At 48.0% G+C, this 105,597-nt stretch overlaps 5 protein-coding genes across 7 annotated transcripts; 2 read left to right on the top strand and 3 right to left on the bottom strand.

Moving 5' to 3' along the window:
- The first annotated feature begins 8,417 nt into the window (after positions 1-8,417).
- NF1 (neurofibromin 1) lies at positions 8,418-82,912 on the top strand. Of its 2 annotated transcripts, XM_066563323.1 has the most exons (58): positions 8,418-8,515; positions 14,854-14,997; positions 16,429-16,512; positions 18,721-18,911; positions 21,486-21,592; positions 21,850-21,917; positions 22,156-22,231; positions 22,745-22,902; positions 23,424-23,597; positions 23,768-23,890; positions 24,187-24,261; positions 24,601-24,732; positions 27,164-27,298; positions 27,836-27,949; positions 28,288-28,367; positions 28,926-29,049; positions 29,672-29,815; positions 30,132-30,378; positions 30,706-30,779; positions 30,896-30,979; positions 31,092-31,532; positions 31,930-32,069; positions 32,504-32,626; positions 32,905-32,988; positions 33,078-33,194; positions 34,492-34,673; positions 34,747-34,958; positions 35,532-35,693; positions 36,384-36,487; positions 37,071-37,206; positions 40,132-40,194; positions 42,011-42,169; positions 42,987-43,084; positions 43,203-43,349; positions 43,832-43,978; positions 44,314-44,424; positions 61,108-61,540; positions 61,772-62,112; positions 62,826-63,028; positions 63,296-63,489; positions 63,832-63,972; positions 64,183-64,462; positions 65,554-65,768; positions 66,682-66,743; positions 66,871-66,985; positions 67,817-67,918; positions 68,772-68,912; positions 69,256-69,382; positions 69,936-70,067; positions 70,610-70,745; positions 71,499-71,656; positions 72,511-72,633; positions 73,314-73,441; positions 73,890-73,990; positions 74,454-74,596; positions 74,705-74,751; positions 75,365-75,581; positions 78,245-82,912. In XM_066563323.1, the coding sequence occupies exons 1-58, from the start codon at positions 8,456-8,458 to the stop codon at positions 78,385-78,387; spliced, it is 8,502 nt and encodes a 2,833-aa protein (XP_066419420.1). In that variant the 5' UTR covers positions 8,418-8,455; the 3' UTR covers positions 78,388-82,912. The 2 variants fall into 2 exon arrangements, with proteins under 2 accessions (XP_066419420.1, XP_066419419.1); XM_066563322.1 differs by lacking the exon at positions 40,132-40,194.
- OMG (oligodendrocyte myelin glycoprotein) lies at positions 47,505-51,330 on the bottom strand. The gene is made up of 2 exons (XM_066563325.1): positions 51,126-51,330; positions 47,505-50,397 (listed from the first exon to the last, which is right to left on the bottom strand). The coding sequence occupies exon 2, from the start codon at positions 50,389-50,391 to the stop codon at positions 49,129-49,131; it is 1,263 nt and encodes a 420-aa protein (XP_066419422.1). The 5' UTR covers positions 50,392-50,397; positions 51,126-51,330; the 3' UTR covers positions 47,505-49,128.
- Positions 52,536-54,853, bottom strand: EVI2B (ecotropic viral integration site 2B). The gene is made up of 2 exons (XM_066563327.1): positions 54,773-54,853; positions 52,536-53,801 (listed from the first exon to the last, which is right to left on the bottom strand). The coding sequence occupies exon 2, from the start codon at positions 53,768-53,770 to the stop codon at positions 52,955-52,957; it is 816 nt and encodes a 271-aa protein (XP_066419424.1). The 5' UTR covers positions 53,771-53,801; positions 54,773-54,853; the 3' UTR covers positions 52,536-52,954.
- EVI2A (ecotropic viral integration site 2A) lies at positions 56,432-59,960 on the bottom strand. Its single transcript, XM_066563326.1, has 2 exons — positions 59,854-59,960; positions 56,432-57,901 (listed from the first exon to the last, which is right to left on the bottom strand). The coding sequence occupies exon 2, from the start codon at positions 57,883-57,885 to the stop codon at positions 57,064-57,066; it is 822 nt and encodes a 273-aa protein (XP_066419423.1). The 5' UTR covers positions 57,886-57,901; positions 59,854-59,960; the 3' UTR covers positions 56,432-57,063.
- Positions 82,913-85,764: 2,852 nt separating the features above from the next.
- Positions 85,765-104,120, top strand: AKAP1 (A-kinase anchoring protein 1). 2 transcript variants are annotated; one of them, XM_066563555.1, is made up of 12 exons: positions 85,794-85,877; positions 91,552-91,952; positions 95,089-96,700; positions 97,982-98,115; positions 98,610-98,736; positions 98,982-99,112; positions 99,194-99,371; positions 100,043-100,193; positions 100,838-100,905; positions 101,795-101,868; positions 102,337-102,402; positions 102,540-104,120. In XM_066563555.1, the coding sequence occupies exons 3-12, from the start codon at positions 95,113-95,115 to the stop codon at positions 102,597-102,599; spliced, it is 2,577 nt and encodes an 858-aa protein (XP_066419652.1). In that variant the 5' UTR covers positions 85,794-85,877; positions 91,552-91,952; positions 95,089-95,112; the 3' UTR covers positions 102,600-104,120. The 2 variants fall into 2 exon arrangements, with proteins under 2 accessions (XP_066419653.1, XP_066419652.1); XM_066563556.1 differs by lacking the exon at positions 91,552-91,952 and having other exon boundaries at positions 85,765-85,877.
- Positions 104,121-105,597: the final 1,477 nt, after the last annotated feature.

The raw sequence follows: 105,597 nt of genomic DNA, 5'->3' as shown, positions 1-105,597 counted from the left end.
CCTTCTCTGTAAGCCAGCCATGGGAGCTGCTTGCAGAAATATCTCTGCTAAATTTACCCTCTGAGGGTACAAGAGGTCCTATCCCAGATGGCTGAAGTGACACTGAGTTTTGAGCTGTCCTAAACAAGGGCAGGGGCGAAGGAAGCTCTGCAAGTGCTGAGGTGCTCAGTTCTCCTGGGCCCATCAGGCATTGGCCAGAACAGGCTGGGATTGGGAAGCTGGTGTAAGAGCAGAGGAATTCAAAGCAGTCACATAACAAGTCAGAAAAAGGGCTGTGTCCTGGCCAGCTCTGAGTGTACAGATCACAAGACAGCAGAGAATGTTCTGAATTGTTCCAAACCCAAATGCTTTTGTGTTAATATGAAATATTTACCTTTTTAAAAAATATCTGACCCAAGGCAGGACTCTACAGTGGTTGCTGCTAACCTGGGGTGCAAGCAGTAATAAACTGCTGAACATGTTCACAATGGAATGGAAAGAATATTTTTGGCTGTTGGTTTTTTTGGGGTTTTTTCAATGCTTTGGCATTGGACTATCAGGATTGCACAAACAGAGGGAAAATCAATGACATGGAGGGTGTAAATGTCAATAAATCATCTATAAATTCAATTTCTAGAAAACCAAGCTGTGTTTAATAGGAAAAACAAATGGGATAGACTCCCTGCATTCTGTAGAGCAGCTCAATAAAATAACCAGGACAGAAGCAGTCAGCTTGTTGGGAATTGCAGGGCTGTGTGTGACAGCTTCTGCCTGGAAAGAGCCGAGGCTGCATTCCTGCTGCGGGGAGTTGGGAAAGAGCAGGTTGCTCATAGATAAAGAGTGTTTGCTCACAGATCAAACAGCTCGAGATGGACCTGAGCTGGTGTTGAACTGAGCTTGAAAATATTTGGGTGGCTTGTGTCCAGCCCTGTTGCTACAGGGAACACATGCAGGAGGTGCAGAATCTGAGAGAAATGGACATTCTTTGAAAGTGGAGGTTGGACAAGCAAATTTCTCCTAGTCCCCATTTGTGGGTTGTAAAAATGCTGTAAATGGGAGTAAGAGGAGAGAACACAGACCCTTCCCTTCTGTGGTACCCTGAGAAGGGTGGCTGTGCTTGCCCCGTGTGTGCAGGTAAGGCTGGTGTCACCTTGGAGGGGACACCCTGTGCACAGACACACAGGAGGGAGCTGCCAGCAGAGCTGGCTGGGCTGTACCTTTCAGTGGTGGCCTCTCCAGGTCTGGCTGAGCCCAGCTCTCTGTTCCTCACACTCCTGTGCAGTGCTGCTCTGCTCACAGCTTTCTGGGCCTGCCAGAACACTCTGGGAAGAGACACAGTTAAACTCATACTGCAAAGGGAGCTGTGACCATGTGCATGTGCCTTAAGGGAGCACACCCCATTCCACAGGGTAAAGGAATAAGCCACAGCACCACAGACCCCTCTGTTTGGCTGCCTCACACCACACCACAGGCTTTGTTTCTTTATGTCTGTTCCTGAACAGCCCTGGGTGCAGAGGCTGTGCCTGTGTGATTCACCTCCTGCATTACCTTTCTCTGCACTGCTCCTCTGGCTCTGATCAGCCAGCCAGGGTCACTCCAGTGAGTCTGAGAGCTCTTAAGGGAAGGCCCTGCCCTCTGCATTAACGTAATTGCAGGTTATTTGTGAGATTCCTTCCATGGCTTACTTCCTGAAGGTCTGGCGCAGAAATCCGGTTTTGTAATTTGAGCTCTAACGAGTGGCTGGATGTAATTATGGGCTCCATTATCCCAGCAGCCTCTGTAGCATGGAAAGTAAAAGCTCAGTGTTGCCACTAGCGCTGAAAATACAGCAGTTGGCAGCTACTAATTCCCTTGTGCAAGCAGTCTGTGGGCAGCGTGTACACAGGTAGGACCCAGGTTCTCTGGGTCTGTTTGTAAATGTTTCCCAAAAGAAGCTGACGAGATTTCTGGCTATACTCTCATTACAGCTCTCCTGAAGGCACAGATTGCACACAAAATGTGTAACAAGTAAGATTAATAGGTTCCCCACTAAAGCAAAGCAGGATTTGGGGGAGCATAATGAACCTTTTGCCAGGTGTCATAAATGGGGGATGAGCTGGACCTATGGACACAGGGATCAGCTGCAGAATGAGGAACTCACGGCTGGCTGAACACTGGGAATGCTCTGGGAGTGCTCTGGGAGTGCTCTGGTCACTGGGAAGAGGCTGCTGGGAACTAAAGACATGGATAGGGAGCACATTCCTGCCAGGCCTGACATGTAAGGCAATCTGCAGCCGTGCTCCCACATGGCTCAATCCAGGCCCTTTTTTGGGCTGCATTTGAAAGCTGTTCGGCCATGACTCTGTCAAAAAAATGGTGAAATTTTCTTTTTTTAATTTGAGATCCATATATGGAAGTAAAAGATGAATTGACCACTTGAATCCTGCCAGTCTAACACAAGAAAATATTTAAAATGCAATTCCATTGCACGATTTAGCTGGAGGAAGCTCGTGTGCTACCCAGGTGTAACCTTTTCCTTTCCTCCCTTACTGAGCCTGGAAGCGTTGCCCTCTTGCCTTCTTTCTGTTGGAGCTGGCTTTTCCTGTCATACTGCATACTCTGAGAGAGCTTGGCATTTTTCCCTGCCCTCTGCAGCTCTGGAATGCTTTCTTGCTGTTTCTTAATGCCTGTTTTGACTGCAAGTAAGGCAGAGGTGGTGCCTTTGTTTCACTGCTGCTTTGAAGTCACATGCTGATATTTGGGGAATCCGTGGACCTGCAGCACTGCAAAATCACACCCACAATGCACAACGAGTCCCAAAATGCAAAGCAGGTTAATGAGCCCTTACAGGGTCAGGGTCAGGGGCAAGGAGAGTTATTAAATGGCCAGCACTGTGAATCTTCAACCTTGTCATTGCCCACGTGGCCAGAGAATTAAAAAAATAAATACAAGGACTGGATCTGTGTGTGGATATCAGCTGAGAGCTCACCAGGGCAGTGCAAATGTAACCATGGTGTTCACAAGAGCAGCATGGCCCTGGGGTAAGCTTTATCCCCAGTTTTCAGCTCCATTTGACAGCAGCTCAAAGACACCATGACCAAGGCCTCTGTGCTGCTCAGCATTATTTAGAAGCCCAGCAAAGCAGCACATGTTTTATCCAAAGGATATTGCCATGTACCATCCATCCAAACCTCTGGATATCTGCTGCAAGCTTTTTTAAGGTTTTATTTTAGAAAAGCTTGTGTGGGCTTAAGCAGCAGTTGCAATTAAATAGGGCAGCATCAGCTAATGGCATGAGTCATGGGGAGGAAACTGAGCAGCATTTGGGGAAAACTCTTCAGTAACAAAGAGTCTTTATATTCATAAATTCATACAGGCTGACACAAGGCTTACACAGAGGTTGTTTAAGAAGCAGAAAATTCAATTCTGGTCTTGACATTTTCCCAATTCTTAAAGACTTACCTTTCCATCAGACAATTCCTTTTCCTCATCAGTCCCTCCCCTAAGCTGAGTACTTCAGAAGGCAGAGCAGGAGGAAAGGCCATCTCTGATGGCCAGGCTGCTCTGGTGGCTCTTCTGCCCAGTGTTTAAAGCACTGCAGCCGTGTTTAAAGTAAGTTAAAATAAAGTCCAGGTGTCCCGTGTGTGAACCTGCAGGTCTTTGCTAAGCACTGACTCCACCTGTGCCAGCAAATCCCATTTCTGCCCCAGCCCCTTGGTCAGAGCTGAACTGGCAGGAGCGGTGCTGTGGTGCCTGCAAGGAAGGCCACGCCTGATGGATGTGCTGATGGTACTGAACCCAAATCCTGGCTCCCAGACTGTGTGATTATGGTCTAAAATCAGCTGATCTGACTGAGAAATCATGCCACTGAACTGAATGGGGCTTGCACAGGCTTTTACACAGTGCCAGGGGGAAAAGTGTCAGGCCCAGTCCCCTATGGTGCAAACTGAGACTGGTTTTAATTCCGGGGGCCCCCAGGTGATGGGCATTCCCTGGGGCTCTTTGGGTGGGACTGCTTGGGTGTGAGCAGCCTTTGGGAGCTGATCAGCAGGCACTGGAAGGCTTTCTGGAGACAAGTTTCATGTGATTTTAGGAGAATTCTGGGTTGCTTGCAGTGGGATCACTGTAGGATGCAGAGGAGACAGGGACTAAGAACAAGCTGAAAGCTCCTCTTGCTGGCCCTGTGGTGTTATAAACAAGAAAGGAAACAAAATGTCAGGCAGAGGAAGTGATAACCTCGAATTATCCTTTGGGGCAATGTTCTAATCTCGGCTGAACTGATTAGTCATCCAGAACAATTAAAATACTGCTTTACAATATTTAAGTAACTTAACCTCTGCAATGACTGTCATATGTGGGGATGGCATTACTCACTAGGGAAGGGAAGAGTAGATACACAAAATGATCTCATTCCGCTGAAGTCTTTAGAACGTGAACACACACACTGGGAGCGATTGTGATCAAACAAACTTCAACTGGGACTCACAAAGAGCTTGTTTATAGCTCCCAGGCAAATGGGCAGACACTAACAGGGCTGTGTCCCTTTGCCGTGCAGGCATCAGCCTCCATTTCAGAAAATACCGTTCCATTAAGTGCAATTAGAATATCTGAGCTCAATAGACTGCTCCTTTTATCAGATCAAGTACCAGGGATTAAACTCCTGGTGTTTTGCATCCAAATGAGATGTCTACTGGAACAGAAATACTTGCTTTTAGAATTGATTGTGTGAAACATCGTGCTACAGTTTGAATGATCCCTTGATGACTGGACTTTCCGGGATAGAAGTTCCAATGTGAGTATTTTGTACAGAATCCCTAAATAGTCAGATCATTTGCTGGCTCTGCTCTTGTTTAACAGATCCTGTCGCGGTCAGGGAGGAACTGGGAAGCAGAGAACACAAAGGAAAATCCGTGGTTTGCTCTTAAGAAAAGCTTTCTTCACGCTTTGCTGCATGTCCACCCACGCAGAGCAGGAGCCCCCGGCCCGGCTGCTCTCGGCACGCAGCCCGGGCCCGGGGCCGTTCGGCGGCCTCTAATGCCCTCTGATGGACGCACGGGTCAGGGCTCCCTCCCGGCCGTCCCGGCGGAACGGGGCTGAGCTCGCCCTTAGACCCGCGGGCTTCGGGGGCTTTGGAGCTAGGAAGATTAAGTCACCTCTTACTAACCCTTGGCAGGTCCTTTCCTTCCTCCCTTCCTTCCTCCTTTGCTTAGGTTTGTTTGTTTGGCTTCTCTCAAGAACAGGAGAGAAATATTTTTGGATGGCAGATTTGGCACGGTTCCCCCCCTGTGACCCATCAGCAATGGGATCAAACCTGTGCCTCACAGAGGAATGCCTCCAGAGTGGATGGGAGCTTCTGGACCAGAGCAGATAAATAGAAATTGAAAAGTATCACTCTGCATGTTTGAGCCATTGCTGGAGTGTTTGGAAAATGCTGGTGAAAATGAAAAACTGGGATGGGAGGAATGGAGAGAAAAAAATCAAAGGATGAAACAGCCTTCAGAAAGTCAGAAGGAAAAAAGGTTAATAGAGAAATAATTTGAGTTGAAACACAAAATAGAGGAAAGCAGAAGATGTGAGAAAGGAAAAAAAAAATCCATATTCTCTGGCAAGAAGCCAAGTGTCACCTCCAAGAGCCAGTTCAGGTGTAATGCCAGAGAGGCCCAGATCTCCTGGGTACAACGTGGGTGATGTTCAAGAAATTAACTGAATCTGAAAGGGTAAATGCACCAGAAAGAAAGGAAATGCTGCAGGGCTTCTGCCTTTGAAGGGGACTTTATTGGAGGTGGGGCTGTTAACTGATGGTATGGACACAGGATCTGCACCTTCACTCCCCAGCAAGGACGAGGGTGAGCTGAGAGCTCCCTGAGGTTTTCCTGCAGGCCTGGCCAGGTCATTTCCTACGCATGCCTCGACCTTCTCCTCTGCCTCCTCATCCTCTAGCTCAGGCAAAAAGCAGAAGTGCCAGAATACTTCCAAGTAAGTGATTCAAGGGGCGTTTTTGGCTCGATTGAAAACATCTGTGGCTGGAAATTTCACAAGGGGGACTCTTCCCATGTAGATAAATTTCCAACTCACACTTTAAGGCTTGGCTGTTCAGGCTTTCAGGCTTTAAAACTCTGCTGAGAGGGAATGGAGACATGGCAGGGACTTCCCTGTGCCAAGAGACTCCTACCACTAGTGCCACTTTGACAGCCACAATGGGAGAGTTTTAGTGAGGAAAAGCCATTGGCATTCACAGCAAAACCTGACAACACTCTGTGGATGCCTTAGGCTGCATTCCTTATTTTAGTTCACATGGAAGCTTAAGGAAGTGCATAAAAAAGCTCTTGCTAAAGTGTCCTTAAAAATCCACAAGCAGGAGTTGTCAAGAGCTGCTGAAGAAATGATGCCACCCCTCAGAGTCTCAGGGGAACTTGGAAAGGTTCATTCTCCAACGATTCCCAGCTGGCTGCTGCAGGCTGTCCTGCCTCTGCCTGGGAGGGCACAACCAGGGTGGCTCTGGCACAAAATTAATAACAGAGCTGTTGGGGGGCTTGGGGACAACAGAATGGGTCTCCAGTCTAAATACGGATCGAATTTTTCATGGACTTTGGGGGAACACTATGAGAATTTCCAACATAGCCATTCAACCCCTGTGTCTAAAATCTGGGAATACTACAGCAAATCTTTTTTGCTTTTAGATTTACTATGGGAAATGCACTGCCAGAAGCAGGAAGAAGCACTGTTTGTTTTGTTTGGTACGTTTTGAAGGGAAGAAATAGCCTGTCCTTTTCTACCTCAGTCAGGAGTTCCCAGGATGCTCCTCTCTTATCTAATCATATCACCCTGATTTCTTTCTGGCATTTTGGGACATGTTTTTCATAACCATATCAGTCAGCTGAAGCCCTTTCCTGCCCCTACACGAATTATTATTGTTTAGATTTTGGCAGAACGTAGAGATCCCTGTGAAGATTGTGGAGATTATTCCTGCCTGGCTGCTGTGGGACTCGGAGGGGTCAAATCAGAAACAGCTGGAAAAGGAGCCGTGACCAGGAGGGCCCAGTGGAGACCCAGCCCTCGGGTTTAATGTGAATTAAGAAACCTTCTGGGGAAGGGCTCTGCTCCACTGAACCCTTGGGGCTTTTGTGTTCATCTCTGCACCTTTGCTGTTGGTGTTTTTTGTTCTCTGCCTTTGCACTACTCCCTGTGACAAAGCCTTATTCTTCAACCAATTGATTGGGGTTTTTCCCTTATATAAAATATTTGCAATTGATTTTTGTCTTCTTATAAAACATCTGCTCTTCAAAAATTTGCTGTCACCCAAATTCCTGGATTTGATTCTGGAATGCAATGGAACTGCTTGTCCTGTAAATCTAAATTACAGGATTTTTATTGCTCATTATTTACAGGGAAAGGTAACACAGGATAAATTTGATATTGCTGTTGCTGGTAATAATTCCTACGTGCTATGATAACAGCAAGAGTCTCTGAGTCACATCAAGGTCCTGACTGAGTGGGGGATAGAAATTCCGTTTGATTCTCCAGTTCTTCTGCCAATTTAAAATCCACTGTTCCAGAGCCCTCACCTCAAGCTGCATCTTTATTTATATCATCAGAATTTCAACGTGACTCCGGTATGAAACATTATTTTGTGCTTCTGTCTACTCAGAAGGAAAACAAATTAACGTTCCCAAGAAGGAAAGTGGAAGTGAATGTTTATTTGTGTGCATCCTACTTTTCTGAGTCACCGAGTAGAGTTGGCTGGGGCTGGTGTGACCCGGCTGGGGACGGAGGTGCCACGCTCGGATCTGAAGTTACTGCCAGAGTGAAGACTCGGAATGTAACAGAATAAGTTAATTTATGGAAATACCCGGGTTAATGTTGGAAGGTAAGATACAGCTGTGCATCCCAGAGCCAGCAAACCTGCGGGCGATGCGTCACGCACAGCGCTTGGAGATGGCCCCGCAGGGCGAACACGGCACCAGCCGAGGTGCGGTCTGCAGGGCAGCGGCTACGGGGCGCACACGCGGAGCACCGCCGGGATGGCCACGCTGCGTCCCGAGGGCGGCGTGTGCCCGTTGTGCCCGTTCCCGAGGGCGGTGTGTGTCCGTCCGGAGGGCGGTGTGTGTCCGTTGTGCCCGTTCCCGAGGGCGATGTGCCCATCCAAGCCCCCGGCCCCCCCCCATGGCTCTTCATGCCCCGCCCGGCCCCGCCCACAGCGGCCCCGCCCAGCCAGGCCCCGCCCAAACCGGCCCCGCCCTCGTCGGCCCCGCCCCGCTCCCGCCCAGCCCCTCCCCTGCGCAGGCGCTGCGCAGGCGCAGGAGCGCGCGGGCGCGGGCGGCGCGCAGGCGCAGTGCGGGGCTCGGTGTGCCCCTGGCGCGGCGGGCGCGGCGGCGGGGGCGGCGCGCGCTCCCGCTTCCGGTGAGGTGTCATGGCGGGCCCCGCGCGCTGAGGGCCCGCGCCACCGGCACCGCCCGCGCGCACCCGCCGCTCCCCGGGCGGGCGGCGGCGGCGGGACATGGCGGCGCACAAGCCCGTGGAGTGGGTGCAGGCCGTGGTGAACCGCTTCGACGAGCAGGTAGCGGGGGCGGCGGCGCGTCCCTCTCCCCGGGCCGCGGGGAGGGCCGGGGGCGCGCGGCGGGGGAGCGGCCCCGCTCCCCGGGATGGGGCGGCCGTGGCAGCGCCGCTCCTGCCGCCCCCCGCCCGTGCCGGGGCCGAGGCCCCGGGCCCCAGCGCCCTTTGTGCCGGGCGGGCCCGGGGCGGGGCCGTGCTGCCCTCGCAGCCCCTCGCAGCCCCTCGCAGCCCCTCGCAGCCCCTCGCAGCCCCTCGCAGCCCCTCGCAGCCCCTCGCTCCCGCCGCACCGCGGTCCCGCCGCTGCCGGGCCGGCCGCTCCAGGTGCGGCGCATCCGTCCTTGTGCCGGCAGCGGCCGTGAGGAGGGGCCTGTGTCTCCTCGCCGCTGCTCCCCCGCCTCTCCCGGAGTGTCTGTGCTCTCCGTGGACAGTGCTGTGAAATTCACGTCCTTGCTTTGCATCATCTGCCTCTCCCGAAGGCAGAAGAGCCTCAGAGCGGGGTTAGGAGGGCTGGAGGCGCTGCGGCGCCGTGCTGCCCGTGCCCCCCGGTGCAGGGGGATGCCGGTGTGCAGCCCCAGCCCCTGAGGTGTCACGAGGGGGTTCCGGCCCCTGGTTTCCATTGCAGTGATAGGTATTTACATCTCCTTGCAAAAGTCAGCCCTAGTAGTTCCGAGAAGGATTTTCTGAATGGAAGGAAGAGGGATTTGTTGGCCTTAGACTTTATATTTCTCTGATCCACCAGCAGGAACTGCTTACTGGGATTAGGTGGGTGACTCCCCGTGGGGCTAAGCTCGGAGCTTACACTCCTTCCCTGCTCCCAAGGTGCTTTCCTGGCTGAGGTAGCTCTCGTGAGGCTCAGTGATCAGTTCCTGTGGTGTTTGTCTCATTTTGCCACACTGTGAGTGCAGCCCGTGTGTCACAGGAGGCCCAGCTCTGTGAGACCCTGCTTAGTGTAAATCCATCAAAAATGTGGAGCTGCTCCTCCAGACTGAGCCTTGTTCTGTGCTGCATCTGTCCCTCAGTGCTACTGGGCTTCAACACCCTGCAGAAAGATGTGGCCTGGTGCAAGAAAAACAAGCTGTTTCTTTTTACATTTATATGAAGTTTATTTTGAAGAGGAAAATATCAAACTTTGTCTTTTGACATTATAATGAGGCAGATTTTTGCAATATATTATAGACACATTTGCATAGTTACCTTATTCTCCTCCTTGAGTCATAGATCATTTTTTCCATAAGCTTAGAAAACATAGGATTGATTATGCTCCCAATAATACAAGAAAATATTTCTTGATGTCCTGGTGTTAAGGACCTGGGCTTTCTTCTCTTCTTTGTTGTGTATGTATATTGTGGAATTGGGCTTGTCAGCATCTGTTAGGAGTTACAAACTTAGAACAGAATTATTTTTTCTGTACTTTTTGTGGCATGGTTATGGATAGGTATAGGGGAGGAGTCCTCTCTGGGTAGGAAGAAAGCTGAGATGCTGAAATAGTGGAGTTACAGTGATAATATGCATCAAGTGCATCGTTGTCAGTCACAGTTGTGGTGTCTTATCAAAATATACTGAATGTATGCAGATTATTTCAGTGGTGTTCATGCAGCTGTGAGGGTTTGCATCCTGTGTGTGCCTGAATGCAGGACCTGTGGGTCCAGCACCAGGAGCCAGCTTGGCATGTCACAGTGTGTTTGAGTGAGGAGGGCGACAAGGGCAGCTCAGGTCCGTTGTGTTTTGGTTTTTCTGCCCAGGAGAAGACAAACTTTTCCAGGGTTTCTTCCTTCCTTTGCAAAGAAGGAAAGTGTAACCATCTTTCCTCCCAATTTACAGATGTAGACAGGCTTTTCATTCATTTGCTGAGTGCTTGAATTCATTTTGGGAAAGATGAAGCAGCAAGCTGAGAGGATGCTAATTGGTATTGAAAACAAGGGAAATCAGGGCAAACCAGTCTTCTCTGGTCTGCTCTTGTTTATTGTTAAAAATGCTGCTTTTACCAAAATGTGCTTTTGTGTGTACAATTCTGTGGGCCTGCAGCGACTGGCAGGCAGAGTTTTGTGAATTAACCAGTGCCTGGCTCACGGAGTAAATCCTGCAGCTCCTGCCAGTCCTGCCCTGCGCTCCAGTGAGCCCTCACCTGCTGCAGGGCTGGCCTGGGGCTGCCCCAGGCTGCAGCTGCTGCAGAAGAAGCTCTTGCTGGGACCTGTGAGACCAGACCCCACTGACAGAGAGCATGGGGAGACCTCTCAGCAGAGCCTGCACTCAGTACTAGTTACTGAACTTGGGGTCAACAGGATAAAATTAGACTGCAGTAGCGCAGAGAACCTGAAATTCATGGAATTCCCTGTGATTTCAGACATAGTCCGAGCTTTGGAAAATAAAATTCTCTGTTTTTCCTGTGGAAATACTCGCTTCCAGTTTTGTTTTGTGTTTTCATAGAGCTTTAAGCGTGTTGCAATGTGAAATCACAGGAAGGCTGGCACTGCACTGGAGTAGTTGTGAACATAGTTGGAGGAGTCTGACTGCCCAAACCATTTATATCTAGATTGGTTTAAAACTATCAGATATAATAAAAACTCTTAATCCTTTACAAACCTGTGGCCATGTAAGTGGCAACTGTGGTGGAGTGCCCATCCCTGGAAGTGTTCAAGGAACGACTGGATGTGGCACTCAGTGCTCTGTGCTGTGACAAGGTGGGGGTCAGTCACAGGTTGGACTCAGCCATCTCAGAGGTCTCTTCCACCATTATTGATCCTGTGGTTCTGTGATTCTGATATGCTTTAAAGAAAGAAGACTTCTGTTATGTGGGTTTTGGTTTAGGCTTCCCATTTGCAGTTCATGAGGTGTGATGGCTCTCAGTTAAGAAAGTGCATAAAAACTGGAAGTCAGTAGTAATGTTCCATTCTCCCTTTAATTAAAAGGTATTAAATTAAAGCAAATATTCCCTCCTCCTGTTGATCTTTCTCTACAGTGTTTGAAATCTGTGCAGAATCAGAGACCTGCAAAAGCAGTGGTTGCAGTACCAGCTCTGGTTTTCCTCGTGGCTTGCTAGGACATCACTCATAGTAATGGGCTGTACTGTGAGGGGTTTGCTGGGCTGTGCTGCTGGGAGGTGAGGCTGGGCTGGCAGGAGGTGCAGCTCCTGCCCACAGCTGCTGTGTGTGGGGCAGGATGCCCCAGGAGCTGGGGCTGAGCCAGGCTGGAGCCCTGCCCTGCAGCACAAGGGGTGCTGTTCCATCTGCCTCGGGCAGAACCTTCCCTGGCTCTGATGTGATGGCTCTCGGGGTGTGTGCAGGGGATTTGCACTGAGGTGCTGCTCTGCACAGGAGGGAAATGCCCAGTGCCACAGGTGTGCCCTGGCTGCAGGGAGGAGCTGCTGGAAGTGTCCAGGTGAGCCAGGGCCCTTCCTCACCTGACACAGTGTTTGTGTTGGCAGAGGGGTAAACACAGCACTGCTCACAGCACCAACTTCCAGTTCACCTTCTGGCAATGCTTGATTTTTAGAGCATCCTATATAAAAACTTCTGAAAGTTGTGAAACTTGGGAAGGCTGAGCTGTGAGGTTCTTTTCAGGCACAGTGCCTCTTTAGCAGGTGTGTGTTCATAGAGGGGAGGAAGGTGCCTGTTGATTTAGAGGGATTTGTGTCCGGTTCTGACAGTGCTGATGCTGAGGAGGGCTAGTGCTGTGGGGATTTTCTGTCACCAGTACGTGCGTGTCCTGTGTTCTGCTGAAGAGTTCCAAGAGATTGTTTGGAAGGATGAATTGAGGTGGCTTGGGTCTGTTAAGGATAGCAGTAGGGATTTTTTCCTAGATGTTGTGTGTTTCTCCAGACTATTAAGTACCAACTAAGTAGAGTTGATTTAACTTTGTGTTCATTAATTACAAGTGATAAAGCAAAATCCATGGCTCAGTGTAGCTTTTCTCAACAGCCTGAGTGCACAACTTACAGACACTCAGGCCTGTCAGTGTTCACATAACAAAATATTGGACCTTCTTGCGTCAGACTAGAGAATCAAAAGTCAATGAAAGTAAAATTTCAACTTTTCCCCACCCCAGTGTTTAGATTAATGGGTATTTGTAGAGAAGTAAAGTAGATTCTCTGTAGTCGCTCAGCACTGTCACTGCATTCTGTGAGGGGAAATAAAATGTTCCAGTATGACAGAGTGCACAAAGAAAAGAGCTGAGAAATAAAAACCCCCAAAATAACAGTGCTAATATTTCCTTTTTGTATAGTTTCCTTTTTTAAATGATAGTATAAAAAGCAGTTTTACTTCTAGGTGACCTTGTTGTAGTGGCTGTTGTGGCAGGAAGCTCCAGAAGTGTGTAATGTGATGTTTCTCTGGCATGGGAGCACACAGAACTAGATCTATGACACAGTTTCTTTGAGAGGCTCTTCTCAAGTGTTTTAGCACTCAGTGGTATTGAGCTTTGCTGCTGCTGTCAGCACAGAGACTTGAAAATGCAGATAAAAAGTACTAGCAATAGTGAAATTTTAAATTAAATGTATCTATCATCCTCCAATGACTTCCAAAAATGTATTGTAGGAATAACATCTGACAGTGAAAACAAAGCTTGAGTCATAAATGCTGTTGATTCTGCTTTTCCAGGGGTGAGGCGAGCACCCTGGGGCGCCTGGTGCTGATGTGAAGCCCTGAGCCCAAGCTGCCAGGGGCTCACAGATTCCAGTGGGGATGAGCTGGGCTGCCCATGGCTTGTGCTCCGGGTGTCTTCACAGGCAGAGTCTCAGCCCTCACCCTGGAGGTGCTGCAGCTCCTGGAGCCCATCTGGGGCTGCTGCGCCTCAGGGACCTGGGGCTGCTGCTCCCGGCTCTTTGGTCTGATCTGGAGGGCCAGGAGCATCTTTTCCCTTCATTGACAGTCAGCCATTCTCTTAGGAAAGACCCAGCCCGTGTCCATGGGGAGCCTAGTGCATGTACCAAAGGAATTGAGCTTGAACCCACAGCAAAGCTCAGCTTATCCAGAGAGGGAGTCACCCGTGGCATCAGAGCAGGACAGGGTGTCAGTGCCCTTTCCCTCCCAGGGGACAGGCTGGGCCAGGCACTCTGCATTCACACTGCTGGACAAAAGTGCTCCAAGCTGGGTTCCTCAGTGCCATCCATCTTGCACTTTCAGTCTGCGCATTTGGGCTTTCCCCAGCAGAAGGTGGTGCCAGGGGGGCAGTGGGGAGGGTGCCCTTCCAGAGCCCCCAGCCTGGGAGGTGCCTCCTGAGGCACTTTGCACTGTAAGGCTGATTGTAATTCCTTGGAATCCTTCTTTTACCCTCTCTTATTCTCTCTCTCTCTGATAATCTTTTCTAATGCACAAATATTACACCATGGCATTTCCATTGAGCTGTTGCTGTCTTTCAGAATACACCTTTATTCACAATTCTGGTCAAAATAGGTTAAAACTTTTAGTAGCAATTCAAGTTCCTATGGCTAGGGAATTCCAAGGTCACACTTTCAAATACAAATGGCATGAATGTTCCTATATTAGTTTGCTTTTAAAAAATAGAAATCCTGGTGAAAGGGGTTGTTTCTGCAGAGTGGCGGCCGGGAGCAGGCAGGGGAGTGGGTGTGTGCCTGGGAAGTGACTGGTTTGTGACCCCTGAAGAATTTGGGTGCAGAGGAAACAAAGTACCCAGTGTTGGTTCACACAGCGGCAGGGCCATCTCGGGGCGGTGCAGTCGCTCTGATCTCCTCTTTCTGGGCAAAGGGGATTTCAGGTCTCGTCTTTACCCCTGGCTCTTGGGCAGGAGCAGGTCAGGTGTGGCTCACAGGCACTCCAGGTGTGCTTGAGGCTGAGATTCAGCACTGGGGGTGTTGGGGGGACCCCAAAGGTACCACGGCCGTGGGGGCTGCAGGGCCAGCGCTGGCTCCTCCTTGGCCGGTCCTGCCCTGTGACAGAGCAGGGGACACACGTGGGACAGCTCCTGCCTTCCAGCTCACCTGCTCTGGGGCCTGCTGGGGTTTTCCTCCCCTCAGGTCCCAAGCTGCATTTTTTTCTTGGAAGGTTTTGGTCTTTATTAAGCCCATTTTTAAAATAAAGAGTCTTTTCTTAGAATTGTGTCTTATATTTTTCTGCTCCTTTTGATTGCTTTGACATCCAGGTTGTAGAAAATATATCACAAAATAGAGGTTTCGTGTCAGTTCAGAAAAAGGAACAGGTGAGCTTAAGCATTTTGTTTTATAGATAACGAATGGAAAGATGAATGTAGAGAAGATGAAATAATGTGTTCGCTGTTGTCTCTTGTTGAATGTTTTTCAAGGTGGTTTCTGGTGTATCACAAGTTTTTAACCCATCTTTAAAGGGTCAATTTCAGTGTGAAAAAGCTTATAACAGTTCTCTCTTGTAGCTTCCAATAAAGGCTTGCCAGCAGAATACCCACACCAAAGTCAGCACGGAGCACAACAAGGAATGTCTCATCAACATTTCCAAGTACAAGTTTTCCCTGGTCATCAGTGGTCTCACCAATATATTAAAAAATGTTAATAACATGGTAAGTTTTCTAATTTTGAATTGTTTGGTGATTTTTTTTTCAAATAGTTGTTATTTATTTCTATTGTAAAATCTGCAGAGAATTACTTGAAATTTAGTCAGATTGTTGCTTGCCTTTTACACTTACTTATTTTCTGTTTTGAAGTTCACCAGCAGCATCCATCACAGCCATGTTCCGCAGGAAGGTGTTGGGATTTTGGGGCAGGGAAGGGATTTAAAACTGGATTTGAATTTTCCAGGCTGCTTGGGTGTTTCACTGTGTGTCTGTGTATATGTAAGATAGATGTATTTTATAGCAACCAGATGAGTTTCAGTCAGAACCTTTGCCATGAGAAAAGTTTAGTTCATTGAGTTTTGAATCCATGTGATTTGGGATCATTTGCAATCTCCCCAAACAGGTAACAGAACTGGCCAGCCTCTGGCAGTACTTTTTGTATGGTTTTAGAGACATTATTTGGAGTGAGCCCTTGGCTGTCAGTTGTACAGGGATGTGCATCTGCTGGAACTGCAGAGGACTGATAACATGAGAAAATAGGTTGCCCTGCTGCTAGGGATTGTAGGCTGCTTAAAGCTACCTGTAATCCCTTTGGAGAGAGAATTTATTTTAATTAAACTCTACAGGCATGAGGGAACATGTTGATATGCAAGGTGATTGGCTGATAAATGAGAAAACTGTACGGTTTAAAGAAGTTTCTCTATGTGATACACGGATTTTGAGAGGCAAGACCTAGCTGAAAGTGTCAATTAAAAGGTTTGCCCTGAGGAGCAAGTGTGAATGCTCGTCATGTGTGATGGTGTGAGCTGCTGTGGGAATTGAGGAGGGCTTCTGTAGCTGGAGCAGACCAGCCCAGGAGACACTCGGTCATAGCAGTCTTGGTTCAGAAAGAGTCTCAGCTGAAACCTGGGCTGAGGGTAGAGTCAGCTCTGGCTGGCTCTGACAGGTGCTCTGTCTGTGGTTTTGGCTGAGTCTTTCCTGCTTTATTTTGGGGTTTCCATGTTGCTGGAGGCAGTGCCTGTTCTTGGCACAGGACCGAGCACCCCAGGAATCCTGCCTGTGTCTGCAGTGGGGCATCCTGCACAGAACTGCAAAAGGGTCAGCACTGATTGGTACCAAAATAGGTTCTGGAAGGTGGAACCCATATTTCTGAGCAGCCATGGGCCTGAGGGAGGTGAGGGGCTGCAGGGCACCTCCTCTCTTACTTTGCAGGGGCTCTTGGTTCCTTCTTGCTTTTGGCATTGCAGACTGGATAAAGATAGTTCTTTAGTGATAAAGTTTTACTTCCTATTTTAATTTGACTTTTGCTGGCTTTATGTCTAAACTCCAAACTAGAGCAGTAATGGAGCCATAATTTACTGTGCCACTGTGCTGCTTCCCTTTCATTACATCACAAGTCAAAGATCTGTGTCTCAGATGAATCCATTCTACTTCTAGAGAATATTTGGAGAAACTGCTGAAAAGAATTTATATCTATCTCAGCTGATTATCTTGGATACACTGGAAAAATGTCTGGCAGGGGTGAGTAGGCTTGCTTAAGTAATTCTAACTTGGAATCCAATGGGTTGGAGAATACAGGTCAAATGCTTGTGTGTCTGTTGTTACTGGTACTAAAAACTCATCACATTTAGAGCAAAATAGGATTAATGCCATTTAAAAATACTAAAACTTCCTATAACTGCAAGTAGTTGATGTGATTGATGCATTAATGATTTGGAGGGTGCTTTACATTGCCTGAAAGTAATGGAGTTTTTTCCTGTTAAAAGTAGCAGAGGATTCAGTACAAGTTTTTCATTTTGTGCTACTTAGTTCTCTGCATACAGGGCTGAGTTTTTTTAAAATGTCTTAACTTTCATTTGTTGAAGTAATTTTCCATGTGCTTTTGTATAGAGCAGAAACTTTGCTGCCACAAGTCTAGAGATGATTTCTGCAGGTGTTTCCTAGATTACATTAGTTAAGCATGTCCAGATCTCCACTGGGAGTGCAGGCCTGAGCTTTCCAGTCAGAGCTGCTGCGAGGCAGTTTGCTGGTCCCTTTGGGAGCAGAGTGGTGCTGCTTGTACAACTCACTGTGCTGAGCTGGAACTGCAAAGCCAAACTTCACTGAGAGCGAGATTTGCAGTGGTTTATTATTTTAACAAGAATGGAATTTTATTTTTAAGCTGTATCTGATTTCCAGCTTTTACAGCTGAGGAAAGCACCCCTTTTTGGCACTTGAGTCTTTGATGCATTGAGTCAAAAGAACAGTTTGAGTCAAAAACTCAGAATTTTAACTTCAGAATTTAGTTATTTTAAAATATTTTTATTATGCATAATGTTTGAAACAGTGGTTTTCAGGATAGATCATCATATTTAAATATCCTAAAATTGTGCTGAATGTTTCTTGCTCTGTCACTTGAAATGAGAGCAGTTTGAGGCAGAATATGTTAAATCAGAATGAGCCAAAGTTCTGTACAAAGCGTGTTGTGTTCTGTGGTATCTTCAGATGGATTTCTTGCTCAATGTTTCATCAAGTTCTCATGGCAACAGGACGCAGGTCAGCTAAGTGGGAGTCTCTGAAACTTCCCAATTCCCTATGGAAAACTCATTGGTAGAATTTTAGAAAGCTTTAGTGCTGACCCTTCTGTTAAAACTTGCTCTTAGTAGAGCAAAGTTTCACTTTGAATTCTTCTGTAAATAGTTTCCTTATGTCTCACACTGTGCAAACTGGCAAAAATTAGATTTTTCTTTTGCAGGGAAATTAAGCCATTTTTGACTCGTATAGAGCAATTCCCAGCAAGAGCAGGGGAGAAGCGCCTCTTTTTGGTTCATTTTTAATATAAAATACTCACTGCCAAAATATGGCCACCAAGCCCCTACCCAAGGGAAGTGAGAGTGGGCTTTGCCCTTTAGCCCTCAGCAGAAGCTGAGGCAGGCAGTGCTGTCCTGATCCTCACACAGAGCAGCAGGGCTCGTTCATCAGGGCCAAGTGTGTGCTGCCTCAGAGCCTGGCTTGATGTTTGCCTGGTGCTCAGAGGGACCCATCAGCCCGGTGTGCTCAGCTCAGAGGCACCCATCAGCTCAGTGGGACCCATCAGCCCGCTGTGCTCAGCTCAGAGGGACCCATCAGCCCGGTGTGGGTGTGCTCAGCTCAGTGGGACCCATCAGCCCGGTGTGGGTGTGCTCAGCTCAGTGGGACCCATCAGCCCGGTGTGGGTGTGCTCAGCTCAGTGGGACCCATCAGCCCGGTGTGGGTGTGCTCAGCTCAGTGGGACCCATCAGCCCGGTGTGCTCAGCTCAGAGGGACCCATCAGCCTGGTGTGGGTGTGCTCAGCTCAGTGGGACCCATCAGCCCGGTGTGCTCAGCTCAGAGGGACCCATCAGCTCAGAGGGACCCATCAGCCCGGTGTGCTCAGCTCAGTGGGACCCATCAGCCCGGTGTGGGTGTGCTCAGCTCAGAGGGACCCATCAGCCCGGTGTGGGTGTGCTCAGCTCAGTGGGACCCATCAGCCCGGTGTGGGTGTGCTCAGCTCAGTGGGACCCATCAGCCCAGTGTGGGTGTGCTCAGCTCAGTGGGACCCATCAGCCCGGTGTGGGTGTGCTCAGCTCAGAGGGACCCATCAGCCCGGTGTGCTCAGCTGCAGGCCTGGGGTGGTGTGGCTGTGCTGGGGCAGGAGCCTCTGTGCAGCTCGGGAGGGGGATCCAGGCTTTCCTTCCCGAGCAGCGTTCAGGGGATGCCGTCTGTCCACAGCAACCGAAGGACACCATGCGCCTGGACGAGACCATGCTGGTGAAGCAGCTGCTGCCCGAGATCTGCCACTTCATCCACACCTACCGCGAGGGCAACCAGCACGCGGCCGAGCTGCGCAGCTCCGCCTCGGGCGTGCTCTTCTCGCTCAGCTGCAACAACTTCAACGCCGTCTTCAGCCGCATCTCCACCAGGTACGGCCTGCAGGCAACGGCCTGGGGAGGGACAGCATCTGCACTGCTGTGTGTGCAGGCAACGGCCTGGGGAGGGACAGCATCTGCACTGCTGTGTGTGCAGGCCTGGGCAGGGACAGCATCTGCACTGCTGTGTGTGCAGCCAGCCCTGGGCAGGGACAGCATCTGCACTGCTGTGTGTGCAGCCAGCCCTGGGCAGGGACAGCATCTGCACTGCTGTGTGTGCAGCCAGCCCTGGGCAGGGACAGCATCTGCACTGCTGTGTGTGCAGCCAGCCCTGGGCAGGGACAGCATCTACACTGCTGTGTGTGCAGCCCTGGGCAGGGACAGCATCTGCACTGCTGTGTGTGCAGGCCTGGGGAGGGACAGCATCTGCACTGCTGTGTGTGCAGGCCTGGGCAGGGACAGCATCTGCACTGCTGTGTGTGCAGGCCTGGGCAGGGACAGCATCTGCAGCCTCTGTCTGCCACCAGCTGTTCAGAGGAGCCAATGCTTTAAATGCTCTTTAATAGGGTAGTTCTCAAGTGGAATGCCCTCAGCCTTTCACCGGGCAGACTAAAAGGTTTACTTGGGTTTCAGGTTATGAAATGAACCCATTTCAACCCCATCCTGGGTTACTGCTGGCTGCATTGCTTTTTTTAGTCTGCTTTCAAAAGTACCACTGAAAATAGTGAGTGAAGATAATGCAGCAGAAGTTGAGTGAGTTATTGTGGGTGCAAGGTGTCTTGGAAAAAAAAGAATGCTGAAGCTAATGGTTGTATCCATTTACTTACAAATTTAGAATGAAAACTGGTGATTGTCCACAGCTCTGCTGGAACCCCATGGTTGTTTTCCTGCTAGGAAGCTTTTATGTTAAATCTGTCTTATGCCTGAAGGGGACAAACAGCTGGGCTGTTTGTTGGTTGTTGGGAAAGACCCATTTGTCTTCTGATTTGAGTTTCACAGCACATCTACTGTAAAAATAACTGGATTTTCTGCTTTTCTAAGTAAGAAGGGAGACAGGCCCAAATTTTCCATCTATTGTCTCTTTTTGCTCTGTTCCAGATCCTTCTGATGCTTCAGCATTTGTCAGTCCACTAGGGTGGTGTGCTAAGCTTTTTATTTCTGAAATACTTTGATGTTTTTTGAAAGGTGCTTGAAGTGGCTTAGCTCTTGTCACACAGTGTTACAGTTGACATCATTCTTGATTTATTAGAAATAGAGCTTGGGCATCCTTACATGTTCACATAGCAATGAGTGAGCCAATTTAATTGAAGCAAAGATTTATATTTTCCTCATATATTTATATATTTATTTGGAAAATGTTTGTGTTTTAGAATTCAGTCTAAAATGATTGAGTAATTTGAAATTTAAAGTATTTTCTACGTTGTTACAGAACCTTTAATAACTTCTATTTCAAGAACATAGACTTGGCAGCTAGCATGGGGGATGTGGTTTTACTCTATAGGTTGATAGTGTTTTGTTGCTTATGGAAATGGAAAGAATTTCTTTTGCTCCTTTTACTGGAAGCATTTTTTGGTTGAGATTTTTTGAGAATCTTTGAATCTGGTGGCTGGATCTGTGTGTATTTGTATGCCTGTAGCATGGATTGTTCCCCTGCTCCAAAGCCCCCTCAGCATCCCTTGAGCTGGAGCAGAGTGCTTTTCCCCTAACCTGTTTCCCTTGCAGATGGCTTGTGCAGCAACAGTTAAATGTTTGACCAGTTGTTGCTGGTCTCCACAGGGGTCAGCACTGCTGATCCCTGACCTGGGTTTCCTGTTTAGCCATATTTCTGGGCCTTGCACAGCAGCTGGGGGATTTTTGGCATGAAAAGCACAGCAGTGGGGACCTTCCCATTCCCAGCGAGGGCTGTTAAGTTTCCCTGGTGCTGAAGACAGGAAGAACTGCTTTTGTGTCTAGTACTAGAAATCCCATTCCATGTCTGAAACACATCTGTAGCCTTGGAAGGAGCCGTGGCAGTCCCCAGTTTGTGGAACGGATGCTGCAGTGATCAGTGGCTTGGTGCCTGGGAGATGCTGAGTAAATTCTCTGAGACAGCAGTGTGAAAAGATGCTGTTGTGTTTAAACTGGTGTGATTAAACTTCATCCTGTGTGCTCAGGCCAGAGAAATGTGGAGCAAGAATGGCTGTAGCTCACTGCAGTGGTATCCAGTAGCAGCAGCAGTCCCTGGTGTGCTCTGATCTTACCTGGGGCAGGACCTGCTGGCAGCGAGCATAGCCTCAAGGTGTCAGGAGTCCAGGACCTCATGTTTACTTGAGAGGGTGACGAGGTCACTGCCACAGGAGGGTGGATAACAGGAGCATTTAGGCAAATCTTGGGCACAGTCAATCCACAGAAGGTACTGGCATCTTGTAAGATCATCACTGGTTTTCTAGCTCCATTTTCAGTATGAGGATGGCACCAGACTGTAATATTAAGTCTTAATCGTGCAAGATCTTTTATTTCTATATCTGGAAATGTTCATCTGAGATGATGGAACATTCTCCTGCTATTGAAATGTATAATCTCACAGGTGTGTTCATACCTGTCTGGCAGGATCTGATGGAAAAGTTTGTTTATTTTGTGTATTTTTAGATTGCAGGAACTGACTGTTTGTTCAGAAGATAATGCTGATGTTCATGATATTGAACTTTTACAGTACATCAGTGTGGATTGTTCAAAACTCAAGCGACTCTTGCAAGGTATGATCTGAGCCTGTGTTTTGAAATATTTCTATTTTAATCTGGTTAGTCAGAGATGACACAGTGGAATTGATATATCTGGGTTTATTGCTCTGTTTTCTCCAAGCAGTCATGTATTTACTGAAGTATTTAAGAGTAGTTAAGTACTATTAAAACATTGATTTGAAAATTGCTTTGTGCTTCAAATATCTTGTATAAGCTGTGTTGTTTTTAGAACAAGTTTCTGTTCTAAATGCAGAAATGTTTTATCTTTACAGAGACTGTATTCAAGTTTAAAGCTCTAAAGAAAGTAGCTCAGTTAGCTGTTATCAACAGTCTTGAGAAGGTAAGTGTTCAGTACTTCTGTTCCATTGCTTATTCGTAGACTTTCTTCTAGTTTAGGAATAGTTGAAATTCAGTAATTTACTATAAAATAAAAATTGCTGCCTTCCTTTGATGCAAATATGTTTCGCAAGAAATTGTGAGTGATTAGAATTAAGAATAAGACCTCTCTTTGTTTAAATGTGTAATTCAGTAAAATTGTTGAAGCTCTGGATTGTGAAGGTGTTTCCCATTATCTGCAGGCATTTTGGAACTGGGTGGAAAACTATCCTGATGAATTCACAAAGCTGTACCAAACCCCCCAGACTGACATGGCTGGTAAGGCATAACACATGACAGTGTTCAGGGCTGGTTTCTCAGATATCACCAAATGCATTCACTTGCATTTTGTGCCCTCTTTGCTCCTTGTGCAACCTGCAAATAAACAAATTTCTGTCAGCCTTTGTCAGGGCAGGCAAGAGTATGTTCCTGTCTGTTTTCTTTCCTGACTCCCCTCTTAAAAGAGATTCATTTTGTGCTTCACAACACAAAGAAATAAACCCCAAAAGATGGAGACTCTTTAAATTTATATTTTTCATCTTGATACAGGGTAAAACTTAGAGAACATCACCTTTACTTGTCTCTAGTGAAAAAGAGAGGAGAATTTATATTTTCAGGTAAACTATGTCTTTAACTGGGTTGAGACCATTTGATCCCCAGTAGCATGTCAGTATTGTGCAGACCAGAACTTTCCTTCTGTGTAGGTGGAACTATCCCTCTGCTCTTTTATACCTGTTCTTTACCTCTTCATAGTTAAAACTGGTATTGGACTTGGGCTTATGTTTTATGCAGATTGTGCTGAGAAGTTGTTTGATTTAGTGGATGGCTTTGCTGAAAGCACAAAGCGTAAAGCAGCAGTGTGGCCACTGCAGATCATCCTCCTGGTCCTGTGTCCAGAGATAATCCAAGATATAGCAAAGGATGTGGTAGAGGAAACTAAAATGAACAAGGTAAGAGAATGAATTCTGGCTCTGGTTTTTAGAGTTGGCTTGGTTTTGCTGATTCTGTATTTCAGGGATGTTTAATTTTGTCTTTCCTCCTTCAAGAGCACATTGCAATGCCATATGTAAATTTATGCACTCTTTTTAAGTTCTCACATACTTTCTTTTACTGTCAGTAATTGATACAGATAGTATGTCCCAAACAACGTTATTTCAGACCTTTCCACTTCCTTGGAGATGTGAATCTCTGTGCTGTGATTTCCTCTGCCTTCACCTGCAGCACATGGCTGTGCTGAGGTTCTGGGGTCTGCAGGGGCTGTGAGCCCCACAGGTACAGCACCTGCTGGGTTTGATGTGGCTGCAGCATGAGGGCTGAGAGTGCACAACCAGTTCTTGTGCCATTCTGATTGCCCCAGCTCTGTCAAAGGGAATGTCTTTAATAATGACAGGATTTCTCCAGGCTGCTGCATCCAGTGGGTTTTTGCCATCACAGTGTCTGGTTATAACTATCCCTGCTCTGAATTCTGCAGAAGCTGTTCCTGGACAATCTCAGGAAGGCCCTGGCAGGACACAGTGGGAGCAGGCAGCTGACTGAAAGTGCTGCTATTGCTTGTGTTAAACTGTGCAAAGCATCTACGTACATCAACTGGGAAGATAATTCTGTCATTTTCCTGCTAGTGCAGTCCATGGTAGTAGATCTTAAGGTAAGAAAGTCTATTTCCTAATTGCGGTGAAGAAATTTGAAATAATGAAGTTAATTTTGAATTTCTTAATTTGAATACCAGTGGTTTTCAATGGAAAGTTTTGTATTAAAAGTAGCCAAGAATAATAATGGTATCTGATTTATATATTTATATTTTTCTGAATTATATAGAATTTGCTGTTTAACCCAAGCAAACCTTTTTCAAGAGGCAATCAGAATGCAGATGTAGACCTGATGATTGACTGCTTGGTTTCCTGCTTCCGCATAAATCCTCACAATAACCAACACTTCAAGGTAAGAACACTGCTTATGGTAAGTCATTCTCTACATACTATTGACAATCTGTCAGTTATAAAAGCTGTGCTAACAGCAGCTTGAAGCTCATAAATGAGTTCAACTGTATAAATATCCCTTAGTAATAAATCCCTGCATGTTTTGATAAATCTTTTCACAGCTGATTAGGCTTCTCTTGTTCAGATTTGACAGCTTTGTCAATTTAATAAAAAGGCTCCAGAATGTTTTTCAGGATGATAAGAAAGATGGCAAAGACAAAGATATTCCTAAGTGGCTTTTATGTATTTTTATTGTAGATCTGCTTGGCACAGAATTCCCCATCAACATTTCATTATGTGCTGGTAAATTCACTCCACCGAATCATCACAAACGTAAGTTCTGGCAGTATTTCATCAGCCCAGTGTCTGGGGCTTCTGTTCAGATCAATATCTGCTTAGTAAATACCATGTGGATAGCAAGCTAGATCTTGTGAGTGCAGAACATCTTGGGGTTGGTGCCTGTTCAGGAGGCAGACTGTTGTAGTGAGCAGCTGGGTTGGAACCGTTGCTTCAGTTGCAGCCTGTTTGAAGGTTACAGGTTTGATAATGGGCATGCAGGGTGACTGGGCATACTGGTACAGCGTACAGAGAATGTGGGGTGAGGGTTGGGCACGCTTAGCCTCGGTGGCCCCAGAGCTGTGGCTCGGGGTCAGTGCTGCCCTTGCCTTGCAGTCGGCACTGGACTGGTGGCCGCGGATCGACGCCGTGTACTGCCACGCCGTGGAGCTGCGCAGCATGTTCAGCGACACGCTGCACCGCGCCATGCAGGGCTGCGGGGCACACCCTGCCATCCGCATGACCCCGGTAAGCCTGGGCACCCGGCCCTGCCTGGGCACCCAGGGCAGCCAGCCCTGCCTGGGACACCCAGCCCTGCCTGGGACACCCAGCCCTGCCTGGGGCACCCGGCCCTGCCTGGGGCACCCGGCCCTGCCTGGGGCACCCGGCCCTGCCTGGGGCACCCGGCCCTGCCTGGGGCACCCAGCCCTAGGGCAGCCAGCCCTGCCTGGGGCATCCGGCCCTGCCTGGGGCACCCGGCCCTAGGGCACCCGGCCCTGCCTGGGGCACCCGGCCCTGCCTGGGGCACCCGGCCCTAGGGCAGACAGCCCTGCCTGGGGCAGCCAGCCCTAGGGCAGACAGCCCTGCCTGGGGCACCCAGCCCTGCCTGGGGCACCCAGCCCTAGGGCACCTGGCCCTGCCTGGGGCACCCGGCCCTGCCCTCCTCTTCAGCGCCTTGCGCTGGACACCGAGAGGGGGAAGAACAGAGCAGCAGGGAGCCACACGTGCTCTGTAGCCCTGCAGTGTTGGGGGATTGGCTGTTCCTAGTTCAATGTCTCTCGGTTTTCCTGGTGCTTTTAAACTGGCTACATACAAGTATTTGTCCTCTAGCTGTCCTCTGTGGCTGTCTATTTTAAGCTTTCTGGCTCTGTGAATAGCCAGCTAACATGTCCATCCTTGCTTAATGTGAAAAACCAAAGCATTCTGTATGTGAAGACAATCACTGAAAACTGTGATACTTTTACCATGATTGGCATCTTCATTTGTCTTGCTTTATGTTGAGCAAGTTGACTGTTTGGTCTTGGTGACAGCAACAAAGTAAAAGATTTTTCAACCATTATTAAATAAAGTTAATATTCTTGGCTGTCTTGGAGAAAGTCTTGAGTAAATTCAGACTTGTAGTTCGTCCAAATTCTTCCAGTAAGTCCACACACAGCTGTGTTGCTGCATTCTCCTCTGAACATTCCTTGAGGACTTCTGCTGTGGCAAGTGGTCTTGGTAGGTTGGTTTAGAGAGCCTAAAATGAGACATAAAAATATTCCTGTTGGGCTTCTCAAAGGAGAGCAAATGAGCACAATGCTTTTGGTTGAAAGCTACTCCATGTTTAACTTGCTTTTCACCTGTGTGTATTCATCTGTTGGAGAAGAGTTGCCCTGACAATACCCCTGCTCTGACTGGTGGTGCTTTGTCTTCTGCTTCTCACTTTCCCTCTGCCTGGCTGCTGTTGCCCACGTGCTCAGATGCCCGCCAGCCCCTGCTTTGCATGGCCCTGGGCCTCTGCTGCTGTAAGTATGACCCGTAACTACCGCAGAAAAGCCCTTCCTTGCGCTGACTTTTCTGTGCATAGTTACCCGCAGAGCCCGCCAGCCCCGGGCAGCGCCAGTGGAGCTGCTTCCCCCAGGAAGGCACCGTTGGCTCTTCCCCCGTGCCCCTGCTCTGCTTTAGAGCTGGTTCCTGATTTCCAGCCTGAACTCACTGATGCTCCATGACTCCCCCATGTCTGTCCTTGTCTGGTGCTGTCTGTCAGCGTCGCGCTGCCGTTGGTCCCTCGGTGCACTGCACAGGCCTGGCCTGGCTCTCTCACTGACACTCTTTACTTTGGATTGTGTGGAGGCAATAAGTGCTTTCACAGAAACACATCTCCTTCTGCCACGTGCCTCTCCTAGAAATCCCGAGCTGTGGCAAACTCAGGCTTAGCGCAGAGTTAGCTGCCTCTACCACTGTGCTATCAATTTCTTGATCAGATGCTTTATGTGGTAGGTTTTATTCCATATATTGCACAATAACTAATTATTGAAATAACATGAAGACCTAATTTCCTGTAGAAGTTAATCATACCGTGTCATAGCTCATCATTTACCTTGAGGGTGATTTCAAACTAGGCTTTCTCCTTTTGTTCAAAACTTACAAGGCGTTCACTGGTTTTTCAGCTGAAGGCAGATTATTTTTATATTTAAGTGATGCCTTGTGTGCCTTTTAGAATTGAAAGGTTCATTTTCCAGAGGCTGTTGAGGTGAACATGCAGGCATCTGGCCTGGGGCTGTAGCAGAAAATAAAGACATTACTTTGCCTATAGAATGAATTCCCTCTCATGTACTCAGAACAAGTTGGAAACGTTTATTTTTATTTCTGTCTCAGACCAAAACCAGTAATTCTTTTTGGTCCTTTTTCCGCTTTTCTTTTGCCACAGTTTGTGTCCTTTGCAAAAAATTTCCTATGTCCACATGCAGCTTACTGAAACAATTGTTAAGGGAGCTTTAAAGATACAGTAGTGATTGCCTGTGAGAGGGGATTTTGAACTAGAAGGCTGTGTGACTATACTTGAGTTTTGTATACTTTTAAACTTTTTCTTGAATTATAGATGATAATAGCAATACATTTCATAAGATGTTTAATTATAACTGTTATGTTTGACTACTTTCCTGATGAAGACTGTGATTTTTTTTTTTCCTTCTATCAGAGCCTTACATTTAAGGAGAAAATGACAAGCCTTAAATTTAAAGAAAAACCTACTGATTTGGAAACCAGAAGCTACAAGTTCTTGCTGCTGTCCTTGGTGAAACTGATCCATGCAGATCCAAAGCTTTTGCTATGTGTAAGTAAATCCTACTGTCATACTGTTCAGTCAGAGTGGAATTTACTTTTGAAGCTACCAAATGAGTAAAAATTAATGGTCACCTGACCATCTAGGACACTTCCTACTCATCTTTTTCTCTGGCTATGATGCTCCTGTGATTTTAAAGGAAAAAGAAACTAAGAGACTTTACAGAATCAGAGCAACACAATGAGGGGGAGCATGAAGTTCTGTGACTCTGAAGGGGAAGGTGGGGGAAGGAGAGGGGAATAGAAGAAAATTAAAATAAGGGAGTTGGAAATTAGTCATCATTTCAATGAGTACTGTCTTAGATCTTCCATTTTCTCAGGCCTGTGATGGTTTAATACAAAAATATTCCAGTTCTGTCAGAGACATGATATGCAAGGCGTGTTACGGATTAAAAATAAAACGACAGATTCTCTGAAAGATCCCCAGATCCCCCTAGTTCAGCAGCAGGAGTGCTGCAGGAGCTGTCAGTAGTGTGGTCAAGCAAGGGAAGGCTTTGCAGCTGAGCCTGTGTTGTGTGTTTCCATGCAGAACCCCAGGAAGCAGGGCCCCGACTCGCAGGGCAGCACGGCCGAGCTGATCACGGGGCTGGTGCAGCTGGTGCCGCAGTCCAGCATGCCCGACATCGCCCAGGAGGCCATGGAGGTGAGGGGCACAGCCCGGGGCTCCGGGGTGGGCACTGCTGCTGCCACAGCCTCTCCTGCAACACAGAGTCTGTGTCTGTGTGTGTGTGTGCAGCATGGCTTTGGGCAGAAATACCAGGGAAAACCTCTGGCTCTGCAGTATGAGCGTGGAGTAAAGACTAAAGTGAAATGCTGTTGACACCGAGTAGCAATGAGCTCTTGCTGTTCTATGGAAAATGCTTTTTATATCTTTTGTTGTTCTTAAAGCAGTTAATGAATTTGTGACTGCACCTGTTTCTCTGCCTGGGCTCAGGTACTCTGTAAAGTTCTGTCTTTAAGTGAAACTCTCTTTGGCTTTAGGCCTTGCTGGTTCTGCACCAGTTGGACAGCATTGACTTGTGGAATCCCGATGCTCCTATAGAAACATTCTGGGAGATCAGGTATGTAAATTAATATATAAATGAGAGAAATAGCTGTTTTGATTTGTCCTCTCTCGAAATAGCTGTGAGTATTTTGGGAAAGCTTTGCAACAACAGGGAGTTCACGGTCTCTTTGGGCGGGGGGAAAACCCGTCACACTTGACACTAATTTGGACCCTTTGGCAGTTTTAACAGAGAGTGTGAGGCCTGACGGGATGTGAAGAAGGAACATCCCTAGATGTGTTCCTTCCAGAGCAGAGTTGAGACGTTGTCAGAGCAGTGTAGGTAACTCGTGCTGCCCTGTCTGTGCTGTCTCTGTCCCGGGCACAGCTGGAGCTCCAGGCCGGGCTGCCCGCGGGGCTTCAGCTGCTCCAGGCCGCGGGCGCTGGGAAGGGTCCCAGGGGAGCTTGGCCTGTCCATGCACACTCTCACCTCTCTGTTGTACTGCTGGAAGCCCAGGGTAGTGTTTGCACAGGGTGTTCATGCTAAGTGCCTATTTCTATGTGAAATGTAGTGTAATACCTTCAGAAGTGTTGGTGTTCCATCAGAAGGCTGATGCTGAATTTCATTTTACTGCAGTTCACAAATGCTTTTTTATATCTGCAAGAAGCTCACAAGTCATCAGATGCTCAGCAGTACAGAAATCCTCAAGTGGCTGCGAGAGATTCTCATCTGTAGGAATAAATTTCTGCTAAAAAACAAAGTAAGTGAACGTTACCATCTCCCTGTTAGGATCATTAACATGAATTGTTCTCTGTTGGTGTCACTTCCTTTATTTACCAGGTTATTTTTGATTGGAAGAGATTTGGTAGCTACTCCTACATGTTCTGTTGTCTGATTTCCTCTCTGCTTTGTGAGGCACCTTGGTTAGAATTGGTACCTAAAGTTAGGTTTGGGATTTTTTTTTCCCTTTAGCTGCACAGGTTGCTCTACTTGGCTAGAAAATGAATGTTTCACATGTGCCTTGTGCCTCTTTGCTTAATACAGGGAAATAGTCCTCAAGGTGAGAGAAAGGGAAGGTAGTTAATGGTAAAATACACATGCTTATGGATGGAGGAAGTTGCCTTTTGGATCTCAGGTTCTTCTAAGTCCCAGAATTCTGACTTGCTTCTTTCTGATATTCTTAAAGTATCAAATAATGTATTTCTTAGGGGGAAATATCAGTCTAGGATACCATTAACACAAGGAACTTGATAACACCCTGAGTGCAGCAGTGGAAAAAGTACTGTGTAAATGTCCAAGAGCTTTTTGCCTTCCTCAGATCTATGTCTTTTACTCTTTTAAAGTATCAATTGATAAATTCTTTTCCTCCCCTCTCTTTATAGCAATCAGACAGGAGTTCCTGCCACTTCCTTTTCCTTTATGATGTCTCTGGAAGTGGAACTAGTCAAATTTCTCTTGACCATGAGGAAATGATGCGCTGTGCACCAGGGGCTACCCTGAGGAAAGCAAAGGGCAATTCTTCCATAGTAAGTAATACATGCTGATAGTTCATTTTAACACTTGAGAAAAACCCTGTGGGCAAGTAGAAATTAAATTACTTTTAGAGTTAATGTGCTGGTTAACGATGATGTTTCAGACTTTACAAAGTAACATTTTTTCAGTGAAAACGTTGGCGGATTTTTTTGATTAAGATTGCAAACAGCATTGTGACAGCATATATGAGCTCTGATCCTTTTTAGGATGGCTTATTCCTACTAGAACAAAAGCAGTTTCAAACCCAGTTTGGCCAGGGCTGAAGTTTCACAGGCAATGTTCCCCAGCTGGGAATTGTGTGTTTCCCAGGAGAGCACTGCAGGCTGCAGCGGAACCCCCATCTGCCGCCAAGCCCAGACCAAGCTGGAAGTGGCCTTGTACATGTTCCTGTGGAGCCCAGACATCGAGGCTGTCCTGGTGGCCATGTCCTGCTTCCGTCACCTCTGTGAGGAGGCCGACATCAGATGTGGAGTAGATGAGGTCTCAGTGCATAACTTTTTGCCAAACTACAACACTTTCATGGAGTTTGCATCTGTGAGCAACATGATGTCAACAGGTAAGAGTCATGAGTCAGTTAAAGTAATTTTGTGCCTGGACAAAAGACTGTTACTTGTGTTTGAGTTCTTTAAACAGGTCGAGGTTCTTGATTTCATGCTGCTCTGGCTTTTCCTGGAATGTCTTAAGTTATTAGAATTGCTAGAAAGTGTAAGGAATTTGGGTGACTGAGCTCAGGAGGATTTTACAATTGTGTAACAAGAAGCTACCTTTCTGAAGACTTTTAGGGGGATATGTTCCTCTTAATTCAATAATTACTTTCAAAGATCACAAATTTGATGTAGGTGGATTTTCAAAAATTTGGTTCAATGTTCTGTGCCCTTTGCAGGGAGAGCAGCTCTTCAGAAGAGAGTGATGGCGTTATTGAGGCGCATTGAACACCCCACTGCAGGCAACACAGAGGTGAGCTAACTTCTCACTTCACATGCTCTGTGTGCACATTAAAAAAACAGACACGGAGATATTGTTGCTACAAGTAGTTTTGAAGTTAAATCTTGATATGTCTTATCTTCTTTCAGGCCTGGGAGGATACACATGCAAAATGGGAACAAGCTACAAAACTAATCCTTAACTATCCAAAGACCAAAATGGAAGATGGGCAGGTGACTATGAATTTTTCCATTGGTTCAACATTTTGAAATTCAAAACAAGTCTTTAGGCTTAGGTATTTTAAGGCATTTGAGTTTTAACTCAGCGAACGACCTCTGTGCCCAGGTGACCGAGAGCCTGCACAAGACGATCGTGAAGCGGCGGATGTCGCACGTCAGCGGCGGCGGCTCCATCGACCTGTCGGACACGGAGTCGCTGCAGGAGTGGATCAACATGACGGGGTTCCTGTGTGCCCTGGGCGGGGTGTGCCTGCAGCACCGCAGCAGCGCGGGGCTGGCCACCTACAGCCCCCCCATGGGCCCCCTCAACGAGCGCAAGGGCTCCATGATCTCCATGGTCTCCACCGAGGGCAGCGTGGAGACCCCGGTCAGCAAATTCATCGACCGCCTGCTCACCCTCATGGTCTGCAACCACGAGAAGGTGGGGCTGCAGATCCGCACCAACATCAAAGACCTGGTGGGGCTGGAGCTCAGTCCAGCGCTCTATCCCATGCTCTTCAACAAACTGAAGAATACCATCAGCAAGTTCTTTGATTCTCAAGGACAGGTGATTCACAGTTGTGTGATATTATTCATGTTTGTGTCAGTCCTGTCTTTCCCCTGGGCGATGAAATGGATCCCTGTTTGTGTTCTGTGCACACCCCCTGTGAGCAGAGTGATCATCACAGCACATGTTAATGATTATTGTGGTTGTGATTCCAGGCTGTATTTAACATTCTTGAGTAGTGAACTCTTGAGTGCAGAATCTCTGAGATTGTTTGTGGAATCCTTATGGCTGGCAGTGTTCACACATTGAATTGTGACATGTATTGGAGTTCTGTTGGCTTGGTGGTAACTAGAAAAATGCTTGTCCATGAGATTTTTGAAATCTTGCAGTATATTTGGCAAATACCCTTTCTTTGGTTTTATGTGTTAAAAATTAACCAGAAATTTTCATCCTGTAGGTCTTGTTAACTGACACCAACACACAATTTGTAGAGCAAACCATTGCTATAATGAAGAATTTGCTTGACAATCACACAGAAGGGAGCTCAGAACACCTTGGCCAAGCGAGCATTGAGACAATGATGCTGAATCTGGTTAGGTAAGGAGCCCTCTTGACCTTCCTATACACAGGCATTATGTTTTAGAAGTGAGTTGGAGCCTTCTAGTTTGTATCTTTCCTGCTTGTGTCCATGGAGAAGCAGCAGCTGATTTTCTGCTCCTCCTTATGGTTCTGACAGCTTCAGTAATTGTGGAAGTTGTGTAGCATAAAGTGCATTGCTGAAGAGTGACTGTTTTGTTTTAAAGACCTGACCATTCCATAGCTTGGCCCTACTGCCTTAGGCATTCCTGGTTACTTTTCTGTACATTGATGTTAGTGGTTAAAAACCAGCTGAAGGGCAGATTTCTGTTTAGTTTTACACTGATAGAAAATTTTGGCCAGAAGAAATTTGCTGCTGATGCAGAGGATTACTTGGGGCAGAGGAGTGAAGTAGCATGAAGTATTTAATTAATCCTTTTTGCTTTTTTCTTCAGGTATGTGCGTGTGCTTGGAAATCTGGTACATGCCATTCAAATAAAAACAAAGCTCTGTCAGTTGGTAGAAGTAATGATGGAGAGGAGAGATGACCTTTCATTTTGTCAAGAAATGAAATTTAGGTAAGGGTGGCATTACCTAACTGATAGGGTAGAGTACTGTGGGCAAGTGTAGTTTTCTCTGGTTAGGTGGTTAAAAAAGAAATCAAAGCCCTGTCACAGCAGTGTTCCTGGTGCAGGGAGAGTTCCCTTGTCTGTCTTCAGAATGATTATGAGCCTGGTGCTGCATCTAAGTATTACTTAGTTTGTGATGGTACTGAACACGTGTAACAATTTAATGTGTGATACAGACTGGTGGAAAAACCCCAACAAAGCTTAAACAATCTATTTATGTGTAACAGGAACAAAATGGTGGAATATTTGACAGACTGGGTAATGGGAACATCTAATCAAGCAACAGATGAGGATGTGAAATGCTTGACAAGGTAAGGGGCACTCTTCACTGTAACAGCATTTGATTGCAGGTAGAGCTATAAGTAAAAGTGACTTGTATTTGTTACATTTTATTTTTCAGAGATTTGGACCAGGCAAGTATGGAAGCAGTGGTCTCTCTTCTTGCTGGGCTTCCACTCCAGCCTGAAGAAGGAGATGGTGTTGAGTTGATGGAAGCAAAATCTCAATTATTTCTCAAGTAAATAGTGACTTTTAACTGTTTCTCTATACAATCACTCTGAAGAGAAGCCCTATATGACCTTTATTACACACTGTGCTTTTCTTCCAGCAGAAATAATTTTATTATCCCAAGAGGAATTACCTCTTTGGCCTATTTCAAAATCTCTGCTTTGTAGGTTTATGAAAACATTTTCATTTAAAAAATAACTAGAAAATTTGGCTTTGTTTCTGCTTAATGCAGATGTGCGTTTCAGTCATGGCTAGGATCAGCTTGGTTTGATACTGTATTTTATTTATTTTTATCCACAAAACTTAAACTCTCTTTGAAGACATTTATTGATAGAGGCACACCAGTGCTGGGGAGAATGGGCACACCGGGTTTGGGACAAAGGGAGGTTGTTGGGGCACAGTTAAGGTTTGGGCTGTGCCATGAGGAGGCTCCTTGGGGCAGGGTGAGGTTTGAGGGGGTTTGTTGTGTGATTGCTGCTGTGGGTGAGGTTTTGGGCGGGTTTGTTATGTGTTGGCTCCCATGGGTGAGGATTTGGGGGGTCATTGTGCCTTGGCTGCCATGGGTGAGGATTTGGGGGTTGTTGTGCGTTGGCTCCCATGGGTGAGGATTTGGGGGGTTTGTTAGCTCCCATGTGTGAGGATTTGGGGGTCGTTGTGCGTTGGCTCCCATGGGTGAGGATTTGGGGGGTTTGTTAGCTCCCATGTGTGAGGATTTGGGGGTCGTTGTGCGTTGGCTCCCATGGGTGAGGATTTGGGGGGTTTGTTAGCTCCCATGTGTGAGGATTTGGGGGTCGTTGTGCGTTGGCTCCCATGGGTGAGGATTTGGGGGTCGTTGTGCCTTGGCTGCCATGGGTGAGGTTTGGGAGGTTGGTTGTGCGTTGGCTGCCATGGGTGAGCTTTGGGAGGTTGGTTGTGCGTTGGCTCCTATGGGTGAGGATTTGGGGGTCGTTGTGCCTTGGCTGCCATGGGTGAGCTTTGGGAGGTTGGTTGTGCGTTGGCTCCCATGAGTGAGGATTTTGAGGGGTCATTGTGCCTTGGCTGCCATGGGTGAGGATTTGGGGGGTTTGTTAGCTCCCGTGAGTGAGGATTTGGGGGTCGTTGTGCCTTGGCTGCCATGGGTGAGCTTTGGGAGGTTGGTTGTGCGTTGACTGCCATGGGTGAGGTTTGGGAGGTTGGTTGTGCCTTGGCTGCCATGGGTGAGCTTTGGGAGGTTGGTTGTGCGTTGGCTGCCATGGGTGAGCTTTGGGAGGTTGGTTGTGCGTTGGCTCCCGGCACAGGGCGCACGTGACCCTGAGGCCTGTCCCCAGGTACTTCACGCTGTTCATGAACCTGCTGAACGACTGCAGCGAGGCGGAGGAGGAGGGCGCGGCGGCGGGCGGGCGCAAGCGCGGCATGTCGCGCAGGCTGGCGTCGCTGCGGCACTGCACCGTGCTGGCCATGTCCAACCTGCTCAACGCCAACGTGGACAGCGGCCTCATGCACTCCATAGGTAACGCCCCACCTGCCTGCTGCCCACCCCCTGCTCCTGCATCCCCCTCACTGCTGCTGGCTCTCTCCCCCAGGCTTGGGCTATCATAAAGACCTCCAGACCAGAGCCACCTTTATGGAAGTCCTCACCAAGATCCTGCAGCAGGGGACGGAGTTTGATACCTTGGCGGAAACAGTGCTAGCAGATCGCTTTGAGAGATTGGTGGAGCTGGTTACAATGATGGGTGATCAGGGGGAGCTTCCTATTGCTATGGCTTTAGCCAATGTGGTGCCTTGTTCTCAGTGGGTAAGTTAGTTTTATTTCCTACATTTTGTTAAAATAATAAGGCGTGAAATAAAAAGTGCCACAACAGTCTGGTACAGAGAGAATAGAGCTGCCACTGACACTAGCTAGCCTTTCTTTGTGTGTTCTTAAAAATGTACTGAATCTGAGTTCAGATCTTGGATTTTAGTTAATGTCTAGGAACGATTTATATACAGTTATATTAAAAAATGCATCTGGGCTGGCTATTTATTACAGGTGGTGTGTGCTGTGATGCAGACACACAGAATTGTATTTGCTCTTCTAGGTTTTAGCAAGATGAGTTGGGCTTTGTTACACAGCAGAGTAACTGCTTGTCTGTCTGGATAACCATTATGAACTTGTAGAGCTGGATATCCTGAGGCCGATTTTTAGACAAGCAGTAGCATAGGAAACATTTGCAGAGGGATTGTTTTTGTGTAATTTGATATTTACCTGCCAGAGCCCATAGCAGACCTAAAGCTTTATTGCAAACTGCTCGGTTTTGTCATGGTGCTGGGGTTTCATGCTTGCCTTGGCTCCCTGCGAGTCAGATTAACTCTTCCTCCTCCCTTTAAGGATGAGCTGGCTCGTGTCCTGGTCACACTCTTTGATTCCCGGCACCTGCTCTACCAGCTCCTCTGGAATATGTTCTCAAAGGAGGTCGAGTTGGCAGACTCCATGCAGACACTCTTCCGAGGAAACAGCTTAGCCAGTAAAATAATGACTTTCTGTTTTAAGGTACATAATCTCTTTTTTTTTTCCTCTGGTACAGATGTTTTCAATAGCAGGAAAAGTTTAGTAATATGAAAATACAAAGCTGCTTGTCTGTGGGGTTAAGCACTTGAGTAATGGGATTAGATACAGGCCATACAGATTTGGATCTCAGTTTGAGTTAGTCTCAGCTAACTTAAGTTAGTTTAAGGAGTTAGGTTTAGGGAGATTTCTTTTTGTGTTTTAACATTTCATGAAGTGAATCTCGTAGAACACTTATGCTCAGGCCCTTAAAAAGTAGGTATCCCTGTGGCACTAAACTTTTGCCTTTCTGACTGGTTCAATTGTATGAGTGATTCTGGGCCAGTGCCAGCTGGAGGACTCTTCCTGCTAAATTCCGAGGTCTTGTTTGTGCTCCCATTTCAGTTTAAAAAGTTGTGTACAAACAGAGGTGAAGTGTGGAGTCAGTGCTCTAAGAAAGAATGTCTGCTGGTCAATGTAGTTGTTATTTTTCTCTAATTGGAAATTAATTAAAATACCTGTAGAAATTGGTCTTGGTTGTGTTCCAGAGGTGAGACTATAATACACAAACCCGAGTTTTACAGGAATTTGGCTTATGCCAAAACAGCCCAAGTGTTTTCAGGCTGTTGAAAGCTTCCAGAACTTTGCAGCATTCCTGTGTCAATCTGGGCTCTGTCCCTGTTCCCCTGCACACAGGTCTATGGTGCTACATATTTGCAGAAGCTGTTGGAGCCCTTGCTGCGGACTGTGATCACATCCCCGGAGTGGCAGCATGTCAGCTTTGAGGTGGATCCAACAAGGTTTGAGATTCAGGGCGAGCAGCAAATGTATTTATTTGTAAACATTATTCCCACTCATTGTCTGTAATAGGATTCCTTTTTCCTTGTTGCAGATATTTCTCTCATGCTTCATACTGTTGTACCTCTCACTTTTCCAGACATGTTCATTGTCTCTGCAGCCCTCTTGCTCTGTTGCTTTAAATTATTTCTAACTCTTAGAAAAATCAAAAGTATTCATCTCTTTAGTAGCTTATCCAAAGATAGGCCTTCTAATGAATGCTTTAACCATCAACTGTGTCTACCTCAAAATTCCTTTCAGATAAACCATCATGAATTGATAATGCAATTTTCAGTTGGAATTGTGCACGCATGTGTTTGTATGAAATGGTCTGAGAGAATGTCAGCTTCAGCTGTTTGTTCATTACTGAGTTTTACAGGGCCTTTTATTTGTACCTTATGTGGTTTAAAATAATGATGGAAACTTTTGTGTAAAAGATCCCAAGTATTTCCATAAGAAAAAGGGGAAATGAGGCTCTTACCAGGGATGTAAGTGCAGCTTGTGTTGTGTTTGATGGCTGGTCATACATGTGTGGGTCTGTTTCAGGCTGGAGCCCACAGAAAGCCTTGAAGAAAACCAGAGGAGTCTCTTGCAAATGACAGACAAGTTTTTTCAGGCAATCATTAATTCCTCCTCGGAGTTCCCACCCCAGCTGCGCAGTGTGTGCCATTGTTTATACCAGGTATGCCTGCAGTGCTTGCCTGCCCCTAAGCTTGGGGTTGGTTTGTGAAATTCCAGCACTTTGGAGCTTGGTGCTAGACACAGGGGCATCTCTAAAGGCTCTTTGGATGTTGGATAAGTAACACCAGTCTGATCACTGGGGCTAAGGGGTGTTCTAAGGCTTGTGTTTGCAGCCGGGAGGTGACTGAAGGTGCCCAGGTTCCCTGACCTCCATCCCCAGCTCCTCTGCTCTGTCCTGTGGCTGCTGAGCCCAGTGTCCTGCTGGATCTGCTTGTGTGTTTCTGATGGATTCAGCTGCTGCTAAAAATCTGAGTAAGAGTTCCCTTGGGGCTCACTGGGAATACAGTTTCCAGTGCAGTTGGAGCATGTCACAGAAATGCTGTGCCTGGTGGAATATTGGAGCTGTGGTCTCAGGGAGGTGCTCTGGAAGAGCTACTTCTGCTCTTTCAGCCAAAGTCTGTATTCAGGTCTAAGGCAAAGCCAAGCAAATGGATTTTCTGACCTGTGTGAACTAATGATGAGTAGCTAAAATCCTGTCATTTGCACAGGAGATGCTGGGGTGATCAGGGCAGCTGCTGCAGTCCCCAGAGCTTGGGAGTGAGAACAGGGAATGTGTGTTGGGACTGTTGTGGTCTGGGGTTGTTCCTGTGAGCCCTTGCACTGAAGCATGTGTGCAGATGCTGAGCCTTGTTCCTCACTGAGAGCTCTGTAACAGCCTCTGAAGGCTTTGGGTTTCTCTTCCTGACAGTGGCTGTGTTTGGCTTGGTGGCAAAGTGACTTTGGGGTTTTTTGATTTGTTTGGGTTTTGTAATCAGGAAATGAAGTGGGCAGATTGGTCTCCTTCATGGCCACAGTGTCCCAGACATCAACTAGAAGAGTATTTGAGTGTTACTGAAAATATCACACACAGCCTTGGTTGTTTCCTCTGTTATTGGATGTTGCATTCTCCCACACCTCACCCCAGAACTGGGTTTATATGCTGTTGCCAGGATGTGTCAGATTATTGCCATTTCAGTGCTCCACTGGTAGCAATTATTTCTGTGCAAACCATTGGTAATTCCTTCATGAAATGGAATTTTAAAAATGTGCTCACCAGCAGCCATTCCCACAGATTCTTCTATGGAAGCCTTTCCAAGGTTGTTGGCTTTATTCTTGCCTTTACTGACTGTGGTAATAAGGGTAATTTGTTCCCAAAAGAGATTATTTACTGGCAGATATACAAGTGGTATTAACTGATATTTAGCTTCAATATTTACTACTTTAACTGTTTCTAGTAGCAACTAGATTTCTGTACAAGTGTTTGACTAACACTATTTGTGATGAAGATTTTGTACTTAAAATTTCAGGGAGTTTTGAGGTCTAGCCTTTATCTGAAAGAAAGTACAACCAGGATCTGATTTGGGGGCATTAATCCATTTTTATTGTAAGAACCAAATAGGTGATTTTTATAAGATAACTTCCCTTTTAAAAAGGTGAACATGTTCCATCCCAAGCACTAGTGTGAGAGTAAATTATACTGAATTTTGTGGTGGTTTTTTCATGCTTGGAGTGTTAAAGTAACTGTGCAAAGAATGCTCACCGGATGTGTTCTGTAAATGATCAGTAGCTAGTTTTAATCACTGTAGCAAGCTCACAGAAACGGTGTCTTTGGTTGGATATTGGTGTCTTTGCTGGCTGGTGTTTCTGTTTGGGAGCAGAGCCCAGTGAGTGCTTTCCTCTGGGACAGATTCACCTGGCTCCTCACAGGTAATGTATGTTCAGGAGTGTGGTGTGGAACAGGCATGCTCACAGTAACGCCCGCAGAGCATCTGTGCTGCCTCTTCCATCCAATGCCCACAAACACCTTGGGTTTTCTTGTGAAAGCAGGGTGGAAACTCTCCTCTTGCTGCAGTATCCCAGTGAATGGAGAGTGTGTGCAACTGCTGCAGGAGCCACTCATGGAGATGACCCAGGGAGGGCTGGCAGAGGTGCCAGTGGTTAAATGTCCATGGGTCCTGCCCGGTTTCAGTTCAGCGTGCGTAGCAGAGGGTTTTCCTGGCTGCGCTGGGTGGGCTGTTTGCTCTTCATCCTGTTCCATCCTGGGCTGTGGCAGCTCTCAGTGCCAGTGTGACCCTCTGGAGGTGGCTGAGTGCTGCAGGCTGCCTGGGACCCGGCCCTGGCTGCTGCTGGAGGCTCCCAGGCATGCCCAGCCCTGTCCCAGCTCCCAGGAGCGTTGCTGCCTCTGCCTGGGGAGCAGCACGAGGGCTGGGGCTTTGCTCAGGGCTGCAGCAGTAAAACAGAACTGGGGCCTTCGTGGTGGGTCCCTCTGCATCTCAGTGAAATGCAGAAATAAGCACAATCAAGTCAGATCTTTGACTTGGAAATCTCTAATAAATTAACTGTAGGCTGTAGCTTCTTTCTTCCTTTGTCCAGAGAGTGTTTATGGCAGTTACCTCTCACAGTGTAATAACCCTGATGGTTCACAGGTCTAACCAAATTGAAGGACACACAGAGAAACATTGGGAAGATTTAAAACTCTAAATTTAATTTAAAAAGCAATATGTGTTTCAAAGGTATAACACTACTATTTGTACTGTTGAAATTATTTGGGGATGGTAAAATACATTTGAAAGCTGAATACACCATTTAAGGCCCAAGATCGTGTATCATGAGCACATTGATGTGGTTTGACTTTTAATCTAGCCAGAAATAGTAGAAATGATTGAAATTCAACATTTGCTTGTTTTGTATTTAGTGCTTTGTAAATAAGATGTAATAAAACTGTGGAATAAAAACTCCATCATCAGTCTTTAGTTTATATATTTCATTTTCTGTTGGTTATGTTTGTTACATTTTACTGTGTAATTTATGTACAAGTCAACATTGGTTTTTTGTTGCTGTATGTAGTTGGTGCTGTGACTTGTTTGTGCTCATCTCTGTTCTGTAGGCAACTTGCCACTCTCTACTGAATAAAGCTACCGTAAAAGAAAAAAAGGAAAACAAAAAATCAGTAAGTTTGGAGACCTTTTTATTAGCCATTTCTTTCAAAGCACAACAGAAATCTTTTGCTGTTTGTTCAAAATATCTTCACTTCAGTCTATTTGACCTCACTGTAAAATCATTCTACTAATTCTGGCACAAAATAGCTTTCATTTCAATTAACACTGGAATTAAGTTAGATTTTAAATATTCTCTGTGTGCCTATTTGAGTAAATGAGACATTTTTAACATTACTGCTTAGTATTTAATATTCTGACTCTTCTAGTCTTGCCACCATCTTCAAATTAAAAAATTGTGGAAGAAAAATGTTTCCTTTGGTTTTGAGAAAAATCTGGGTCTGTTGAGCTGCTTTAACACTCTGGCAGATAACCTGAGCTTGCATCCTGGGCAAAGAACAATTAATATTTGTGGGGTACTTGAAAGAGGCTCGTGGGACTTGTTTCTGACACATTTTCTTCTGTTTCCTTTGTGATTAAGTGAGAAAACCCCAGTTTTAGCACTTGTATTCTTTCCTGAGAAAAGCAAATTTTCCATTTTAAGTAACTTGCTGTGTTAGGGTTTAGATCTGTGAGTTGCTTCAGAGCATTGTTTTTAAAAGTTCAGACTTACTCTTTTCTTTGGCAGTGACCTCAAAATATAAAGTATGAATCAACCAGAATGGAAATCTAGACTTTTATTAAATACTGTTATTTTTCCTGTAACTGAGCAGAATAGTAATCATGTTTAAAATGCAAAAGTTGTGGGCAAGCCAGTATTTTACAAGAAAATATCAGTAATTGCATCACAAGGTAACTGACTGGAGTTGCTAATGAACCAAAGCGATTCTTGGTGTATTTTGTACTAATGGCTTTGTCTGGTTTCAGCAGCATGATTTGAGATTGCATTAGTTATGTTTTGAAGTATTTTACTAAACTGGGATTTGTTTGGAGTTTTTTAATTTTAAACTATACAGGATAATATCAAGTTTGCTAATTTTATTCTGTGGAAAGGAAGAATCTGGCTCCTTTTGATTAACCATTGTTACTTGTTACAGTATACACATAAGGATATTGATGTTTTATGGAACCACATGTTGAATATCTAAGAACTTCATTTTTGTCAGGAAGCTTTGTCTTTAACTTTTCAAAGTTAAATCAAAGATATCCAAAGAACAACTCTCCTTTTATTAATGCACAGTTGATTTCCTAAAAGAAAAGAGATTTCTTGGGAATTATTTTTTTCCTGGATGGCAAAGTACAATATTTTAAATCTGCTCAGTGGTTTTATACAGTGTATGTGTAGGCAGAGGAGTGCACTGGCCACTCAGCTCTGGCTCTTTCTGTCCTGCTGTGGAAAGATGATGGTTCTGAAGGATATTTCTGCAAATAGCTCCTCCTCACAAATTGAAAGTTACTCCTGAAGCTGTAGAACACAGTGTTATTGCTGGAGAGGCTCGTGGCTCAGCTGTGCAGTTACAAACACACAGACCAAAGACCCAGTGGGTGGAAGGTGTCCCCTGCCCAGGGGAGGGCACTGCACACCTGAGGCACCTGTGGGGTCCCTCCAGGGGCAGGGCCCTGCGTGGGGTCAGCTCTGAGACACGGCCAGGAGCTCTGGGACCCGTGTCCCTGCCCCGAGAGCAGTGCAGCAGCTGAGGGAGAGCCAGCTGCTGTCTGAGGGCCCCACTCCTTTCCCTCTTGTTCTCTGGGATGCAAGAGAGTCCTGCTCCAGCGTGCTGCGCATGGTCGGTGTGGAAGGAATGCTTGGCTTGGCTTGCCATGCGGGGCTTTGGGCAGCCCTGCCCCGTGCTAAGTGCAGGCCTGTTGTGTGTGCTTGTCCGTGCACAGGTGGTGAGCCAGCGCTTCCCCCAGAACAGCATCGGGGCCGTGGGCAGCGCCATGTTCCTGCGCTTCATCAACCCCGCCATCGTGTCCCCGTACGAGGCGGGCATCCTGGACAAGAAACCCCCGCCCCGCATCGAGCGCGGCCTCAAGCTCATGTCCAAGGTGAACCCACAGCCTGCCTGCCTGCCCTGGGTTCTGTGTACCTGCTTCAGTGCTGCTCTTTGACCGGTGTGAGAAAATGGGGGAACGTGGAGGTTTTTGTAGCAGCCATCCCGTTTATTGACAGTGCAGTGTCTGTGCTGTGTTTATGCATCGTGGCAGTGCTCGAGCTCTCAGCAGTGTAAGGATGGGGATGAACACTTGGCCAAAAGGATGGATAGGAGAGTGGGATTCCAGCCCTTCACTTGAACTTCTCATTTGGGTAACAAAGAGGCCGATGTTCTGTGAGCACAGTGAGGGTAGCAGTGCCAGCATTTATCAAGTTCATCCCACTGCTAAAGAAGGGATTTTTCCTGCCTTTAATCTTATTTGGTCATATTTCTTGTGAAAAAACTTTTTAAAAGAAAAGGTTTAATGACGGTACACGATTTCTGTGGCCTGTCGATATTGTCCATTGTAAGTGTTGGGAAATCATATTTTTCTTTAGATAGGGGTGTGCTACTGCTTTTACTTACCTGTCTTAAGTTCCAGGAGAAATACTTAATAACTTACTGGTGGTTTGAAAGATGATTTATTTTCCTAGTTTAAAGTTCATAAAGAAGTGAATTAGTTTTTAGTATTTAAAAGTATGAGAAAGAAAAGACTTTGAAAGTGAATGTATTTTAAATTACTCACTGGCTTTTTGTTGTGAAACCTGAGACAACAAGTGAAAATAAACTGTTTCTGCCAGTTTAACTTCACTGGCAGAAATGTTTGTGTCAATTACTGTAACAGTAATACAGTAAACCTCTGTGTGTCCCTGCCACGTTTCTCCCTTTAGATCCTTCAGAGCATTGCCAACCACGTGCTGTTTACGAAAGAGGAGCACATGCGGCCTTTCAATGACTTCGTGAAGAGCAATTTTGACGCGGCGCGAAGGTACGGCCTGGGGACAGCACTCGGGTTGTGCTGTGTGCAGGGAGAGCTGGGGTGCCCCTGCAGGACAGCCCTTCGCTGTCCCTGCCACCCTGAGCGTGCTCCTGGCTGGGCATTGCAGGTTTTTCCTGGACATCGCGTCCGACTGCCCGGCCAGCGACACTGTCAACCACAGCCTGTCGTTCATCAGCGACGGCAACGTGCTGGCCCTGCACCGCCTGCTCTGGAACAACCAGGAGAAAATCGGCCAGTACCTGTCCAGCAACAGGTGAGCCTGCAGCCCTGCGCGGGGCTGTGTGCTGAGGGGACGGCCAGCACAGTCCTGGAATGCCTTGTGTCGGAAGGAACCATAAAGCTCAGCCCAGCCCCTGCCACGGGCAGGGACACCTTCCGCTATCCCAGGGTGCTCCAAGCCCTGTCCAGCCTGCCCTGGGGCACTTCCAGGGATCCAGGGGCAGCCCCAGCTTCTCTGGGAACCTGTGCCAGGGCCTCCCCACCCTCACAGGGAAGGATTTCTTCCAAATATCCAATCTAAATCTCCCCTCCTTCAGCTGAAAGCTGTTAATATTTGGAAATACTCCCTTCTGTTGCTTCTGTTGCTTCTGTTTTTACTGAGAGGAATATCAGTCATCATTGAAGATCTCTCATAATTACTCTAAAAAAGCAAATCCAGCTTGTTCCAGTTGAGGAAGGGTGGTGGGAGTTGCTGAGAAAGGAGGAGTTTCCTGAGAGAGAACATGTTGTTTGTAGGGACCACAAGGCTGTTGGACGACGACCTTTTGACAAGATGGCAACGCTTCTTGCCTACCTGGGGCCTCCTGAGCACAAACCTGTGGCAGATACACATTGGTCCAGCTTAAATCTCACTAGTTCCAAGTTTGAAGAGTTTATGACAAGGTAATGAGGTTATTGTGGGGACACACAATGTGGGTTTCTAGACTTTATCATGTGAGGGTATGTCAGTAGTTCTTAAGACTCTCTGCTATCAAGACTCTGTTTTAAAGGACAGTTTAAAAAGCTGAGTCTACACAAACCTTTTAGGTTTCTGAGTAAATTTTAATTAAAAAACTAAACTGAGTATGAGGAATGGTGATAACATATGTGATTTAAGGAAGGCTCAAGATTGTGTAAACTTAATACTTTTGTTCAGAGAGAAGTAAAGAGGGTTTGGGATTTTTAAAATTTGTTCGAAAGGCAGTTGTGAAAGTTGATGTCAATGTATTGCTTTTTAGGCATCAGGTACATGAGAAGGAGGAGTTCAAAGCACTGAAAACATTAAATATTTTCTACCAAGCTGGGACATCCAAAGTTGGCAATCCTGTTTTCTACTACATCGCTCGGCGGTAAGAAACCTTTCACCTTCCCAGTCTGAAATGAATCTGTCAGTCAGAGGTGTCAAGTGCATGTAAGACACACCAGCTTGGTAACAAACAAGAGTCTGAAAATAGCTTATTTGTTAATATTTGCTGACAGTATTTTTGAGTTGTTTCCTAAACCAAGATTGTCATTTCAAAGTAATTACACTCATGACGGGAGTCGTTCCTGGAGGTGTTAAGGAAAGGGAGATCCCTGTGCTCACCCCCAGGTGTGGTCAGAGGCAGCTCTGAGGATTGGATGAGCTGCTGAAGCTGCTCTCTGTGCTGAGGTGCTGCTGGTGAGGCTGTGCTCCAGCCCTGGGGAGGCTGGTTTGGCCTGGGGGGCCGTGGGGTTGCTGGCACCGCCCCTGGGCTGTTCATGGTCTGGTCATTGCTGGTGCATTTTGTGCCTCTGGGAGCAGAGCCCTGCCTGGGGGTGCTGGCGTTGCTCTGTGGTTTGTGCACTGGCTCTGGGGGGCACTTTCAGTGTTGTCATGAGAGGATCTCATCAGTGGTGATTCTCTGGATGGAGTGATAGAACACAAGATGAGGAGCATCATCATTTACCTTCTGTCCTGATTTTCTGTCTTCAAAATCCACACAACAGTCCATGAAACCTGCAGGTGTGCTGACAGAAGGGGCTGGCTTGAGGGCAGCCTGGATGCTTTTTCCCTCCCTATAATTTTTTTTTTTTTAAGCAAGATCCCTAATGTTTAATCCCCTTACACGCACAGAGTTAGAATCAAAGGCAGTCTTTTGAATTCTCTTAAAAATCTCTGTTTGCTTGCCACATTTTTCTTCTCCATTTTGTTCCATTAGACACAGTCTTATTTCATGTCAAGTAAAACAAAATGCCTGCATTGTTATCCTGCCTTGTTCAGACAAGAAATTAGGCATACAAATGCAGAGAGTGGTGATAACCCATCTTAAAAAGTGACTGTGCCTGGCAGTGATCCGAGGCATCCTTATGTATTCTGTGCAGACATGACATGCAGTGTTTCCTCGTTTGCAGAGCAAGAAATGGTTATTTCATCTGCAGAGGATGAATTTCTGGGAGTAAATCAAGGCAAAACTTTGCACCACGTGTTTGCTAGGCCTAGCTCACCTCCCTGTTCTTTAAAAGCAGAAAAGTTAATTTATCCAAAGATGCCTCACTGGGCAAAACTGTCATGGTGCAGTCAGCCAAGCATTCCTGCCTTCAGAGAGGGTGGGTAGGAGCAGATTTCTGAACATTTTACCCAGGTGTGGGATATTAATGAAAATATTGTTGTGCTGCAACATAGGCCCTGCTGCTAGGTGAGTTATTACCTTTGTCTTCAGCAGCTGCACAGTTCAGGAATCCTGGCAGGGCTGCCTTGCAAACCAGCAGGAAGGGCTTTGCTCTGGGATGATGCTCTGGCATCATCTCTTCTCACTGGGATATGGCGAAGTGGAGCTTATTTGTGGTGTTTGTCTTCTGGTTCTGAGACAGGTGTTGTGTTTTCAAGGTGTGAAATGTGGAAAAATTGTTTAGGTTGGAGCTGCCAGGCTGTTTGAGGGCTTGTAGCAGGCTGGGGTTTTTTGGGGTTGTTTTTTCTCCCTTTTTTTTCTTTTTTTTTTATATAGTTGAAGATCTTGTTGCTAAGGCATTGTTGAGTCATTTTACTGATATATCTGGATCAGTTTATGTCCTCCTTGTGCTGTGAAATTTAATTCCTTCTGTCATCTATCTTCACATTTTGTTTCCTGGGCAACAACCCAGCTTCTGGAGCCAGTGCTCTTCTGTTTTTAATCCCTATCCAGTTACAAAAATGATCCATAAATCAATGAATATTGATCCTGAACTACTGCCATTAGGTTTTAAGGCTGATCCCAAACTAATTAATAGGAATAAAACCTCTGAGTTATTGCTGCAGACCGCAGCAATCCCCACAGCAATTTTACCCTTTGCAGAGCGAGTACCCAGCTATTAGAGGTGTGCCAGAGCTTTTCTGGGTGTTTTGAACATTGCCCTGAAATGCTGGATGATTGTTTTGGATAGCAGTTTCAGCGAGAATAGGTTATTCTGTGTTTCTGGAGTCTGAGTGCATGTTTACAAAGCCAGGCCCGAGCTCAGCCCAGAGTGGCTGCGCAGTTGCTCAGCAACAAGTGCTCGCCTCCCACCTCCTGCCTCCTCCCCGTGCCTTATCGACTCATTCGTATTCCAGAAAAATACCAGCAGGCCTGAATTCCAGTCTGCCTTTCTGAAAGCAGTCTGAGCAGGCAGCCCTGGTTTGGGAGGGAGCAGAGCCCTGGAGTGCCATGGTCCCGCTCACTCCATACCCAGCTGTGGGGCTGGGATCCAGCTCCCCAGTCCTGCTTTTGGGAAAGCCCAGAGCCCTATTGCCCCTTCCAGGCTTTTCTGAGCATGCTGAGCAGTTTGAAGGCTGGATAGCATGTCCTTCAGGGTGGAGGCTTGCAGTTTGTCCCAGATAACCTCTGGAAAGCAGTGTTTTCCTGTTGCTGGTCATCAGATTGTCTCATTATGGGTGAAACATTCTCAGAGCCTTTAATGTCAATTCCCTGTAGGTTTTTCAATGCAATAGAATTTGGCATCCTGTACTGATTCTGCAGCAAAGACACATGCAGTATTTCCTGGAATTTCCTCAAATCAAGCAGTTTAGCCACAGCACCTCATTTTGTTATGAGTCCTGCCTTGCAAGCCCAGCTGCTCCCACTGTGTGGGATGAGGCCAGAGAATGATGCAGTTCTGGGAATTGCTGAGTTCTGAGCATGGGAAATAGGTTGGTGCTATGCTACAGTCAGCACTTGACAAACCCAGGGACTGTCCAAGGAGTGTGGCAGCAGGGACTTCTTCAGTGTTTCTAAGTTCTAAAGAGTAGGAAGGGGAAGGATAGTCACAGTGTTGTGTCACCTCATCAGCTTATTGCTAAACAGTGTTAGAGATACATCAGAATCTAAATAACGCAATTTAACATAACCATAATTTCCCTCCGTAAGACATACCTGTTTTAAACAGGTTTGTATAATGCAATGCTATTTATTTATTTGTCTTACTCTGCTTATTAGAAAAGAGGCACAGTCACTAGTTCAGTTCAATACAAACATAACTTTATTTTTACTTAAATGCCAATGAAATAACTGTACAAATCCATTGTGTAACATTTACTGTTAGAAATTAAAACACGTTTCCGGTTATAGAAATACTGTTCACAATTGGAAAGTTGTCATTTCTCTGATACCAGTAGTTGTAAATGATCTACAGCCCCCATTGACACCTTAGGGGAAACAGGTAGAGGACTCCAGCCTTGGTTGTGAGGTTTTCTGGGTTTTGCAGCACCTTCATGCTACAATAACTGGAAATTAAATGGCCTGGAATGAATGGAAAACATTGTATAAGATCTGTAATATTAAGTGGATAATACTTTTTCAATTAACTTGTTCTTCAGTTTTCATTTCATGCTGTTTGCAAAACTTCATCTGTAGTATATCAAGTACCTTTGCCATAATTTAAATAATTTTCCTAGAGTGGACAGAACCATGCGTGCAGCTATTTCTACTGGCTGACGGAGCAGATGTCGAGGAGAAGAGCATCCATGCTCGCCCTTAGAAAGCAGGGATGTGGGCAGGTTCAGTGCCATGGCCTGCATTCCTTCTCTCTGGAGCCACAAGAGTCAGGAGTGTTTCAATGGCAGCTCACCAGCTAACTGCTTAATTGATTTGTTACATGACTTGTGCTAGAAATCAGCTGATATTTCATTTTACTGATAGTAGTTTGCTACGTTCTGGCTGATTTGTGGTATTCTTTTAAGCAGAACATATTAACATTTCAGGATGTCACTTGACATAAAGTCAAGGAGTTCCAGGTCATTAATTTGGGTAGATAACTCCTTGGTGTTTGACAGTGTCATGGCATTGAACATCTGGCATTTTTCTCTACTTTTATCTCTTTTTTTTCTTCTTTTTTTCTTTTTTTAATATGGAGAGAGCAATAACTTGCCTGCAGTCTCTAAGTCAAGCCAGAGCAGAAGGATACTGGCCCCTACAACTGTCCCATGCTGAAGTTGGACCATGTTGCCATCTCGGTTTACACCCTCTTAGCAGACATCATGGCATTGTCATATTTAATTCCTAAATTCAAAACTGTTGTTCTTCATATTTAAAATGCTCTAATACATATGAAGCAAACGTAGATATACATGCTAGCGATTTTGCTCAGGAATAACTTCTGATTAGTGAAACAGTTCAGTTTAGTTCCTTTATTTTTTTCCCTTTCTTTTGCATGTCATCATAACTTACAAAGAATCTGTGCTGCTATATTACAGGAATTGCTCACTGGCAAGTCAAGCAAGACAATGCAGATATGATACAGGCCTTCTGTTTTTTTCCAGTTGTTCAATGACAAAATCATACGTAAAATCAGTACTTAAAATTCTGATGTGTTTATTCTGTGCAAGTAAAATGAAAAATTTAAATACAAAATAAGCACATTTTTAAAAACAAAATAATAGATTAGTTGTACTCAATTAAGACATATGAAAATAAGTAGCAGCTTAGTATCAAGACATTAGTGTGCGCGTCTTTAAGAACTGTTGCTTTCTTTAGATCAGAGTCAGGACCTTGAATTTCTTTCATTCATTATTTCAGCTGGATGTGTTATCTCCAGCTGTTATCACAGGAATAACCTCAGTAATTTCCACGGGGTGCAAGCCCTTAGGCCATGGCCAGGGCCAGGGCGTGCAGCAGTGCCAGGCAGAGCAGCCCCACCTGCCAGCGGCTGGCGCGGGAGGGCACGCCTGGCGTGGCCTCCTCCTTCCTTAAGGTAGCGGTTGTGCTTTGAGGCATCTTGGAGTAGTTTGTTGGCACTCCACTGGTGATGCTTAAAGTCATGGGAGTGGTGGAGGATCCGGTGGCCGGGGCCAGGCTGGCGTTGCCCTCGGTGGAGTCCTGGACGAGGATTGTGCGAGTGGCCGCGGCCTCCTGGGGGCCGTCGGGGGAGTCTGTGCCGGGGAACAGAGCCGGGGGGCTTTGGGTCCCCAAGGGAGGAACTTCCTTGGCTTTCAATTGTTTGTGTGTTTTGGTCACTTTGGTGGGCTCAGGCGCCGTGGCAGAAGCCTCCCTGTCGGCTGCCTTGGTGCCTTTGCTCATGGGGCTGGAGTCCAGGGCCGTGGGCTGGCCCGGGGCTGGCCCGGAGCTCGCCCAGGGCTGCTCAGCACAGGGGGCCCCCAGCACACGGGCAGCTGTGCCCTGCACCCACTGCAGCACGTAAGGGATGGTTTGGTTATCGCTGCACGACCAGGGGTTGTTGTACAGAGTTATTACCTGCAGCTGGGAGAGCTGGTCAAAGGCTTTGTCAGGAATGTATGAGAACTTGTTGTTGTGCAGGTAGAGGCTTGTGAGGTGTTGCAGTCTCACCAGTGTTCCTGGGAGTATCTGGGACAAGAAGTTATTGGATAGATCCACTGTCTCTATGTTGTAGGGCATATTGGTTGGAACTGTCCAAAGTTTGTTGCTGCTGAGATTGAGAAACTTGAGACTGCTCAGTGTGTTGTTGATCAGGACAGCTCTTTCCACCATATTCCTGGAAATATCGAGCACTCTAAGATTCCACTGGTAAGCTGTATCAAGTTTCTGAAGAACTTTAATGTTGTTGTTTGTGGCATATAATTCCCATAAGGACTTGGGCAGATGAGCAGGAACATTCTTGAGCCAATTATTTGAAATATCAAGGGTCCTCAGATTGGTGAACCTCGTTAGCTGATGATCGAGATCTACAAACTGGTTAAAGGACAGGTTTAAATATGTAAGGTTGTCTTGAAGTCCCTGGGGCAGTACAGTTAAGTTTCTGCCTGAACAGTCCACATTCCTGTCGTTTCCTGAGCACTTACAGCTAGAAGGACAGATACCCAAACCAGTGGGTATGAAAACCAGAAGGACCAGCAGACAGGTAGATGTATTCAATATCTGGTATTCCATTGTTGCCTGGAAATAAATATACCAAAATGACACCCTTTAAATCCATGTAATACATTTTATCTCCGTATAAGGGTTGTCTTGGCAATGGCCACTTGCAGGAGAAATTAAGTAAAAATATCAATAACCCCCTTTGTGGCACGGTCCTTTTTAGAATTGTTCAAGAGAGACTTCACAAAGCATCCCTTCAGCCTGTCATGTTGTCTGGCAGAATGAGACTTGTTTTTTTCATCTCCCTTTCCCCCTCCAGCTCAAATGAGGGCTTTCTTCCGAAAACGCAAGTCTCTTCCAAACGTTATACAATGTCTGCTTCTTGTTTTTAGTGATTTCAAGCCTATATTATGTTTGGAATAATGTGCTCATTTATAGAGGATGAAAAAATGGCTGTCAACTGGATCTTCACAAATCTCTGCAGTAATGTAGCAGTCCCCCCCATCCAGGCATGCTGTTTGCTTAAGTAAATTGGTTAAAATACATCGCAGGAATTTAGCTTGAACCCCAAATTCCAGTGTTCATGCTAACATGCACTGTAGCAATTTTTCCTCCTTACAGTGTTAATTACGATCTCAAAGCTGGAAACACATGTTTAGAACCCGAGTTACCGTTAGTAAGAAATCTCTGACACTGCAGCAAATTTCTGGTGCAAGCATCTGTCATCAGCTCCTAATTCCATTCCCGTTTCCTTCTCTGATTTGGTAGTAGGATTTTGTGAGTAAAATCAAAAGGCACAAACTTACCGTGGTGTCCTGCGGTATCAGCACATCGTTTCTGTGATGGATTGGAGCTTAGAGGTCGCCTTGTTCTGGAGAGCAGCTCCAGAGGCTGCCGGGGGCTGTGCTTGTCTCAGCTGCATCGTACGGCTGCGCCCGGCTCCGCAACCACCTGATCCTGTGGGCACTGCAGAGCCGGCCCCGAGCCCTGCCAGGAGGGACCTGCTGGGGCAGGGAGTGCCCGGCTCCCCCGAGCCCTGCCAGGAGGGACCTGCTGGGGCAGGGAGTGCCCAACTCCCCCGAGCCCTGCCAGGAGGGACCTGCTGGGGCAGGGGGTGCCCGACTCCCCCGAGCCCTGGCAGGAGGGACCTGCTGGGGCAGGGAGTGCCCGGCTGCCCAGCCCTGCCAGGGACCTGCTGGGGCAGGGAGTGCCCAGCTCCCCCGAGCCCTGGCAGGGGGTGCCCGGCTGCCCAGCCCTGCTGTGCTGCTGCTGCTGCTCCCTCCCAGCCGGGGCTGCCTGCACATGGGCTCCCCCCGCACGCCCACAGGCTCAGGCTGCCACCCCACTGCATGTTTCTGTTTGAAGTGGCAGGTTAGCTTGGCTTCTTTTTGCCTTCTGTTAAGCTCTCCTCCTGTAATAGAGGTTAATGTGAACTACACTGCCAGAATATATTGTCATAATTTTAAAATACTGTTTTCTGCTGCTTGGATCAGGCTATCACTGTTGTCAGGTATATTATAGCTCAGTTAGTAGGATTTTACAGATTTCCACAGGAAATCTTGATCTGATTTTCTCAAAGCAATATGAGAGTGAGAGTGTTTATAATGTTTTGTTTATAGTGCTGTTAATTTTAAGAGGGTGTCATGTGAACGAGCCTTACAAAAGTCTTTATATAATTGTAATGCTATTCTTTTGGCATACCAAATCATACAGCTTATGTAAACAGTAAAGAAAATTGAAAATATATTTTCCTATGGCCATTGTATGCACAGCATCCTGGAATTGCATTTGGATGATGTACTACTCTTTATTAGTGATAGTTTGAAAATTCTGAAGTTTATTGTGTGCAAATCTTTGTTCTGTGCTCCATCCACAAATCTATTCCCTCCTCATGTGAACTGCAAACTCTGCCATTTTGCAGAGCTCTCATGGGAAGCTAGCTTCAGCATCTAGCAGCTTCTTTATACATATATATATTCAATACTGGTAAAAAAAAAAATCTACTGTGTATACCAGCCTGCTACTGCCCAGCCAAGGCTGGTGTGGGGGACATGAGCTGTGCTGCTACTCAGGGCCCAGAGAGGAGCATGTAAAGCATTGGGACACCAGGAGCTCCAGGGAATCTAGCATCCATGGACCACTAAATGAGTTTGTATTAGTGACTGAGTGCATGCTGTACCTAAGCAAATATTCAGGTGAGCTTTAAGTGACCAAAATGTCTTTGACTGAGAAAGCTTTATTAAAATGTCCTAGAAGTGGTTGCATTCACTTGCACAGCCCAGTGGAGCAAACCCGGGTGCGAAGCCGAGTCCCTCTGATGCTGGGCTGTCTGTGACATCTCCACGTGTGTGTTACCTGTGTCTGGCTGTGCTGGCACACACAGCTGTGTACTCTGCCTTCTGGAATCTCTAGTTGCAGGTGATGACTGGGCACAATTTGTTTTGTGGTCAGAAATTTGCTTCAGGCAGAAGCAGGTTGTTCTCTCTTGTGAAAGCCGAAGTTGGGAAACACCAGGGAAATGTCAAGGAAATGCTGGGGCCTCACTGTTCTTGCCTGTGTCAACTTCTCCTTTTTTTACTTTATTGAAAATTACTTGGTTTAAGAAAGATATAGAGTATTCTGGAAATTTGGCAGTCTACAAAGGGTGTTCTGGCTGGGGCAGTGTTTCATGGATCTCCTGGTTCAGTAGCTCAGGTGGTGCGGGCTGTGGTTCCTCTGCTTCCAAGTGAAGTGCTGAGTGCTTGCTGGGATCTGAGCTGGGCTCCTCAGCGGGTTCCCTGAGCCAGCTGGGGGGTGGTGGCAGGTCAGAGCACTCGGGTGGAGGCTCTGGGGGAGGACAGGACTCAGCTGCAGTGCTGGCTGGCTCCTGCTCTGGGGCTGGGCTGGCTCCGGAGCAGCCCGCGGCCGCCGGAGGTGGCTGCCCGTTCTCAGTCCTGGTAGTGTGGTGGGGTGGGTTCTCTGAGGCAGTCGGGTCCTCCTGCAAGTTTGTGCCTTGTTTCAGTCTCCAAGGCAGCATGAATAAGACTGAAGAATGCTTGGTGCCGAGGTCAGAGTCCATGCAGAGATCTGAGGTGTCCCCGTCCGTGAAGGGGGAGCGGCCTGCCCAGTGGGACTGGGCCTGAGGAGGCCTCAGGCAGCATTTCCACAGCAGAATCACGATAATTGCCAGCGCCATCCCAATCAAAATGCTGCCAAGGATCAGCGCTGCTACCCAGCTGCCATCTCCAGCCTCCTCCTCCTCCCCTGGGAAGGCCTGGGCTCCTGTGGCAGCCTGGTGCAAGCCGGGCATGGTCGCTCGCAGCTGGTGGAGGAGGAGGTTGCCTGCCCTGGGGCTCGTGGCAGTGGTGCACGGGTGGCTGTCAGTCCTGGCAGCGTGCTGAGGTGCTGCTGCACAGAGGGAGCTCCAGATCTCCCCACAGAGCACGGCCAGCAGGACCTGCTTGCTGGCCATTTCCCTCCAGCCTCTTTACAAGGGTCCTCTGCTGTTGCAGGGAAGAAGTAGAGCATGGTAAGTTGTAAAGTGAATTTCTGCACTTTATTGCCACCAGACATTCTGTGTTAATACCATCAGACTGAAAATAACGGTTTCACATTTCAATCTGCATGATCAGTGGGTTTGGCACTGACTTTACAAATAACAGCAGATTTTCAGCATTATGGATCATATTAATAAAGTGGCTTGTTTGAAGGTAATGGCTTATTATCATCTTTTTTCACCTTATCAGAAAAAGGCATTGGCAGAGCAGTCCTCACAAGGTTTCAAAATAACGTTTAACTATCATGCAACTGGTTATGGACCTGGAACAAACTCTGCAGCATTGACAGACAGGATTGTCAGAAGTGAAGCAGTGGCTTGTTGTGATGTAAGCTGAGACAAAAGTAAAAGGCTTTTTGCAATTCTCTTAAACTTTTATTTCCTGTTCTCATATTTGTTCAGCATAGCAAAATATTTAAAAGTTTTCCAAGTACTTATGCTGTAATGACACAGCATTCTAATGGTAAAGAATTTTATAAATCAATTCCTGCATGCAGATTGTGCAAATGTTGAGTTGTTGGCATGAAACAGACTTTTTTTTTTTCCTGTACTGATTAGAGTTCAGCTCTCTAAATGTCTTCATATGAAATAAATTATATAAAAATTCATCCCCTACCCAGCTCTTTTCCTTCTAAAGTCACTTTCATGCAATTTGAGCTAATTCATTAGTTACTATAGTGCTAGTCCTGTGAAGCTATTTCTGGGAAATTAATATGCATGAGTCTTTATGGGTTTACAAATACACAAAATTAAATTTTAAATGCAGCAGTGTAAACACACATGAGCAGTAAGTTAATGACTAGAGAACATCCTGATCTAAACTCTGACAGATTTGTAAGGGGTTAAAATGATTCTATTCAGTTTTTATCCTGCTCCCCTCTTCTCAAAATAGGCTCAGTACTTGAGTTGGGTCCTTACCTGCACATTTGTCGTCTCTGAAGCAGGCACCGTCTGCCTTTGTTGTTTGGCGGCTCGGGAGGGCTGCGTGTGCTCAGAGTCAGGCAGGGTAAAATGGTTCTTAGCAGGCAGAACTTTGTGCAGAGAGGGAGGAAGTTGCCAACGCCGGCAGGAAGCGTCTGCGCCAGCAGCTCGGGGCTCCCATCTGAGATCAGATCGTGTGTCCCACGGGCAGACTTCTGCTCTGCCCCGAGCTGGGCTTCTGCAAAAAGGTGTTTGTGGCTCCTGCCACATCAGGCACCTCTGTGTGCCGATGTGGAAATTCTCAAATACCTGTTTGCCTGTCTTTGTAGAAAATAGTTATGGCTTCTTCTGTGGGAATCAAAAACTCTGCAAGTTTGGGCTGGATTTGTGTGGCTGATGTAATTCAGTGGTGGGTTTGCTGTGCTCTCAGGGTTATTAGTGGGAAACCACCCCGGGTTCCTTGGTGAGTCATGGAAAGTTGTGTGGTCATGGGATGCTGGCTGCTTACACATCCTCCCTTGTGTGGCCGCAATGAGAGGCAGAGGGCAAAATCTGATTTCACCCTCAGCCTGTCCCTCCTTGCTTGGTTGTTCTTCCGTATGGACAGCGTTGTGACCAGCTGCCATTGCTGCTGGAGGGCTGTGCTCTGAGCAGCTGCTTCCCCTGTCTGCCCCTGTCCATACCACGGAGTGTAACCCAAGCTGCTCTCTTTGGTCTCTGTGAGCATTTTTGCCTGGAAAGGCTGTGGGGTGGAAAGAAACCCACACCAAATGTGTCCTCATGGCGCTTTGCAATTGTGTGCTGCCAGTAGCTACTGACAGATTCCTCTGCAGCCCTTCCTGTTGTGCCCTCTGACTGCACAGCCTCTCTCTGACACTCTGCCTGCTCCAGCAGCACACACACATCCTGATCCCACACTCGCACTAACCCGGTGCTTCTCTTCTGATTTCTTTGTCTCCTCCCCATTCTCTTCAACCCCCACATCTGATTCCCAGTTCTAGGCTAAGCATGCAAACTCCTTCCAGCTTTGTTTTCCTCACTGCACAGCCCACCTTTGAGCCTGGCGGCAGAATTTTTTGAGCTCTGTCTCTGTCCTGGCTGCCACAGTGCTGTGGTCCTGCTGCTGCTGTATCTGCCCTGCCAGCCAAGCCAGTGGGTGCTCCAGTGGAACTGGGGTGGGGGATTCAGTCATCCTGGTCCTCTCAAACTCGTACAATCATCTCATGTGTCACAGCTGTTGGTTACAGCTGCACAGGATGTTTGGAGCTTTGGCACTGTGCAGTCTCAGCACTTGTAACCGCAGTGCAACAGAGCTTCTTCAGCCCAAGGGGCAGCCTGTGGAAAGCTTCTCACGTTGCCTTAAAAGAGCAGAGCCCTGCTGCAGGGACAGCAGCCACAGGCACCTCCCTGGCATTGTGGGAAGCTCAGGTCTCTGAGAATAAAGAAACTAAAAGTTGGTGTGGTTGAAAGGAATTCCTGGCATGTTCTGTTTGGTGTCAGGAGAAAGTGGAGTGTGTTTCCATGATGCAGGAAATCACAGTGAGTCACCAGAGACCTTTCCTGGGCCAGCCAATGTTACAGGAATAAAACATTCCAAAATGCCTGGTCATAGTTTTTTCTAACATTTGACTTAGAGAAATAATACCATGTAAGCAATTAAAAAACTCATATTACAAGTTTATTGAAGATAAAAAATTGAACAAGTCCTCATATTCTAGCAAATACTACAAACTTTATCTATTCATAGTCCATGTGGAAACACAATAATTATGGTTCCAAACAATCTGCTTCAAAAGTAACTAAGCTGGTTTAAGACGTTCTTGATGGAAAATCCAAAAGGGCATTTTGAGAGGGACTAGATCTGGGTTAGTGGTTGAATCAGAGTTGTGACTAATGTATGGTTTCCTTTGAAAAGCAACTTGGTTATGTCTGTGCAGCATCTTAGTGTTCAGTGTTGATCAGACTGACAGTCTGTTCCTTGCTCCTCTCTGTGTCTTTGAGCATGGGCAGATTCTGTCCTTTGGTTTATCCTCTTCAGCTCCTGTCACCCTGATTTCTGGTCAAAGGAGTAAAACCAGTCCTGACACTACTTACAGAAAGCTATTTAGCACAGTTTTACTGCCTTCTGGGTCCACACATGGCTGCAGCATTCCCACTGGCATAAATGGAAAACCTCTAAAATCTGGATTTAGCTTTCCTGGGGGAAAATTCTTGCTGTTACTTGAAATACAAGTTTTTACATTAATGGTGTAACAAAGGCAAAAGATGAATTTTTACCTGAGTGTGAATTAAATCTCAACTACAAAATTGGTTAAGATGGGTTTGTGTGAGTGGCACGGTTCTTTGCTTTCTTGTTCATTATCTGCTGCTTTGGTGAGTTTCTCAGTAGTTTCATCCTCAGTTTTCCGTTGGTTCACAGCATCCCTCCCTGATTCCAGCTCCTGCATTATCAGCTCAGTTCCACTTGTCTCCTTGGGCATCCTCTGCCACGTTCCTGCTGCTGTGGGCCATAGGCTGTTGGTGGCCAGGAGGTCACCATTGCTCCTGGGCCTGCGTTTGCCCTGCTGGGCTCTTTTGAGATAGGAGATTTTGTTGGCTGCTATGACTGTGGACAGAAACAGGGAGATGCAGATGAGCACAAGAACTGCAATGATTATGAAGCAAATCAGTATGAGAGACTTATTGTCTTCACAGCTTTCTTTGGTCGCTGGGCTCTTGGGTTTATTGCTTTTTTCTAATGCTCCTGTGGTGGAAACTGCACTTGGGGCAGGGGAAATCAAATTTGGAGTCATTGTGGAGGAGAAGGATGGCAGGGTACTTCGTATTTTGGCACGGGAGGATGTTGAATTTGGGGCCATTGTGGAGGAGGAGGATGGCAAGGTGCTTTGCATTTCAGAAGGAGTCGTTTGGCTGCTGAAATTGAGGCTCAGAGGAGAATTTGTGCTTGCTTCTGTCCTGTTCTGACTCTCACTGAGGTTTTGGCTGATGGGACTCCAGGTTTCTTCTCTGAGGTGGGGGTAGCCTGTGTGGTTTGCACTCGTTTGCAGCCACAGGGAGAAGATGATCATGACAGGAAAGGCCAGGCCTGGGTTACCACATCTCATCTGCATCTTCCTGTTGAGTCCCCTGCAAAAATACAAATTGGGGTGCTAGTTTAGCAGGTGCTGGCTCTTAGAGATTTGGATTGGACTTCTCAGGGAATAGCAGGATTCTTGATGAAAAATACCTGGCCTCATTTTGGGGGGATGTAGGAGGGCAAGTTCAAGTGCCCAGATTGTGAAAGAATAGATTGTCTCAAACTTCTGACAGTTTGGGGTTACAGAAAACTTACAAAGATCAAAAAAGAACATGGAGCAAAGAGAAAAAGAGAAGTGTTTCCTCCTGGGGGCTTCATGATGTCAGGGCAGACTCGGGGAGTTCTTCTCTCTGAAGCTGCCCATGTTACACCCAGTCACCACTTCTGCTTTACACAGAGACCCTGTGGAGGTTACACATCACTGGCTGCTGCTCACCTCCCTGAATTCCCCTGGGCCAGGCAGGGGAGCCCTGCAGGGAACAGATGGGCAAGGGAAAAACTTGAACCCAAAATGTTCCTGTAAGTGACAGCAATAACTTAATGTGAACTGTGTGTAGTTCCTAGTACAGCTGTCTGGGGTACTTTAAAATGCCCAGGAAAATCTTTGTGCTCTTGTTTTTCTGCTTTTTTGTACAAAAAGCTCTTCATCACAAATGTACTTCTTGTATTTTTCTCCCAAACATTCTGCAGATTGTGACATTTTCTGTAGAACGCCACTGATAATCATGCAAACGAGAGGAACCATTCATATGTTCTGTTTCACATTTGTGTGGCATTCAAATCTGTACCTGAATTTTTCTGGAGGGTAGGAATGTGCGAGTGGGGTTGGTCTGATACGAAGGTAATATTAATTATCTCAAATTAGCAGTGACAAATCAGCCAAGCAGTGACCCAGGCAGTGCTGCTGCTTGGGCCAGGCTCTCCTGACCTTCCCAGGGCAAGGCTGTGTCCCACCAGGGTCTTTGCTCTGGCTCTGGGAGCAGACCAAAGCGTTTCCTTTTGGTGTTACGCACTCTGCAAAGTGCAAATTGAAATGCTACAGGGAGTGACATAAAGTAACACTGTTCATTTTATGGTTGTTCTTGAAAAAATGTGTTTGTTGCCTCTAAAGGTGACAAAGTGTATGTGTGTGTGTGTAAATATGAAACATCAGAGAAGGGTGTCCTGGTGTGTGACAGGTGAAGGGAAGGCAGGGATACACCTGGTGTGTGAGGGGATCTCTCCTTGCTCAACAAGGAAGCAACAAAAGATCTGTCTGTAACTTCACAGTTCACCCATAACATTAAATTGTTCTCCCTCCTGAGCTTAATCCTGTTTGTTCAGTTTGGACTAGAAACCATCTCAGTCATAAGCTACAGCTCAGGTAGGATTTTTGTTTGTGCATGGTGAAGTCACCTGGATGATTCCTTGTAGCATACTTTGAAAGGAAAAGGAAAGCAAGCCAGCAAAGCTGGGGGTTTTTGAACATTTCAGCTGTTTTGAGCAGGACAGGCAGGGCCAGCCCAGCTGTCCTGCAGTGTCCCTGTCCCTGCCCAGGGTGCAGCTCCAGCTCTGCCCAGCACTGAGCCCAGTGTTCATTGTGGCCTCCCCTTCCAGATGTGCTTTGTTACAAACCGGCAGGCTCGTCTGGGAAGGGCTGCTCCTGAAACCACGAGAGCAGAGGAACTGATCTTTAAAGAGCTGGTTTTCTTTTTAGTTCAACCCTGTGTGTCTGGGTATTGACAGGGTCTCAGTACCCAGCGAGATCTGCACTGCAGGGACAACAGAGCCAAGTAGTGACTGTCACTGTTAATTCCTCAGTCTGACTGTGAATAACCTTTAACATGATGAAAAATTCAGTACATCAGCTTCCCTGATTCACTTGGAGATACTGTGTCTACAGTTTGTTACTATTTTTTAATTACTCAAATTTCTGTAAAAATACCTTTTCATATATTTTTCTACAAAATGTAAGTAACTTTGAAGTACAACTTAAAATAGGAGAAGGAAAATGTGTACTTACCTTGCCAAGATGTAGTCAACAGAACATGGATGTTTCAGATATTTAGTCCTTTGACAGTAAGATTTCTTTGTGCATATATTTGCTCCTAGGCAGCCATCAGTGTCCAGCAGGGAGATTTGGGCAGTGCTGGTGTTTTTTAGGCAAACCTGTAACTGCAATGACATGTGGCTCTAAGGGGGGAACTAAAACCACAGCTATGACACACTTCCTTTGGTAACAGCTACACCATGACATGTTGGGGAAAAACACCAGCTTGCCCAACTTAGCTCTCAGAACCACCGGAGGTAACAGGGGGGAAAAAAATCTCTTGTGCAGATGAGTTTTCTGTGTTCTGTCTCCTGAGTTGTCCTGCACTCAGGTGCTATCAAGAGAAGCGTCCCAAAACCCTTAAAGCTACACCTGTGCTTAGAGCATTTATCAGCTCTTTTGTAGCATGTTGTTTGCCTTGGAAGAGTTGAGTTAATGACAGCTCAGAACAATGACAGGTATTTAAAAATACCTTAAAATTTCACAAGCTGCTGATGAATTTATTTTTAATTAATTCTTCTTACTAGAATTCAGTCTGCTGTGTGAACCCTGGAGATGTCGTTTAGGCAAATGCATTGCCCAGTCTCAAAATTCAGAGAACCTTTAAGTGAGAAAAAATATTCTCAATTATGTGAATGTTTTTGAAAAGAGGTATTTTTGTAGGCAAGTCCTCTGTACTCCTCAGAGGACTGACCATCCTTAGAAACACCCCCAAGCATTGGAGTGCTGCGGGATAGAGTAACTGGAGTGGCTCTGGACCCTCTGAATAAGTTGGGGTGTGGATATTTGATTATTAAGACTCTTGAGAGAAATATATTTTTCCACATACAAGTATAGATATAATTTGAATCTCTAAGGCTGTTACTAAGTTAGAGGCACTCAGAGGTTGTGGGGGCACTTCAGGATGAAGCTGAGTTCAATCCAAGCCCCCTCACCCTGGGCACTGAACGTGGCCAGAGTGTGAGGCAGTGCCTGAGGCCAGTGTGGTGTCCCTGCTGTGGCCCAGGGGTGTTTGCAGCACTGTCACAGGGGTCACAGTGCTCAGTCAGGGGTGTTTGCAGCACTGTCACAGGGGTCCCAGTGCTCAGTCAGGGGTGTTTGCAGCACTGTCACAAGGGTCAGTCTGGCTCATGGGCAGGGCTGGGGGTGCTCTTGGTGTGCCTGGGCACTCAGGGTTTGTGCTGTGGGCCTCAAGCACAACCCAGCCATGTCTGTCCTGTCTTACAGGTTCAAGACTGGTCAGATCAACGGGGATTTGCTGATCTACCACGTGCTGCTGACCCTGAAGCCATACTATGCAAAGCCATATGAAATCGTGGTGGACCTCACACACGCTGGCCCCAGTAATCGCTTTAAAACAGACTTTCTTTCTAAATGGTTTGTAGTTTTTCCAGGCTTTGCTTATGAAAATGTTGCAGCAGTTTTTATTTATAACTGTAACTCTTGGGTCAGAGAATACACCAAATACCATGAAAGGCTCTTGACAGGTTTGAAAGGGAGCAAAAGGCTTGTTTTCATAGACTCTCCAGGGAAGCTGGCAGAGCACATCGAACACGACCAGCAGAAACTCCCAGCAGCTACCTTGGCTTTGGAGGAGGACTTGAAAGTGTTTCACAATGCTCTCAAACTGGCTCATAAAGACACCAAAGTTTCTATTAAAGTAAGTGCTTTTAATGCTGTTCCTAGTGATCTATTTGTTTAAGGATTGGAATATGATTTTACTGTCTCTTAATTGTCCTCCCTTGTCTCGAGGAGAAATCACAGCTTTAGAGTACACCCCATTAGGAAGTACAAAATTTCATACATTTATCTTTCCTAAAAGTAGGAATGTGAGGGTTTTCTCTGTGAGATTACCCAGAGGTGCTGCAGCAGTTTTCTGTTCTGTCCCCAGGTTGGCTCCACCGCGGTGCAGGTGACGTCGGCAGAGCGCACGCGGGTGCTGGGCCAGACCGTGTTCCTCAACGACATCTACTACGCCTCTGAGATCGAGGAGATCTGCCTGGTGGACGAGAACCAGTTCACCCTGACCATTGCCAACCAGGGCACCCCGCTCACCTTCATGCACCAGGAGTGCGAGGCCATCGTCAGGTCCATCATCCACATCCGCACGCGCTGGGAGCTCTCGCAGCCCGACTCCATCCCCCAGCACACCAAGATCCGCCCCAAGGACGTGCCCGGGACGCTGCTCAACATCGCCCTGCTCAACCTGGGCAGCTCCGACCCCAGCCTGCGGTAACAGCTCTGCACTGCTGCTCCTCTGGTCCCCAGGGGCCTTCCTGGGGCTGCTCACTGGTAGAGAGCCTCTTGGGAAAACCACAGCTCCATAAAATGCAATTCTCAGTAAATAAAGATTGAGTTCCTATGAGTGAAGAAGGGCACGCACTGTCAGAGGAAGTGAAGGCGTGAAGGAAACTTAATTTCTCTTTATGAGGAGCAGTAGTTGTGCTTTGCACTCTGTGTTTATTGGTACATATGATTTCCATGGCGTTGAGCTTCGTGTTTAAGAGCATGGGAGCTGTACCCCTTAGAGCAGCTTGTGATTTGTGTCAGAACAGGCCCCCCCAGGCTCGGTGCTGAGCAGGGGCACCCCTGGGCTTTGGGCAGCTCTCTCCCAGCAGCTCAGGTACACCTGGAGGGATTTAGAATTTCCTGGAGCTCCATGGTGTTCTGAGAAGCCCAATACAAAGCCCCTCAAACATACTCTGTAACCTTATCAGCAATTGTTTAGAGCAAGTGGAGGAATCATTTCTTCTCTTTCTCCAAGGAAATTCTTTTTTGCTCCAAATTGTAGCCTGTTCAGGGGAAAACGTTTGGGAATTTAGATGTAATTTCTACTACAGCAGCATTGAATTGATTTTTGAAATGTCAGTACTGTGGTGTATAACATGTATACGTTCAAAAGTACAAGAAAGCTCTTACAAATCACATTGTTTGCTTTGTTACAGGTCTGCTGCCTATAATCTTCTATGTGCCTTAACCTGTACCTTTAATTTAAAGATTGAGGGCCAGTTACTGGAAACTTCAGGTCTGTGTATTCCTGCCAACAACACACTATTTATTGTATCTATCAGTAAGACTCTTGCAGCAAACGAGCCACACCTCACCTTGGAGTTCTTGGAGGAGTGTATTTCAGGATTTAGCAAATCCAGTAAGTAACTGCAGTGCTGGTTAGTGCCAACCATGAATTTGAAAAGATTCTAATCTCTAAAAGGATTTTAGATCTAGCTTAGTCACTGAGCTTCCTCACTGGCTCTGTTGCTCTCTCCTTTTGCCGTGCCTCTTTGAAGCCCCTCTGTTGGCCCAGTGTTCTCTGTTCAGCTGGGACAGCAATTGTTTTAGGCACTAAAACTGCAAGGAAGAGTTATTCATGAAGGGGGGCAGTGCTGGCCGTGTGTGATGAGCAGTGTTGTTGCAGGCATTGAGCTGAAGCACCTGTGCCTGGAGTACATGACCCCCTGGCTGTCCAACCTGGTGCGCTTCTGCAAGCACAACGACGACGCCAAGCGCCAGCGCGTCACCGCCATCCTGGACAAGCTCATCACCATGACCATCAACGAGAAGCAGATGTACCCTTCCATTCAGGCCAAGATATGGGGCAGCCTGGGACAGGTACCCCTTCTGCATCCTCTGTAAACAAACACTCCAGATCAGGTTTCTTCTTCCTGGGTCAGCATTTTATAAAGAGTTATACTTTAAAGTGGAAAATGAAATAAAAATAGCGCTAAATTATAGTTTCTAGTTCTGAATCACTGGTAGTAAAACCTAATGGAATTCAGCTTTATGCTTCTAAAATTTACATGGGGCTTTTTGCCAAAAGGGTAACGAGTCCCTGAAATGGATGGTTCAGTTTGTGACAGTTTTGCATCTTCAGCTAAAGAAATGAATGACTGCTGTTTAAAGGGTGGTTCACGGTGCAAAAGTAAAGTTAATCTGACTCTTTTTCTCTGTCAGATAACAGATCTCCTGGATGTAGTGCTGGACAGTTTCATCAAAACCAGTGCCACGGGAGGCTTGGGCTCCATCAAAGCTGAGGTGATGGCAGACACAGCTGTAGCATTGGCTTCTGGCAATGTCAAACTGGTGTCAAGCAAAGTGAGTTCCCTCTTTGCCTTCTTTTCCTTTTAGAGAACTTCAACTTATTTACTAATGTGACACTGAGATGCTTTCTGGTAACTCAGGACAGGCAACAATGCAAAAGCCATGATAAAATAGATTCCAAGCAGTGGAGTGTTGATCGTTTTTATTGAAATTCTAAGCTGTGCTCCCTGTTTGAGTAGAACAAAATGGTTGCTCTCTTTTCAGGTGATTGGGAGAATGTGTAAAATCATTGACAAGACCTGTCTGTCCCCCACACCCACGCTGGAGCAGCACCTGATGTGGGATGACATTGCCATTCTGGCTCGGTACATGCTCATGCTCTCCTTCAACAACTCCCTGGACGTGGCTGCACATCTGCCCTACCTCTTCCACGTGGTGACTCTGCTGGTGGCCACGGGGCCCCTCTCCCTCAGAGCTTCCACTCATGGGCTCGTCATCAACATCATTCACTCTCTTTGCACTTGTTCACAGCTTCACTTCAGTGGTGAGCTTTTTTGGATTTTCAATGAAGCTGATTGCTCCTTAATTTGTTTAACAAATATTTGAGTTGTCTTTCTCTGCAAACTATTCTGAGAGTTTGAAAAAAGTGGGTTGTAGTTCAGCATGAATACAAATCAGAATGAGGATATGATCAACAAGAAATGAGTATGGAATTAAAAAATATCTTACTTAGAGCTGGTGCATAATGTAAATTGTTTGTATAATGGGTTTTAGAAAAAGAGAAGAAAGTACCAGTGATTTTCTGGCAAGGCAAAGGAGAAAATACATCTGTGCTAAAACTGGCTCACGTACATCTTGTGAAGGGTTGCATAACATGGTAACAAAAATACCAATTACATAAGGGAATTGTAACGTACAGTATTAAAACAGGTATTTTATCTACTGCTGTATTTTAGCAGTCCTAAAATAATTGATATTGGCAGTTTGGCACTTCTTAGCCCAGAAGCACAATGTGAAACCAGGCTGAATTTTGTGCAGAAGAAAAATTCAAAGTTCATATGATCTTGTCTTTTTTTAAGTCTCTCATTTTATGTCTGTACGTATCAGCAGGGAGAGTGGGTGTGCTGCACACACACACAGAGGTGTCTGTGTGTCTGTGCTCTGATGCACGGGGTGCTGAGCCTCCTGCTCACACAGTGGGTTTGAAGTACACTGAAATCAACTGAAAGGTCAGAACTGTAAAGATAGTCAGTGCCAGAGCAGGGCCATCATTTTCTTCTGCTTTAAGTGTCTTTCTTCATGTGAGTGCAGAGCCAAAAGCAGAGTCTGCTGCAGTTTGAACTTCCAGTTCTTTCAGAGCAGGAACATTCTGGGTTTCCATTTTCTGAATCGCTGTGAGGAGACCACACGGAGCCACATCTTTACACAAGTTCCTCTGTAGAGTCTCTAGAATCCAGTCCTCGTGCCTGGTCTCAGCAGTCAGGGCAGGAGAGCAGAGCTGCTGTGCCTGACTCGGGCCAGCGGCAAAGGGAGCGGTGCTGGAGTGGCACAGGGACCTCGGCTGTGTCCCTGGGGGGGAAATGTGCATTTGAATGTCCCTGGAGTCAACCTAATATGTTCAACCTTATTCAACAGAGGAGACCAAGCAAGTTTTAAGGCTGAGCTTGACAGAGTTCTCCCTGCCCAAGTTTTATTTGCTGTTTGGGATCAGCAAAGTGAAGTCAGCGGCGGTGATCGCGTTCCGCTCCAGCTACCGCGACCGCTCCTTCTCGCCCGGCTCCTACGAGCGCGAGACCTTCGCCCTCACCTCGCTGGAGACGGTCACCGAGGCCCTGCTGGAGATCATGGAGGTGTGTGGGGCCAGGGGGTGAGCCCTGAGGGCCAGGGGTGAGCCCTGAGGGACAGGGCCTGCTGGAGATCATGGAGGTGTGTGGGGCCAGGGGGTGAGCCCTGAGGGCCAGGGGTGAGCCCTGAGGGACAGGAGTGAGCCCTGAGGGACAGGAGTGAGCCCTGAGGGCCGGGGGTGAGCCCTGAGGGCCAGGGGTGAGCCCTGAGGGACAGGAGTGAGCCCTGAGGGACAGGGGGTGAGCCCTGAGGGACAGGGCCTGCTGGAGATCATAGAGGTGTGTGGGGATGTGGGGACAGGGGGTGAGCCCTGAGGGACGGGGGTGAGCCCTGAGGGACAGGGGGTGAGCCCTGAGGGACAGGGGGTGAGCCCTGAGGGCCAGGGGTGAGCCCTGAGGGACAGGGCCTGCTGGAGATCGTAGAGGTGTGTGGGGATGTGGGGACAGGGGGTGAGCCCTGAGGGACGGGGGTGAGCCCTGAGGGACAGGGGGTGAGCCCTGAGGGACAGGGCCTGCTGGAGATCATAGAGGTGTGTGGGGATGTGGGGACAGGGGGTGAGCCCTGAGGGACGGGGGTGAGCCCTGAGGGACAGGGGGTGAGCCCTGAGGGCCAGGGGTGAGCCCTGAGGGCCAGGGGTGAGCCCTGAGGGACAGGGCCTGCTGGAGATCATAGAGGTGTGTGGGGATGTGGGGACAGGGGGTGAGCCCTGAGGGACGGGGGTGAGCCCTGAGGGACAGGGGTGAGCCCTGAGGGACGGGGGGTGAGCCCTGAGGGACAGGCAGCAGGGGCAGGGGATGTGCCCTCCTCCCTGCTGACAGTTAGCAGCTGATTTCTGAGAGCCAAACTTCTGCATGTTCCCAGTTGTACAAATACATTTTCTCCACGTTACATGTATTCAAATAATCTTATTCCCTTTAGGCTTGTATGAGGGATATTCCAACGTGCAAGTGGCTGGACCAGTGGACTGAACTAGCTCAAAAGTAAGTCATAGACTTCCAACCCTGAGCCCTCCCTGCCTGTGCAGTACACCCAGAGTTCTCATCTTTTTGTTATATATATTTAGTTGTATATATGTTGTTTAATGCAGTGTGCTCTGTTTCTTCACAGGTTTGCATTCCAGTACAACCCCTCCCTGCAGCCAAGAGCACTGGTTGTCTTTGGCTGTATAAGTAAACGAGTGTCCCATGGACAAATAAAACAAATAATCCGAATTCTCAGCAAGGTATATGGGTCTGTCTCTTTTCCTTTGTGACTCATAAAGTAGCTATTTTTAGCTTTATTTTCCCATCAAATATAGAACATGGCATAATTTTAGGATAAATGTTTTTTTCTAGCATATTCTTGTATAGAACTGATTGGAAATACACTTTCTGTAGGCCAGGCTTCTGAATTTAAATGGATTTGGTGGCTTCTGAATTTAAATTGAATGAGTTCCATCACTGCTGTGATTTCTAGAGTATCAGTAGGTCTCAGTATTGAGTTTAAAACTCCTGACACAGGTAGATCCAGCAGTCTGTATTTGAATAAAGGAGAAATTTTCTGTCAAGGCATTTACCAGCATGTACATGATGCATAGCTTCCTTTTTCTTAAAGGAAGTGAATGGCCTCATGTGTGGTCGGTAAATATAGTAAAGAGCTGATTTATATCAGAAAACTTTAAAGCAGGTGCCTGGCCTGACGCTGATGTTCCATCATTCTAAAGCAGGTTGTGTTCCACAGCAGGTGAACAATGTACTAAATATGTGTCCTTTAAGCATTTCATTAGAGTTTTGCACACACAAACTTTAATTGAATAGTGTCTAAATTATAAAAGAGCTTTTCTACAGCTCTTAAGACCTCCTGCAGCCTGACTGTTAGGGTACATTGTGCAGTCATACATTTATCTCTGCTGTCTAAATCTCCATTTGGAAAAGTTCTTGAGAGTTGGTTTAAAATGAACTCAGGCTTTGTAAGTAATTGAGAAAAACAGTTATTGTGCAGATCTTTGATCTTCTTTTTACAAAGCAAAATGTAATTATGGTTGTATTTTTAATTACTCTCTTCTTTCAAACAGGGACTTGAGAGCTGCTTAAAAGGCCCTGATAATTATAATAGCCAAGTTCTAATAGAAGCCACAGTTATAGCCCTCACCAAGCTGCAGCCTCTTCTTAACAAGGTAAATCACTGCCTTTTTGAATAAACAGAGAATGTATTTTGTAAATTGTGATTATGGGTATGATCTCAGAAATACACGTTAAATGTTGGGGTTTCTGAAGTTCACACTTCACTGTGATTCATGCATGGAAGGAGCACACATGGGAAGTGTGGCAGATTGTGGGACCAGTGCAAAGGCTTGAGAAATGCTGGGAATGTTCTGTTCCGCTTCCCAGAGCGGGGCCCTGGCAGTTGGGCAAAGGCTGTGCCCAGGCTGTGCCCGTTCCTCCCACAAGGCTCCAGTGCAGCTTCAGCTGTGTGTGCTGCTGCCCTGCATGCCAGGGGAATGGCTCCTTCAGCCAGCCAGGGTCACTGCCAGGCTCCTGCCTCAGAGCACACCAGGGGCACAGCAGGGACACTCCTGGTGCTGAGTAAAACTTGCTCTGCAAAGCGAGAAAACGGCTCTGCTCAAGGGACCCAGGGTGTGCTCAGTGCCAGCTCCTCCTGTGTGTGGGTCTGATGTTGATGAGGAAGTGCTTGGCCAGTGCTGGCAGAGCTGCAGCCCATGTTCAGATGGAGAACCACAGAGCCATTTCTGGTCAGGCTGGTACAGGGCAGTGTTGGTCTGACCTCCATCCATCAAGGAAGGGATGGAGGTGAGCAGGAATGGCTTGGGAGGTGCAAACAAGGCTTGAAATTCATTTTCTTTCTACTCTTCACCTGTGAAGTGCATTCACAGGTCCATGTGAGCATCTGTTCCCTTGGAATGGATGTGGCTGAGGACAAAACCTGCTCCAAGGGGGCCAAACCCTCCCCTCCATCCTGGTTGTTCCTTGACCTGCAGGACCTGACTCTCTCTCTTTCTCTCCCTGCAGGACTCCCCTATGCACAAGGCTCTGTTCTGGGTGGCCATGGCTGTGCTGCAGCTGGATGAGGTGAACCTGTACTCGGCAGGGACAGCCCTGCTGGAGCAGAACCTGCACACCCTGGACAGCCTGCGCGTGTTCAACGACAAGGTGAGCCCACAGCCTGCGCTCCTGGCAGCAGTCAGAGCTGAGAGAAAAGGGGAAAACCCCAGCCTTGTCCTTGTCAACACTTGCTAAGCAACTAAACCTGAATTTGCATTAGAAATTGTTTCACTAGGGTGATATCCACAGATAAAGATGTGGAGAGAAGTTGTCATTACTCTGTTGGAAACTGGAACAGAAATGTCCAGATGTGATCTGTGAGAAAGTGTTTGATATTTTCCTGTAGCCTCTGAAAGAACTGTTCTGTCACTTAAACAAAAAACCCAACAAACTTGACATGTCCTGAGTGACTTCAGCTGAGGTGCTCTTGTATTTTGTTTTTGTGGGTCAGAGCCCAGAAGAAGTGTTCATGGAGATCAGGAGACCACTCGAATGGCACTGCAAGCAGATGGATCATTTTGTTGGGCTAAATTTCAACTCCAACTTTAACTTTGCACTAGTGGGACATCTCCTGAAAGGTAAGAGTGCATACTGCTCTTTGTTTGAGATGGCTCTTGCTTCAGGAATAAAAACAAGTCAAGAGGTAAAGGGGCCACGTTGGGTGATGGATTTTGAGTAACTTGGGTTGCAGAGTAGGTACAGAATTAAACACTCTTGGATTAAAGGACTTCACCAGTTTTAGTTTATACATCTCCTGTGAAGGTCTTTAGTGCTGCTGCTGAACGTTCTGAACTGTCATAGGGTGCAGAGCTTCATTTGCTGCAGTCTTTTACTTCTTCCTCCAAGAATGTCTCTCCCTGTTTGCCTGTGCTCAGGCTCACTGGGTTTTTTAGAAGACTGATTTGTGAGATAACAGATATAATGTATGCACAGACATTTGAAATTATGCAGTTTTGAGGGGAGGGGTAGAAAGAATTAGTCTTAAATGTGCCATTTCTAGTAGCACTGTGCTCTCTTACCCTTGAGATGGAATGTCTGAGAACATGCTGGAAAATATTTATAAATGCTTTCAAAATATTAGTGCTTCATAAATATGGATTCAGAAGTTAAATACAATCTTTTGTTTCTTAGGGTACAGGCATCCTTCCCCTACCACTGTAGCAAGAACAGTGAGGATTTTGCACACACTCCTTGCTCTGGTTAACAAACACAGGAACTGTGACAAGTTCGAGGTGAACACCCAGAGCGTGGCTTACCTGGCAGGTAATGAACCAAACCTCCTTTCCAGTCTGAGCTGGCTGAAAAGGACTGGATTATTGTGGAATTCCTTCAGGTTCAGCTTGTTAAAATTGTACCAGCACAAAGAAAACTTGTAACTGGTGGACAGGAGTGTGGTCAAGGTGGGCACATTGGGAAGGCTTTTTGGGTCTGAGGGCTTTGCCAGCACAGCACGTCCTCTGGAGTTTTGGGACTTCTTCAGGGAGGCTGGAGGGTTCTTGGTGTAAATAATCCAGTGTATGCCTGACAGCCTTCAAGTTTCCAGTGGTCTGGACATAGAAATAGTGACCATGTGAGGGCAAATTTGTAAATCGTGTCATTGTAACTGGATGAGAAACAGAATTCTTTTTAAATGATCTGCTTTTAATCTGTACGCTCCCTAAGGTGTAACTTCAGCTCAGTGGTGCTGGTGCAAATGTACCTTGATGCCTGTAAGCAATGCAGAGGCTGGAATATTGTTTCACTGTTCAGTGTGTTCTGCTCTGAAAGCTCCCCTTGCCTTGCCCTGCCTTGCTGTGTGTTCGCAGCCCTGCTGACGGTGTCGGAGGAGGTGCGGAGCCGCTGCAGCCTCAAGCACAGGAAGTCTCTCTTGCTGACAGACGTTTCAATGGAGAATGTTCCCATGGATACATACCCCATCCATCACAGTGACACTAGCTATAGGTTGGTTGTCTCACTTTTAGATCAGCTGCCCACATTGCAAAGCCCGGTTCCTTTAGTGAGTGAGCTGAGCCCCACTGATAGCGCTGAGTCCGTGGGCTGTGGTGGCTCCTCAGCAATTTCTCCTTACACTGGGGTCAGGAGTCACAGAAATTTGGATGTGCAATCTGTACAGATTTAATTTCCAGAGCTTAACTGCTCTGGAGGCAGTTAAACCTTTTGCTAAAATCTTTCTACAAGACCTGATTTAATCTCATTTATATTTTAGAGGAACATTTTGTTTGTCCTTTTAAGAGCTCCAGGGCATGGAGCTGTCTGTGCCACTGGGAAACCCTGACACCTTGTTACAGCCTGTGTGCAGCCAGAGAGATCAGCCAGGAAATCAACTGGAAGTGCCAAGGAGAGCCTGTGTCCTCAACAGGGAGCACTTCACTCATGATCTCTCTTTTTAGCACTGAGATTGGAGTGGCTAATGACAAAATATATTTCATCTTACCCCATAGGCTGATTTGCTTGTGTTCTTTTCATGGCTTTATTTTTTATGCCTTCAGCATCACATTCACATCAGATTGTTTGTTTTCAGTAGCTCAGACATCTTTGCAAGCAAAGTAATTGCTATTTGTTATTATGTGTTTTGGGGAAATTAACCGGGTAGCAAAGATGGGTTTAAGAAAGGATAGTTTGGCTGCTTGAACAACCTCTGCCTAAATAGCATAGTTTTAAGATTTTCTTAATTGAATTTCTCTGCACTTTCAGGACACTAAAGGAACACCAGCCCTGGTCATCCCCCAAGGGGTCAGACAGACACCTGGCTGCCAGTTACCCAACAGTGGGACAGATCAGCCCTCGCACCCGGAAATCCATGAGCTTGGACATGGGGCAGCCTTCACAAGCCAACACTAAAAAGCTTCTAGGTTATTAACATAACTCATTTATTGATCTGTCTACAGAATACCCTGGGAAGTGTTACTGGAGGAAAAATGTTCTTGTATTAGTTCTGGCTTTAAGGGCTTATTCCTGATTGAGAGGAATAAATGCAGTTTCTGCAAAATGCAAATTTCAGGGCACTGGACAGTTAAAGAGGACTCAGTTCTTTGGGCCATGATGGGGGGGAGCAAGAGCGATGCTCAAGATGTGCAGAAAGATGTTGAAGTGGAGAAAACAAGATATTCCAGATCCTGAAGGTGCCTAGTGCCAGTTTTGTGCTCCCAGCCCTTTCCAGCAAACCAGGAGGTGGATTTTTAGCTGCTCCATCGAGTGCTCTGGCTGGGGCTGGAGGAGATGGTCCCAGAACATGGTAGATGTGTGTAAACAATCTGATTGTACTCATGGCTTCTCGGTGCATCATGTTTACAACAAACTCCTATATCAGAGGAACAAGCTGAGTTGCTTTGCAGAACTTGTGGAAGCCCTTTGGCATTACACAGGTGGAAGAACAGGGGCATTTCCTTCATTCCAGCCCTTTCCTGCTTCCTTTTCAGTAACCAAGTCCTGGCATGTGTATTCCGTGTGGGGGCCAGGAGTCCATGGCATGCCCCCCTGACTAATTGCATGCTCCCTCCTGTGTATTGTGAAGCACTCTGGAAGCTGTGATGGAGAGCGGCATGGTGTGATCGTATTTTCTGTCCCATCCCTGAAAATGGTGAAAAGGTCCACAGATTCCTGTCAACACATGGTAGCTAGGGGAGTAGCTTGGCCAGAAAATCAGAAAAAGTTAGAATATGGATTTAGGTTTAATGTTTTTAATTGCTTGATAAATTGTTTTTAGGTACAAGGAAAAGTTTTGACCATTTGATATCGGACACAAAGGCTCCTAAAAGGCAAGACATGGAATCTGGAATCACAACGCCTCCCAAAATGAGGAGAGTAGCCGAAAATGATTATGAAATGGGTGAGACACAGGACTAACATTTTAAGAACAATACTAATTGTAAACGCTTTGTATATCTATACAAAGGACTATTTCTAAATTCAGTGTTTACTTACCAAGGTTACTCCAAGGTAAGGGAGAAGCACCTTTCTTAGCAATGGCTTCTGCAGGGTGCAGCCTTCATATCTCTGGCAGCTGCACTGGAGCTGCTCAGTTTACAGGTGCAGAATCAGGGGCAGCTCTAAAGGACTGCATATAAGAGTGCAAAGAAATGAATAGCATTTGGCCTTCTATAAGTTAATAAGCCCCAGGTGCAAATTCCTGCAGGAGATGGAACGTGAGCTGATGCCTGGAATGCCTCTCTTCATCTTCTCCCCCATCTGCTTCCTGTGCCCTCACCCCCAATTGCAATGCAAGACCAGGGTTCTTCTCTTGTATCTGCCTGACCCTAAATTTGGTACTTACACCCCTGGGCCTGTATTTCACTGAAGAGGAAATTGGGGTTCTTGTTTGCCATCTGATAACACATCCCATGTAGCGGTGCAGTGCTGCTGCACTCCAGCGCAGTCGTTGCTTTGACCTTTGTGACGAGGCCGGTGAGCTCCGAGCTTTGCACACGACTGACTCTGCTGTGCAGAACCTGATTCTGTCTTGCTTTGGGTTATTTTGCTCTGGATGAGTCGCTCTTTTTTGTCTGGCAGAAACCCAGAGAATATCACCACAGCAGCACCCACACCTCCGGAAAGTTTCCGTTTCCGAGTCAAACGTCCTCCTGGATGAAGAAGTTCTGACTGACCCAAAAATTCAAGCTCTGCTGCTTACAGTTCTTGTAAGCTTTCTTCTGTGTGTTGTCTGCTATTTTCTGATGTCCTTTTAACTCCCAGCAAAACAAACATGTTCCTTGGAGTTTTTCCTGGCTGAGTTTATGACAAACTGTTTTGTATAACAAAAGGTTATTAATACATTATAGTTTAAAAGAAATGAGCACTATGGGAATCCCAGGATGATTCAGTTTAAAAGCAGTAAGAGGTGCAGTCTGATAGCTTTTTCTTCAGCTGTTCCACTGCAGTTCCCACTCCAGCTACGCTCAGTTGTGTAAAAAACTGATGAGATACATTTATTGGCAAAAGACAAATTGTTGCCAACTGGTTCTGTTGTTTCTCAACAGAGACATAAATCCATCTTTTCTAGCACTGCTTTCTGTCAGTCAGAAATGTGAAACCCTTTAAGCAAAGGCTGTAAGCACACAGGTGCACTAACAGCTCCTTCCCTGGCAGGCCACGCTGGTGAAATACACCACGGACGAGTTCGACCAGCGCATCCTCTACGAGTACTTAGCAGAGGCCAGCGTTGTCTTCCCAAAGGTCTTTCCTGTTGTGTGAGTACCTGAAGTTCTGGTTACAATAGCTCTGTACCTGGCTCTTCTTTAGAGGTCTCTGGTCCAGGACACGCATGTACAAGGCACTGGCTTGTGTGGAAGTTACAGGCTGCAGTCTGTCCGTGCTGGTTGATTTTAATTTGTGCCCCAGGTGTTTCAAATCTGATTTAAAGCCTAGTGCAGGTGCTCTTTGGGTGTTTCTTTAGACACCTGCTGTAGTTTGGCTGGAGTGAATATGTGTAGAGGAAACCCAGCTGTCAGAAGTTAAGGTGAGCAGGTGTTCACAAACTGACCTGGGCACATCATTAGAGTCCTCATGGAACAGAGTTGGGAATTGTGTTCTGAAATCACTGCTGGGGCAAAAATCCCACCTGAACTGCTGGTGGCTAAAGTCACTTGGGAACTGAACTGCAGGTTTATTTTATTTAACAAACAAAAACTAAGCCACTTTTCCTTTCTTCAGGCATAATTTATTGGATTCCAAGATCAATACCCTTTTATCGCTGTGCCAGGACCCAAACTTGTTGAATCCAATTCATGGGATTGTGCAGAGTGTTGTCTACCATGAGGAGTCTCCACCCCAATACCAAACATCCTATCTACAGAGTAAATATTTTTCCTTTTTTAAAAAAAAAGTGTTGTACTGGGAGCACTCTCTGTCCTCTGTCAGGGGAGAGCTGGGCTTTCATGGTGGTGTTCCATTTGTTGTTGCAGGTTTTGGATTTAATGGGCTGTGGAGGTTTGCTGGCCCCTTCTCCAAGGTAAGAGCTCTGTGGGGTCTGGGCTGTTTGGCCTTTCTGGGCACGTTGGTGCTGCAGCCAAGATGCTCCTAAGGAGCATCCTTCTCATATGAATGAGCAGAGAGCATCAGGGGCACCTCCAGGGCTAAAACCAGCCCTGGGCCTGCAGCAGGTGCTGTGATAGATAAGTTACCAAAGTGGGGTAAAAGCAGCCAGGGCGTGTGAGTGCAGCTTTCCCTGCTCCCAGGGTCAGTTCATTACATGTATCTGACAGGGTTGGGGTTAATTTGGTAAGAGTGATGATTCCAAGAGGCTAAATTTTGTGTTGGAGCAGAGCCAGTGGAGCACTGCCCATGTGTCCTGCCATCCCAAGGGAGGTGGCCCAGGTGTGGGGCTGGGGCAGGGGCTCTGCAGCCCCTTTTCCTGCCCTGGGCTCCCACACACTGAGATCACACTGACACCTGGTCTGCAGTGTGTACATTTAGATTGGTCTGGACAAGGCCACAAATGAGTTTTTACAGATACATCAAATGCTCTTGAAAATTTACAGGCAAAACAGAGGGACTTGAGAGTGAGCTCTGGAGCAAAGCTCGAACTGACAAAGAACAATCTTTTTTCCCCCCATCTCCCACAGCAAACCCAAATCCCAGACTATGCTGAGCTCATAGTGAAGTTCCTGGATGCCTTGATTGACACATATTTGCCTGGAATTGATGAGGAAGCCAGTGAAGAATCTCTCCTGACCCCCACCTCTCCATATCCTCCAGCAGTGCAGAGCCAGCTCAGCATCACTGCAAACCTCAACCTCTCCAACTCCATGACCTCACTTGCCACTTCCCAGCACTCCCCAGGTCAGTGCCTGTTCTGGCTCCATCTGGGTGGGGGAAATGGGGAATTTCCTGCTTTAGGAGCCTTGTTGGCTCTTTGGATGTGTTTATGTGTCAAACATTGGTGCATTGTGGAGTCAAACTAATATTAAATTGTTCCTGAGCTGTTACCCTGTGATTCAGATCCTGGATTTTATCCAGCACAAAAATTGTCTCCCAGGTCACTCCATGTGAAGGGAAGAGAATTAAGGGCAGCAGAACAGCAGCACCTATATTGGACCATGTGCCCTGCAGGGGATCCCTGGCTCACAGGCACTGGGATAGTTTGTTCAGGGTTCAGAGGGGCAGCAGGAGTAAGGCAAGGCTGTTGGAATTATTTGGGAACAGGGGTTTCTTTGGGAACATACCTTGCAGTCAGTGTGGAAGGACATTCTGGGCAGCATCTTTCCATTTGGAACACAGCGTCGGTGGCAGCTCCAGCAGTTCCTTTCCAAGGATGAGGTGATGGTGCAGGATTGGGCTCTCTTCAAGGGAAAGAAGCATTTTGCTCTGTAAATGTCCTCCTTCCTTCTGCCCCACTTTCCATTCCCTCTTCCTTTACAAGCTGAGAGGAAGGAATGAATCCAACTCGTCAAACATTCCTTCCAAGTGCTGTGCAAACAGATGGCTTTTGTCAAAGGCTGGTTAAGAGTCTCCACAAACAGAGTTGGGAACTAGGGAACTCGTTAAGGTTAAGAGTGAGTCTGAAACAACACACTGCTGGCTCTCTGAGCACTGTTTGCTTGGAAATTAAATTTAAAACACCAGTGCGAAGGCCACGTGTTCAGCAGCACTCAGTTAAAAGAAACATTTTCAGCCAAGTGAGTTTTTTTAATATGGCTACAAATACTAAGTTGCAGATACATGAAAAATTCATTTCTTGCATCTGGAAACAACTATGCAGGATCATTGTTTATAAATGTTTTGTCTGTCACCATCTCTGTTCCTCTCCCTCCACTTCCCAGTCTCATGGACATTATTCACTTACATTTATTTCTTTCATTCTGTGTCTGTGAAGCTTCTCTGCCTTGCTCTAAGTCTGCAGTTTTCATGCAGCTGCCTCATCCAGGTACTCTCTTCTTTCATCATATTTGCACGAAATGCTGCTTGAGCTGCGTCAGGGCCGGGCTGTGGCATGAGGAGCAGTTTCTGACACGGGAATGGCTTCAGCAAGTGCTAAGCTGGTGCATTTCTTGGGGGATGCCAATAATACCCGGTGGTAGAGCAGACAAAGTCACCCACAGCCTTGAGAATAAATCTGGTAACAAGAGGGATGCTTAATATGGAAATCACCCTGCTGCACGTGTGAAGCTGAAATGAACTGTTTGGTGTGAGCTCCTTAGACTGGCCAGGACTCAGCTCTGCCTGCAGGGACACACGGGCAGACAGACCCGAGTTTGGACTGAACTGCAGCAGACAGTGGGGCAGGAAATCAGGAGCTGCGTGCCTCTGCATTTCTGCTTTGTGTGGAGAACTAAGAGAAAGCTGCAGAAGAGGGTTTTTTGCTCATGCCCATGGATTGTCCCTGTCCTCAGCATAGTTCGGGAGTTTTGTGCTGCCACCCACACAAGGAGAGGAAGGTGCAGCCTCTGGCTGGAGCCCTCACATTGTCCCTGTGCTGAGTGTGGAAGGTGTTCTTTGTTCTCACTAATGCCAACCCAATTAATTTCTTGCACATAATTGTGGATATGTCACTTACAATAACAGAACTTTTTTCTCACCTATTTGCTGTCAGACATCCTAATTTTTGCTGTTGATTGTAGTTGTATCCTCTTGCATAAAACCACCCATCCTGCTCTCCATTGTTGGTGCTGCACCTGTCCCATGGGTGTGAGGTTTTGGTGAGCACTCACCAGACAGACTCAGTGTGGCAGCTTCATGGAGGGGCTGCTGCAGGGGTGAACTCACAGCAGAGTCAGCATCAAGAGCAGCAATTGCTCAGGAGCAGGACTGCACTGGGCCCAGCTCTGGGCTGCTGGGTGTGCAGTGACAGTGCCCAAAGCCACTGCTGAGGGCTCTAACGCTGGCATTGGGTGGTGCTGTTGTGTCAGCATGGGGGTCTTCACTAAAGCACTTCAGTTTTGAGGTTTGTTTGATGGGAGACTTTTAGCAAAGCATAACAGAGTTTTGCTCTGAAGGACAAGGTCCTGCAGAGGACATGCAAAGCTTCTCAGAAGGGTCTGAGTTTGTGGGCACAAACCTGGCTGGTGCCATTCTCATCCTGAGCCCCACAAGCCTCTTCCTGCCACTGGTGAGGCTGAACTCAGCACAGTTTTCATGAAGAGTCCCAGCCTCAGTTTCTCTGTGCCTGTGTCCTTTCAAAACCCTCCTTTGGAAACTGTTTCTTTACTCATTAAGAGTCAGTTTGGTGCTTTGTTTTGTGTTTTCCTCCTTCCTTCACTTAAGCAGACTTGTTTCCAGCAGGACAGCCAAGTTTTCCTGGTTTTACTCTCCCTTTGCCCCCTGCCGGCCCCACAGGCTGGAGGGCCGGAGCGAGCGGCTCTGCAGCCCTTCCCTCCCCCAATCGTATTCGGTTCTTTTTACACTCGCCCGGGGGTGGCGAGGCGGGCGGAGCTCGGCGGGGCCGGGTCCCCGTGCGGCTCGGGGCTGCGGGCGGCGGGCTCAGCGCGGCGCTCGTGTCTCCGCAGGGATCGACAAGGAGAACGTGGAGCTCTCGCCCACCGCCGGCCACGCCAACAGCGGGAGGATGCGCCACGGCTCCGCCAGCCAAGTGCAGAAGCAGCGAAGCGCCGGCAGCTTCAAGCGTCACAGCATCAAAAAGATCGTGTGATTGTCGCTTTTTAATTTTATTTTTTATTTTCGGACCTGACTGACACGCGCGGCCCCTCGCGAAGGGCCCTCCACCGGGTGTGATGTGATGCTGCACTTGACCTGTACAGTTCCCATCCAGCCGCGTTGCCAGATGATCAACTCCTGACCCACTGCCTGAGTTAACGCCTTCCTTCACCCCCCTGCTGGGCCCCAGCCGTGTTCAGAGCCACGCCTGTGCCCCGGGCGAGGCTGGAGTTCGGTAGCGCTGCAGAGCCGCGTCCTGTTCGAATCCAAAGCCATTCCCCAGCCCTGCCATGTCTGCTCTGGCCTCAGGTGTTCCTGCTAAGGGAAGTGTTGATCCTTAACCCCGTTTGCACACCTCAAGGTAATAGTGGCTTCCTGAGCCAGGGAAGTTTCTCTAACCCTGGTTTTAATCCAAACTATAAGATTTTAGCTGTGTACTTTTTTTTTACCACACTGAGAAGTTCATGATAGCTGCAGTACAAGGAGCTTAGCAGAAGTGGTGGATTAGGTTAAATTTCAGGTAATTAGCAATAAAGGGGAGAGGAAAAGGAGGCTGCAGGAGTCCCTCATTCCCCAGACCAAGCTTCACACACTTGGACTGTACATGGACCAGACTGGACAAACTGGCTTTTTTCCCAAAGCTTTTTTTTTTTTTTGGCTGTACTTTATCTTCCCTGAGGAAGTTGTACAGGGGAAAATCCCTGGGAACTGAGCCTCGAGCTGTCATTGTAGCACCTGCTTTAGTTCTGCTCTTCCCAACAATGTGCACCTTCAAGAGGTCCTGGCAGAATATCCAGTTGGGAATGGTGGGAAAATGGGATGGATTCATAGCCGGCTCTGGGGGATAGTGTGTGGCAAAGCTGCCCCTGTGCTGCCCGAGCAGGGACACAAACAGCCACGTGTGCTCAAGGTACATGAGTTTCAATTAACTGACACTGTGTCCGATCCCAGGGAGGCCTGGCGGAGGCGCAGTTCCCTCCCGGGCTGGGTTCAGGGCTCCTGCGGGGCTCACACAAACCTGGGGCTGCGGTTCCTGCCGGGGCTGCGGTGGCGGTCAGGAGCCGCTGGCTGGCGGGGAGGAGCCGGTGCCCGGTGCCCGGAGCCCGGTGCCGGTGCCGGGGCTGGTCCCGCTGCGGGTGCCAGGGCCCGCGGGCACGGGCGGGGCGAGCTCTGGAGTCCAGGCAGGGGCCGCGTCCCCGGGGCTCGCTCAGCTCCTGCTCAGAAACAGATCCGCTCCCCGGTTTCAGATCCCTCTGCTGGGGGAGGAATTAACAATCCTTCAGTGGCTTTAAAGGAAAAAAAAGTATATCCATTAGGTAAAAGCCAGTCCTCCAGTGCAATCGTTAGTGGCTTTCAGTAAATCAAACTCCACAGCTAAATTATTAGAGAATGGTACAATTAAGGGTTCCAATTTATTGCTATAGCACATAATTCCCATGTATCCACACAGTAACAATGTAACATTTATGTAAATAAAAATACCTTTATTGTATTGATTCATAAAATAACAATTTCTTTAATTTGTTTACAGTCCTGGAAAAACTATGAACACAAACTTCATATGCAAGTAGTTTGCCAAAACAAGAGGAAAACTTAGAATTAGCAGTCACGGAATAAACAGGCTAGAAAGATGAACTGGTGCAATTAACCAAATCCCCTCACTCGGGTGGTGCAGGCGCCAGGGCAGGAACGTGGTCACTGGAGACACAGAGTGGGGTCTGAGCAGGGCCACGAGGCTGAGCTGGGCTCAGGGACAGAGCAGGGGCTCAAGCCTTGGGTTTGGGGTCCCCAGGTTAGAAACCATTGTCATCTCACAACTCAAATTGTGAGGAGCCACCCCTGGTGTCACTGGGGTTTGCACTGGGTTGTGCCCAGTTGAGCTGGTTCCAGCCCTTCCCGTTTTGCTGAGGACAAGGAATTGTAGAAGCCTGAGGATTTGTATGTAGGAGGAAAACAACCTCTTGTAAAGGTGGTGTGCTGTTTTCAGTTGTTTCTCATATGAGCAGGTCTCCTGCAGACAGGAACAGTAACTCCAGAGGAACTGCCCGACTGGCTTTGTTTGGGCAGAGAGCAACAAGCCCTTCACTGTTCTGCATCGCCCATGTCAGAAGTGTCCCTCCATCAGAACTGCTGTGTTCTCTGCAGCACAGAGATGTGGCAGCAGAGGGGACAGGGATCAAAGTCACCTTCCCTGTGAGAACTACTCCAGGCTCTCAGTCCCAGCTGGAAAAAATGGTCTCTTCCTAAAGTCAGTGAACAAAACTGAATTTCGTCTTTCCTGGAAAGAGTGGGTTGGAGTTTTCCCTGTGTGAGAGGTTCAGTGAGAGGGCCTGGACTCTGGCAGAGCAGAGGTATCAGACACCTGTGTCAGGTAACGGGTGAATTGGGGTGTAAGGACTGCTGATGGCCAGGGTTGGATTTGGGATCAGGTGTGCCCTGATAGACAGGAACGTTGTCTCCTAGTACTGGTGCTTGGGAAGCTTGTGCTTGGCTCCCAGGGAACCGTGGCCTTTGTGTAATGATTAAACTCCCATCAGTAATTAGTTGTTGAGTGCCTTACTGTCACTACATTGCTCTCCCACTCCCCCCAGCAGCCAGTGCTGGGATTTGCCTCTTTTTCTTTCTCACATCCTCCTTCCTTTGTTCTTTCCCTGTTTGAGCACTCTCCATCCCATCTCATCCCATCCCTGGGAGCTCTGCTCCCATCCCGGGCTGCTCCATCCTTTCCCCACCTGCTGCTCTGTTCTCTGGTGACCAGCAGGTTGTTGCTGGTGACAGTGTGGGTGTGAGCCCTGACCTGACAGGGAGCCCCATCCCAGGGTCCCCAGTGCCCCACGCTCCAGGCAGCCCACGGGCCACTGGCAGTGCCTGCTGCTCCAGGCTCTGCTGCTCCAGGCTCTGCTGCTCCAGGCTCTGCTGCTCCAGGCTCTGCTGCAGGGCTGGAGCTGCAGCCCCAGAATCCCTGTGCTCTGACATGAAAACTGAAAATTCAGAAAAATCCCATTGGAACACGTGGACCATGTAATGCCCTCCCGGGAGCGTGTGTGCCCCCCTGGCTCAGAGCCCGTTCCCTGCCCCACACTGACCACAGCTCAGTACTGTAAAGACAATTAACATTCTGTTTGTGTTTGTATTTTCCCTGACTTAAAGATAACTCAGTAGTATTTGAATAGTGTATAACCTACCTGTAATGATGCCGACGTTTCTGCTTTCCCGTGCATGAGGTTTCCCAGGACAGGGAACATTTCACTGAGTCTGAGGGCTGAGGCCCTGGCTCGTGCCAGGGCTGGCTCTGACCTGACCCGGGTTGTAGGTTTTAGGGCTTTTTCTGTTTCATTCTGAGGTTAATTTTTTCCGAAGTCACAAAGCACGTCCTATTGTTATGCAACAAACCACAGACAGTCACTCAGAGTGTTGGTCCCACCTTTTTTTTTATGCAGTATATTCACCTGTAAATAGGTTTTGTGTAAAATTTGACAGAAAAGTATATTTACTACACTGTAAATACATGTGACAATATATTGTATTATTTTGCTTTTTTTGTAAAGCAGTTAGTTGCTGTATATGTATAACATACAAATTTGATTATTCTAGTGTTAGTAACTGTTAACTACTCCTCTCCCTCCTGCTGGTGCATTCCATCATTTAAACCAGAAGCTGTGTCCGACACACTCACCCTGTGTATGATCTCACTGCTTCCATCGGCCTCGGCTGCCCAAGGGTTCCCACGACGCCAGTCCTGGCTGTGCTGTCAAAGCCAGGGGGTGAGCCTGGAGAGCCCGCTGCTCCCAGGCTGCTGGGAGCTGTGGGTCAGAATGGTGGAAACCTGCTTGCAGATAATTATTGTTCACCCCATTCTCCCCTCATGTATGTACTTCCCCCTTTTTTTTGAAGTAAAATGTAAATTGAACCTGCTCCCAGTTGTTTGAAGGTCATTCCGGGGCTGCAGGGTGAAGGTGGTGGACACTGATGTCCTCTCTCTGCTGGAACAAGTTTGGGTGGTCTCCTTGGGGCTGAACCAAGGCACCCAGCCCAGTTACAGAGCCCAACACCCCACTTCTTCTGGGGAAAATAAGATTCCAGTTAAAATTGAGTGTCTGGGGTTTGTCTTCCCAGACTGGTGCTGCTCTGGGTGTGGGATCCTGCACAGATCTGAGATTGCCTGCGGTGACTGAGGAAGAAAAAAGCCCATTGTCATGAATTTCATGTCACTTCAATAAGATTATCATAACTGAATAATAAATCAGAATATTTCTTTTTAAAATGTAAATTTAATATTGTAATAAAACAGCTGCTTGGTCTTTAAAGAACAATTCAGTATAATTTGTCTATTTGAGCTTTTTTTGCCTAGAAGCTTGAGGTTTCAGCTGTCAGGCAACTTCTCTGACAAATGATTAATCACATCTATTTTTCTTTTAGGGGGATACATTACTTCCCCATTAAAAGTGTATAAGTACTTATATTCTGACTTTGTGAATCGTAAAAGGATGTAAAGACACATTAAAGTGTGACTGCATTGACTTTTTCTGAGACATCTTATTGTTCCTGCATGGTGAACAGACAGACCTGCAGACACCTGGACAGGTGATTCCTGTCGTGCTCCTGCTGCCAGCTGGGGCTGCACGAGGGGAAGGGCAGCAGTGTGTGAACTGTTAAATTTCATTTTCTTCACTTCAGAGGAAACGTTCCTTAGTTTTGAGTTGGACCTGGAGTGGGATCCAGGCAGGAGCCAGCTCCTGAGCAGCACCTGCTCAATCACTGCTGTCAAAAACATTCCTAAAGCTCCTCTTTTGGACAGTGGAGCCTCCCTGCTACTTGAGAGCACAATTACACTGTAGCCACAGGGAAGGAATGAAAGGAAAGTTTTCTTTTAGTTACATATGCAGTTGGAAAAACTGTATTTAGGGGAAAATTGCACTGTTGGAGCAGGCAATTCTGTCTAAGGGAATAGCTTCAAAATCCCTGCCCAGCTGATGCTGCTGAAATATTTTACAGAGGAAAATAATAAAGTAAAAATGCAGAATTTACTTGAATGGGGAATGCATTCCATTCTGGAGGTGAAAACTGCACAAGGAGGAAAAGCAAGTTGTTGATGGCTGAGCCAGGATGGCTCAGAGCTGCTGGTGAAGGAGCCCCAGCACTGTCCCAGGTGAGATACCTGTGCCCTTAGGTCCTCTTGTAGGACTGGATTCTGCTTGGTCACTTACCCCATTACCAAATGTGTGTCTGTGCTCCCCTTGGGGCGCTCCAAGGACAGGGACAGAACACCTGAGCTCAGCTCTAAGTGATGGATGAGCCACCTGTGTGCCAGAGGGAAGGGCCAGAGCCAAGCCCCTGCAGCTGTGCCCCTCTCAGAGCAGGGACATGCCAGTCCCCCTACCCGAGCTGCAGTTCTCACGTGTGAGTCCTTTGTGCCTTGCAACAGGGGCTCTTCAGCTGGCTGCTCCTCTGCTTAACAAGCTCTCAAATGAAAATCACTCCTAGGCTTGTGTGGGTGGAAAGGGTACGAAAACAACTCTCATGATGTGACTTGTTCAAATAAGTATGGGTTTGTTCTTCAAAGGAATCATGAAAAAACCTCTGATGACAGGATCTTTTGGGATATTTAAATAACAGTGCTATAAATAGCCAGGAGAGCTCAAGAAAATCCCCCTGAAGTATTAAATAGTATTTTAGTTTTTTTTCTCATAGCATACTGTCCTTCAGACAAACTGGAAATATCTGTTCTGCTGCTTCCACCCCCAGTTAGGTACTGGGAGAGCAAGGTCTGCCCAGGAGAGCTGGCTGTGCAGCAAGACACGGTGCAAATGCTGAAGAGCTGCTCATCCAGCCCTCCTCCTCCTCCTCGGGCTGCGAGGACAGGGGGAATGAAACTGCAGGGGGTTTCAGCAGTTCTGGTGCCCGTGTGTGTCTGACACAGGCTGTGGCTGTGACCTTGACAAACCCCTGACGTTTGACCACCAGGCACTGCACACGCCGGGATTGCCCAACGCTAACAGCCGAGGGTGGCTGTCGGTTGGGAATTCTTAACGGAAAAACTTCTGAGAGCCTCAGATTAGGGACATCAAAAGGGCAAAGTCTCAACAACGATGGATTTTTCCACTTCATGTGTGACGCAATTTGGAGTTTTTAAGTGGGTATTTAGTATTAATTCCCGACTGCTCCAAACAAAAATATAGAGGCAAATCAGGAACTTTTCACAGAAAAATACTTGGACAAATCAGTGATTTAGGAAGGACAATCCTGCTCGTGACTGTGGTTTCTCCAAGTTACTTATTTACACTCTCACATACCCACCGCCTGCTGCAGGCACGTGTCAATAAGCAACGGGCAGGTTTGAAGAGCATCGATGATTTCCCAGTCTCCTCCAAGTGCCTTGTCCAGAGCTACCCTGGAATCAGCTGTCACACAGCCCACTGAGCGTGGCACTGCCAGCAGTGATCAGCCATGCTGCACTACTGTGCATCCCCCCAAACCTCAGAGCTTCCTCGGGACAGAGAAATCAGTCACACACTGGATCTTCTGCAATGATACCAAAAGCCCTGGGGGAAATGTCACAAGTCCTACACAATAACATGGAAAGTCTCTATTAATTCCAACTTGGTGGTGCTGCAACTGAGCAATAACTTTGCCTGAACACAGATTTGCATTTCTCATTCTAGTTCAGCCCTGCAGTTCCAAACCATTGCGGTAGCTGCTGGCTAATATTTGCTCACTAATGTGTCACCACCAGACAAACGTTCGTGTAAAACTCTGTCTAAAGCTCAGATTCACCTGCTTGGGTGTGTGGCTGTGTTAGCAGGCAATGAGGTGCTCTGGCTCCGGGGCCCAGCCCGAAGGTCCCAGCAGAATGCAGAGGCGGGCAGGCGGAGGGTGCTGTAGCAGCCTTGAGCAGCAGTGACAGGAGCCATGCCCAGCGACTTGTGGAGGTGCCCAAGGCCCGACCGGGGCACCCGGCACAAACCCCGGGGCCAGGCGGGGAGCGGGGCTGCGGGGACCCGCGGGGCTGTGGGAAACGAACTCCCATGCGGGCAGAGGCCGGGAGAGGCCCGGGATGAGGGACATGGCGGGAGTGGGCCGGGCTGGGCGTCGGCGGCCCCACAGGGCCTGTCTGCGCCCGTCCCGCGACTACCGCGGGAGAGAGAGGAGGGGAGGGGAGGAAGGGGGCGCGTCCGGACTCTCCCCGAGCCTCGGGCCCGCGCCGTAGCGGCCCTAGGCACGATCCGGGCCGCGGACCGATCCCGGTCGCGGCCCGACCCCGGCGCCGCCACGCCTCCGCTCCCTCAGGGCACGGGGCGGGGCTGCGCGCGCGCGCGCGGGAGTCTCGCGGGACGCGGCGCTCTCGCGAGAGGGGCGGGGCGGGGCGGGGCGGTGTCGCTGCATGTCCGAGCCGGGCGGCCCGGCCGGGGCACGTGGGGCGGCACCGGCACCGCTCCGGACCGGGCCCGGCACCGCTCCGGGCTCCGCCGCCGCGCCGGAGCATCCGTAAGTACCGCCCTGGGCCGCCGCCCGCCCGCTGGCGGAGTGGCGGGGCCCGCGGCCGTGGCTGTCAGCGGCGGCGCTGCGGGGCGCGCTGAGGGTGCCCCCTCGCCGCGCTCCCGGCCGTGCCTGCCCCGGTGCCGGCGCTCGGGCCGGGGCGGGAGCGCTCCCGCGCGGCCCAAGGTCAGCGCTCCGGCCCCGCCGTCGGGCGGGGGCCGTGCGTGTCGGGATGCGGGGCGGCAGCGGGCGGTGCGGGCCCCGCGGGGCAGCTCGGTGTCCTGCTCCGGGATGGGGGCGGTGAGGGGCCGGTCCGGGCCCTGCAGGGCCGCTCTGCGTCCTCCTGCTCGCGGTCCCGGGCGGCAGCGGCAGGGGCGGTTCGCCCGTTCTGAGGGCAGCGCTGCGGCCGGGGCTGCCCGCCCGCCGTGAGGGCGGGAGGTGGCACGGGCGGCGCGGAGTCGCGGTGAAGATTAAGGCACCCTATGCTGTCTGGTCTGGCGAGCCCTGCCTGTGTTATGGTAATGGCCGTAAAAAGTGCTATTTGCAAAACTTCTGATGTGCTGTAGTGACTCCTTTTGTTCGTAAGCCAGCATGGAATACAGGGGGGAGCAGAGGAATTAAATTATATTGCTACTGAGGAAGTGATGTTGTGTCTTGCTTTCCTGGGAGAATCCTTGTTGTTTGCTCTCTCTTTTTCTTCTTCCCTCTGATTGAAGCAAGGGAGATCTAAGTAACTCCTGCTCCAGAAATGGGCAGCTTGATCTGTGCCTGGCTGAGTTCTTTACTGCAGTCCCATAATCCCGTGAGGCCATGACCACAGAGTGGACAGGCATCTGAGCAAGGGCATCCTCTTCATGGATGTTATCCATAATAGCAGGAAATGGCACCTAAAGGTGTATTTGGCTGCAGCCCACCTGTTGGGCAAAGCCGGGGCTGTGGGACGGCAGAAATCGAGCCTTCCTGTGTTGCCCGGGGTTGTGCTGCACCTGCCGAGCGTTATCGGGCCCTGTGGACTTTGTCTCAGGTGAAAGGAATTGGCTGGTGCTGCGGAAGGTGTAGCGCTGGTGTAACTTTGTGGCTGTGAATGATCTACCGAGCACAGCCCCGCTCGGAGTGGCCGGGCCGAGCACGTGGAGCGGGGAGTGCAGCACAGCTCCCCGGGAGCCGGGCTGGCCTCGGCAGCGCTTGGGCCAGAGCTGCCAGAGCAGCTGAACAGAGCTGGCTCCTCTGCTGGGATCGCTGTGTGACCCACTTCGGGTCATTTAACCTCCTCATTCTGCAATGAGCTGCTTGTGTGAGGGGTGAGGGGGCTGTGCAGGCACCTGCTGTACCTGTCGCCTGGTGTGGGCCTGTGACTCTGGAAAAGGGCAGCACAGCCTCGCTGTGTGTCTCATTCTCCATGCCCTGGTGTGCTTGCTGCACAGTGCGAATGCGCTGGAGGGAATGACAGCTGTCAAGTAAGTGAGGAGGGAGAAGTCTGTAGAGCTTGAGCAGTGCTTGAAGTAGGATGGAATCCACTGGAATCCATTCATGCATCGATTCCTGTCCTGGTCTTGCTCACCTGACAGTCTTTCAGCTTCTGCTTAAGTTTCATTGAGCTCTTGAAGGACTTTTAAAAGCTCTCCTGGGGTTTAGGCAGGTCAGTCTCTCACTGCAGTTGTAGCAGTATCTTCTGCAACAGGCTGTTTGCTCTCAGACATGAAGCTAATGATATGTTGGGGCTGGAGGGTCTGTGTGGATGGCATTGCAGGAGCTCAGTTGTTGTGTGTTAGCAGCTGTTTTGTGCTTGGGAGTGCTCTCCTTATTCAGCCTTGGTTTAGAAACCTATCCTAGGAACCAGATTCCTTTTTAAAGAATGCTGGAGATGCTTTGAGATCCTAATACTGGAAATTATGGACTGCCTAGGAAGCCTTGGCTTTAACCTAGACACTCCACAACGCCTGAAATGGGGGCAGAGGAATGCCCTCACTACCCAGGGTGTGAGGTGACAGGACTTGCAGCTCAGATCCACCACGATTTGTCTGTTCCCAAAGGTGCAGATTGCCTGTGGAGTTAACTGTGGCAGGAGTTTGCTGCAGGAGTGCAGCCAAAGCTCTCAGAGCCAGCAGCAGTTTGATTTGTGATGGCTGAGACTCTCTCTTCGCTTTGAAAACATTGCAGGCTGGCTGCAGGGGGATTGGAGAGCAAGTGCACTTCTGCAGGAGCAGTTATCTGAAGAGCATAATGCTTTTAAAGCAACATAGCCCACTTATCTGTGCCTCTCCTTGTTCGTGTGCACTTAACTCATGTGAAAAAATGATTTAAGGTATTTCTAGCGTCCAGGGAGCCTGTAATAGGATTGGGGCTGGTATCCCAGTTGCCCCTAGCAACATCTAGAGCTAATAAAAAGCATTAATTGCAGCATTAATTACTTATAATTGTTTCATGTTTCAGATGTAATGATTAGCCTTTTTAAAATCCTGATTTCTAACTGCAGTGCTTCTGTGGAGCTCTTAATGCAAATGGCTGGTTAGACTTCATGAAGTGATGATTAAGTTCAGGCAGCCATGCTCAGATATTCAGAAAAAGCTATTTTATTCTTCAGGTGTTTAATATTTCCTGGAAATTGAAGCTGTTGCATTTGTTTCCCATGGGGGTTGCTAGAAGGGGAGATATTTGCATGTCCCAAACTGCCTTTTCAAGTGTTCTGTCTTCAGCTGGTTCACTGTATGTTTCTTTATTGTCCACTATGTGGATTTTGGTCCTGCATTTTGTCAGCTGGAAGCTAACTGGATTTTTTGGGTCCTGTACATCACTACTAGCAGAGATGAATATTTCATAAAAGACCATTTAAAATCATTCTTGAGCAAACAAATCACTGCTGCAGACCTGTCCTGGTTGCTTTTGACCTCTGCTGCCACCTGGCACTGAGGATGAGAAACTTGCCATGTGCTGTGGCTGATTTTTGACTCTGGGTATAAATAGCAGCAGTTCCTGGCAAAAGTTCATGATTTTCATGTGCCTCTGGTATCAGAGGCATTAGCTTTGCTTGGGGATGAACCTGGGGATGGGGAACTTGGAGATCTCTGTGGTCAGGCTGGCGTGTGCTGCGCCGCTCCTCACAGCCCTTGTTCATGCACACGAGTTCTTGCTGCTCCTTCACATGAGTGGCTCTCAGTGAAGCCTTTGCTGTTCCCTCCCAGCACAGGTGAATGCACACAGGGCATCCTCCTCACTGATGGTTGCTGCCCTCCCTCTCTGAGTGCTTCTGCAGTTCTCCTCCAGCCGAGCCTTGGTCACACGGCTGCCAACCAGACTCCAGTGCTTTCTGCTTTCTGCTTTCTGCCTGAGCCCAGTGCAGCTCTTGTTTTGGGAAGCTGTTTGTCAAGGTCTTGTGGCTGTGCCCAGCAAACATCCCGTGAGCAGAGCTGCTGCTGCTCCCCAGATACCTGGGGACCTGTTTGGTCTCTGCTGCTCTTGGCTCCTGGCTCTTGCAGCCCTATCAGTGTGTTTGCTGGAAACCTCCCCGTTCTGTCTCCTTGAAAATCCAAGCTTGTTTTTGTCTCCTGTGCAGAGTATATTGGAAGCCCTTGGTTAGTTTAGTCTCTGTTCTGTGGAAATTGATAGAGATGCCAGGCATCTGACTCAGGTGGCTGCTTTTAAATCTTCATTTACAAGCTGTGCATGTAGTGGCCACTACACTGTGTTATCCATAGGAAGGGCTGCATTGGCTTCCTTATGTACAAGCAAACACAAAAGGCTGACTATTGGATGTGTTTATTCTGAAATCCTGGAAAATAATTTGTTCTGTTCTCCAGCCTGAGTGAAAATGCAGAGTGTGAAAGATAAAACTTTTCCCAAATCCAGACCTTTGTAATGTGTTGATAGCTTATAAAGATAATAACAGCTGCTTTACCTGTACTGTGGGGGTACAGGTAAAGTGGTGCAGAAGCAGTTTTTGAAGCTTGCTGATGCATCTGAAAGGCTTTTCTGGGAAAGTGGAGAAAAAGCTCTCTGCAGTAGAGTATTCAGAGGGAGACACTAACTTGGGTGAGGAAACTATAAATAATGAAACAACTGGAGCAGGGAGGTAATAAGATATCAAGAGCAGTATGAAGCTCAATAACCTAATAGGATTAATGTTAATTACAAACTATTCATTGCTGCAGAGCAGGAGCACTCAAGGCCCTGCCTGAGTCCATGAGAGCAGTGCTGAGGGTTGCTGGGGGCTGGTGTTTGTGTCCTCGTGAGCTTTTTAATTTTCAAAACATCTATTAAAAAAAACCCTACAGGTTGGCCCAGCTGATGCTTTCATTGTAAAGCTCTGAGTGTGGAAATAAATAGGAACTGTTCTGGGTGGTGCACTGGTGCAAAGGCTGCTGCAGGAGCTGTGCTGGGCCAGGGCTGGGCTGCTGAGTGGGGGAAACACAGAACCAACAATCAGTGTGGCAGCTCCAGCTGCGAGGGGGGACTGAGCTCTTGTAGGAACAGCACTGATGCTGATTACACTGAAAGCAGTTTTTATCTCAGAGATAAAAGACAGCCTGGTGTTAATGGTGTTTCTTGTTCCAGAGCACTAGTTTAATTCTACATCAACCAGCTTTTTCAGCCTTTTACTTAAGTCGCAGTTTATCCTCCTGCAAATAGGAGACTGCTGGTCCTTAAATGTTCTAAGGTTGTGGAGTGGCTTCACTGGTGGTTTTCATTCAGAGAGGAACCTGTTCCTTGGGCTCATAGCCCATGTTTACTGGGCTGTGAAAAGGTGGTGTTGCTCAAGGGCTATCTCTTGCTGTTCTAGTCTTTCAGTGCTACTGTTTGAAGCAGAAATTGCTGCACAGCACTTGCCTTTAATTAGTTAAGTACAGAGAGACTTCCCTGTTGGCTTCTTTTAAAACAAGTGCCACCCAGTTTGCGATCTTGCTGGCCTGGCTCCTACCTGTCTCTGGGTGTTTGTAGCTCCTGAGTCACGCAGTCTGAGCTCCTGCCTCTGGGTGGTGTTGGGTTTGGTGGGGGTTGGCTGCCGAGAGGGCTGGGGAGGCTGTGGAATCTGGTGGCCAAGTGACACCCTGGTGATGCAAGGGCTGCCAGGCTGCTGTGGCTTCACAGCTCCCTCCTGTAAGCTCAGGCCAGGGCTGCTGCTGACCTGCATGGGAGAAAACCCCCTGTGCTCTGCAGCTGGAACAGCTGGGAGCACGTGCTGCAGCAGGACTGGCAGGAGGTCCCTCTGTTGTGGATGTTCTGCCTCCTTCATCCTGTGTGAAGCACAAAGAAGCTGCAGTTAAATCATGCAGTGCCACGTGCCAGTTCAGCTTTCGATGAAAATATGCCTCGTGCCAAGGGTGGGTTATGTAAGTCCTTACGTCTGTTTCAGTGCAGCAATTTCTCTTATTTTAGTCTTAACAGTAGGGCCCCCAGTTCCTTAGGTTTTTGTTAACTCCTGCTCTTATGCCTCCTATAAGGCAGAGCATGTGCTACCAGTTATTTTTAGCATGGAAAAATTTAAGAGCCCACGTGGTCCCATTTAGTTTGAACCATGCCAGCCTGTCCAGTTCTCTTTCACCCAGATAGTATTTATTTCCCAAGTGCTGCTTCACTAACTACAGGGTTTGTCAGGAGGCATCCTGGCCTTGCTGTTGAAGCTGCATTTCCAATTTGCTCTGTGATCCTTTAGGACGGGCTTTAATTCCAGCCTTGATTTCCACAGCTTTCAGGGTTTGGAAGCCTCTCAAGTGCAGGGGCAGAGGGAAGCGGAGGAGCCAGGACCGGCTGAGGGTTCGTCCCTGCAGAGCATGGGGGCTCAGTCACTTGGGAGTCATCCTGGCCTCTCTCCTGGTGGAGACTCGAACCAGCTCGCCTTCAGAACAGACCTCCTTGTGTGTAGAAAACCCTGAGATTCTGAGCAAGTGCTTGCTGAACTCCTCTGGACCTGGAGAATGAATTATCTGGCGTCCCTGGGAACCTCGTGCTGCGAACATTTCTGACCTTATAAGGCTGTGAGTGCTGAGGGCTCTGTGTCCTGGCCAGGAAACAAGGTGGCTTAGAACTGCTCTGGGACCCTAATGTAAACGAGTAGAGTAAATTGGCTGTCCTTGGCTTTTTTCTCAGGTAGGTGATGTGTGCATTCTTTCTTGTCCTCATCTCCTTGCTCTTTACCAGCAGTTTTCCATAAATCAAGTCAGGACACAGACTTGGAGAGCTGACTGACCCCTGCTCTCCCTTTGGTGCCTTGATCCCATCCTGACGTGCAGAGGGAATTATGTAGCGGTTTGGAGAAGCCTCATGCCCCAGCTCTCCAGCCATGATAGGTGTGACATTTAGGCCGGATTCCCGGCGTGCCAGAGGGAAGTGGAAGTGGCTGGTGCTGGGCTGAGCGCATACAGTGCATGAGCTCTGCACTATTTATGGTGCAGGGCTGTTGGGGCCCTGCCTCTTGGGAATGGTGCTGGAGATGCAGTGCTTTCTGGGGGCTCTGGCTCCTGCAGGCTGCTCCTCTCCTTTCCGGAGCTGCTGCATTTCCCAGCTGGCTCCTCCTGCCCGGAGAGGGAGAGTGCAGGCCCTGCTGAGCCAGGCTCCCTCCCTCTTGGCAGTGCTTGAGGGCATGTGATTTGACAAGTTGCCATTTTCTGTCCTGCTGCTGGCAGGAAAATCCCAGGCTTTCTTCCCCCAGTGTGTTAAAATGATGCCATTGCCACTGCAGTCCTGAGCTGGCTGTCAGAAAGGCAGCGGGGGGATGGCTTGGTTACTCTGGGCCAGGTTGGGAAGTGGCTGTGGGCTTTGGGGGAGAAGGGGACATGGAGCAGTGTCCCAGCCCTTGGGATGGGCAGGTTGGATCTGCTGTCCTCAGGCATCACGTGCAGCCAGGCTGTGACCAGCATGGCAAGATCTGCCAGAGCCTCCTGCCAGGTCTGTGTGAGGAGATGTTTGTTGGTGTTGAGCTGTTTCCCGGCCAACCCAGCACTGTGGGACGTCTGCTGGCATCTCGTGCCCAGCCACTGCCTTTCAGCCTGCTCTGACTGAAAGGAGATCCACATGCAGGATGTGGAATTCCCATTTCACATGATCCTGGTGGTGATGCAGCTCTGGCTTAAATAATAAATCAAAAACATGAAATCAAATGAGAATTGCAAGGAGCTGCAAGGGACAGCTAATCCAGCAGTCCCCACTCATCCAGGTATCATAGAGGAGTGCAGATCTGTATCCTAAATGATGATAATGTTCAGAATGACTCACAGAACTGTTTTGTCTGCCAGACTTTAGGACAGGCTTATCCCTCTGGGGCATCCTGCAACTGTCTCCCTGTGCTGCAGAGCTGTGTGGGGCTATGGTTTGGACAGTTGGTGCAACTTAGTAGGGAATCAGATAATAATAGGGCTGTCTGTTTAATTGGGAATGCTTGCTGGGAATGGACTTATGTGAGCCACTTTAATTTGGGTTTGTAGTATGCCTGAGAGACAGCTTGTAGGGTAGTTCTGCATTAATTACAACAACTTGGGCACGCAGCAGATGAGCACTCACAGCTCACAATGTGCCATTGTTCTGGGCAGCATAAAGGGGAACCTTTTGTCTTGGGAATGTACAGGCTTCACCCTTTCCATTTGCCAGCTTCCAAACACAGAGCAGCCACAGTATTGCATAGGTTTGTTGGTTTTTTAATTCTAAGATCCCAGATGTTGCCGTTAACAGAGGGTTCACCCTCAGCAGTGCTCCCTGACTGCATACAACCAGCTGGGAGTAACTGGGATTTAGTTACTTCTTAGTTACTTAGTTTATTTAATCAGCTACAAATGTCTGATGGACACGCAAGTCTCTGTGTAGAACAACATGAATGCCTTATTTGTGATGTACTGGGAATATTACCGAACTTAAATTGTGTCTGCAGCTGACCTTTAATTTGGGATTGAACAAGCAATTTTCTAGTCCCTGCCTTTGCCATTCTTTCATTCATTTGTGTGCCTGAGTGTCTGGGCCCTGCAGGAAGCAAGGCAGAGTCTGAGCTAGTGTGGGTGAAGTTGTGTGGATGCTCCTGTGGAATGGAGAGTGTGGCTGGAGGAGGTGAGAAATCTGGGGTGAATATGAAATTATCTGAGGCTCTGACACTGGGTTTGAGCCCGAGGGAGGCATGGTTTTGTCCCTCAGCTAGAATGTCATCAGCTCCTTGTAGAGATTGTGGCCTGAAGGAGTGTGGCACTGGGAGCTGTGGTTGGGGTGTTAGTCCTGATAACAGAAGGGGTTTTTTGGTTGAGACACACTGGGGCCAACTGCCTTGGTTGTCCTCTCTTGTCATAGAAATATTATGCTTCTAAAGAGGAACCAGATAATGCTCTTTTCCAGTGGGTGGCTCCCATTTCTAAGATTTTGCTATCTCCTGAAAACAATCTTTATTTTTGTTCCTTGCTGGCAAGAGTCTTGAGGGCTGTTTGAATTAAAGCCTGTCTGTGTAAGCACCCTCAGACACGTGGTGTTTTGCTTTAATTCCTGTGCAGTGAAAATATAAACTGTAAGTGCTTTGCAGCAAGGCTGTTTGGGATGTGGTAACAGTTTAGCTGTGCATTCCAGTTGCAGACATTCCTTAAGGAAAAGGGAAGGCCTGGCAGCCCTGCCCCATGTGACTCAGTGAGGCTTGCCAGTGAAGGAGCACGACTGGGTGTCCAGGTGGGAAGGAGGTCAGAGCCTTGCAGAGGGAAAGGGAGAGCTGCCAGCTTTTAAGTCAGGGGAGTGGCAGCTGTCAGTGTAGTGAGTTTGGATGTAGAATAAACTTTGGAGCTGCATTCCTCAGGCTTTATAGAAGTGTGTGTTGTCAGAGTCCAGAGCCCTCAGGAATGGGGTGCTGCCTTTCAAGGGGAGAGCTGGGGAGCCCTCCTGCTCTGTGCCAAGCCCCTGCCATGGAATGCTGTGGTCCAGCTGGGCTGGGAGCCCAGCCTGGTGCTGGAGGAACCTGCTGTGCTGGAGGCTGTCCTGGGGCAGGGCTGACCTGCAGAGGTGTGAGGCAGAGGAGGCAAGGGGAGATTAAATGCAGAGGCGAGGAGGGGTGAAATCATTGAGTGTAATGATAAGACATGTCCAGATATCACTAATCTTGGGTAAGGATCTTGTTCTGTGGTGTGCTGGTAGAGCAGAGATGTGAATTTCTAGAGCAGCTGGAAAACAAGCCTGACCATGCTAATAGCAATACCTCAAGGCACTTATGGGACCTCCTGCCACCTTCCCTGGGACTGTTTTAACGTGATTCTGTTTCTCCTAGGTGTAACTGCTGAAGCTCTCTAAGATGGCTTTACGCTTCCGCAATTTCGTCCCGTATGCCATTCCCGGAGTGCTGGCGCTTCTTGGCTGCTGGTGGATCTATTCCTGGAGAAAAAAACACTCAGGCTATTGCAACAAACAAGCAATAGCCATTGCAAGGGAGAAGCAGGAGGAAGTATCAGAGAGTGATGCGCGTCCCAAGCCAGAAGCGTGTGTCCCTCGGAGAGTGCCTCTGCTGTCGGGAGAGGAGAGCCTGGAGCAGCCAGCCCCCAGCTCCCTGCTGCCCACGGTGCCCACGGTGCCCTCTCCTCTGCACCCAGCTCACGAGAGGCCGGAGCTCTCACGGCACCCCCCAGACCTGTCAGCCACGGCAGCTGGGCCCAGTGAGCAGCTGGAATCGGTGGGGTCTGGAGAGGGAAGCGGTGTCCCTGCTCGTGCCTCTCTCCCTCTGCTCGCTGGGAGCTCAGAGTGTGACCAGAACGAGGTATTGAGCCACACACTGGGGCAAAGCTTGGGGGCAAAGCAAGGCCAGCAGCCACCCCTGACACAGGAGTCTTTGGGAGTCACAGAGGACACCAGCAACACAGAGCAGTCGGATGAGTCTTCGTTTAAGCCCCCTAAGGAAAAGCAGATGCCAGGAATTGTGCAGTCAGATACTGGCTCTGTGACAGCCTGTTGCTGGGGATTGGAGAAAGAAGCCAGTGCCCCACAAGCCTTTCTGAATGAAGCTGAAGTATCAGGTCACGAGGATTCTGCAGTGAGTGTGTTACCAGGGAGTTTGGAGTCTACCTGTCCAAAGCAGTCCAGGGAAGAAGAGATCTCCGAGTCAATCATTGGTACTGTACCAGTGTGTCAGAAGGACACACAGCCAAAAAGAGATGAGTTGGAAAGAGAGAAGATTGGAGGAGTGAGTTTGGACAAGGAAGTTGAGAAAATTGAGCAAGTAGCAATACAGATAATTTCCAAGGTCATTTTGGCAGCAACCGAGGAAGTGCTGTCGGGTTCTGCAGGCGATGCATCCCCTTGGCTCTGCCAGGCCACTGCCAGCCGAGCTGAGGCTCCTCTGGGCATGGAGAGTGTTGCTGCCTCTGCTCAGGTGCCTGTGGAGGGAGCCACAGCAGCTGATGGGAGCGTGGCTGCAGGGAGCAGTGCAGGGGAGCACGGTCAGGGTGTGGCAGATTGCTCATCACACGGCTGCTGGGCCAGCCCCGTTCAGGGGAGCACAGAGGACTGTCAGGTGAAGAGCTGCGTGTGCAGGGAGTCCCAAGGAGTTGGTCGGACTCATGTGGAGAACTCTCTGGAAAAGTCACCTTTGTCCATGGAGGACTCTGGGTATGGCACGCACACACCCGGAGGTGGGACGAGCGTGGAGGAGCCCCTGCAGAGCACAGTGCTGTCTGTCACATCAGAGCAGCACTCGGACTCACTGAGCACATCCTCAGCCCCAGACACGTCTGCTGAGCAGAGCTTGGTCCCAAGGGAGACCCCCTCTGCTGCAGGGCTGCCTGAGGGCAGCACGGTGCCCTACAGCAATGGGATCCTGAAAGAGGATGGGCCAGACCTGAGTCAGGAGTGTAGCAGTGCTCCAGGCACAGATGGAGATCACTCAGAAGGTAAGGGACTGGAAAATCCTCCTGCAAAAAATGTAGTGAACAAGCATTGCTGGGGAGCACCTTGCAGGTGTGAGACCTCGTACCAGTGGTTTCTGGTGACCTCCAGGACCCCCTGGGTGCTTACCCCTGTTCATGGGCTGCTGCTGACAGGAAGGTGAGGCAGGTTCTGAGGCGCTGCTGGAGGAGCCAGAGCAGAGCTCTGATGAATTGTGATAGAATCAGCTGGTTGCAGAGCAATTACCCTGAAGCCTTTTTGTTTGGAGGGGCAGGTGCATGCCAAGAAATCCCAACAGGGAGCAATATTCATGGAGTTTCCCCATCTGTCTGTGCTGCTTTTCCCTTGTAGATGCTGGATGATGTGTGCCTGGCACAGAACATGCAAAGCTGTCTGAGCAAACATTAGCCCGTGTGACCTTGGGGAGGGATGTTAAAATCCTTTGTAGGACCCTGTGGTGCCAACAGCCCTTAATGACAGGGGATGTCTCTAGTAATTGCTACAAAGCAGTTGGAACACTGCTTGTTGCAAGACATGGGGTTGAGTTTGCCAGCAATGAAGGATTGAACCCACTGGATGTTTTCACTAGTGAGAGTAAGCCAGGAGGAGAAGGTATTGCCTTGTTGTAAAGTGCTGGTGTGACAAGAAGGTCCAGGAGTCAGTTGTGGAGCCTGGTGGCACTGAGACACTGAGGTGGGGAAAGGGGAATGCAGCAGGTAAAGCTGATGAGGTGGCAGTGCTGGACAACAGGTCACCCAGCTGACCTTCACACCCAGACTGTGAGTCTTAAATCTTCCCTTTGCCTACAAAGCTGATGCCAACAGCTGCACCCTTGGCCTTTCTCAGCCTCTGTGCTGTGTTACCCATTAAGATGTGGCAAATGTGAAGCAGCTCTTGGGTTCATTTTTCTCTTTGGTCTCAGTGGATGGTCTGAATACTTGCAAGCAAGTGAGGATCTTCATGTTTCTGCTTGTTAATGGGAGGAAGGACCAAGCTCGTGTTACACTGGCTGTATCTGAGATCTGGTCAGGAGGAGGCTGTTGGAATTTGTGCCTTTCCCAGGCAGAAATGTTCCTGGTATTGGCTGATGGTTTGGGAGCAAAATGCACTTCAGCTCTTGCACCTTGTTTCTTCAAATATAGGGCAAATTTGGGCAAAAGGCAGTCCCCTGCCATACCCCATAGTGGGCACACCTGGCACTGGGGTCACTCTGCAGCCCTTCCCTTTGGGGTGGCAGTGTAAGTGTGGGTCTTGGGGGCTGTCTGAATGCTTGTGCTGTCTCGTAGGTTCAGATGTAAATAGTGTGGATTTTGTGGACAGTGGCAGTGCCATGAGGAAGACAGTGGCTCGCCAGAATGCGAAGCTGGAAGGAGGATCCAGCAAGCCAGACTTCGTTATCTGGGAAATCGAGGTCCCAAAGGTAACCAGCTGCTGGCCTGCTCACCATCCTGCCCTGCCCTACACAGCCACCTCCTGGTCTGCTGCTGGCCCTGTGCCATCCCAGGGAGATGAGCACACAGTCCAGGACAGCTGGAGCGTTCTGCTCCCGTTAGGACTCGCAGGAGTGAAGAGCCAGTGCACAGCTGTGAACATGCAGCACTCCAGGGCTACACCCAGGGGCATGGTGCTGGTTGAACTTGTTATTGCCCATTATCTTCCTTCCAGCCTGGAAGTCCAATGCTCTGAAAGCATCCAGGAGGCTTTGAGGGTACCCAGGTATTAAGAACACGGGGTTATCAAAATGAGCTGTGCTTACTGGTCTGAACTCATCCCAGACCCCCTGAGCTCTGCACTGGTCCAGCACTGCCTTGTGTTTATCCTGCCTGTGATAGGGGAACTGAGAATGTGAGAGAGCAGATATGGTTGATCTGTGTTTCTCTTCCTGACTGTTGCTTTCTTGTCCCTTTCCTGAAGGAATTAGTTGGCCGCTTGATTGGCAAACAGGGGAGGTTTATGAGCTACCTGAGACAAGCATCTGGTGCCAAGATTTATGTCTCAACACTACCTTATTTCCGTGACTCCCAGGTCTGTCACATCGAAGGTGAGTGGGATGTGTCTCTATTCATGGTCTATTGGGGGACTTAATTAGATGAGCAAGGAATTTAAATGGATTTAGTGGCTTCTGAGTCCATTGCTTTTCAAAACTCCTCCGGGCAACCTGTTAAAACTTACACTGTTGAGGTAGTGCAGGAGGATCCTGGCAGTAGAATTTCTTCAAGTGACAGGACTGGAGGTGTCCTCAGCATGCCCATGCTAGGGACTTCCCTTGGGATTCTTGTCTTCCAGGGACTTCTCATCAAGTGGAGAAAGTCCTGAGCCTGATTGGCAAGAAGTTCAAAGAGCTGTGTCTCACCAACATCTACACCCTCCCTCCGCCGATGCCGCTGCCGCTTCACTCCCTGCTCGTGTCCGCCTGGGTGAGTCCCGGCTCTGGCAGTGCTGGGGCTGGAGCTTGCATTGCCAGCAGCACTCATGGCAGCTTTTCCTCCCCGTGGCAGCTGTTCCTCCCCGATGGAGTCACTGTGGAGGTGGTGGTGGCACACCAGGTGGATGCAGGGCACATGTTCCTGCAGCAGCACACGCACCCCACGTTCCACGTGCTGCGCAGCCTCGACCAGCAGATGTTCGCCTGCTACTCTCAGCCCGAAATTCCAACCCTGCCCACTCCAGTAGAAGGCAAGTCATGGATGCTCACACGTTGTTCTGTTGAGAAAGTTCTGGGCTCCTGTGCAAACCTGTTGTCCCTGAGTCAGGTGTGGGAAGTTCCCAGTGGACAAGGATGTGATAGCTCACGTGTCATCCCATCTTTAAGCTGCTGCCAGAGTACAGACGTTGCTCTGCTCTCCCTTACCCTGCTCATCCCTGGAGTACCTCCCAAGCCACATAGCTGCATGTTGAAATTCAGAGTGAGATCAAGCCTGTCTCAGGTTATTTCCAGTCAACCTGGCATCTGGGGTATTTCTGCTGGCAAAGTGTGGAGCTGCTCCCACACCTTCATAGTGTCACTGTGTCCGTGTCTGTCACCGTGTCTGCACCTGGTGTGAAGGGTGCATCACGTGGAAAGGGGTTGTGTATTCCTGTGTGGAGACAGGAAGGGAACTGGGTACCTGGGCAGGGCAGCTTGGTTGTGGCAGACAGAGCTGAGAGTAAAACCCACCAGTCCTTTGTCTCAGCTGCAGGCCTGGTGTGCTGGGGCTGTGGGGGATGTTGGAGGAAGATGGAAGCAGCCTAAGGAATGCTGTTGGTTCTCCATAGATAAATGAGCAGCACTGCTCATGCCTGAAGTGCTGATTTTTGGAAATCCACTTATCCTGAGCCTTTTTTCTCTGCACTCTGGTGTTTTGCAGTTGGCATTATCTGTGCAGCTCCAGGCCTGGATGGGGCATGGCTCCGGGCTCAAGTCATCAGCTACTTCGAAGAGACCGATGAAGTGGAGCTCAAATACGTGGACTATGGAGGATATGATAAAGTGAAGGTTGACACACTCAGGCAAATCAGGTCCATAGATCCTCTCCCATGGCCTGAGGCCATGTCTGCCTCAAATCCTAATCGCAGGAGTCTGTACAGTTTGAATTCCTAAAGATTTTTCCACAGCTGGAGTGGGAAATGGTGGAAAGGTTCAGCTCAGCAATGAGTGTGGGTTCTTGGGAGCACAGCAAGATCCTGCAAGGCTTTTTTGAAGGGAGGGGAGAGGAAATGGCAGCTTCTGCCACTTCAGTGTGGAAGCTGAGGAAGAGGATGTCTTCAGGAGGCCTTGAAGTGTAATTGATTGAGCCAGGAATAAGCTCCTGATTCTCTGTGCTCCAGCCCCACTGTCTGGGACAGCTGTGTTGGATCAGGGGTTTCTTAGACAAGCCCATTAAATATTTGATTGTGCCCCAGAGCTGGGAGACAGGCAGCACAGCCTCCCTGGTGGAGGTGGGTTTTGCTCGGAGCCTGATCCAGCTTGGCATGTTAATCAGACAATTTATTGCTGCTCTTAGATTGCTGGGAGAATTGTCTGATTTTTATTTTTTTTTTGTTTGACTGTCATTAATTTAAAACCGAATTCCTGTAAGAGCAATTTGATTAATCAATGTCACATTGAAGAATGTAGGAGTGATTTAAAGCCCTGTTCTTACTCTGATCCTCTTTTCTTTAAGGTCTGATTTTTTAACACTACCTTTCCAAGGAGCAGAAGTTTTACTTGACAATGTGGTGCCACTTCCAGGTAAATGGAGCTCTTGATGTACTGTTGGTCCTTCTCCTGCAAGTTTCCATGGATGCCAGATGTGTCCAAGCCATGGTTCTGTCTAAACCTTCCACCTCCTATTGCTAGTGCAGCCTCTGATGTGACAAGAGGAAGGACTGGAAAAATTGTATTGTATTCTTCTAAATGTGCTAGCATGGCATAACCTGTCAGAATCCAGGGGAAGGATGATAAATGTCCAGGCTTTTTGCTGCTTGGAGGAGACAATGAATTACTGTCCTAAGCAGCAAGTTGGCAGGACTGGCAGGCTGTAGGTGCAGTAGCTGTAACTGCTCTAATTCTTCTGTCATAAAGCTGCTGTAAATGCAAACTTAGTTTTTAATCTGCACACAAATACCTGACATTTTCCTCCTGAAATGACTGATTTGTAAAGTTCTGTGTTCAAACTCCAAGCCTGCAAGCACTGGGGGAATGTCAGTCACTGCCTAGAAACACTTTGGTTTGCTTTTTTTTGTCCTTGGCTCTGCTCAGGTTCTGGACACCTGTGGTACAGACACTTTGGGTTCCCAATGCCAGGAGTGCCCTCTGTGCAGGGTCAGCAAAGCCCTGGAGGACCTGAGCTTAGTTTATTGAGGATCAAAACAGCAATGGCAGCTCCAAGGTGCTGCAGAAGTGTACTTTGCTGTCTTTAAAGCCTCCTGATTCATCAGCTACTTGAGCTTACATGATTGTGGCTGTAGGAAGCTCTTCATCCTTTTCCTGCAGAACCAACAGCTCTGGGGATGGGATCAACTGTCTGTGAGGGATCTTTGTCTCTAGGAGGACAGAGAACATCAGCTCAATAGTCCTTTCTGGCCTGTAAAGTCTGTGAAGGACCTCATGTGTTTGCTGTGCTCTCCTTTTCCCACAGATGAGGATCACTTTTCCCCGGAAGCTGACGCCGCTGTCAGTGAGATGACCAGAGGTGCTGTCCTTGTGGCACAGGTACAGCCCGTGGCTGGAGAAGCCTTGCTGCTGGTGTCCTCTGCCCTGCACTGTGATACATAAACCCCAAAGCCAGAGCCTGGCTCCTGGGAACTCCCATCAGCACTGCCTGGAACTGGGAAGGGATGAGTGTTCCCTCTTGTTTGTGATGCAGGCAGGGGAAAGGGAACCTGAATGTGTTTACAGAGCACAGCAGGGCCTGGTGTCCAGCAGATCTGGGGTCCCCTGGGTGTGCACTGCTTTGCCAGTCCTCACTGGTTTTACACCATGGACATGTGGGATCTGGCTGCAGCTGGCCAGAGGCAGCACTGGGACGTCTGGTGATGTCCCAGAGACTTGCAGGCAGCACCTCCTTGCAGTCCAGAAGTGCTCACCTCTTCTGAAGTGCTTCTGGTAGTGGCTGTAGCTGTCCACGTGAGTGACTTGGCACCAGAATTGCTGCACACTCATGTTTTTCTGTGTTTCCAGGTCACAAATTATGACAGTGTCACAGGGCTGCCACTGATACAGCTGTGGAACTTGATGGGAGATGAGGTGGGTATATTGATGTATATACTGAACACTCTTTAATCATAAACCTTATATTGTTGATTAGGAATTTTCAGAACCAATGTTTGTTGCTGTGGCTTCTTCACTTACCTACTCTTTGGGTTTTTTCCCCCTCCCTTTAGGTGGTGTCAATAAACAGGACTCTGGTGGAAAGAGGGTTTGCTCGGTGGCTCGACTACTAGCAATGTCCTAGATGCCTTGACTACTCTTTCTGCAGAGAAAAAACAAAAGACAAAATCTTGTTTTGCACTGTTACAATTCGGTTTGGCAACTTCCCCCGAGGAGACCCGCTCACACCTGCCTGGAGTTTGGTGGTCCATTGAAACCCGCTTTGCTCAACTGTTACCATTTCACTAGAACAGATACCTCATCTCCTGGAAGGGGGTGTTCAAAGCCATAATGACAGATACTGTAGCTTTAAAGCAAAAAGTCCTCCCTGGCCTCTGCTCAAATTTTAAATGGAAAGATCTCAAAGCCTTGGGGGTGGCAGGAGGGAAAGGCCCCCAGGACGGTAACCGCGCTTTGGTTCCAGCTCTGTCGTGCCCCACGAACTCGGTGTCTGCTTTTCCCAAAAGTTACATCAGTTGTCCTCTTTTTAACAGGCCTTGCCTATGAAATTAATGAATGTTATTAAGGAATTTAATGTTCAGTTATGGATTTTTCTGTATTGTGCCAGTAACCTGCACAAACAGCATCCATCTTGTGTCTTCCTTGCGCCAGGAGGTGGAGGAGTTGTGTTCCTGTGTCTCACTGCAATCATGGATTTTAGGCTTGATCTGCTCTCCCTGCAGGGGCTTGGAGTGCAGGATGTTACCACTACAATTTTTGCTCTGAAATGTCATGTATTTAAAGAAAAGAAACTGCTTGCCAAGCCCAATTGTAGTTTATATTTTTCTAGCTGTGCAAGTCTGTAAATATATATTAAAAAATCATTGTAATATTTTGTACAAGAAAAACACTGGAAACAAAGGGAACTTTACAAAAACTTTTTCACACCAAAATGTCCTACATAGGTAGAACTGGTATGGAGTGCATTAGGGTAGCCAAATTATTTGGAGCATCTGAATGTTGGGAGTGTTTCAGCTCTGCTGTATGAGGATTAGTGTCCCCTTAGGTTGCTGTCTGGTTGAAATTGTGATCGCTGCATCCTTTGCTATGTTGCTGTACAGATCTGTTTAAAAAAAAAAGTAACAACTTGGCATTACTCTTGCAGTGGTGTTCTCTCTCAATTTTTTTTTTTTTGTGGCTCCTTTTTAGATTTCTATTACGTATTTAAAATTTTGCTCAAGTAATTTAAGCTGACTTAATGCTCTTAAAGACATGCCCTCTAATGTGTATCATTTTAGATATGGATTGAGCTGGGATTTATTGCTGGCAGAGAAGACACTTGCCAGAAATGGTTGATGTAGTCAGTCCTCAGAAGCTGCTTCAGGTGATTCAAGGATGTGCTCACATCCTGTGAGCTGACCTGCCAGGACATCACACATTTGGACAGTGGCCTACACCAGCCTTTAGCCCAATCCCCTCTGCTAGGGAATGGTTATATCCTTTCTTGGAGTTCTCTCCTAGTCGATGCTTTGATTTAATGTTCATGTTTGCAGTAACATCCAAGGAAAACTAAATTGGGTAACTCAGATCTATAAAAAATATATCCTTTTGGAATGTTTCTTTCCATTGCAATTAAAGCTCGAATTTTAAGCCGTCTTAGTGAAACTGTGATGACTTAAGAGCCTTCCTTTCCTGCCTCCATTAGGGGAGCCCTGGGCTCCTCGCTCTGCACCCATGGGGTGGCTGTGCCACTGCTTATCGTTCATGGCAAAGTTTGACTTGTCTGAATGTTGGTGCTTTCTCTTCTTTGAGAGGTGTCAGAGTCAGGAATCTACAGCAGGGATGGGGAGCTCTGCCAGCATCAGCTCTGTGTTTTCCTCTGGCTCTGCACTGTGGAAGAACATCCTGTTCCTATTTGTGTTGAGAGCTGCCTGGTTTTTAAGCTGCAGTAAAATAGAACATTGCAGGGGGAGAGGAACTGAAATAAGGAGGTGTTGGCAGGTAACAGATAGGCAGCTCTTTCTTCTTTAAAATCACAACTCTCAGCCTATACAGAAACATAAATGTGGGGGGCTTTTTAGGTTTGGATCTTGTTTTGTATTATGGATAAAAGTGAGTGGATTTGCTGAGCTGGGGAAGGGTGTAGTTGAATATGGACTGCTTGGAAAAGGCACAGGTCAAAAAAGGCCCAGGGGAGGTTGTGGCAGTGGTGCTTTGTGCCCTGTCAGACCTCGGGGATGAGCTGTGCTGGGTTTGGAGCAGGTCCTGATGTTCATAAATCCAGCAGTGGCCCCCGAGCAGCTCCATAATCCTTGGCTCAGGCCTGAGGCTGAGCACAGGCCCATGGAGCTGAGCTGTCCCACAGGTGCTTTGACTGAAGCCCTTCAAAGGGGCTTTTCCCTTTGGGAAGTGGTGATTTTATTAGGGGTGGAATGAATGAGGTCTCGGGAGATGCCTCATTTATAAGCTCCTGGAGAGCTTCCACGGGCTGCACAGCACACTCCAGCACTCCCTGCCAAGCAGCCCCTGCGTGCCCAGATCCCCTCTCCTGGCTCTTCCCATGGAGCAGAGGTGCTTCCTAGAAGGCCTCCTCCTTGTGGCTGCTGGCCCTCGTCCTGCCCAGGGTGGAGGATCAGGAGCCCATCCCTTCCTGCCAGAGTCTCTGCTGTGCCAGGGCTGCTCCTTTGGCAGAGCCTGGAGCTGGTTTCCCTTTGGCACGTTGGTTTCAAGGCTCCTCAGGGAGGGAGGAGGGCAGAGTTTCTGGAGCAGATGGAGGGTGAGGAAGCCCCTGTCTGACACAAGGAGCAGCTCCCCTCCCACAGCCACAGGTGCAGCCCAGAGCCTGGCTCAGCACATCCCTGGTGCTTCACTGACAGAGGTTTTATTCCCTAAAAAGAAAGGAAAATGAGGTACAAGCTGTATTTCTTCCATTCTACTGCATCACACAGATCCATGGGGGTCCCACCTCGGGGCTGTCGCTGGGAAGCCAGCACGTAGGAGGCTGCTGAGCAAGAATTAGAAAACATGTGTCTTGCCTTTAGTTCATTGCCTCAAGGGCTGTGTTTTGGCTTCAGTCACCTCTGCTTCCTTCCCCATCCCGTTAAAAAAAAAGAAAAACCAGCAATGATAGAG

The sequence above is a fragment of the Molothrus aeneus genome, chromosome 20 (assembly GCF_037042795.1).
Source record: "Molothrus aeneus isolate 106 chromosome 20, BPBGC_Maene_1.0, whole genome shotgun sequence".
Taxonomy (NCBI): domain Eukaryota; kingdom Metazoa; phylum Chordata; class Aves; order Passeriformes; family Icteridae; genus Molothrus; species Molothrus aeneus.
The sequence above is the reverse complement of the archived record's forward strand: the minus strand, read 5'-3'. Positions and strand labels throughout refer to the sequence as shown.

Bases quoted from the DNA above. Each gene is read 5' to 3' on its own strand.
- OMG (XM_066563325.1), bottom strand. From the start codon at position 50,391: ATGGAATACCAGATATTGAATACATCTACCTGTCTGCTGGTCCTTCTG.
- AKAP1 (XM_066563556.1), top strand. From the start codon at position 95,113: ATGGCTTTACGCTTCCGCAATTTCGTCCCGTATGCCATTCCCGGAGTG. The intron at 96,701-97,981 runs GTAAGGGACTGG...GCTGTCTCGTAG, and splicing joins AGATGGAGATCACTCAGAAG to GTTCAGATGTAAATAGTGTG. The intron at 101,869-102,336 runs GTACAGCCCGTG...CTGTGTTTCCAG, and splicing joins GTGCTGTCCTTGTGGCACAG to GTCACAAATTATGACAGTGT.
- NF1 (XM_066563323.1), top strand. From the start codon at position 8,456: ATGGCGGCGCACAAGCCCGTGGAGTGGGTGCAGGCCGTGGTGAACCGC. The intron at 74,597-74,704 runs GTAAATATTTTT...TTGTTGTTGCAG, and splicing joins CCAAACATCCTATCTACAGA to GTTTTGGATTTAATGGGCTG. The intron at 75,582-78,244 runs GTCAGTGCCTGT...GTGTCTCCGCAG, and splicing joins CACTTCCCAGCACTCCCCAG to GGATCGACAAGGAGAACGTG.
- EVI2A (XM_066563326.1), bottom strand. From the start codon at position 57,885: ATGCAGATGAGATGTGGTAACCCAGGCCTGGCCTTTCCTGTCATGATC.
- EVI2B (XM_066563327.1), bottom strand. From the start codon at position 53,770: ATGGCCAGCAAGCAGGTCCTGCTGGCCGTGCTCTGTGGGGAGATCTGG.